At 44.2% G+C, this 142,718-nt stretch overlaps 4 protein-coding genes across 11 annotated transcripts; 2 read left to right on the top strand and 2 right to left on the bottom strand.

Moving 5' to 3' along the window:
• Nucleotides 1-15,728: 15,728 nt before the first annotated feature.
• On the bottom strand, nucleotides 15,729-21,620 carry LOC118596121 (spermine synthase-like). The gene is made up of 2 exons (XM_036206871.1): nucleotides 20,871-21,620; nucleotides 15,729-17,942 (listed from the first exon to the last, which is right to left on the bottom strand). The coding sequence occupies exon 2, from the start codon at nucleotides 17,757-17,759 to the stop codon at nucleotides 16,659-16,661; it is 1,101 nt and encodes a 366-aa protein (XP_036062764.1). The 5' UTR covers nucleotides 17,760-17,942; nucleotides 20,871-21,620; the 3' UTR covers nucleotides 15,729-16,658.
• Nucleotides 21,110-52,842, top strand: Znf131 (zinc finger protein 131). 7 transcript variants are annotated; one of them, XM_036206867.1, is made up of 8 exons: nucleotides 21,683-21,758; nucleotides 22,240-22,378; nucleotides 24,071-24,172; nucleotides 33,679-33,823; nucleotides 40,301-40,658; nucleotides 40,761-40,983; nucleotides 48,895-49,025; nucleotides 50,978-52,842. In XM_036206867.1, the coding sequence occupies exons 2-8, from the start codon at nucleotides 22,255-22,257 to the stop codon at nucleotides 51,659-51,661; spliced, it is 1,767 nt and encodes a 588-aa protein (XP_036062760.1). In that variant the 5' UTR covers nucleotides 21,683-21,758; nucleotides 22,240-22,254; the 3' UTR covers nucleotides 51,662-52,842. The 7 variants fall into 7 exon arrangements, with proteins under 7 accessions (XP_036062758.1, XP_036062760.1, XP_036062757.1 ...); XM_036206868.1 differs by having other exon boundaries at nucleotides 21,755-22,020; XM_036206865.1 differs by lacking the exon at nucleotides 21,683-21,758 and adding an exon at nucleotides 21,110-21,294 and having other exon boundaries at nucleotides 40,301-40,983.
• Nucleotides 52,843-62,938: 10,096 nt separating this feature from the next.
• On the top strand, nucleotides 62,939-113,692 carry Nim1k (NIM1 serine/threonine protein kinase). The gene is made up of 4 exons (XM_036207328.1): nucleotides 62,939-63,330; nucleotides 95,235-96,186; nucleotides 110,923-111,191; nucleotides 112,828-113,692. The coding sequence occupies exons 2-4, from the start codon at nucleotides 95,892-95,894 to the stop codon at nucleotides 113,575-113,577; spliced, it is 1,314 nt and encodes a 437-aa protein (XP_036063221.1). The 5' UTR covers nucleotides 62,939-63,330; nucleotides 95,235-95,891; the 3' UTR covers nucleotides 113,578-113,692.
• A 4,730-nt stretch (nucleotides 113,693-118,422) lies between these two features.
• Nucleotides 118,423-138,537, bottom strand: Hmgcs1 (3-hydroxy-3-methylglutaryl-CoA synthase 1). 2 transcript variants are annotated; one of them, XM_036207038.1, is made up of 11 exons: nucleotides 138,398-138,455; nucleotides 133,222-133,280; nucleotides 126,727-127,184; nucleotides 126,175-126,300; nucleotides 125,316-125,480; nucleotides 124,072-124,237; nucleotides 123,118-123,288; nucleotides 121,940-122,046; nucleotides 121,275-121,400; nucleotides 120,939-121,102; nucleotides 118,423-120,110 (listed from the first exon to the last, which is right to left on the bottom strand). In XM_036207038.1, the coding sequence occupies exons 3-11, from the start codon at nucleotides 127,172-127,174 to the stop codon at nucleotides 120,021-120,023; spliced, it is 1,563 nt and encodes a 520-aa protein (XP_036062931.1). In that variant the 5' UTR covers nucleotides 127,175-127,184; nucleotides 133,222-133,280; nucleotides 138,398-138,455; the 3' UTR covers nucleotides 118,423-120,020. The 2 variants fall into 2 exon arrangements, with proteins under 2 accessions (XP_036062931.1, XP_036062930.1); XM_036207037.1 differs by lacking the exon at nucleotides 133,222-133,280 and having other exon boundaries at nucleotides 138,398-138,537.
• Between the last annotated feature and the right edge of the window lie 4,181 nt (nucleotides 138,538-142,718).

The following is a 142,718-nucleotide window of genomic DNA, read 5'->3' as shown; positions in this document are numbered from 1 at the left end:
GGTGTCCTGGCCAGAGTCTGTGACACACTGCTTGGCCTTTAGGCCTCTAAAAAACTATGAGCTGGATGAAGAGCCTACATGTATAGCCTGCTTCTGGTATCTCATGATGAATAACTAATGAACGTACCTTCCCGAGGTAAAAACGTTCCTTCAGGAGGCGCCAACAGGAAGCAGGAAGGAGGAAGTCCATGCTTTCTATTGCAGCTTACAAAGTTCCCCCTAGTGTCTGCCAGAGGGAGCCCAATATACAGAGTTGGTAAAAATAAGAATGGGGTCTGCAAAGCTCTGGCTCCAGTATACAAGGAGAGCACAGAAGAGAGTCTTATAACGAAGAGAAAGATAACGTTCACTGGCATACACCACATCAGTTTCACCAATCCCCAGGACACTGTTTTCCTAGAAACTGATGCTCGAGGGAAAAAGGAGATGAAGAATCTTGTCAAAGTAAAGAGACTTCCTTACATCCCAACTTACTTACAAGTTCTTGCAAAACACCATTTTAATAAAAACCAGGAAAAAAATAAATAAAAAATAAAATTAAAAAAAAAAGAGGGCTGGGGATTTAGCTCAGTGGTAGAGCACTTGCCTAGCAAGCACAAGGCCCTGGGTTCTGTCCTCAGCTCTGACAAAAACAAACAAACAAAAAGATAAAAACCAGGAAGCAAAGGAAAGGAAATACAGAAAGGGCAAATATAAAAACTATAACTACCGGGCAGGTATAGTTCCCAAGGACGTGCCCCCAAGTGACCTACTTGACCATATCAGCCCACCCCAGCATCTTTCAGAGTCTCTCAATAATGCCAGAGCTCTCAAGATCTAACTGTCTCTGGAAATATCATCCCTGACGTTAGCGCACTAATCCCCCAGGTATTTCCTCCTTTCTCTCTTCTCTCTTAGACAAGGTTGGGTGTAATCCTGGCTGTCCTAGAACTAGCTCTGTCCAGGAGGCTGGCCTTGAACTCAAAATTCCACCTGCCTGGGATTAAAGATGTTCACCATCACGCCCTGCTGGCATTTCTTAATCCAATTAACTTGAGGGGTAAAATTAACAATCAAACCCTCAGAAAACAAACACCTCATCGTATGAAAGTTTCCCCAAAGTCCAAATTAATTTCCTTTTCCAACCTCCACTTCACCACCACAGCCACACACATACACAAACATGGCTTCTGCCCAGGGGAAAAAAAGCTACCAAGAGTATTAAACTCCCCAGTTGCAGCCTCTGGACAGAATGGCCCCATGCTATGCAGAGCTGGAGGACAGAGGATGAAGACATTGGTTTGGGGTTCTTTTTTTTTCTGTATTTGGAAGATAAGGACTAGATCCAGCCAAAACTCGGGAAGGTCATAAGACACAATCAAATCCCAGGAGGTAGGAATCCTTAGGGGCTGTCTTTCCTCCTCCTCTTCCTCCTCCTCCTCTTCCTCCTCTTCCTCTTCCCCCTCTTCCTCCTCTTCTTTTTATGTTTTTTTTTTTTTTTTTTTCCAGACAGGGTTTCCCTGTGTAGCTTTGCTCCTTTCCTGGAACTCACTCGGTAGCCCAGGCTGGCCTCGAACTCACAGAGATCCACCTGCCTCTGCCTCCAGAGTGCTGGGATTACAGGCGAGTGCCACCACCACCCAGCTCTTCGGGACCATCTTAAAGGTGCCTTAAGGCAAGAAAATTTTTCTTCGTTCATTGACAGGTTCATGGCTGAGACCACTAAACAAAAGATATTAATGAGAAGCCAGGCAGTGGTGGCGCATGGCTTTAAACCCAGCACTCGGGAGGCAGGCAGATCTCTGTGAGGTTGGAGGACAGCCTGGTCTAGGGAGTGAGCTCCAGGACAGGCACCAAAACTACACAGCGAAACCCTGTCTGGAGGGGGAAAAAAAAAGAGAGAAAAGCATACAAATTGATTTACTCTAAGTCGGTGTGGCACAAGATGCCTTCAGAAATGCAGACCCATAGGAAAAGGGAAAGCGGGTGGCGTATGTGTAACTGCACAGAACAGAAAGTGGGCCAGTGGTCACAAATGGAGCAGAACTCAGCAAAAGCTTACACTCTGCTTGGTATCTGTCCTCACTTCTTCCCGCAGGCATAGTGGGGGCACCCGCTTCAAGAAACAGAATTCTGTCATGGTCTGCCTCAGAGTCCAAAGACAGGAACGAGGCAGAAGAGAACCTTTGGGCTTCTACTGTTTTCTCGAGTGCCAAGGTGCTGTATTTGGAAGTGTCCCGAGCCCCGTCACTACCACCCAAATAGGCCAGGTTGGAAGGCCAAGCAGTGTGGGTAACATATGCACAGAAAAGAGGCCTGGTCCATCCAGGGGGACAAGTGTGCCTACACCCAGGGTGGGGTCTTCACGCCTCACTGAAAACATCTCCCCCACATGCCAACAGGTGAGTTTCCTAGATGGTCCTACCAAGTTGAAAATGAAGATTAAACACCATAAATGGCATAGAGCATTGATTTTATATATACACATGGAGGGATTTGGAGACTTTAATTCAGAGCCAGGGTATGTCCTGGCGTTTATATCCCAAGATATTACAGATTCCACGCTGTTCAGATGGCTTCTTTTTTGACTATTTATTATATATACAGAAGAGGGCACTAGATCTCATTACAGATGGTTGTGAGGTACCATGTGGGTGCTGGGAATTGAACTCAGGACCTCTGGAAGAGCAGTCGGTGCTCTTAACCTCTGAGCCATCTCTCCAGCCCTGATTTTTTTTTTTTTCCAAGACAGTGTTTCTCTCTGTAGCTTTGGAACCTGTCCAGGAACTCACAGAGATCCGCCTGCCTCTGCCTCCTGAGTGCTGGGATTGAAGGCGTGCGCCACCACTGCCTGCCTCAGATGGTTTTAGGCCACATATATGTTCAATTGGTTTGCTGGTTCATCTTTAATAAGACATTTGTATCACAGAATCAAGGATGGAAGGGAGGAGAGCCATGAAAACCAAGTTAGAACTTCCTCTTGAATACTGCTGGTCACATCCACTGAAGGCTGTCTGACTTTAGGCAAGCAGGAGGCCTTGAGGCTGAACCCCAAGCATCAAAAAACAAAGTACAAAACTGAAGATTTGAAGGGTGAGCCAGGAGTGGTGGCACATTCCATCTGGACGGGGTAGAGAGGGGGAGAGGCAGGCAGATTTCTGAGTTCAAGGCCAGCCTGGTCTACACTTGGACACAGGGAATTCCATTAATACCAAGGCTACACTGTGAGGCCCTGTCTAAAAATTAAATAAAAGGCAAACCAAACTGCAACTAACATTTTTTTTCCACTGAAGACATTACCACCATCATAAATAAAAAGTTACCTTCATTTGTAATAAAATAAAATGACTGTACTGTGGCTTGGGTACCTGACAGAAAACCAATTCTGCAAGCTTGTCCACATCCTTTTCTTTCTCCTTTTTGTATACCCACAGAGAACCAGGACAGAAGTTTAATGCTCCAATTTTCCAATTCCGGTGAGGGACCACAGTCTCACCCCATCCTCCTGATGCTGGGCCTAACAATTCCTCCTTCCCATTTCCATGATCTCAGAGCCTCGAGGGCAGGACAGTGGGCTTGGATGTTTTCAGCAGCCCTGTCAATCTCAGTGTTTGAGAGCCTCTTGGCTGGACTGTTTGCTTGCTGTCACCTGCTGTTGGGAGAAAAACGGCGCTGCGCCGCCCTAGCCAATCGACCACTAGAGGGCAGCATTGAGCCTGGAGTCAGAGCCAATTGTGTGGTTCCGCAGGTCCCATGAAAACTGATTAGCCTTGGTTCTGAATTCAGTAGATAAAGTGCTGCTTCTCACAACAGAAGTCAGGGGTAGAAAATTCACTTAGGACAGACAGACCCAGTGATGCCTGTTGGGCAAAGTGAAAGGAATGGCCAGAACACAGGTTCTTTTAAGGTCTGGTAGGAAAACAACTAACAGCTGGAGAACTTGGGCAGGTGTCTACCATGATTATTGAAACTCAGAGGCAGTCCAAAGGAAGACTAGAGTATGTTAAGGGGCTGGAGAGATGGCTCGGCTGTTAAGAGCACTGGCTCCTCTTCCAGAGGACCTGGATTCTATTCCCAGCTCTCACATGGCAACTCACAGCTGTCTGTCAGTTCCAGGGTACTTGACACGCTCAGACACGCAATGCTGGCAAAATACCGACGCACATAAAATAAAAGCAAATTTTTTTTTTTACTTTTATTTAGTAAGAGTAAATAAAATAATAATTAAATAAACTAAAAAGGCATTAAAACTTTTTAGTAAAAAAGTATGTTAAAATAAAATATCCAGCCGGGCGGTGTTGGCACACGCCTGTAATCCCAGCACTTGGGAGGCAGAGCCAGGCGGATCTCTGTGAGTTTGAGGCCAGCCTGGGCTACCAAGTGAGTTCCAGGAAAGGCGCAAAGCTAAACAGAGAAACCCTGTCTCGAAAAACCAAAATAAAATAAAATATCCAGAAAGAGGAAGAAATGTAACTTTAATACGTATTTTTAATCTTCATACTATTTTTTACATTATATAGATTCATTCCATCAGCACATACTTACTGAGCAGGTACAGTTATGTTCTAGACAATCATGATTCCTAAGTAAGCAAAACCAAACCAAACCAAACCCTGCCTTTATAGAGCTTGCCTTTTAGTGCTAGCACATGGGTCATGGACATTTGGTTAATGAGGGAAAATGAAACACTATCATTTGTCCCCCCCCCCCCCAAGATGTCCAGTGTTAGCCAGGCATGGCAATGCCAGCACTGGGAAGGTGAAGGTACAAAGTTGCTAGGAGTTCAAGGCCAGCCAGTCTGATTACAGAGCTCAACTCTAGTCTCAAAAAAAGAGAAACAAGGAAAAGAGAGGAAAAAAAAAAGTGTTGTTTGCTTAGTTTCTTTTTTGTGGTATTGAGGACTGAAGGCAAGCCTCCTGCATGCTAGCACTCTGCTGCTAACCTCTAACTCAACTTCCTCAATTTTTATTCTGAGGCAGGAGTGTGATAGGTTGCTCAGGCAGGCCTTGATCTGTAGTTCAGACAGGCTTTGAAGTTTGGATCCTCCCACGCCTGCCTCTTTTGTAATTAAGATCACAGGCTTATACCACCAGGACTTCCTTGTATTTTCCTGTTATTCCTTTGCCACACCTGTACCCACACATCTACGCAGTATACCAATCTGAGATTTTATTGTCCCCTTGTTTCATACACACTTACATAATTTATGTCTGGCAATTTTGGGAACTGTCAAATTCTCTTCATAAAAATTGCTCAGCAGGCAAAGATTTCCCAAGTATAGAGTTTCTGTTTAGTGTGATGGAAAAGCCCCACAAATGGACAGTAGTATCAGGACATAATATCATGAATGTAACAAATCAATACAATTAATGTAATTAACGAATATCATAAATATAGTTATGGAATAAATACTGCAAGTGTAATCAATGACTACCACAAAATCTAATTAGTATCATGAGTGGAATTAATGAATACCATGAGTGTAATTAATATCTTGAATATCATGCCACTGAATTGTGAACTTAAAAATGGTTACAATTGCAAATATTATGTTCATTTAAAAAAATAAGGTGGAATGTAATCACCATGCATTGTATGTGTTTATGAAGTTGAAAAAAAAGTGACTCCCAGAATCCTGTGTGAGGCTGAGGGGCAGGGGCCTCAGTATAGCCTCTTGGTAAGCTCTGACATGCACCATCCAGTGCTTGTAGCAGGGCAGGATGATGAATAAATAGTCTTCACAAGTCTCAAAAAAAAATTACTGCCTGTAATCCCAGCACTCAGGAGGCAGAGGCAGGTGGATCTCTGTGAGTTCAAGGCCAGCCTGGGCTACAAAGAGAGTTCCAGGACAGCCTTCAAAGCTACAGAGAAACCCTGTCCAAAAAAAAAAAAAAAAAAAAAAAAAAAATTGCTCAGCAGATGTGAAGACTGACAGTTGATGGTTTTGGAGTTCACATGGAATATACTTACAGAAATCTAGGTGATATACCATTCATATGCCAAGTTATAGATGTGTCTGTTCATGTGTCAGATATCTATGGCATAAAACCCATTGAACACGACGTTAGTTGAAGCACAAGAGAAGACAGTGTAATCTGGGAACAAGATAAGCATGGGATGAATGAAGCTATCACATACTGTTTTACAATAAAATTTTAATGAGTTTGCATATGTAAGTAGGAGCACATGGAAAACAGCAGCAAGCACAAGATAGTCATAACAGCAACAGTTTTTATTATCAATAATCACACAATATGCACTCTATCCTGATGCAACTGGAGGTGCAGATTTGTTTACACAGCACCGCCACAAACACATGAGTTATACAGTGCTCTAAAAGCTACAACAGAAGTGGGTCATGGGGATGTTCCAGCTGCCTCACAGTCTTATTGGACCGCTGCTTGTGAGTGAGCTTTCATGGACTAAAATGCTATTATGTGGTGAATAAGTATATGCTGGCTGGATGTATGAGAGAGAAAACTGGGAGAGAAAAGAAAAAGAATACCACACATGGGCAAGTATGGGCATCAAAAACCATTGTATGTGCTGGAAAACCTTGCTGGCCAGAGGCAGCTTTCTCCAAAACTCATCACGAGGAACCCTCCCCAGCAAGACTTCCTGCTCTCTACCTGCCCCTATCTAGAGAATGTCTCTGGGCCAGGAGGACTGACCTTATCTGAAAACTGTCAGCCTGGAGGCCTAATTTATCTCTAGGGTGACCCTTGGCAGCTGCCTTTCTCCTGATGCACATATGGTGACTAGGAATTGTACTGGGAGCTTTTGCTGCCACATAGGAAGTCTTATGATAGCAGCGTGCCACTTAATGCCAATTTGGGTTCGTCCCTGGGATCCCCAATCCTATATATTTACTATACTCTGGAACAAAGTTGGGCAGATTCATTGAAGTCTACGTCCCAGAGGGCTGTCTCCATCATACCCACAGCCATCAGAACCCTGTTCCCTGCTTCTGCTTCCTCCACCCTTGTGGACTGCTGTGGAATCATCCTTTTGTATACTGTGAATATGTATTACTCATTGGTTAATAAAGAGCTGACTGGACAATAACTAGGCAGGAAAAGTTAGAGGGACTTGTGGACAAAAAGAGAGCAAGGGTATACTGTGGAATAGTTCTTTTGTACACTGTAAAGATCTGTCACTTGGTTTGGCTTAATAAAAAGCTGACCAGCTGGTAGCCAGGCAGGAATTACACAGGGGACAATCAAACTAGAATGATGGGAAGAAGGGAGAAGTCAGAGGAGATGCCAGCCAGCCACCAAAGATGTAGGATGTGCAGAAAATAAGCCGAGCCATGTTGCAAAGTATAGGTAAGAAATATGGGTTAATTGAAATGTAAGCATTAGATAGTAACCAGCCTGAGCTATTGGCCAAGCATTTATAAGTAATCTTACGTCTCCGTGTTGATTATTTGGGAGCAGGCAGTCAGGGCAGGAAAACTCCATCTACAGGCATAGAAGGGGGTGAGCTCTCCAGGAGACTTGGAGAGAAGCAAGATAAACAGACTGTGTTGTGCTGAAAAAAGGTCAGATTTTAAATATGGGTTAACTTAAGTTCTAGGAGCTAGCAGTAACAAGCCTAAGCTATCGGTTGAACATTTATAATTAATATTAAGTCTTTGGTTATTTGGGAGCTGGCTGGTGGTCCCAATGAAAAACTCTGCCTACAGTGGACCAACACACCAACGATCCCAAGGAAGAAGCAAAGCCACAGTATGATTTGGGTAAAAGGAGTGGCTCTGATACATTCACAAGATACAGTATTGAGGTGGCTAAGATAGCCAAGATAGCAACAGGTCCAGCTCTCAACGTCTGAACTGGAGTGATAGAGCTTGATAAAGTTTTCATTTTAAATGTTCCCCAAAGCCCATTTGGCAAAGGCCCATGGGGTTTATTGGTAGGGCAAGCTTTAAGAGATGGGGCCCAGTAGGAGGCTCTAGGTCTTTAGGAATGTGCCTTTGAGGGAGACTGTGAGGTCTGGTTTCACTCGCAAGAGTGATTTTGTTCTGAACTGCCCTCGGGATGTATTACCTCATCACACACCACACCTCAAAGCAAGGGAGCCCATCAACCACAAGCTGGAACCTCCAAAACTGTGAGCCGAAATAACCCTTTTCACTTGATAAGTTACTGTAGGTGTTCATTACAACGGAAAGCTGGAGAACATGGGTCTGTTTCGAACATCTGAGAACAAGGGGGAGATTATGTTGTTGGGGCAAAGAGAATAGGCGAGGACAGAGGCTGAGAGTTCTAGGGAACTTTCTCTATCTCAAAGACTTGGCCTTTAACTTTCTGCCCTGGGGAAGCTTGGGATGGCTAAAATGGTTCTGGATCTTCCTAGAACTTTCATCTGAACTAACACACACCTGAGATGACTGGAGAATCCTTTGTAAAGCTAGCTCCCTGTTTTATTCCTTGTATAACAGTTTGTTGCATCAGGAGTTGAGGTAGCTTACCTGTGTTTACTTGCTCCTACGTGCACACATCCCTTGTATTCAGTTTAGATTTTTCTCCATATTACAAGTTTGAACCATCTTACATAATTCTGAAAGGAAAAGCATGTACTAGACATTTAGTAACAGAACTACAAATTCTCAAAATCATGTGCAGGATATTCTGAGCTCTTGGAGTCCTGGCAACAGAATGACAAACCAATGTTGGGGGTATTTTTGACTTTCAGAAGTCCAATGAATCATTCTAAAAGGAGCTTAGTAAAAACAAACATGAACAAACATTTGCTGAATGTCTGGTATGACCCGGTCACTATGCAGGGGCCCTAAAACAAAGATGAACATGATCAAACCAAGAATCTGGAAGACAATAGGAGATACATGTGACTCAAGACATGATGCCCAGTAGGCGACCTCAGAGAGGTACACTGGTAGCAGTGTAACGATGGCTAGGCTACACCTGTATAACTTGGTCTTCATAGGGCACTGTGACTTCATACATTTGTTTTAGACGTGCTTAATTTTAGCTATGAAACTTGTACTTCGATTTGTGGAAAAGCAGACATTAAGTATAAATATTTATTAAATCCTGAATCCATTTACTATTTTGTAATTTAAAAAATGTATTATGTGTATGTGTGTATGGATTTCTGGGATCAGATTCAATTTGTCAAGCTTGGGTACTGAGGGCAGAACCCTCTTGCTAGCCCTGTTTTTAAAATTTGTCATTCAAATTCAGTTCTAAAATTCCTAGTTGAGAATTACATTTTTCCCCCCTGAGGCAGGATTTCTCTGAGTAGCCCTGGCTGTCCTTGAACGCAGAGATCAGCCTGCCACGGCCTCCTGAGTGCTGGGATTAAAGGTGTGGGGTTCAAGGGAGGGGCACAGCACCAGAGTTACATTATTTCATTTTTTCTTTGACAAAACTTTTTCTTTCACTTCAAGAGTGTTCATAGTTGTTTCTTGGAGTCATTTTACCATGGCTGACAAAAAAATTCTAACACCTTGGTCATTTTATTTCCTTTCACAATTAGTTTGAGAACTTGTTTTTTTGTTTTGTATGTTTGTTTGTTTTTCGAGACAGGGTTTCTCTGTGTAGCTTTGCACCTTTCCTGGATCTCCTGCCATAGACCAGGCTGGCCTTGAACTCACAGAGATCCGCCTGGCTCTGCCTCCTGAGTGCTGGGATTAAAGGTGCCACCCGCTTGTTTGAGAACTTGTTTTAATTTTTTTTTTTTTTTTGGTGGAGCTGAGGATCGAACCCAGGGCCTTGCGCTTGCTAGGCAAGCACTCTACCACTGAGCTAAATCCCCAACCTCTGTTTTGTTTTTTTGAGACAGGGTTTTTCTGTGTACACAGAGATCCACCTGCCTCTCCCTCCCCAGATTGAATTAAATGCACTCACCACCATTGCCTGGCTTGTTTGTTTTTTTTAACTTAAAAAAAATTAATTTTTTTTTGGTTTTTCAAGACAGGGTTTCTGTGTAGTTTTGGTGCCTGTCCTGGAATTCACTCTGTAGCCCAGGCTGGCCTCGAACTCACAGAGACCTGCCTGGCTCTGCCTCCCGAGTGCTGGGATTGAAGGCGTGAGCCATCACTGCTTGGCTTGTTTTTTGAGATTTTTAAAAAGACTTATTTTACTTTTTTATGTATGAGTGTTTTACTTGCTTGTATGTATGTCCATCACATGCATGCCTGGTGCCTACATAAGTCATAAGGCAGCACCGTGTTTCCTGGAACTAGTTATAGATGGTTGTGAGCTGCCATGTGAGGGCTGGGAATTGATCCCAGGTCCTCTGCAAAAATGAATGCTCTTAATTGTTGAGAGCCATTTTCCATCCCATACTTCTGCTTCTTGTTATAAAACTCAGTTTAGAACTTAACACTTGACGGGTGGTGGTGGCACATGCCTTTAATCCCAGCACTCGGGAGGCAGAGTCAGGAGGATCTCTGAGTTCGAGGCCAGCCTGGGCTACCAAGTGAGTTCCAGGAAAGGCGCAAAGCTACACAGAGAAACCCTGTCTTGAAAAACAAACAAACAAACAAACAACCCAAAAAACAAACAAACAAACAAGGGGCTGGAGAGATGGCTTAGAGGCTAAGAGCACCGACTGCTCTTTTTCTGTTGTTTTTGAGACAAGGTTTCTCTGTAGCTTTGGAGGCTATCCTGGAACTCACTTTGTAGACCAGGCTGGCCTCGAACTCACAGAGATCCACCTGCCACTGCCTCCCGAGTGCTGGGATTACAGGTGTGCGCCACCACCGCCCAGCCCCGACTGCTCTTCCAGAGGTCCTGAGTTCAATTCCCAGCAACCACATGGCGGCTCACAACCATCTGTAACGAGATCTAGCATCCTCTTCTGTATACATAATAAATAAAAAAACAGCTGGGCAGTGGTGGCGCACGCCTGTAATCCCAGCACTTGGGAGGCAGAGGCAGGTGGATCTCTGTGAGTTCGAGGCCAGCCTGGTCTACAGAGCTAGTCCAGGACAGGCTCCCAAAAGCTACAGAGAAACCCTGTCTCAAAACACCAAAAATAAATAAATAAAAAACCAAAGAAACCTTCACATTTAACATGCTTTTTATGACATGGCTTTTGCAGAAAGGGCAGAACCCCACTGTGTTACTGTTAGATGGATGTAGAAGCCCAGGTCCCCTCTGAAGTCTTCTTGGATGCCCAGCGAGGGGGTTTTCATAAATACTGGACAATAGTAGGTGCTCTGGGTGTTCAGGGAGTCTGCCTTGAAGCCATTCTTGTTCAGTCCTGACTCCCCTCCACTGGGCCTCTGTCACTCCCAGAGAAAAGGGTTCTACTTGGCTGTTTATGACACCACTCCAGAAGATAGCCAGCTAGGAGTTTTGGCCTCATCACAGCCCGGAAAGGATAGAGACTTCACTTTGCACTCAGGCATGGATGGAGCCAAGGCTTTGCTTATTTTATTTTTCTGTGATGCTTGGCTCGAGCAGTATAGTGTTTTTCTAAAGGTTTCCAATCCTCCTTTCCTGTTCTTTTGGTCAGAGAGGGCAGACTTTTATTAGTTTTCTTTTTTGCTTTGCTTTTTTTGGCTATGCCCACTGGCATTTCTGGCTTTCTTGGTTCAAAGTCTGGATATGTGAAGCAAGCAGACAAGCAGGAAACCTGCCCCCAGGTTCTGAGGGTCCCAGGATTTTTTTTTTTCCCTTTTCTTCCCACCCACCACAGTCTGTCTTTTATATAACATTTGGGGTTTCCAGCTGTTCTTCTCACTGTGGGGAACCATCTATAGCTTTCTACAAGTGGGAGTTTTACATTTATTTTGCTTTTTAAAAGCTATTCAAGAGGGGACCAGAGAGACGGCTCAGTGGTTAAGAGTACTTGCTGCTCTTCCAGATGATTCAACTTCAGTTCCCAGCACCAATGTCAGAAGGTTCATAACTACTTATATATAACTCCAGCTGCCCTTTTCTGGCTTTCGTGGATGGACAGACAGACACAGAAACCCACAATAAATCTTTATGAGACTGATGTGCTGCCTACTGCGCTAAGGAGGCAAGTACAATAAATCTTTTTTGTTTGTTTGTTTATTTTTGTTTTTCGAGACAGGGTTTCTCTGTGCAGCTTTGCGCCTTTCCTGGATCTCGCTCTATAGACCAGGCTGGCCTCAAACTCACAGAGATCTGCCTGCCTCTGCCTCCCGAGTGCTGGGATTACAGGTGTGCGCCACCACCGCCACCACCCGGCTAATAAATCTTTTAAAAAGAAAACACACCGCACTAGAATATTACTTATCTAGAATTCTAGATTTTTAGCAAATCAGGTAAAGGTCTCATCCATCTCATCTAAAGGCATTGTTTGGAAGACATGTTTGAGGCGAATATCATGGACTTTTTTTTTTTTTTTTTTAAATAAAAAGTTTCCAGAAAAAAACAAGTAAAAGCTTAAGGCAGCTTCTTGGGATCCCTGGATGATCTGGAACCCACTATATAGACCAGGCTGGCCTCAAACTCACAGAAATCTGCTGTGGGATAATGCTTTTGTACACTGGTTTAATAAAATGCTGTTTGGCCATTAGCTCAGGCCTACCACTAACTATCTCTTACCCGTAAACTCAGCACATTTCTGTTAATCTATATGTTGCCATGTGTTCTGTGGCTGTACTTATATGCTAATACATGCTGCTCCCTTGATGGCAGGCTGGTGTCTCCTCACTCAGCCTTCTTGTCTGCTTATCCCACCTATACTTCCTGCCTGGCTACTGACCAATCAGCATTTTATTAAACCAGTGTACAAAAGCATTATTCCACAGTATGAATAATACTGGAATCAAAAGTCCCCTCCTGGGGCAAGCCAACATTAAAGGTGGGCCTTTTTTTTTTTTTTTTTTAAGGTGGAATTCTGTTCCTCAGAGAAGCTGAATAACAAGTAGCTCACCTCCTCTCCTTGCTCCCGTCCTCCCAACCCCTACCCCAACCCTTCTCCACCTGGCTCCTCCCTCCCACTTTCTGTCAGCTAGTTGCTGATTCAGCCTCCTGACCACAGATGAATTTTATTTAATCCAACACATCGTTGCATCATTAAATGAATGTTCCAAAGCATAAACAAAAGTAACACACCTTAAAATAATATTCTAAAACAGCGATGGGAAGGGCAACATTGATGGTTTTGACAGATACAGGGAACACATGCACATGGACTGGTTAAGAGGCTGTCATAAGGTTCTGAGCAAGAAATAAAGGCTGAGGAGAGCCACGGTGTTTGTGTGGTAGATGGAGGTGACTGATTGAGCCCCCCAGGGGGTCAAGGCATATTCTCATCAGCTCCAAAGAGGAGCAGAGGTGTCCGGAGGATCCAAGTCAGACTTCCTGGCTGGGGGTGATAAGCACCTACCACAGGATCAGATGAACGCCTTTACTCAGCCTGGCTTGTGGAGCATAGTCTCATGAATTCTCCCACAGGAACTCCCCTGGCACCCACAGAGGCCAGTGTGGAGCCAGGAGCTCAGGAGGCAGCTGTTAGACAGGCCTGGGTTCTGCCACCAGAGAACTTGTTCCCAGTGAAGAAGCCCCGGAAGACAAATTGGACAAGGTAGAGCCAATAGAACCTGGACACCTAGCGACTTCAGGCCTGTGCTTATTGCCATCTACAGGGGGCATCCTTCAGTGTGAAGGTGTGTGCTGGTGCTTCCTTTCCCTCCTTTCCATGTAGCTGAGGCTAGCCTGAACTCCCCCTCCTTCTGCCTCTACCACTCAGGGGCTGGGGTTGGACACGTGCCCCATCATGCCCTTAGATTACACATATGCCCCATCGTGTCCATAGATTACACATATGCCCCAAAAGGTGGGACATTCTAAGGAGCAAAAAATAGCCTATTTACTTTTCTTATCATTTACAGTTATTTTTTGTTTGTTTTTGTTTTGTTTTTCAAGATAGGGTTTCTCTGTGTAGCTTTGCGTCTTTGCTGGATCTCGCTCTGTAGCCCAGGCTGGCCTCAAACTCACAAAGATCCACCTGCCTCTGCCTGCCCAGTGCTGGGATTAAAGGCGTGCGCCACCAACGCCCAGCTACACTGTTAATTATGAGCAATTTCTTTTACATCTTTCCAATGTGCTAAGGAAGGTCCAGGGGGATGAGGGAGTAGCTCCCATAGTCTGTTGTCATAGGTCACCAGTCAAAAGTTGAACAGAAATACAACAAATCACACTGACAAACAAGACAGACAGACAGAGGGGAGGAGCAAGGGCCCTTAGAATTCTGAGGCTATCAGATGGTCCAGGCCATCAGTGTCTGAGAAGGGGCTTCAATTATGACAAAGGCCTTAATATATAACAGAGTCTCCCAGTCACCAGAGTTTTCAGAATCAGACTTACAGAGGGGGCCCTCTTGGGTCCCTGGCAAAAGGGTCTCAAAATTGAAACCCCTGTCCAGACAAGGAGATGTCTCCCGACTCCTCCAGGGTCACCTCTTAGTGCATCCACCAAGGCGAAACTCTTCAAAAACAGGAACCAGACAGCAGCTGGTGGCAACCAGAAATCAAAAGAAAACGAGTAAAAGAAATTACAGAAAATCAGACAGACTCATCCGATTGGTTGGTGTAAACCTTTGGGGTCCAGGGTCTGGGGGAGGGAGGGGTCCTCAGGAGATCCCGGACAAGCCCCCAAATGTTGTGCCCAAGTGGCGAGAACCCCAGAGAGACCATCAGAGACACAGACTCACTAAAATGGCAAAGCAAGGTTTATTAGATGCCATTCAAGCTGCGGCAGGGATCTTGTTATGCACACCAACACAGTGGAGGCTAGAAAAGGTACCCCTCCCTGAGCATGCAAAGCTTTTTTTTGTTTTTTTCGAGACAGGGTTTCTCTGTAGTTTTGGTGCCTGTCGTGGATCTCGCTTTGTAGACCAGGCTGGCCTCAACTCACAGAGATCCACCCGGCTCTGCCTCCTAAGTGCTGGGATTAAAGGCGTGCACCATCACCACCCGGCTCATGCACAGTTTTTAAAGGCAAAAACCACAAGGTTACAATAGCAAAGAATATCACTATGGGTACATTTTTGATTGGCTCTTTCTTAGGGGCTTTTCCAGAACTCCACTCTTTTATCTTAGCTGGTTGTTTGTCAAGCTTTCTCATTGGCTGCCCCGAGGGTTGGGGCATCCTGTGGTTAATCAGTTGCTACCAGATGGCTGTCCTAACTATGTACTTTCTGATTCCTGGAATTGTGTAAGTTCCAAGAACCTGAAGCCTAACTTTTTTGCCATGAGGCCTGTTACAAAATGGAGATGCTTAAAAAATAGAGGGGCTTTGGTTCCTCAATGGAAGGAAAATTATACAAATCTGAAATACAGACTGAGACTGAGTGAAAGTAACAAAAATGGTACATTATGCACAAACTGAATCTGAAAAGAAATTTGAATGGATACTATCTGCATGAAACAATAAAACAACATTTAGAACGTTGAGATTCAAAAGTGAAAGACCTGGACAGGAGAGTAAAGGGACTTAGAATGTCCCTAGGACTTTGTGTTGTAAGGAAAGTCAGCAAAAGTATCAAGTCATTTAGATGTTTTAAATCAGGAGTAGAGCATTTGCCTGCAATGCATGAGGCCAAGTTCAATGGCCAGTGCCTCATAAAACCAGTTACAATGCATGCCTTTTTCAAAGCCATTTGGAAGATGGAGGCGGGGGATAAGAAGTTCAAGTTCGCCAGGATGGTGGTGGTGCACGCCTTTAATCCCAGCCCTCGGGAGGGAGGCAGAGCCAGGCAGATCTCTGTGAGTTCAAGGCCAGCCTGGTCTACAGAGCGAGATCCAGGAGAGGCCCCAAAACTACACTACAGAGAAACCCTGTCTCGGGGCGGGGGCAGAGCTCAAGTTTATCCATGGGGTCACAAGGGAATGAACAGAGGATATACATTCATACCAAAAGGAGGGGGTGAGGTGGGCTGTGCATCCTCTGATGGAATGGCACCAACTACCAAGCAATCCTAAGCCTGTTTATTATGTACAATACAGGGGGAAAGGTTAGCTAGTCTTGTGGTAGGTTTTCTCCAAGATTGAAACAGTTCATCCTGCAGGGACACTCCTTGAGCAGGAAGGTATAGCGTCCCTGAAACAGACCAGATTCACCAGTCTCCTCCTTCACAGAGTAAATAATAAAAGCTGAGAGTCACCCTCAGAGGAAACAAGCCAAGCTACAAAAGAGGATTCTCAGAGCAGACCAGACCAGCTGAGCTGGCTGGAAGAGGTTTAGATTAACCAAGACATATCTTTTTTTTTTTTCTCTTGTAATTTTAATTGAAACACTGCTAATCACTTAAGTCTTTTTAAAGCACTAAATTTTAATATCTAAGTCACTTTGGGAAGTGGGGGGGACACTATCAGGAACTTCTCTTCAGAATAAAACAAAGATGTTCACTCCTCCACATGTCCAAATTAAAATCTACTAAAATCCAAACCCCACACAGAGGGAAAAAAAAGACACTAAAGTCACATTCTAGAGGGTCAGTGCAATATGCAGTCTTTTTTGGCTGTCTAATTGTCCTTCAGCTGACTTTCAAAAATTAACACCCTAGCTCATTAAAATACATTTTTCCCATTGGCTTTTTTAAATTAAAAATAATAATTAAAAAAACACTGGAAGGAATTTGTGACCAGTTGCCTGACTCGGCTGATGGTATACAGGGCATATGGAAGTCAGGAAGACAGCTTGCAGCACACGACATTCAGGGGATGCTCATCTTTAAGGCTGAGCTTTCTTCCAAACAGTGTAAAATACCCACAGTTCCAAGTACGAAGGGACACAGACCACCTCTTTTGAGAACTCGACAGGACAATACAGGCGCCCTAGCTGTTCTTCATAGAGTGACAGGGCTTCAGTCAAATTGACACAATTCCCCTGTGTAAAGTATTTCCCATCCTGTTTCAGAACTTTCATGGACAGGTCAAGAATCAGTCTGAGAAACTTCCATGTAGAATCTTCTTCTGGAGATGTAGAGATTGGGACTGCGGTCAAATCATTAATCACATAATCAAACTCTCTCCCTTCTTTGGCATACCTCTTCAGTACTGGAATACAGTCTTCTATGAGAACCTGATAGCAGTCTCCTTTAAGACTGTCTAAGACATCTCCACATGTTCTTCGCATGTATTTCTTACAACTGTCAATTACCATTTGGTCAATCTCTACCATGGTGACCATCTTTGGTTTCAGTTTGACAATTTCACATAATATGCCACCATCTCCACCTCCCAGAATCAGTACATCTTTGCCAGAATAATCTTCTTTACCGCTGCCCATGATGGCTTGGGTATACGCCAAATCACTCTCTGCCAAATTAACGTCACCACTGAGGATGAGAATATTTCCAAACTGCTTTGAGTGTAGAATTTTAATGTTCTGATATGGTGAATCTTCATCATACACCACTTTATCTATGTCGTACTCAACCAGGCGCCCATCAGCAGTAGGCCAATATCTGTCGATGGCCCCTCCTCGAACTATGGGTGGTAAACGCTTCACCCGCCCAGTACTGTCCTGACTCAGTTCTTTCATTTTTCCTTCTATTTTGTTCAAAAGGCTGTCAGTTTCTTGTTTGCCTTGCACATCACTGTCATAGCTCTGAAGGTCCAGCAACACCAATCCATGGGGATAAATCCTCAAATTGGCAAAGCTGCCATCTTTGTTCGTGTAGGTTGCTAAATAACCATGGTCCTGCCAGGCATGCACTGACTCTGACATCCCATGCTCCTGAAAAGTGGACCGAAGGCCTTTCAAAATGGCCTCACCGTCAGCTTTGGCACCGAGCGTGAAGTCGAGCGTACTGTGCCTCGCCGCTGCCATAGTGTGGCGAGGCCCTGTGTCATGCCTGGGGAGGCGACCTCGGGAGACTGAAAGACCGTTCGGTGTGTGTCAAGCTGCGGGCCAGCGGGAAGCATGCTGCGCAGGGGGCGACATCTCCTTTTCTTTTGTGGTTTCTCACTTTTTTTCTTTGCTGGGATCTAGCTGTCACGTCTTGCAAAGAACCTGAGATGGAGGGGGAAGCCTTGTAAAGAACTTAGTCTAAGAGTATAGGGAGAAGTGAATTCTGTAAAGCAGCTCTGTGTGACCTTGAACCTGTCCCAGGTGAATTGTCAACAGCCCTCCAAGGCCTATAATTTGAACGCCTCGTCCTTGGGTGATACTGTTTGGGGAAACTGCAAACTTTGGGGTGTGACTTGCTTTTGTTGGCAGGTCATGGAGAGCTGGCCTTTGAGGATTATAGACTGAACAGCTTCCAGAACAAGCCCTCTGTTCCCTGTCTGCTGTTAGGGTGTGACCAGAGGCTTCATGTTCCTGCAGCTTTGGAAATGAGCCAGACCCAGCTGTCCCATCCCCCAAACACCAAAATAAACCTCACCTCCCTTATGTTTCTATCACGTGGAAACATAGTGGCCATGAACATTAATAAGGACAGCCCTAGCTGATACCCTGACTAAAGCCAGTGAGAGATGACAAAAACCCAGCTAAGTTACAGCCATGATGCTGCTTCACAGAAACCATAAAGTTATACATATATATAATATATATAGCATACATATATATAACCAATATATATATATTGGTTTTTCGAGCTCATTCAGGCTGGCCTCGAACTCACAGAGATCCACCTGCCTCTACCTCCCCAGTGCTGGGATTAAAGGTGTGCGCCACCAAAGCCCGGCGTAGAGTAATATTTTTAAGATTTATTTATTTTTGTTTTTTCAAGACAGTGTTTCTCTATGTAGTCCTCTCTGGGAACTTGCTTTGCAGATCAGGCTGACCTCAAACTCAGAGATCTGCCTGCTTCTGCCTCCCAAGTGCTGGGATTAGAGCGTGTGTGACTTACTACACCTGGCTCCTTACAATTACTAAAATATTATTAATTATTACTTAATCTACTTGAATACAGATATCTTAGACCCTCTCTCCACTAATAACTCCACTAAATCTGCTGCTATTACTAAGATCTTTCACAAAGATGCCCAAGACGCATCGAGTGCATCTCCAAACCATTCCCCTTGTCCAGCCTAGCCATTTGGTACAGCTGACTTGTATCCGCTGTCCCCATTGTGAATATTTTTCTTTGCACGTGTGGGGGCATACCTGTTCATGTCAGAAGTCACACTCCATCTCTCTTCCACCTTATTCATTAAGACAGGGTCTCTTAATCAAACCCAGAGCATGCTGATAAGGTTAGTCTTGCAGAGCCAGGCGGATCTCTGTGAGTTTGAGGCCAGCCTGGTCTCCAAAGCGAGTTCCAGGAAAGGCAAAAAGCTACACAGAGAAACCTTGTCTCAAAACAACAAAAATAAATAAATAAACAAACAAACAAAAAACTATTAAAAAAAAAAAGTTAGTCTTGCTTAGCCAGCTCACTCTGAGAATCCCAGCTCTGTCTTTTAAGTTGGGAATCATAGGAGAGACACCATAGCCACTCGGCATTTATGTGGGCTTCTGGGATTGAGCCGTCTCAAGCAGCATAGCCCCCTGCTTTACAGACGCTCTTCTCTCAAGGCCTTCTTGATGCCATTCTTACATGGTTTTCCGCCTTTCTCTAAGCTGCACTTCTCAATTCTTTTGGGTTTACTCAAGCGTATATACAGGTACTTCTCCAGGGATAAACACGGTTGCTTCTGCTTGGATGCTTTAAGCACAGGAGCTTCAAACTTTGGACTAGGCAAGCATCCAAAAATGAATGTTATGGCCAGACATGATGGTTCATGCCTTTGATTCCAGCACCAGGAAGGCAGAAGCAAGTATATCTGTGAGTTTGAGGCCATCGCGGTCTACATATCAAATTCCAAGCCAGTCAGGGCTACATGGTGAGATCCTTTCTCCAAAAAAAAAAAAAACAAAAACAAAACAAGGGGCTGGGGATTCAGCTCAGCAGTAGAGCGCTTGCCTAGCAAGTGCAAGGCCCTGGTTCGATCTTCAACTTCGACAATAAATAAATAAATAAATACATAAATACAGAAGTGTTTTCCATTTAACCAACTCAAATACACAAGGAAGCAGACTTATATACTGGAGTTTCCTCAAAGCCAACTTTTATATGTAATTTTTTTTTTTTTTTTTTTTTTTTGAGCTGAGGATGGAACCCACTCTACCCAGCTCTACCACTGAGCTAAATCCCCAACCCTGCAGTTTCTTATTCTAAGAAATAGTGTGAATAAGGGGCTGGAGAGATGGCTCAGCGGTCTTACATTTCCATTCCCAGCACCCACGTGGTAGTTCATAACCATTTGTAACTCCAGTTCTAGATCTCATGCCTTCTTCTGACCTCTAGGCAAGAGGCACACACGTGGTGCACATATGTAAAGGCAAAAAAAAACCCCATAAACATAAATGTAAAAAAAAATTAAAGTGAGAATAATGATCCTAATATTAAAAACACAGCAGTGGACCAGTTCAATCTACAAAGCGCTAATCTGTCACTCTTGGCTGATTCATAAATTATGCCATTTACTTCCGTCTTTAATGCTCACTGTGCTGACAGCTTGCGAATCTCTAAGGCTAGTTTTTCCTCCCCAAGGGGCTCATATAGCAAGACTCTTCTTTCATATCATCATGTCCACTTAATTGTCCCCTCATAATTATTCCTCTCATCTCCGTTCTCTCTTCCTGCTGGACGTTCACGTATGCTTGGCTAAAGACACACACCTGTTTGTTGGCTTTCCGGACTCTCCAGATTACCTTGTGTGTAATACTAAGCGGTCAGTCCACTGCTGTTCAGAGTCAGCACGTAGGAAGCACGTGTGCCTCATCCACCCCTGCAAACCACCCCCACCTCAGCTTTATCTTAAACTGTGACTACCACAGCACGGCATCAAGGTAGCTGTTGAAGTGATTACATCCACTCTCGCACACAGCTATCTGACTTTCTATTAATTCATATCCTCCCAACTCTTGAGAGATTTAGCGATCACTACACACCTCACCAATTATAGCATGAGCCTCCACCGCGCCTTCCTTTGGATGAATGAATGAATGAAGGTCCCTGCCACGTGCAGCCGACCGACCGGCAGTCTCCAGCCTCTTTAGGGTCGAGGAGCGGGGCGGAGGTGCGGAGAGCTGTGCTTGCTGCCGGAATCACAACTGGGATCTCTTGGAGTGGACCGGGTCGGTCCCTGGGTCTGGAGGCGCGTGCTCCCACGGGATCCTCCGGGGCGCCCGAGCGTGCTCGCGCCCGCGGCCGCCGGGCCCAGGGCGCAAGTGCGTCCGCAGGATCGCCGCGGTGCGAGCGCCCCAGCTGCAGAAGTGAAAGATGGAAGGCGAGGGGCGATCTGGGCACCGGACCAGCTGCACCACGGGAGGGGAGAGCGTGGAAGGAGAGGCACGCGGGCGCGGCGCCAGCTAGGTAAGGGTAAGGGCCCACCTCGGCTCCGGGAAGGGGGCGGGGCGGGGCGGGGCCGGGCTGGGCCGCAGAACATAAGCGTCCCGGGCCACCGAGCCAGTTTTCTCGGAGTCCGCGGTCGGAAGTGCAGCGCCTGAGCCCGGCGCGGGGCGGACGGGCTGCGGCAGCGCGGCGCTCGAGGGCCCCCCCCAGTCTTTCCCCTCCCGATCTTGCCCGGTTCTCCCGGGAGAAGCCGCTCGCAGCAGCCCACGGAGCCCCAGCACGCGGCTGCGGCCACACCCGCGGCAGCACCAGCACCGAATCCCCCCGGGGCCTCCCTTCCTCCCTCCTCCCCTCCCGACGAGGCGACGGGGGGCGTGGCCGGGCGTTGCGGGGATTGGAGCTCCCGGTACGTCCGCGTCCGGCGCGGTGACGCAGCACGTCGACGTAAGTGACGCGCAGGCCCCGGGCCGCTCCTCCTTCCCTGAGTGAGTGCCGGCCGGGTCGGGGCGGGGGGGAAGAGGAGGGAGGGCGCCGGAGGGAGAGGCGACCCGGGGAGTCGTTGTGGGCCGCGGGCCGGACCGGGGCTGGGGCTGCGGGAGCCCGGGCCGGGCGGAAGTCTCGGCGGGCCGTTGGGAGGTCGCCGAGGCTGTTCGGTGTCCTCCCCGGCCGGACTTGCGCTCCTGGGCGCCCGGAGCCTCCGGCACCGTGCCCACCCCGCTCCAGCTCGCGTCTCCAGACTCCAATTAGGTCAGGCTCGGAGTCCCGCGGCCGCGGCTCCGGCCCGCGACGCGCGGCGGCCGCTCGGCTCGCCTTTCTTCTTCCCCAGCCTTGCTCTCGGCCTCCCCCCCCCCCCTCGTTTCCCCCCCGTTCCTGGGTTTTGTTTTGTTTTCTGCTGTAGGGGTTTTTTTTTTTTTTTTGCGTCAGCCCGAGCTCATGGGTGTACATTATCATGCTCCTCTTTTGTAGAGCACCCCGACGGCCATGGAGGCTGAAGAAACGATGGAATGCCTTCAGGAGTTTCCTGAACATCACAAAATGATCTTGGACCGATTGAATGAACAGCGGGAGCAGGACCGGTTTACGGACATCACCCTGATTGTCGACGGTGGGTAGGGTAGTGGGCAGAGGAGAAAAAATTGGAGCCTTAGTTCCCTCTCACTGCCCGCCTTTTTTTTTTTTTTTTTTTTTTTTTTTACCCACCCTCTCCGGGCTCTCTTCCAAAAAGTCTGTGGAGGGTTTGCATCGGACCCAGGAGGGCGCTTGTCAGTGTCGCTCACGTTGACCATGCTGCAGAAAGCTGGTTGGCCAGTGTTAATTTTAATCTTGTCTGATGTGCATCACATTTTAACTTCTTGCAACCTGTTCAAGTTTTCTCATTGCACATTCGAGCGTAAGATAAGGGGCCTCGAGGAGAGAGGAAATACCTCAAAATGTTGGTAAGAAGACAGAGAGACTGTTTCAACGTTTTTTGTTAATAAGTTTCCTCTTAGCAAGCTGCTTTGAGGATCCTGTCCTGCACAGGGATATTTTGGGAAATTTTTATTCTAGTTTTTCCCGAATGGTGTGGGAAGGAGAATGGAAGAGAGACCTTGGCTATACTCATACCCACCTCACATTAGGGCGACTCCAAAATAAATTGGGTGGGTCTTTACCAGCCTTCCTTGTAGAGGCAAAACCAGCTTGATTCTTTTCTATTTGGTGAAAATGGGCTTTCAGCCGGGCGGTGGTGGCACACGCCTGTAATCCTAGCATTCTGGAGGCAGAGGCAGTCTGCGCTACAGAGTGAGTTCCTACAAATATGTTAGGCATATTGAAACATTTCCCATACCAGACACATCTAGCTTTGTACTTTTTTGGGGGGGGGGTGGGGGGGCGTTTCAAGACAGGGTTTCTCTGTGTAACAGTTTTGGCTGTCCTGGAGCTCACTCTGTAGACCAGATTGGCTTCGAACTCACAGAGAGCCATTTGCCTCCAGAGTGCTGGGATTAAAAGCCTGTACCACCACCACCGGCCCTGTACTTTTTTTGTTTGTTTTTGTTTGTTTTGTTTTTTTCTTTTTCTTTTCTTTTTGTGGAGCTGAGGACCGAACCCAGGGCTTTGTGCAAACACTCTACCACTGAGCTAAATCCCCAACCCCTTGTTTTGTTTTTTAATAATACCTTTTTCTAAATGATGCATGAACTGTTAGCTTGTTATCGTATTTAGCAATTTATTTTATGTGTATGAGTGTTTTGGCTACACGTGCATGTGTGTTTATATATATGTATATACATACATACACACACACACACACACACACACACACACACACACACACCCCCCCCCCCCCACACACACACACACCACACACACACCCCGGGTGTTCAAAGAGCTCAGAAGAGTGTGTCAGTTCCCTTGGAACTGGAATTGCAAACAGTTGTGAGCTGCCATGTCATTGCTGGGAATTAATTGAACCTGGGTCTTCTGGAAGAGCCATTTCTCTAGCCTATATTTAACAGTTTCAACAGAGTTAAACACACCTTGTTACTTAATCGAATGGAACAGAGTGCTAGAAGACATTCGCTGTAAACTGGCTTAAGTCTTTGAAGCTAAATTTTTAGCTTCATGTCTAATTAAAATTAAAAATTCCCTAGATAACTGACAGTACTTTGGCTTTTCTCTAATAATATATGTGGTGTGTCTTTGTTATGAAGAAAGGTCTCCTTTATACGTCTTGTAGTTGTAACTTTGATTTTGGTGCCAGTGTATGATTTCTTTTTCTCCTTCCACCCAACCCCAACCCCCCCCCCCCCCCCAGGACACCATTTTAAGGCCCACAAGGCTGTTTTGGCTGCCTGCAGTAAGTTCTTCTACAAATTCTTTCAGGAGTTTACTCAAGAGCCTTTGGTTGAGATTGAAGGTAAGTGGCACTTCCTTCACAGTACTTAGCAAGAATAACTGGTTGATTAGGAAGACATCCTGGGAAATAAATACCAATAGTTGCTGGTAGGCAACCCAGTACATTGTTCTTTATTACTTAAGTCTTTCAGTAAAGCATTTGGAATAAGTGGTAGATGCTGGTTTCAAATGAGTCTGGCCCGTTGCTGAAGCCAGGGTTCATTATTGTTTTCAAAGGATGCATACATAGAAGCTACCATCTTTGTTTTAGTGACCTTAGGCTTTAGGGATATTGGATTATGGTGGAGGTACTTTGTTAGAGGACGGACCTCTACTAGAAGAAATCATGATGAACAGATGAACTCACAAAGCAACGTGCAGCTGAGATTTGGAGGTAGTATAATGTTTAGGAGAGAAGGGAGCCTTAGATAGGTATTACTTTGAAACAAAATGATTGACTTTTTTTTTTTTTTTTTACTTTTTTTTGTTCCTTGTCGAGACAGGGTTTCTCTATGTAGCTTTGGTGACTGTCCTGGATCTCTCTCTGTAGACCAGGCGGGCCTCGAACTCAGAGATCCGCCTGCCTCTGCCTCCCGCATGCTGGGATTAAAGGTGTGCGCCACCACCGCCCGGCATGATTAACATTTTCCCACAAATCTCAGCAGGCCAAGCGGCATTTGTGTATTGTATAATCTTTTGAAAAGCGGGTGGTGGTGTTTCCGTTTTTACACACAAGAACCAGGCTCCCAAGGCTGCCTGGCTAGCAAGAGATGAGTTTGTGCTCTTTCTTTTCAGGCTTCTATCTTGGCTACAGTTCTCACCCCTATCCCATCAAACTCCAGGGCAGTTGGAGAGGGCACATTTGCCTGTGTAAATACAGAATCTTCTTTCCGAGTTTCTAGGTTGTGGTTTTGTGTCTTTTTTCACTTTGTACATACTCTTTACTATGAGTGGGTTGCTTAGAAACTTTTCTCTTGGTGAAAACATTGATACCTAGAGGAGTAAAGAAAAGAGTTGCAACTATTCTTTAGTTTTGGTTGGTATATTTTAGTTAATAGATCAGCAGGTAAGTTATTTTTTTATTGCATATGATAGACCAAGCATGGGCGTGCTGGTCATACACTGCGATTGCTAGTGAGAATCCAACTGCCTAGATAGTACTGTTTTCACTCACTACAAGCCAAGTCCATCAGCTTGGCTAGTTAAGTAGCTAACAAGTTACTTCATCTCAGTTGTCTATCTGTCTCCTCATCTGAAAAGCAGGTTAATAGGCTTGCAATGATTAGTTGGAATAATCACGAAGGAGACCTGTCACCATATTTGGTGTACTGCCGAAGCTTATGCCGAAGTGTTATGTAGTGTGCTAGACCCAAGAGGTGAAGAATTTATGAATACAGCATTCCTTGAAGAGTTTGAAAATGTAATAGCAACAGCTTAGAGTGCAGCAGAAAGAGTGCAGATATACTGGAGACTGTTAATATGGGTGGTATTGCTTTCGTCTATGTTAGGAAGGATTATAATTTCAGAGGGGAGTGGACTATACTAGGCAAAAGTTATCAAGAAAATTGTGTGTGTGTGTGTGTGTGTGTGTGTGTGTGTGTGTGTGTGTTGGGAACTCCTGTGCCTGTACACAGTCCAGGTCCATGGCCAGCATCTGGTGTTCATTGATGGCTGTGCACCTTATCCCTTGAGGCGGGTCTCAGTTGAACCGGAGGTGGCTAGTCTACTAACCCTGTCTCTGTCCTCCCAGCGCTCCCTAAGCAGCCTGTAGGTTGTTGCAGAGGTTCTGGGGAGCTGGACGCCAGCCCCCTTGCTTGTACAACAGTGAGCACTTTCATCAGTGAGCCTCCCTCACCCCTAACACTTGAGACCCTGGCCCAGGCTGGAGTACTTGTTGCTGGTTGAGAAGCAGCACTGGAGAGAGGATCCCCCTTCTAAAAACTGTTTTGCAGTTTTCTCTCTCTCAGTACCCCTGACCTCTATCTGTTACAGTGTGGTACGCATAAACCTTAAAGTACTTAAATTGCAAACCAAATAAAATGGGAAATACTTGTTTTGATATTTGTCCAGGTTCAGGGTTTTAAAGTGAGTTTTATTGATTATCATTTTAACTCTTAACTCTGAGATTGCTCTATTTTCTCCCAAGGTCACCTGGCTGTAAAGAAAGCCCTGAGCACATGAGTTTTGGTCTTGGTTTCACTGTTATGATCTTGAATGATGTAGCTTGCTTTTTTCAGACTATAAAACACATAAAGTAGTTTGGATTATGTCATGGACATTGGGTGTAAGAGTAGGTGCTGTTCCTTTAGCGAATGCTATCGGTGGTATTTACTTGAGCATGCAGTCAGCCTGTCTGGGTTCAGACACCCTTTGGGTTATGCATCCAATTTGAATTCAGTTTCAAAATCTTCAGAGTCCTGGCAAGGTGCTAATCCCAGTTGTAATCCCATCTCTAGGGAGACAGTCGAGAAGATTGGAAATTTGAGGTCAGCATGAGCTATAGCGAGATCTCAAACACATGGACATCTTTGTACTGCTGTCAAGAGTACCTGACTTAGAATTACAGCTTATTTTGCATGTTGCAGAGAGGAGAAAAAACAAGTTAACCTCATCTTTCCCCCAATACGGACACCCCTTTTGTCATCTTGCTTGCTTTTCTAGAAACTTCTCTGGGAGCTTTTTATTCTTTGAGATTTGGGCTTTCCTTAAGTCTAACCCAGGATATTTGGGAGGAAAAATAAAAATCTTAAAATTGAGTGCTGTTTGATTTCACCGTCTAGGCAGCTCTTTGCAGAGTTTTGTGTATTCTCTCCAGGGCTTTAGTTTTGTGGAAAGATGGGACGGGGTGTGCTCGTGCTTTCTCTGAGCTGAACCAGAATCCCCATCTGTAAAATGTGAACAATGAAGTTACCTTTGACTAGAAATACAGCTGTCATGTCCTGCCCACCTCCCCCCCCCCCCCCCCCCAGTCCCTTCCAATGTCTTGGGGGAAAAATTGTTGCTCCTGAAGCCAGTTACATTACTCAGCTTTGTTACTTGGACTTTAGCCATATATAATCTTTAGAAGATACCTAGTCCCTAAATTTATTATTTTTCTGCTTCTGAAACTACAGATCTAAAATCATTTGATTTCTTCTCTGGCAATTCTCTTGTGTCCAGAAAAATTCATCCCTAATGTCAAAGACAAGACAGCCAAGGACCTATTAAACATTAAAAAAATCGTAGTTTTGTTTTTTGTTTTAAAGACAGGATCTCTGATATAGCCCCTGCTGTCCTGAGCTCACTATATAGACCAGGCTGGCCTCATATTGGTTAGGATTAAAGGCGTGTGCCAAAAGTTAGTTCCAAGTATGTTTTCTTTTTTTTTGGTTTTCAAGACAGGGTTTCTTTTGTTTTTGTTTTTTGTTTTTTGTTTTTCTTAATCCAGACTAGGGAAATGACAGAATATTGCCCTAATGAGAAGACTGAGGTTTAAAGTGTCCTTTAACATTTTCCTTAGATAACATTCTCTTGGGGGGAAAATTTTTTTTTCTGAATATTTCCACTATGAAAGGAATAAGAGATGGCACACACCTTTTTTTTTTTTTTTTTTTTTTTTTTTTCTCGAGACAGGGTTTCTCTGTAGCGTTGGAGGCTGTCCTGGAACTGCTTTGTAGACCAGGCTGGCCTCAAACTCAGAGATCCACCTGCCTGTCTCCCGAGTGCTGGGATTAAAGGCATGTGCCTCCAACGCCCGTCTAGAGGTCAGTTTTCAAGAGGGCAGTGTTCGAAGTTCCCAGTTATATTGTGGCTCTTGATAGCTTCCTTTTCTTTCTTTCTCTTTTTTTTTCTTTCGAGACAGGGTTTCTCTGTGTAGCAGTCCTGGAACTCCCTTTGTAGACCAGGCGGGCCTCAAACTCACAGACCTGCCTACCTCTGCTTCCCGAAGAACTGGGATTAAAGGCATGTGCCACTACTGCCCAGCTTGATAGCTTCTTTTCCTAAAAGGATTTATTGTATTTTTATTTTATGTATATGAGTATTTGCTGTAGACACACACAAACACAAACATACCCCTACATGTGTGCAGTGCCCACAGAATCCAGAAGAGGGCATCAGATCCTCTGGAACTGAAGTTACGGACAGTTGTGAGCTGCCGTGAGGGTGCTGGAAATTGAGTCAGTTGCTCTGGAAGAGTGGTACTCTAACAACTGAATCATCCCTCCCTCCTTGGCAGCTTTTTTTGTTTTGTTTGTTTTTTGTTTGTTTTGTTTCTCTGTGTAGCTTTTAGCCAGTCCTAGGACTCACTGTTTTGACAAGGCTGGCCTTGAACTCACAGAGATTCTAATGCCTCTGCCACCAGAGTGCTGGGATTAAAGGTGTGCACCACCACCCCCCAGCCCTTCTTGGCAGCCTTAAACAGCATATGCCATGTGGAGTTTTCTGCAAACAGATGGCCAGTCCTTTGAGCCCTGTTGAGTACCAGAAGAATAATTTAATGATCGTAATATGGTTGGTGCAGCTTTTCTCTCTCACTGTCTCTTACTTGTCTCGTGGAGTCTCACTAGGCTGGCCTAACACTTGAGTGCTAGGATTACATGTGTTCACCACCAGCCCAGTTTATTTTAGATTCTTACTGTGTTGAATTTTTGTACTTGAAATAGTGCAAATACCTAACATGTCAGTACCTACAAGAGTTCAGTGAAACCTCTCTGGTAAAAGCATTAATGAAGGTCAAACTGTAAAGCTGAGAATGTAGCTTGGTGGTGGTACACATTCTTATCTTAGCATGTTGATACAAGGCCCTGTGTTTGATCTATATCAATTTTAACCCCTAAATCTGTGGCAGAAAAAAAAATCAAAATATTTATATTGGGAGAATCAGTGATTCACTTATCCTTTTGAAAGTAATGTGGAGGATGTTGATTTATGAATATGATAATGTAGACCAGGGATGTTAAGACTTCCAAGCACCAAGGAAAATGTTACTTTTTTAGTTTTCAAGACAGGGTTTCACTGTGTGTCTTTGTGCCTTTTTCCCGGAACTTGCTCTGTAGACCAGGCTGGCCTCGAACTCGCAGAGATCCGCCTGCCTCTGCCTCCCGAGTGCTGGGATTACAGGCGTGTACCACCACTGCCCGTCGGAAAATTTTAAATCTTTGTTCATAGACATACTATTTAGGTTTGCTCCTAGTTTTTGAACATTTAGTCAAATAGTTCATAGACATGAAGATTCAGTAAGTAAAGCCTGGCGGTGGTGGCACACGCCCTTAATCCCAGCACTCAGGAGGCAGAGCCAGGAGGATCTCTGTGAGTTCGAGGCCAGCCTGGTCTACAGAGCGAGATCCAGGATAGGCACAAACTACATAGAAACCCTGTCTCGAAAAAAACAAAACCAAAAAAATCTAATTTTACTGTAGGACTATTTAAACATTATATTTAGAAAGGACTTTTGTGCCTAAAAGACAGCACATTTTTCCCTTAACAAAGCAAAATCCGAGGCAGTGACAAGGTGAAAATTTAGGGGACCAAAGCCTTTGATGAATCCACTTAGTTTTAGTTTGCTTACTTAGTATCACATAACTCAGTGTATACTATGTTTTAGTATTTCTCTATTAAAGACAGTTTTGAAGATGAGTCAGAGTGAGTTCTAAAGTTCTGTCTTGTCCCAAATCAGTTTCTGGAAGAGCTGGGACTAAGATGTAAAATTTTGTCTCTCCTTAATGATATCCTCCCATTTCTAAAATGACTTATTTTTGTATTATGTGGGGTGTGTGTGTGTATCCAAAGACATTGAATCCCTTGAGCTGGAGCCACAAGTAATTGTGAGCCCCTGATAGGGATTCTAGGAACGGAAGTCCGTCCTCTGCAAGAGCCATACACTCAACTGCTGAACCAGTTTTCCAGCCCCAATACCCTTTATATAAATAAAGATTGCTGTTCTGTGTACTTATAGCCACATTTAGATGTGTAAAGTAAATGGAACAAACATAAAAATGCTTTGTGATTAACAGTTGTATACTGTTTACAGTTTAGACTTTGGCATGTCTTGATCTGGAAATCTGTTAAGTTTTCGTTTTTTTTTTTTTGTTTGCTCTTTTTTTTTTTTTTTTTTTTTTTTTTTCTTTTTGAGATAGAGTTTCTCTGTGTGGCTTTGGAAGCTGTCCTGGAACTCACTCTGTAGACCAGGCTGCCCTCAAACTCACAGAGATCCACCTGGCTCTGCCTCCACCACCAGCTAAATAGCCTTCTTACACTCAAGTTTTTTTGTTTGTTTTTTGAGGTAGAGTTTTCTCTGTATATCTCTAGCTGTCCTGGATCTCTCTCTGTAGACCTGGCTGGCCTCAAGATCTACCCACCTCTGCTTCCAGAGTGCTGGGATTAGAGGCAAGAGCTACCACACCCAGCTTAAATTACCTTCTTAAATTGTTTCTTGCTTTAGCTAGACTGAAACAATAGTACCTAGCAGTAAGGGCATACAGAAATAGTGTCATTTTGTTTAAGCACAAAACTTGAAAAGAAAAATAGAATTTGTAGAAACAGTTTTTGTTTTGAGACAGGGTCTCATTATTTCATTGTGTAGACCTTGCTGGCTTGACGGTCACTTTGTCAGACAAGGTTGGCCTCTAACTTCCAGAGAGATCCTCCTGCCTCCGGGTGCTGGAATGGAAGGTGTGTGCTGACACTTGAACTAGACACTTATTTCAAAAGCCACTTTAGCATTTATTTATTCCTGTTGTAAGTGCCTGTATTTTAGAAAGCTTTGTTAGACGCTCTGAGGTGAATGTGCAGATCAGAAATTATTTCTCTCAAGTGGGTTACAGTGAAGAGAGCTTTATAAATTAAATGACCAGAGCAGCTGCCGAATTGAGCCTGTGGGAACTACTGAAGGTTTTGTTACTAAATCATGAGAGAACAGTATAAAGGGCCTCCTGTGGGGATTGAATTAGTTATCAAAATACCTCTGAACAAAGAAAAGCCTAGGATCAGATGGCTTCACTAGTGAACTCTGTCAAGCATTTAAAGAATTCATGCCATCTTTAGACTCAAAACAACTGAATAAGGTGCTAGAGAGAGTTCAGCAGTTCCGAGCACATAACTGCTCTTTCAGAGAATCTGAGTTTTATTCCCATCACCCATGTCAGATGGCTCATACCTATGCATACCTCCAGTTCCAGAGGGACCTGATACTCTCCCTAGGTCTCTGCAGACACCTGTGTGTATACACACGTGTAGACACATGAATAAAAATAAGTGTTTAAAAACAATTGAACACTTCCAAATTTTGTTTTGTTTTGTTTTTCGAGACCGAGCTTCTCAGCAATCCACCTGCCTCTGCTTCCTGAGTGCTAGGATTAAAGGCGTGTGCCACCACTGCCCGGCAGACACTTCCAAATTTACTTGAGACCAGTATGACTCTGATTCCATAGCAAGATAAACAATTTAAAAAGAATACTGTAGACCAGTATCCACTATGATGACTATAAATGTAGACATTGTCAGTAAAAGGAAACTAGCCGAGCATTGTGGCTGGCCCCTGTCAGTCCCGTGACTTGGAGGTTGAAGCAGGAGAGTTGTCGTAGGTTCAAGGCTAGCTATAGAGTGGGGCCCTATTTTTAAAAAGTCTAGAGGAGTGACTCAGCAAGTAAAAAGGAAATACTGAAACTCTGAATTTGATCCTGGGAACCTGCCAGGTGCAGTAGCAAGCATCTGTGACCTCAGCCCTCCAATGGGGTGATGGAGAAGGGGCTGAAAGCTGGAGAAGGAGCCAGCTAGCCTGGGGTTCCCAGCACAGCAGCAGAAACAAAGGAATATCTGCTTCAAAACAAGGTGGAAGAGAAGAACCCCAACCTGCCCTGGTGTCTGAGCTGTGTACTCTCACTCTAGACACAGCAGGAACCCAGATCCGGCGCCATAGCAATGAAAGATGACTTTCCTTGGCCACGGGAGATTCGTTCCTGTGATACGAGGAAAGTTCTGTGCAAAAATCAGTGTGGCGGGCGGCACGCCATATTGACTAATTCCAACCTCTCAATAGAATAAGACTTAGGTGAAGGGTTTCATGAGTATGACATTAAGATCATAGACAACACGACTGGTGGGGTGGGAGAAAACACTTGCAAACCAAGTAACTATCTGAAAGAGACTCGGACAATTTAAAGTTTAGAACTGTTATTTAAAAATAGTAAGAATTTAGGTAGAAATTTCTCCAAGAAAGAAATAACCATTAAGTATATGAAAAAAAATGTTCCATCTGCATCCTTATTCACCAGACAAGTCAGATTTGGCAAGAATCACCATCCACTGTGAAGAAGGTGTCAGGGAAGCAGAAGACAGGGTGGGAAGAGAAGCTGGAGAGGAGTGGCCACTGTGGAAAGTGGGAAGCAGCATTCTAAAAGTTTAGAAACACCATATGTACTGAACAGCTTCCCAAAGGAGCAGAGTTACTTTGCCTCAGAGTTCCAGAGGTGTGGTGGTAAGGCGGAGCACCTTGGCACAGAGATCGGGTGCCAAAGCATCTTTAAGCCATAACACATATAACCCAGTAAATCCACATCTGAGCATCCATGCAAAAGGATTGGCATCAGCATCTTCAGGAAGTTGTGCTCCTTGGCCAGCAGGGTAGCCCAGGGAACAGCAATTAGTGTGCACGCCTGACAACTGGAGTTCAGTTCTTGGAAACCACCTTGGACCTCCACAGGCACACTGTGGCACATGTGTCCATATATCATGCACACACACACACACACACACACACACACACACTAATAAATTATTAGAATTTCTTTAATTGTATGTCTCCATTCTTTTTAGTACCATTCATAGTAGCCAACATGTGGAGATGACCTAAGTGTTCATCAGCAGAACACTGAATGTTCTAATGAATAAAAGAAATTTATACATACACAAAATAGAATATTGGTCAGCCTTTAAAAATTCCATATGTAACATGTATAACCCTTGAAAACATGTTAAATTAAGCCAGTTAAAGAACGATAAATAATAAAATATTTACTTATATAACTATCTGAAATGGTCAAATTCATAGTTAAGGGGCAGGGATTGGAGAGGAGGCTCAGCTTTTCCAGAGGAGCAGAGTTTGATTCCCAGCTCTTACATGTGGTTTACAACCACTTGTTACTCTAGCTCCAGGGAATCCATTGTTTCTGACTTTTCATAGACACACAGTCACAAAATTTAAAGTAAAATAAACCTTAAAAGGTGTGTGTGTCGTTGGGGATTTAGCTCAGTGGTAGAGTGCTTGCCTAGCAAGTGCAAGGCCCTGGGTTCCATACTCCACTCAAAAAAAAAAAAGGTGTGTGTGTGCAGGGGGCCCCCTGGACTGGGCTTCTCAGAATTGGAAAGGGGAATAAGATCTTAACCATGGTACATAGTACCGGAATGTGACTAGGATATTGTGATGAGGAGGATTGTGGAAAATTTCAAAGGTGAGAAATAATCAAATCCCTAGTGCTTTCTTCTTTGCTGTGTATACATTATGTGGTTTGAATTGATGTGAACTAATGAGAATGTGCATCTCTTTTCCAGGTGTTAGTAAAATGGCTTTTCGTCACTTAATTGAGTTCACATACACAGCAAAACTCATGATACAGGGGGAAGAAGAAGCCAATGACGTGTGGAAGGCGGCAGAGTTTCTACAGATGCTGGAGGCTATCAAAGCCCTTGAAGTCCGGTAATTGTTACTTCTTCAGGAGTGCTAAATGATAGTCAAGAATGTGGTGTGTGCTGTATCAAGTAGTGACATTCCAAAACTAAGAGAATTGTGGATATTGACTTGTTTTCCATTTGCATTTGTTTCTCAGGTCAAAACTGCCGAGATTAAAATAAGCATGTCTGGTATTTAATAGGAGTCTAGGCAGCTTTTCAGGGTGGTCTCTGGGCCCTCATAAATTCTTGAGCTAGATTTAAGTGATAATTAATGCTGAGAATGTTGGATTTAGCTCAGTGGTAGAGCGCTTGCCTAGCAAGCACAAGGCCCTGGGTTCGATCTTCAGCTCAAAAAAAAAAAAAAAAAATAAGTAGGCCAGGTGAGGTTAAGTAAGACTTACCAATAAACACTGTCTTAGTCAAGGGTCTAGTACTGTGAGGAGACACCTTGACCATGGCAACTCTTATAAAGGAAGACATTGAATTGGCTCACTTACATTCAGAAGTTTAATCCATTATCATCATGGTGGGAAATCTATGAGCCTATGGGGGCCAATTCTATTAAAACCACCACAATGGCCAAATTAGAATTATTATAATCAAAATGTATTTATATAAACTTGTTATGTACTCTAGGTGACTTCTGAAATATCCACTGCAAAGTGGAAACAATAATGTTCAGTGGTATTCTGGCGTGAGAAAAGATCCATTGCTGAGGAGTTACCACTTGGTACTAAAATACTTGCCCACTTCAAACATCTCTTCTTTTCTCCGTTGTTCTTTGTATTTGAGTCCCCCCAGGCCTGTAAGTGCATAGGGGTTCCTGTTTCTGCCTCTCATCTCCCCATAGTAGGGGGGCTGGGATTAAAGAAGCACAGCATACATGTGACTCTTTGGGACCTGGGCCTGAGTGGTTCTTGGTAGTACTCTGGATGAGTGTGACCTAAATTTCCTAGACTATGTCAGAAGCCTTTAAGCATCTCCTGTAGATAACGCCGTTTAATGTGCTAGACAATTTAAGAATGAAAGTTTAATTTTGGTTAAATTTACTTAGAACAATTGATGGGTATTGTATTTTTTTTTTTTTTTTTTGCAGATGGAGGTATGTATATATAGTTCTCCTCTTAACATTTACAGGAAAGGAACTATTTTTGGAATATAGTGTAAACTTTGGTACTAAGGCCTTATTTTTCATTGTTGGAATACCATCATTGCTATTTATTAAAACTCAATAGGGAAGTACAGTTGCCATGGATTTTATCATTCTTCCTCTTGATGTGTAATATACATATAGTACCCATTTGCTCATCTTGATCACAGAGTTGGGTTTGTTCTCTCTTTTCTTTTTGGTCTTTTTCTGTGCCTCTGGCTGTCCTAGAGCTCACTGTGTAGACTAGACTAGCTTCAAACTCATAAGAGATCGGTTTGCCTCTGCCTCCTGAATGCTGGGATTAAAGGTGTATGTCCCATACCTGGCCAGAGAGTTTGGATTTTAGCAGTTATCTATAGTGGTGTAGCCATTGTCACAGCAAGATTAAGAAGCATCTCTATCATCAGGCTTAATGACTAGATGATCTGGGTTCTTACCTCCAGGTACCCACTAATCTGATAGTCATTGCTTGAGTTACTACTTTATTCATGCCATATGAATGGGTTTCTTCAGCATTTAGTCTTTGTTTGCTCTTTTTCATTTAGTATTGCATTTCAAAGGTTTGTCTATGTTGTGATGTTTTTGCATTCATTTTCATTGCCTAATAGGAGGAGCTCATAGAGTAAATGATAGCATGACATTTGGATTATTTTTCCAGTGTTTCACTGTTAGAGCAATGCTGCTGGACATGATAATGTTTCTCAGTAAATATTTTTGTTTGTCTTTTTGCTTTTTGAGACAGGATTTCTTTGTGTAGCCCAGGCTGGCCTCAATCTCAGAGCTCTATCTCCCTCTACCTCCTAAGTGCTGGGATTAAAGGCATGCACCACCACCGCCTGGCTTCCAGCAAACATTTTTAAAGAGAAATAATTAATATCTTATACTGTGTTATGCATGCAATATGTAAATGAACGAGGTGGCTGTGTTAATAAAGCTTTGCTTACATAAGTTGCACTTAGGTCAGAGTTTGCTAACGCCTCTGAGAGTATGAATGTGTGTATAAGTCTTGTGGTTTGAATGTTTTTAGAACTTTTTAGTTACCACATTTATGTTTGTGTGTATGTGGGTGTGCATGTGCACAGCACAAATGGAGTAGTTGGCTATTTCTTTGCTTGTGTGGGTCCTGGGGGTGAAACTCAGGTCATCAGGCTTGGCATCAAGCACCCCTTAACCTGTTGAGCCATCCCGTTAGCCCTGGTTTTGAAGTTTTGCTACTTGTTTAAATATTAAACCTTACTTAAAGTATGTAGTTTGAAGGTCCTGGAGAGGGGACTGAAGGTCAAGAGCACTGAGTTTTTCCAGAGGCCCCAGGTTTGAGTCCTAACACCTACATAGTGACTCACACTCGTTTGTAACTAGTTCTAGGGTGTCTGATGCCCTCTTCTGGCTTCTGTGGACACAAGGCAGGCATGTGTGGTACATAGACAGAAGTGTAGACAATATAAAAAGGAAAGGTTTAGGGGCTGGAGAAATGGCTCAGGGATTAAGAGCACTTGCTGTTCTTGCAGAGCATCTGGGTTCAGTGCCCAGCACCTACGTGGTGGTTCACAACCATCCCTTTCATTCCAGGAACATTCTAGGAACCACAGTTCAGGAGATCTGTTTCCCCTTCTGACCTCTGCAAACACTACATGCATATGGTATACATACATACATACATACATACATACATACATACATGTAGGCAAAATATTACATAAAATGAAATGAATACATGTAATAAAAATTGTAAGTACATTTTTTGTTAGTTTTTTTTATTTTTATGTGTGTTAGTGTTTTTGCCTGCATGTATGTCTATGTGAGGGTGTCAGATGCCCTGGAATTAGTTACAGATGGTTGTGAGCTGTAATGTGGGTGCTGGTAATTGAACCAGGGTCCTCTGGGAAAGCAGTCATTGCTCTTAACCACTGAGCCATCTCTCCAGCTCTGTAAGTAAATATTTTAAAGTATGCAGTTTTAACATATTCCTAAAACCATTATCACTATCAAGTTAATGCATATGGTACACTCTGTTCTTTCCCAGTCTCAATGATCATACCAATCTACTGTTACCATAGCTCATTAACATTTTCTAGAATTTTATATACATATATGGTAGGTACACACTTACCTAATTTCATTAGTTTTGAAATTCATTGATATTATGATTAAACATTTATCTTTATCTACCCTACACTCTGAAACGGGACAGACTTTGTTTTCAAACTATTGTATATATAAACAACCTTGCAAACAGATCCAAAATAAAGAGTTGTCCGTGTCTTTGTTTATAGCCTGAGAGATCCATGAAAAGTTATTTCACAATAATATTCTTGTTTCTATATTATCTTGGGCTTCTGGTAATTTTTCTCATAATTACTCTTTATCACTAGACACTGATAATTTACCAGTAGGGACAGTGACCTACCTAATCCATTCAGTTTTTCTCATGTTAGGCTTAATTTAAGACTACTTTTAACAGAATCTGAATAAACATCATCTGCCTACCATGTACTTAGAGATTTAAGCCCATCTTAATTAGGGACACAGGTTGACATTGCCTGCAGTTCAGAGAGAGCGCTTGACTCTAGCTGTAGTTTTTGGAAGGCTGTCTGAAAGGCGATCAGTCAGTTTAGTCATTCTTATTTATCACAGATACCTGAATAACAACTGAGTGGCAGTTGTCCATGTCTCAGTCCCAGGTTCTGAAAGATCTAATGGTCCTACCTCCCACATACCTCCTGGGATGTAAAATACTGTGTCCAGGCCCTGGGATCCTGCTTTGCCTCTACCCCCAAAATTAATGTCCTAGTATAGCAGCTGTAACTTACTCTTTTCTAGTCTTTAGTCATCTGCTCCTACCCAGAATTTGCACAGGAAATGTTTCAAGAGCATTTTTATTTAGATAAAAATGTAGAGACCCATTATGTTTCCTGCTTAGCCTCACGTGTGCCATTACAAATGAGCTGCTTGGTTTTTATTATGACAGAAGATGGTGTTGTTCTAATAAGAAAATCCGGATGACTAAACTAGATTAAGTTTTAATCCTTTAAGGCCATATTTGATTATCTCCTGAAAGAGATACCTACTTTGTTCCAGAGTTGCTATTGGGGAAGAAGAATGTCAAAGAATATTCAGGGCGGAATCCTAAATTTTCTAATTAGGTTTACGCAAGCTTCCCATCCTTTTTTGTCGTCCTCATAACTCAGGAAGCAGCTAAGAAGAGGTGACCCCTTTGTGGGGACAGCTGACCTTGATGACCAGCCTGCCTTACTCAGATAATTTGGACAAGGAGGAGGTGAGGGAAGTAGAGTGGAAAGTCCTTTTGAATCAGGGTTTGAGGAAGTTAGTGTAACAGTTTGCGTTATGCAGTTATTGTAATGCCTTTGTTTAAATATATATATAGCATTCTCAACCTGTAGCTAGTCCAGGATGCCAGACACGATATGGTGATGGTGTTCATGGGCCGTAGTCCTGAGGCCTGAAGCAGCTGGTCAGACTGGAGCAGCAGAAGAAGAAATAACCAGAAAAGATCATTAGGGTGAAACCACCACACGCAGCTCCCAGATCAGTGTTGGTCTGTGAGTAGCAGCATCCTGTGTGAAGCCACGTCTTCACAATACGACAGACAGTCTCTTAGGAGGTGGCAGAAGTCAGGCATGAAGTCTACATCAGAGAGAGCGTCTTAAAGACTGGTTTGTGACGATGAATGTATTAACGCATTCCGAGTGTTGGCTCTTGATGTAACAACGGCAGTCTGGGCAAAGCAGGCTTGCTTGTGTAATAGGCTGCTTCCACCAACTGATGGCAGTTAGTCTTATTAGCGGACAGCCATTTGTTGTGGAACTCTAAATGAGTAACTCGGGAAGTGTCCGAAACTGCTCTTTTCCCTGTGATTCCAGCTTTGGAAGTAGGTGTCTTCTTCTGTGTGCCGTCCCTTTTACATTCGCTCACCTGATGCTTAAGCCGTTGGCAACCGCCTGTGTGTCAGTAGAAATATAGCAAGATAAGTCATGAGGAATGTTGGCCAGAGCTATGAGGACAGCCTACCAAGTATCGCTGCTCTGTCTATTTTGGCTTTCATAGATGCCGTTGAGGCTGAGCACCTGCAACAGAAAGCCAACTGCTTTGTCAAATTAAGCATTTCTTCTTGACTGACCAAAGATACTTGTTGGACACTTCTTACCATATCAGTCACAAAGTCTGGTTGAGTAAATATGAAATGAGGCTTTCAGACTGGAAGACTTCAGCTTTCCACAGGTTGGGTATCAATTTCCTAATGTGACCAGCAGCATGCTAATTGCTTCTTTTCAGGGGAATTGTAGCTTGTAGCTGTGACTAGGGGCTTAAGTCTAAAACATCAAATCTTTGACTAAAGACTGCCTCCCTTTGCCTAAGTTCCTTCCAGCTTAGTCTCCATGTGTGTAAAGAGATGTGCTCCACCTTGAATTTCGTTTTTTTCCTTAAAGCAGCTGAAATCAGGATAGAGGGGATGGTGACTGCCATTAAACAAGGCACATTTTCATTTGGTTTCAAGCATCCTAGAAGCTTCATGTTTCTTGCCCAGCCATTGGCGTTTTTCAGCCCACATAAACACCTCAGTCAGCAGTAATCCTGAAATTGTCTGTTTCCGATTTTGGGGCCTTCCATTGAGCATCCCTCTCCATGTTGTTTTCTAGATTAGGATTAACAGATTGATGCCTTCTGGCTTGTCTCAGGTTTGATTTGCAGTGATTTCTTTTTAAAGAGCACACCCTCCCTGGACATTTGATGTCGTGTTGTCACAGTGCTGTGTCCCAGGCTTTCGTGTACTTTAACATCGAGATTGGCAGTGGGGAGGAAGAGGTTGGTGGGCCTGTGGCTCAGACTTTTCCCCTTGTTTTCTAGAAATCCAGTAACATGAGTTCTTACATTTTAACCTGTGATCCATTTAGAGTTATTGTTTATAAATGGTATGAGTTTAAAAGTTGATACTTATTTTCTAATGTACATACCAGATATTCCAACACCACCACTTTTTAAAGAGTGTCTTTCACCATTGAGTTACTCTGAACAATTTTTTTTCCAGAAGTTATCTTTATAAATATTTGTCTATTTTTGGACTTTGTTCCGTTAACCTTTGCATTCTATACTTTGACCAGTGTCATTGCCTTAATACAGCTTTTAGGAAATCTTGAAATTGATCAGTGTAGGCTGCCCAATTTTGTTTTCTACCTTCCATATAAATTTAATTGATTGTTTTTCCAAAGAAGTCGTCTATGATTTTATATAGAGTTTCGTAGTTTTATTTTCATAGTCAGTCTGTCTTTCTTTCTTTCTGTCTGTCTGTCTGTCTGTCTGTCTTTTTAAAAGCCCTTACTTTATGTATTTCAGGAACAAAGAAAACTCAGCTCCATTAGAGGAAAATACTACAGGAAAAAATGAGGCAAAAAAAAGAAAGATTGCAGAAACTTCAAATGTTATCACTGAATCGTTGCCATCTGCCGAATCAGAACCTGTGGAAATTGAGGTGGAGATTGCGGAAGGCACAATTGAAGTAGAAGATGACAGCGTGGAAACTTTGGAGGAGGCGGCTTCTGCTAAGCAGTCTATAAAGTACATACAGAGCACAGGTTCTTCGGATGAGTCCGCGCTAGCACTGTTGGCGGACATTACCAGCAAGTACCGTCAAGGTGAAAGCAAAGGACAGATTAGTGAAGATGACTGTGCATCTGACCCCATAAGCAAACAGGTAGAAGGTATTGAAATTGTGGAACTTCAGCTGTCACATGTGAAGGACTTGTTCCATTGTGAGAAATGTAACCGTTCGTTTAAATTGTTTTACCATTTTAAGGAACACATGAAATCACACTCCACTGAGAGTTTCAAGTGTGAAATATGCAATAAAAGGTATCTCCGAGAGAGTGCGTGGAAACAGCACCTCAGCTGTTACCACCTTGAAGAAGGTGGGGTGAGTAAGAAGCAAAGAACTGGGAAAAAAATTCACATATGCCAGTACTGTGACAAACAGTTTGACCACTTTGGACACTTTAAAGAGCACCTTCGGAAACATACAGGTAATTAGCAAATACTTTAAATACTTGAAGTCTAAATCCTGTTTTTCCTGTGTTTTCTGATGAGCAGGGTACGTACATGCCCATTTCTTGAAATATTTGATGCTTTACATGCTAATGAGTGCCAACCTTGAAGATGATTGTCACTCTTGTATGTCTTGCCCTTTTTTATAGTCTTCAAAGAAATATGTAAAAAAGTGCCGGGCGGTGGTGGCTCACTCCTTTAATCCCAGCACTCGGGAGGCAGAGGCAGGTGGATCTTTGTGAGTTCGAGGCCAGCCTAGTCTACAGAGCGAGATCCAGGAAAGGTGCAAAGCTACACAGAGAAACCCTGTCTGGAAAAACAAAAGGGGGGGGGGGAGTTTATTTGCTAAGTACCACGAATTATTAAATCCTAACTAGTATGACTTTATTTTTGTTTCCTATGTTAATATGTAACATAGATAGACATTTATAAGCAATCTTAACATTTTTACATATATATTTTTTCCCTTTTTGGGAGCATGCATTGAATTGTCTTGGGAGTGTGTGCTGCATTCTGCAGGTGTTTCTTGGGCATGTGGGCACGCCTGGTGTGCACCTGTGTGTGTGTGAACGCCAGAGCTGGATGAGTCTTCCTCAGTGTTTCTTCTCAGCTTTATCTTTGGAAGCAGTCTCACTGCACCTGAGGTTATCAGCTCAGAAAAGCTTCAGGGATCCTGCCTCACTCCTCACCCCTAGCCAGATGGCGGGTTTACACACCCACACTGCCGTTCTTGGCTTTTTACATGGTGTCTGGGGGTACGCGCACATGTCCGTGCAGTTGGCACTTTACTTCCAGTAGTAATAACATAGTCTTGAGCTAGAAAAAGATGTCCTATGTTTGTCACCCTCCACCTCTCTAACTGGCCAATATGTCAGGACTAGTGGACAGCCAGGGGAGGGGAGTGTCTTTGTTCTGAGAGCTGCCCCACTCTAGAAGAGGTCCCAGGAAGTCTTTCTTTGGCCACCAGAGTTCCGTGTCGTTTCTCCACTCCCACACACATAGCATTCCTTGCTAGATTTCCTTAGTCAAGCACAGGACCCACTCCAGTGATGACACTCTCAATAAGAGAGAGCAGTTACCTGCTGTGAGCTGGTGAGTGTTAGATTTCTAGACATGTAGTGAGTGAGGCATGGGGTGTTGACAATGAAATAAAATATAGGCACATACACCATTCAGAACCTTTGGTCCTGGAATTTGCACAGCTGCTAGTGTTGCTTGCTTGCTTGCTTGCTTGCTTGCTTGCTTGCTTCCTTCCTTCCTTCCTTCCTTCCTTCCTTTCTTCCTTTCTTCCTTTCTTCCTTTCTTCTTCTTCTCCTCCTACCTTCCTTCCTTCCTTCCTCCTTTCTCCCTCCTCCTCCTCCTCCTCCTCCTCCTCCTCCTCCTTCTTTCTTCTTTTTAAATAGCAGTCTCACTGCCCAAAGTCTCTTGTAGTACACTAATTGAAGTCGAGGAACCAGATTCAGAAAATGGGTTGTTCCTCAAGATCCAGCCCCAGTGATGAGGACTCACAGGAAAAGTAGTGTGTGGAAAAAGGTTTTCGAGCCAAAGAAGACACAGTCCTAGAGGAAAGCAGTAGCGCCAGTTGTCGGCCTCACTAGTAGGAGGAGGATGACTAGAGTTGGGCCAAAGTAAAGGAGTGCCGAGGGATTGCTCGGCCCCCTGGCACCACGAGTGTGGGCACCGATAAGGACTTTCCATTTGCCGATAGAGGGCTAAGACCTTAGGGTCTCTGTCTCTCAAGAGGATGGGAGATAACACACTTACTTGGCTTTACTAGTTCTAAATTCTAGAGCCATGTGCTCACTCATTTAGTACAGAAGCACACTGAGCTTTGCCTTGTAGGCGTAAATGTGGAAGCAGAAGGGTGAGATTTCTGTTTTAGAGCAGTGGCTGGCCAAGGAGATTGATGTGAAATAGAGCCTGCTGGCTCCGATGAGGAAACCTTCGGAGTAATCTAAGAATGGGGATTGGTAGGGGCCGCAGAAGTGAAAGAGGCAGACGTCTGAGTAATGGTAGCAGGGTCTGCAGGATCTGATGAAAGACGGTGAGTGACCTCTAACTTTCTGTTGGTGTGACTGGCATAAGCCAGCAAGGGGTGAAGGACAGAGATATATTTGAAAAAGGAACCTTGAGGTGACTTCAACATGTTTTTAAGTAGCCGTTCCCTACTTTCCAAGGAGAATCAGAAAACAAAAATCAGTTGAATTCTGGCTACAGTCTTGACAGTTACCAGTTCAATGAACATAGTGAGTCACTTTATACTGAGGCTCCTTTCCTTTCATTCCCACAGACCTGACAGATAGAGAAGGGGGAGCACTCTGAAGACTAACAGTCTCCATGTCTTTTTGGTTTTTTGTTTTGGTTTCATTTTTGGTTTTCAAGACAGGGTTTCTCTGTAGCTTTGGAGCTGTCCTGGACTAGCTCTGTAGACCGGGCTGGCCTCAAACTCACAGAGATCCACCTGCCTCTGCCTCCCGAGTGCTGGGATTACAGGCGTGCGCCACCACCGCCCGGCAAGTCTCCATGGCTTTAAAAAAAGCCATACAGTGTTAGTCCCAGCACTCGGGAGGTAGAGGCAGGTGGATGTATGTGAGTTACTCTCCCCCCCCCCCAAAAAAAAGGTCATCTGGCTATTTATAGATTTCACCAGGCTTATTAAACTAATTATTTAATAGAAACAGCTCGGGTGGCATTCAGTGGAAAGTGATTCATTCCTACTTAGGGTAGATCTCTTAAAAAGTAGCTACTGGCTCAAAGGGATAACTTAGCTGGAGAGCATTGCTTGGTCACACATACAAAGCACCTAGCACTACCATTAGGGGCAGGGCAGGGTCAGTAGGTCAGTGGTGGAGAGTGTTTGCCTCTGACCTTCAAGCATATTCCTTGCATTATCAAGTGACTGTAAGCACACACTTCTGGGAAAAAAGAGCAAGCAGCAGTTCATACCTTTCATTTAGACTCACACTCCCCCCCCCCTTTTTTTTTTAAGCAAGTTCTCATTAAGTAGCCCAGCTGATCCTTTTGCCTCAGCCTCCCAAGTTCTGGGATTGCAAATGAAACACTTAGAAGGATTTAGGTGGTTGGTTTGTTTGACTGTAACTACATGCTATTTTAGTACTTGTCACTGTAGCTCTGAGTAAACACAAGGTTTTTGCTAGTGTTTACCAAATGTGACATTGCAGACATCCTTGTACATTTGTCTTTATACACATGCTCATGTGATGTACTTTTTATTTTTTTATTTTTGGTTTTTCAAGACAGGATTTCTCTGTGTAGCTTTGTGCCTTTCTTTCCTGGGACTCACTTGGTAGCCCAGGCTGGCCTCGAACTCACAGAGATCTGCCTTGCTGTGCCTCCCAAGTGCTGGAATTAAAGGTGTGTGCCACCACCACTTGGTGTGATGTACTTTTAAAGGCTTTTTATTGCATGTATTGTATGTATGCACTCGCCACCACATGAGTATGGCGATCAAAGAACAACCTTCGGGAGTTTCCTTCTACTGTGTGGGTTCCAGGGATTGAACTCAGGTTGAGCAGTCTTAGCAGCAAGTGCTGAGCGCTGAGCTGTCTTGCTGGCATATGTAATTTAATTTTTAAGAACAGAATTGCCAGGCTAAAGAAGTCTTGGCAAACATCAGATTGCCCTTTTTTTTCCTCCCTCCCCTCCCTTCATCCCTCCCTCTTTCCCTCTCTGCAAACATGTGTACACTGTGTGTGTGTGTGTGTGTGTGTGTGTGTGTGTGTGTAGCATATGTATATGTCTGCATGGGTTTATGGATGCCACATACATGTGAATAAGTGCACTTCTGTGTATATGTGCTGTGGAAGCCAGAGATCAACTTCAGGTGTCTTTATCCAACTTAATTTTGAGACAGAGTCTCACTGACCCTGAAGCTCACCCACTGGCTGGCTGCTCCAGGGTGTGTCCACCCTTCTACCAAATCACCTCCAGGGCTAGAGGTAGAGCTGGGTCCTTAGGTCGGTGCCGGGGCTCCAAACTCTTCCTGAGCCATCTTCCTGAGCCTCTCACTTTGTCTTTTCTGAAAGGCCATTGCAGTGTATGCTTATAGATTGCATGAGTAGTGAAAAATTATACACTACTAAAGAGTTCCTGTATTAACACTAATTCCTAGACAGTTAGGTGTTACCTAATATTTTCATCATGTGTAAACTACAAAAGCTGTGTTTTGTTGGAAGAAGAACATGTGACTTGGTAACTTGTGTCAGTCAGCTTGAGTAATTTGGTCATATCCAGAAGGTCTTCATTGCTGGGGTAGTGAAGCCTCTGATGTATGTCTTAGTTCTATTCTCTGCAAACACCGAGCTGCCTTGAATCCCTGACCTCTCGACAATTCTTGACCCTCCCCCTCCAACCTTTCAGCTCTCCTTCCCTGCCAGCTTATGTTTCTGACTTCGGTCCTACCGTGAACCATGTCATACCTTTTCTTGCACATAAGGATTCTCCTTGGATTTACAAACAGCCTCCGTGTGGAGTCTTTGCAGCTGTTTATCCTTGTTAAGCGAGAAGTGCTGGAGAAAATGTGTCTCAGACCTTAAGTGAGGCAGTGTCTTGTCTGATGTCCTTTTCTAGCTGCTTCTCCAGATTCCTGCTGGGTATTCAATCAAGACCCTCCTCCTCTTCACTTTTGAGTTGGCACAGCTCTTTTTACAGCCTTGGGTAAAAAGAGCTGTGCCAACTCAAAAGTGAAGAGGGGGAGGGAGGGTCTTGCTTTTTCTTTAAAGACCAGTGCTGAGTCTTACAGTGTGAACCCTGTCCATCTTTATTCCCCAACCCTTCTTTCCTCTTCCCCTGTCTTCTCCCACAGAATGTCAACAGGTGGTGGTTTCTTGTTGATTAGAAATCTCTTCCAGTCCTTCTTTCTCTCCCCGTGACCCCTCCCCCCCCTTTAAAGAGTGGGTATGTGTATGTATGTTTCTGGACATTGAACCCAGGGCCTTGTACATGCTAAACAAGCACTCTACCACTGAGCCTCATCCTCAAGCCTACTTGTAGGCTTTCTTGAAATAACTCTGAACTGTTCTTACTGTGGTGCTTCTCATTAACCCCCTCCAGTCTGGCTCAGCCTGGCCTCTGGTCTCACTGTCCCGCCGCTACTCTAAGTTCCCTTGATATCATTGGAAGTTCGTCTCCACTGTTAGCTCATCGGCCTACTGTCTCAACTTGCGGTTTCCGTAGAGCCTACTCAGGATCGTGTAATTACACAACACGCTGAGAATTTTGATCCATCTTGGAAATGATTTCATTGCCACTGAAAATGACCCCTTGTCTATATATCAGTCCATTCTGTGTTTGGCTTCAGAATTGTCTATGCAGCCCCCTCTTTTTGAGTGCCTTTTAAAATTCGATTTCTTTCTCTTTTTTATTGTGGCTATTAAACTTTATTTTCACACTTGTTATGACAGTTTTAGAGCATTTTAGAATAAGTGTTTCTGCCTATATAAAACCTTATCAACATTTTTGTTAGGAATTAGGTTAAACTTACAGGGAAATTGAGCAGTGTTCCTCCATGGTTCATTTCTTCTAAGTTGTAAAGTATCTACAGAGTTTGTGATATTCCCTTTTTTATCTTTTGATATCTTGGATCTGTAGTGACACCGTGTTCCATTCCTGACATTTGTAAACTGTGTTGTCTTTGTTTTACAAGGGTTTGTCAGTGACTGATCTTTTCAGAGAAACAGCTCTTGGTTCCCCTGGTCTTCACTGTTGTTTTGTACATTGATTTCTGCTCCTGGAGTCCTTTACATCTGCTTGTTGGGTTTTGTTTTGTCTCTGGGACCTGGGGCCAGGATAGGAACTTAGATGCTTGATTAAAAACTTTCCTTATTTTCTGATGTTTGCATTTTCCTACTGTAAGCTTCTCTCTTGGGGCTCCTTTAGACTTCCCACAAGTTTTGATAAATGCATTGCCTCCCCCACCACCCTTTGTGTTTTGTTTTTAATGCCTTTGGTTTATTTAGAGTATCCAAGTGATACTGGTTTCTAATTTGATTCTGTTAGTTTTTAATGACCTCGTTAGTCACCTTTCTTGACATGTGGACCATGGTGGTCATTTGAAGAGTATTGCCTGTTTAGGTGGAGTGCTCGAAACTTATCAATCAGTTAGATCTTGTTTGATAAAATTTGATTTCTTAACCTCGCTCTTTTAAATATGTATGGAAGTTTTGCCTGCATATAAGTCTGTGCACACAGACTAGAAGGCATCAGATCTCATGGAACTGGAGTCAATAAATGTTTGTGAGCTGTTATGTATGTGCTGGGAATCAAGCTTGGATCCTCTGGAAGAGCAGCTGCTGAGCCATCTCTAGCCTCTCATTTGTTTTTTAGACAGTTTCATGTGGCCTTGAATTCAATAAATATATTGTCCATGATGAACTTGTACTTCAGATATAACTGCCTCCACCTCCCAAGTACTGAGATTACAGGTGTGCTTCACCACACCCAGTTTATGGTGCTAAGGATTATACCCAGGGCTTTGTGCTACTTTGCAAACAAACTAAATTCATGGTCTTCCTGCATCCCCACTGCAAACTTCGTCTGAACTCCTACACTCTTGGTTCCTGATACTAGGTGGCATGCTGAGCCTGAGACTCTGGAAGCCTAGTTAGCTACTCCCTCCTTACTCACCTACTCTGTGGTTCAGTGCTTGTGTGCTCTGAAAGTGCTTTCCTTGGCTCCTTCTGCTCCAGGAAGCATTGCCCCGCTTTATTCACCCTGCAGCAGAATTGGCCTGCTTTGCCCTGCTGCAGCATTGTCCCTCAGCACCCTCTTTTCTAGTAAGTCTGTAGTGCTTTGAATTTATTCTCATGAAAATGTTCAAAACAGCTGCTTATTATTTTGTTTGTTTTTAGTTTTGTTAGAGACAGTCTCACTATGTAGTCCTTATTGGCCCAGAACATACCATCTCAGCCTCCCTGGTACCAGGATTAAAGGCAGTCACCACCATGCTTCAGTGCCTGTTGCCCGAATTTGCCTGAATTTGTCTCAAACTCAGAACCTTGTGCCTCAGCCTCTCCTAAGTACTGAGACTATGGATCTGTGCATTCATGTCTTTATTTTATTTGTTTGTTTGTTTGTTTGTTTATTTATGGTTTTTCAAGACAGGGTTTCTCTGTAGCTTTGTGCCTTTCCTAGAACTCACTTTGGAGACTAGGTTGGCCTCGAACTCAGAGATCCACCTGCCTCTGCCTCCCAAGTGCTGGGATTAAAGTCGTGCGCCACCACTGCCCATCATGTCTTTATTTTATTTTAGTTTTTTTTATTGTCATCACCTAAAGTGTGATCTGGTACATGGTAAGTGAAAAAAAAAAAAAGAAAGAAAGAAAGAAAGAGAAAAAGGAGAGGGAAAAGGAAACCCATGTACGGTGGCTCATGCCTACAATCTCAGCACTGGAGAGGCAGAGGCACACTCAGAAGAACAACCATAAGAGTGAAGGCAGCTGGTATGCACGGCAAATCTTGCCCTTCACCCTACACACACACACACACACACACACACACACACACACTCACACACTCACACTCATGAAGATGAACTGGGTATAGGAATATACATACCTACACACCTTTAATCCCAGCACTTGGGAGCAGAGGCAGGTGGATCTCCGAATTGGAGGTCAGCATGGTCTACAGAGCAAGTTTCAGGACAGCCGGAGCTACATAATAGAGAGAGCCTGTTTCAAAGAAGATGATGATGACCAGGTGTGCCTCGGTGGTAGGTCATTTTCCTGGCATGCATGAAACCTGTGATTCAGTCCCCAGCACTGCAAAAGAAAAAAGAAAAAAAAAATTAATAACCAAAATGATGAACTCTTTACTTGGGTTTGCTGATATTCTCAATGTATCAATGTATTTTTTTTTTCTTACAATAGGTGAAAAGCCTTTTGAATGTTCAAACTGTCATGAGCGGTTTGCTAGGAACAGCACTCTCAAATGCCACCTCACTGCCTGCCAAACCGGAGTAGGGGCGAAGAAGGGGAGGAAGAAGCTGTACGAGTGCCAGGTCTGTGCGGTGTGTTTTGTTCTCACAAAGTGCAGAGTAAATAGTCCTTGACTCACAAGGCTGACTTGAAGTCCTTGACTTGACAGCAGTGCAGAAAGCACTGTGTGCTCAACAGAAACCACTCTTGGAATTTTGAGATCTGACCTTTTCCTGAATCAGTGATATGCCCAGAAGAACATTCTCTCATGACACTGGGCAGCAGCACACCTCGGCTTCCAGTTAACGTGCAGTTACAGTAGTAAAAAAACTGATACTCTGATGGCTGACTCCAATAAGTGGCTTCAGAACAGCTGTGAATGTGGACAAAAACAAAATTGTAAAATTCTTCAACACTGAGGGGTTTTTGTTTTGTTTTTTTAACGTGTACAGCTCCTGAATGTGAACTTTGTAGGTGACAGTGCAGTGTCTAAGGGTTGACATGCCTGTTTGTGTGCTACTATAGTGTCTGGTAGGTTAGGTGCAGTAAATGCACTTTTGATACAACTTTGCAGTGGTGAACCACCATGCAACTCGGAGTATCATGAGCACATAGAACCTCGGAAAGACTTGGGAATAAAGAAAAAGCCATTTACTTTGTATGGGTTATTAGAGGTGGGGGCATGTTTTCCTTTTTTTGAGACAGGGTTTCTCTGACGGCTCTAGCTGCCCTGGAACTCACTCTGTAGACCAGGCTGGCCTCAAAGTCCCTGAGATCCACCTGCCACTGCCTCCCAAGTGCTGGGATTAAAGGCGTGCGCCATCACCGCCTGGCAGGGTATTAGAATATTTTTGTTGTTTGTTTTTATTCAACCCTAGATGATCAGTGTTAGTAATAATTGTCCAAAATAGCATTCTGAAACTACAGTAGTGTTTATGGATGTCCAAGTTTAAAAACAGTCTGTCATAGCCCAGGCTGGCCTCAAACTCACTGTGAAGTGAGGATGACCTTGAATTACGATCTTCTCTGTGCCACCACATCTGGTTTTTTGGAATAATTGGTTTGGGTGTTTCTATTCATTTACTTATTGGCGTGAAGGTCGGGGACAATTTGCAGGAGTTTATCCTCTTTGCTCCCTGTGGGCCCCAGAGATGAACCTCAGATGCCCAGACTTGGTGGCAAACACCTTTACCATTGAGCTGTCTCACCTGCCACCTGCCCACACCCACAGTTAGTCGGTCTCCCCCCCCCCCCCCCCCCCCCCCCGACACAGGGTTTCTCTCTGTAGCTTTGGAGCATGTCCCGGACTAGCTCTGTAGCCCAGGCTGGCCTCGAACTCACAGAGATCCACCTGCCTCTGCCTCCTGAGTGCTGGGATTATAGGCATGCGCCACCACCGCCCGGCCCAGTTAGTCATTCTTAACCATAGGAACAATCATTAGCATCTGGAAGAGGGACAGAGAAAGCAGACAAGATATAACTGTGTCTTCCATGATTAGTATTTTTTTTTTGTCCCAAATAATGTAGTGGGTCTAAATCTTGAAACTGTAGGGGAAACGATGTTATGGTTACTTTATATTTGATATTTAATGGGGGCAAATGCTGAAATGTTTCCAGAATGTATGGGCTGAGAGAACAAACGAAACCAAGTGTGTGAAGTAACACTGGAAACTATATTCAAAATGTTGTTGTAATGCTCAATTTACCAGGATGGGTGGTGGTGTATTGTGGAGGTTTTGTTTGTTTTTCAGTACTGCGCATTGATTAAACCCAGGGCATCCCGTATGTTAAGCAAATACTCTTACTACTAAGCTGTGCATTCAGCCCATGCAGTATAGTCTTTGTGGTTTTTTCCCTTTTGGTCATTGTTTGTTAATGCTCAGGATTAGAGCCGGGGTAGTGCCTTGTTTGGGCTTGGCAGGTTCTTCACTTAGCTAACTTCAACGCCTTAGTATATTTTATGGAGGATAATGTGTTCACATTTACTTCAGTTTGATTGTAAGTATTAACATACTCTACTCTTTGGTGATTTCAGGTCTGTAACAGTGTGTTTAACAGCTGGGACCAGTTCAAAGATCACTTGGTAATACACACTGGAGATAAACCCAACCATTGTACTCTGTGTGACTTGTGGTTTATGCAGGGAAATGAATTAAGGAGGCATCTTAGTGATGCCCATAATATTTCAGAACGTATAGTGACTGAAGAGGTTCTTTCAGTGGAAACCCATGTACAGACTGAACCAGTGACGTCAATGACTATTATAGAACAAGTTGGGAAGGTGCATGTATTACCACTGCTTCAGGTCCAGGTGGATTCAGCACAAGTGACTGTGGAACAGGTCCATCCAGATCTGCTCCAGGACGGCCAAGTGCACGATTCACACATGAATGAGCTTCCAGAGCAGGTCCAAGTGAGTTACCTGGAAGTGGGTCGGATTCAGACTGAAGAAGGCACGGAAGTGCACGTGGAGGAGCTGCACGTCGAACGGGTAAACCAGATGCCGGTTGAAGTACAAACTGAGCTTCTAGAAGCTGACTTGGATCACATGACCCCCGAAATCATGAGCCAAGAGGAGAGCGAGCCTAGCCATGCAGATGCTGCTGAGGCTGCCATGGAAGATCACGAAGATGCTGAGGGGTTGGAGACCACACCAGGAGAGTGTTCCCAAGCTGGAGAAGCAGAGGATGACAGGACATCTGTGCCAGTGTTAGAATGAGAAAACAATTATAGTTTTAAATTTACATGTGGGGTAAACTGATGGGCAGTGTGACCTTAAGCTATCAGATAAGTGGACCAAAGTTATACTATTTCCTGTTGTGCTGAACTGTTTCTGTGGAAACAGACTGATGTCCTTCCTTCCACTTAATGCCACAGAGTGGGGATATTTCTCATAATGAGTGAGAGCTTTGAGAAGTATATTTCTGGTAACTTAAATGAATTATATTCTTATTATATAGTTGGGTACGAATGCATCTATTTTCATTGTGGTAAGGGTCTCTGTATTCTCTCCCCCAGGTCATGTCCTTCCTTGAATTCTTTGCATATTATAAAACCTTACATAAACCATTAGAATACGTCTCTTTGTATTCTAATGCATGTTAGGAAATCGCGTATGTAGGCAACACAAGGCTGCATGAGGGACGTGCATTGTTACTGTGCAGTTAACATTGGGGTCTGGCTGGCTTTATTTTGAACAACCTTCTTGTCTGTCCAGTGGTTGCAAACGCTGTCTTCAAAACAATTGGTAGTGGCAGAATTTCTAGAATGTAAAAAAACAAAACAAAACAAAACAAAAACAAAAAAAAAACACCCTTGTGCCTTTTCAAAACCAGCAAAACTTCGGTAAAACATCTCTGGTTCTTTAAAAGTTGTGTTTTAAGGAGCAGTGTAAACTGCTCTGGTACTTGGTGTTTTTGCTTAAGGACAACTACCAATTCTTTTTCCTTTAAGTTACATTGAAAAATTTTTCATTTAATGACAGCTGAAGGGCCATTTTCAATTGGAAAAATTCATTTACATCTGTGGTAAACTTTACTTTGATGAGAAGTTGCACTAATATTTTATTACCAGATAAAAAAAAACCAGATCAGCATCATTTTAAAATTAATGTATTTAAAATAAAGTACAGAGGAAAAGTATGGATATAATATGTCAGGCTTTGTTTTGAATGGAATCTTTTCCCCCAATCCTTAATGTAAAGATTTTGTGCTATAACTTTTAAAGCCACACAAATAAGAGAGCTAAACTGTGGATTTAAAAGTAGGCGTGTAAATATTTTTAATCAGTGTTACTTGGAAAATAAAAATATAACAACCACAAAATCAATATGCTATTTTCTTTACCTATTAAATACTGGGAGATATTTACATTTTAAAGTAAACTTTAAAATTATGTGTTCGTGACTCTTTTTTCTTTTTAATTATTTTGTTATTGTTTTATGCGTGCGGGTGCTTTGCTTGTATGTATGTGCACCAAGTGCATGCCTGGTACTTCCAGAAGCCAGAAGATTCTTGGAACTGGAGTTAGAGATGGCTGTGAGCTGCCGCATGGGTACTGGGAATCAAACCTGGGTCCCCTGGAAGAACAGCCAGCATTCTTAACTACTGAGCCATCCCACTGATCTTTTTTTTTTTTTTTTTAAGATTTATTTATTATGTACACAGTATTCTGCCTGCACGTGTCCCTACAGGCCAGAAGAGGGCACCAGATCTCATTACAAATGGTTGTGAGCCACCTGTGGTTGCTGGGAATTGAACTCAGGACCTCTGGAAGAGCAGTCTCTTAACCACTGAGCCATCGCTCCAGCCCCCTTTTGATCTTTTTAATTACCAGTTTGGTTGGAGATACTTCGTGTGTTTTTATGACTGTAGTAACATGGCTCATCAATGAATTAAGATAGAAGATTGTTAGTACATACTTCCTAACCCAAGAATTAGCTACAAAGGCAAAGACACAAGTTATTTGTAGTTCTTAACTTGTAGCACAACAGGAAGTGGTATTCTTTTTTAGTGGTGCCTATTTTTTTTTTAAATTATTTTATTTATTTATTTTCGAGACAGGGTTTCTCCATAGCTTTGGAGCCTTTCCTGGAACTCACTTTGTAGCCCAGGTTGGCCTCAAATTCACAGAGATCTGCCTGGCTCTTCCTCCCGAGTGCTGGGATTAAAGGCGTGCGCCACCAACGCCCGGCTTAAGTGTAAGTTTAAGTTCAAGTAATACTTTTGTTAATCATGGCATGAAATGGTAACACATCACAAAGTATATTGAAGAGGTGTTTTATGTCACTCAAGTTGACAGATTAAGATAGGAATATGAAAGTTGTTTGTTTATATTAAACTCAAAACAGGTAGTAGGGACTTAAGTGTGTTTGCTGTGTTTGGCAGTTGAGTACCTTTTACAAATTTCATATTTTCTTTGAAGTTAGAAAACCTTGAAGTTATAACAACCTGTGTTTTAGGATGACCTGTGGGTGTGGGTATATGTTTTAGCCCTGGCAGATCATGATCTCAAACATGTAAATTACCAACTTAGAGTGTCTAGCAAAGTATGAGTGTTGTAAGCAGTAAGCCAAGGTATGGAAGTTTAAGCACAGTCCTCTTTCAAGAGTTATGATCACAAAGTAGAGATCAGAGGCAAAGGCATTTCAAAGTGTTAAAAAAAAATATCCCTTGAGTTTCCGTATTTGACACACAAGAGGGCCAGCTAGAACTCACATTCCTTTTCCCAAAAGGCTGGCATGTTCAGGATGCAGCTGGATTTGACTGGAAACATAGAGGAAAACAGCTCACTAGGACTGAACTGTTGAATGAATAATGCTTTGTAGTTGGCAGAATATTTTGCATGTAACAAGCTCTTAAAAACAAACACAGCCGGGCAGTGGTGGCGCACGCCTTTAATCCCAGCACTCGGGAGGCTGAGCCAGGCCGATCTCTGTGAGTTCCAGTCCAGCCTGGGCTACCAAGTGAGTTCCAGGAAAAAGGCGCAAAGCTACACAGAGAAACCCTGTCTGGAAAAACAAAAACAAACAAAGAAATACATATTTGCTCCAAGTAGTAAACTGGGTACTTAATCCTAGACTGTTTTTCCACTCAGTTCCCACTGCAGCCTTAAGCTTAGGTCTCGAATATGGTAGCAGATCAATGTTTTGCATTATAGAGCTTATGTCCCCCTACTCATTGAACAGCAGTTCACACACCAACCAAGTAGGCGTCCAGCAATTCAGTTCTGATTACCCGGACTCAGAGCACAGTCCCCCAAATTAAACGTTTTACATTTAATTTACGTCTTCAGACTAATGTGAGTTGTCTGAAGTGACAGTGTGTTCAATTGAAAACAGTCACACTGCCCTCCCTTCACACTGACACAAATAGAGACAACTGACTCTAAGCATTCATGCTCAGCCAACTGTGAATCGGGTGTTTCCGTGAACCCCGCCCAAAAGTTCAGTAGTGCCTAAAACACCCCAGGAGCCAAGAAACATATGCAATATGGTAAAGGATGCAGCTCAGGAACAGAAAAGATGAATAATTAGAGTGAGGATGTGGAGTTTTGTGTTCTGCTTGCCTCCTCCAGCATACTGATGCCTTCACCAACCTCTGAGCTCCCTTATCTGAAGCTTCCAGAACTTGGGCTGATACAGTTATCCATCTTTGGTACCTGAACCTATCTGTAGTCCCTCTGCTTCCTCAGGGGGTCTGAGTGAGGCTGATAGTTTGGCTGCTGTTACAATCGGCTCCTCTGATGACCTCAGCATGGTCCCCTGCCAGTAGTCAGTTCACTAGTACAGGCTGCTAAGGCCAAAGGGTTATTCTAAGTTCAGAAGACTTTTCTACAGTAGATTTTAATTTATATCTGCAGGTTAGTGTGAGTTGTCTTTAGTGACAATGTGAGGTCATTAAGGAGTTCCCTTGAAAGTAGACTTATAACTGATGTGGGTGGGAAATGAAAGGTTAGCCTTTGAAGTCATTAACGCTAACACTGTGTTAATTAGATTTGGAGAAAGAGACCTAGGTAAAATGTATGTCGTGTGTAATGTGCTCAACTGTGCTGTAGCTCTTAACAAAACTTGTCATAAAGGAAGGACTCAAGTGAGAATCGGTGCCTGACTAAACCTGCTCGCCAGCAATTAATGAAATCCTTTCGTGAGAAGCCTAGAAGTGTGTTGCTCTAAAAAGAAGCAGCTCTCTTATAGCCAGAATTTAAAAAGGAAGGAAGGAAGCATCACAAGAATGATATGAAATGAGTTGGGCAGGTTTAGGCACAGGGGTCCCAAAAGCTAACTGTCCTTATTCTTGTTGGCCAGAAGCTAGAAATGTTCTTGGTTCTGTCCTGACCAGAGACCAGGAATACAGAAAGGAGTTCTGGTTTCTTGTTACCCTGCTTTCTTAAATGGGCACTTCTGCCTGGAAGCCATGTTTGAGTGTGTGACTGGCGAGCAGCTTTGGAACTGGGTCTCTGGGTTTTCATGGTGGGAATGGGTTACGCTATTTCCCAGTTTCTGCCTGTCCTTGAGAGGATTTTAAGGTCTCAGCTCTTGAGGGGATGTCAGGTGGCTAGATAGGGATTAGTGGCCTTGGAAGCCTTTGAGGACAGACCCCTCCCTCGCAGTTCGCAACCCCACTTCCCATTCCCCTGCCAACATTAGGGAGGAAATCATGATTGCCCCTTCCTAGGCTTCCTAGAAAGGGAGATACCGCTGGCTCTGTCAGGAAACATGGCCTGATCTGCTGCTCTAAAGAGGAGAGCGTTGCTATTGCCTCCAGGTGAGCCTGGCAGTCGCTTGTTCAGAAACCCGCTCCAAGGAAATCTGATTCACCTGGAATCTCGCTAGAGATGGGAGGAATAGCCCATATCCCCTTCACAGCCGACCCCTTGGTGCACCTGCTTACACAGCTTACACCTCATGGTGGCGCTGCTAAGCCTCTGGTTTTTAGGGTTCTAACCCAGAAAAGTGTAACTTCTTTTCATCTTTCTTTTGGATATTGACCCAAAGCCAAAGTATGTTCTCCTGGCATTCTGGGCTTTCTCTAAAGTCCTCTCCACAGTGGAGCTGCTTGCCAGCTTCCATTGCTAAGCATGCCAGATTTCTCACACCTAAACTCAAAAGACACGGCGGCTTCTCTCTTTTCCAACTCCCTTGTCCCGGCAGCTGCTGAGAATTACAAACTCTAATAAAATTGTCTCTTTAAGCTATTTAGCAGGACTAAGAACTCAAAAGGGAAGCTTGGTTTCCCTGCAACAATGATCAGCATGTTGAAGAAAAGTGTGAGAGCTTGGGGGTACAGCTCCATGATAAGAGTGCTTGCCTCGTATGCTGAAAGGTCCTGAGTTCAATCCCCCAGTTCAGAAATAAAGAGAAGCTTGAAGTATAGTCACTACAACAGGGAGGATGCAAACAACTCAAATTTTATAGTAATTAGCATGCCCTGTTCTCATTACCAGGGTTTCTCTATTTTTTTTTGTAACTTGTATTTTAATTTTAGGAAGAAATCTCAGTGTTAACCATTAAGAAGTAAATCAATACTAGAAGTCTGGGCAGCTCAAGCAAACACCCAGGGTTGGGGAGATTGATCACTCAGCAGGTAGAGTGCTTACTGCTCAAATACCTGAGCTTAGATTCCCACACCTCCTCGTAAAAAGCCAGGCATGGCAGCATGTCCTGTCATCCCAGTTCTGAGACAGACAGGAACATCCCAGGGGCGTGCCTAGCCAGCCTTTCCAGCGGAACTGGAGCTCCAGAGTAGATGGGGAACGCTGTCTCAATAAGGTGGAGCGTTATTGAGAACACCCACCACTGATCTCTGGCCTCCTCATTTACGTACACCACCCCTCACAAAACATTTTTTTTTTTAGATTTATTTATTTATTTATTACGTACACAGAAGAGGGCGCCAGATCTCATTACAGATGGCTGTGAGCTACTATGTGGGTGCTGGGAATTGAACTCAGGACCTCTGGAAGAGCAGGCAGTGCTCTTAACCTCTGAACCATCTCTCCAGCCCAGAAAACATTTTTAAAATAAAAGAATTCCTAAAATATCAGTAGAATTAAAGATAACAGAGTTAGTGACCTCTTAGTCACTGATGTCCTCAACTGTTTCTTTTTGTGGTTGTTGAACTACATTTGCTAAAGTAAAAGTCACAAGGTTTAGGATGAGAAGAAAAAAAAAAACACCCCAAACTCATCAATCAGAAATAATTTGTTGCCAGGTGGCGGCAGCGGCGGCGGCGGCGGCGGCGGCGTACGCCTTTAATTCCAGCACTTGAGAGGCAAAGGCAGGCAGATCTCTGAGTTCAAGGCCAGCTTGATCTAAAGAGCGAGTTCCAGGACAGCCAGGGCTACACAGAGACCTTATATTGAAAAAAAAGGAGGAGTCCCTCTTGTAATTTGTTATCATTAGGTGAAAATCATTCCAGATATCTCTGGGAGAAGGAGGGAAGAGAACAGGGGAGAACTTTGTAGAAATAGGATTACTGCAATTGTTTGAATTCTTTCAGTTGAATTTTGCTTGGATTTGACTATCGCAAAACGAAAAACAGGGCTGGCAAGATGGCTCAGCCTGGTCACCTGAGTCCAGTCCTCAGGAACTACCTAGTCTATTGATGAAGAGAACTGACCCCTACAAGCTACCCTTTAACTTCCATGTGCATACCATGGCACGCAGAACTGCTGCTCCCCAAATAAGCAAAATTAATTAAATTTTTAAAGAAACAAAATTATGGTACACTTCAGACAAATGCCTCATTACTACAGCAGTGCTAGGGGGTTTTTGTTTGTTTGTTTGTTTGTTTTCAAGATAGGGCCTCTCCTTATAGCCTTGGCTGGCCTGGAACTTGCTCTGTAAACTAGGCAGGTCTTGAACTCACAGAGATCAGCCTGCCCCTGCCTCTGGAGTGCTGAGATTAAAGTCATGCCCCATCACGCCTGGCCCACTATTCTTAAAAGGTTCTTGTAAAGTTAAAGAACAAACAACATTCATAAATACCAATTCTTATGAAAAAGTGATTCAGTCCTACACCTCAGTTATCTCCCTTCTGCGAAAGTACAGAAGTAGGCTCTTGGACACTTCCCTCCTGGGTTTAGCTCTATTTCCATTCTCCAAGTACTAAAGGCTGCCAGGCTGGACGGCTGATTAGCTATGAGTCAAGTGATAATTAGAGAAAGAGAAGATGCATATGAAGCAGTTATCTAGAATGTCACACAAAGACAAAAGGTCACAGAAGACACGACAGAAGGAGAGGATCTGGGACATCTCATGTCCACCAGCAGATTCTGAGAGGGGGAAAAAAAAAACTGGGAAGGGATCTGATAAATGTTCACATCTGCCAGGTGGTGGTGGCACACGCCTTTAATCCCAGCACTCCGGAGGCAGAGGCAGGCGGATCTCTGTGAGTTCCAGGCCAGCCTGGACTACAGAGTGAGTTCCAGGAAAGGCACAAAACTACACAGAGAAACCCTGTCTCGAAAAACAACAACAAAAACAAAATGTTCACGTCCCCCACCCCCAGTTCATGCATTGAAATCACAGTTCCTAGTTTGCTGGTATTAGGAGAAGGGCCTCTGGGAGATAATTAGGTCATTAGTGTAAAGCTAATCTTGTACACAAGAGTAAAGCTAAACATGAGACTGCAGCATACTCTTTGGACTGCCTCTGAGGATTCAATGAGAAGCTGGTAGTCTGCAGCCCATTAAATTGCCGTTTCCAGAACTTGGTCATGTTGGCACCTTTAGCTCAGACGACTAACTGCAGAGCTGTTGATAAGAACATGTCTAAGGCAATTGATTATACAGCCCAACTAAGACAATATTGTTTTGTTTTTTAAGATTTACTTATTTATTATGTATACAGAATATATGACTGCAGGCCAGAAGAGGGCGCCAGAATCTTCATTACAGATGGTTGTGAGCCAGCATGTGGTTGCTGGGAATTGAACTCAGGACCTCTTTTGCAGGCAGTGCTCTTATCCTCTGAGCCATCTCTCCAGCCCGACAGTATTGTTTCCATTCAAAGACACTGTTGAATTTTGTAATTTCTCAGATTTGGGTTGTACCCGAAATCTGAAACAAGATTTCTTTTGAGCTTCAGATTTCACTATGTAATAATAGTTTACAGTCTTAAAGGAGAAGTCCACAATCTCTTCTAAGATTGGTCAAGTGTCACCAAAGAGGGAAGGAGGAAGGAAAACCAGAGGTGGGGATGCCCCCAAAATGGCCGGGTTCAAATTCAGTATGGGTGTGGTGTCCTGGGTGACTTAAAAACAGGAAAATGGGAGTAGAATGGCCCTATCTCTCCTTGACTAACAAGCGCACAAACAAGTAGAGAGCATTCTGAACACACCTTGATCCCAGCTCCTTGGACACTGGTGAAATTAGCCCACTTAGCCATTTTCCCCATCCCCCACTTCCCAAGCTTCCTGACCAGATTAGTAAAATGTAGTTCTCTGTTGCCAGCAATGTTATCTCATCAGTTCTCCCAGTTCTGAGATTACAGACAGGAACTGGAGCTAAGGGATGCTTGACATCAAAGGTAAAGAGTAGAGCTGGGGGCTGGAGCGATGGCTCCGAGGTTAAGAGCACTGACTGCTCTTCCAGAGGTCCTGAGTTCAAGTCCCAGCAACCACATGGTGGCTCACAACCATCTGTAATGAGATCTGGTGCCCTCTTCTGTGTACATAATAAATAAATCTTTAAAAAAAAAAAAATAGTGTTAGGGCTGGGTGGAGGTGGCGCACGCCTCTAATCCCAGTACTCGGAAGGCAGAGGCAGGCGGATCTCTGTGAGTTCGAGGCCAGCCTGGTCTACAGAGTGAGATCCAGGACAGGCACCAAAACTACACAGAGAAACCCTGTCTCAAAAAAAAAAAAAAAAAAAAGAAAGAAAGAAAGAAAGAAAGAAAAAGAGGAAAGCTAGACGACAAGACACAGTTTTATGACCCTGAAGGCTGACCTTTTAACCATAGTCAGTATTTCTAAAAGCAAAGCCCAGGTGTCTCATACTTTAGCATCATCCGTGTTCAAGCTGACAAAGGGAAGAAAGGGTCACAAACCACATTTCTTTTGTATTCTGTGTGAGGATGTCAGAAACCCTAGAGATGGGATTATGGACACATATGAGCTGCCATGTGGTTGCTGGGAACTGAACTCAGGTCCTCTGGAAGAGCAGCCAGTGCTCTTAACCACTGAGCCATCTCTCCAGCCCCTAGAAACCACATTTCACTGAGCTTCCCAGGAGTCATGGACCTGCCTACACTGACAACAGGGGCTTAGTTTCATAAACTCTCTTGAAAACTATTTTTCTAGCAAATATTTTTATGAAGGATATGCCCATTACAGAAAAAGAAGAGAAGAATCCTGGGAGAGGTTGAGAAGAACTTTCAGGTCACTGGCAAATCCCGGCAGCCAGGTGCATTTCCAGACACACATCAAAGACTTGTGTTTTGTCTTTCAAACTGCGCCTCACCCACTATGTACAAAATACAGCCTGAATTTCCTAAAGGCTGGGTGTGGTGGCGCATGCCTGTAACCCCAAATCTTTGGGAGACCAAGGCTGGAGGATTTCCTTGAGTTCAAGTCCAGCCTGTATCACACACCGAGAAGCTATCTTAAAAAAAGAAAAAGTCAGAGATCTGCGTATTGCTGCAGCGTAATCACCCTACTATTGAACAGACTTTGGTAGAAGAAAACATTTTTCTTCAAGTTAAGGGAATCAAATGTGTTCCCCTGTTCTGTAGCTAAGGAATCCCAGAGTGCCAAGGGAAGAGACTGATTTGGAAAGAGGAGACGCTAGCATGACAGACAGCTCAAGGAACATTGAGAACGCAAGGGGCGGTGGAGCGCAGTCTCGCGAGCACAACTGAGAAGCAGTTTCTGACCGATTCTACGTTCGCCTTGCTCTGTGGGAGCATGGGGTGAGGGTTTTGCCACTGTGCCTGTAGGTCTGGCCTGGGATTTGAGGGTCTAGGTTTCTATACAATTTTTCCATTAAAAATGTTATCCTGTGTGGGCGGTGGTGGTGGCGCACACCTTTAATCCCAGCACTCGGGAAGCAGAGAACTCTGTGAGTTCGAGGCCAGTCTGGGCTACAGAGTAAGATCCAGGAAAGGCGCAAAGCTACACAGAGAAACCCTGTCTCGAAAAAAAAAAAAAAGTTATCCCGTGTACTGGCATGTTTCAAGACTCAAAGCGGCCCGTCAAATCTTATTTTTTTTAAATGTGATACTTTATCTTTCATTTTATTGTTTTTAAAAGAAAACAGGCTGGTGGCAGCATGCAGTACTTTAAGAATCCTAGTTTTGTAGGCAGAGAACCCTTATCCTCCAGCAGCGGATTAGAGGGCTGTGGACAAGCAGTCTTTCGGGGTCTTGGCTTCCCTGCGCATGGCCAGTGCGTGGAGCTGTCCAAGGTTTTTCTGTCTTGGCCATACTGTTTCTGACCTTTTTAAGGAGCACACTGGAGGCAGAGAGGCAGGAAGGAAAGGCCTTCACTAAATCTGGAGTCCCGGCCCCAGCATCGTGCAGCTTCGGGATGTCGAGTGAATTCTTTGTCAAGTGAGTACTATGTCTGTCTTAGCTTCAGTTTCTTTTTCTGCTAAAACAGGACGATATATCAGAACCTAACTCAGATTGGTGTGAGGTGCTAACCTGTAAAATCATTTAACTCAGTGTCTGGCAAATAGGAAAAAAAAAAACAAAAACTTCCGGTCCCCCAATTTCTGCCTCATAAGGATTTTAGATGTAGATTGTTTTGGTTCTTGTAATTTTGCCCTGACATTCAGGAATACTAGGGGTGGGCAGTAAGAGCACTTGGACAAACTGCTCAAAGAACTGAACTTTAAGACTCCTAGGTCTGGCTTGGCCATTAAACCGTGTGTGAGACTCTTGCTAAGCTGACTGATTTTTTCTGAACTCGGTTTCCTCCTCTATTAAATCAAGCATTTTAACTCCAGGAGTTATCGTCTACGTTCTGTGGCCCCCGAGTCAAATTCCCAGCTCTGCACTCAATCCAGTCACTTGGCGTCCTTGTTTATAAACTAGAGAAATAGTATTTGACACCCACCAGCAACTAGCGTATCACAGCTGGGAGTAGACAGGCGACAGGGGGGGCCAGGACGAAGCTGCACCAAGAGAATTAGGCCTGCCGTGTACAAGGGATCCAGGCAGAGGGTGACAGGAGCGCTTCTTTCTGCAGAGCTTAAGCCCTGCCAGACTCACCCGGAGGAGCTGTCTGTCGTGCGGTGCTTTGCTGGAAGCCCCTGCTCTGTTGGAAGGATTACAGGACTGTGTCACGAGTCATTTAGAGGCAAGGAATGGGAAGGCTGGGTCGAGAGCGCGCAGGAGCTGTTTCGGCAAGGTGTTTCCGTTGACTCGCTTTCTGCTGTGTCTCCGCTTCCCATCCCTCGCTCTAGGAGGGATCCACTGTGCACCAGGCCCGAACCCCCTCCCGGAAAGTCTGCAGTGGGTGTCTTCCCCCCCCCCCCCCCCCCCGTCCTACGCCCCGCCGCCACACAACTACACACTCCCCATCCTTCCGCTCCTCCCTCCTGGCTGCCATAGAAACCAGCCTGGCAGGTCCAGGCCCGCGACGCACGGCGGTGGCCATCCAGTCTCCTTTCCCGGCTCCCCAGAGCCAGCCCTCGGCTCGGGATTGGTCCTGTTCTGGACGCCGAGGAGCACTGGACTCTGGTGGCGGAGCCTGGAACCCACAGGCAGCGGGCTTTGCCACGGCCCTGGGGGTCAGATCTGCTGCTCATCACAGCTCGCAGAGCCTTAGGAGAGACCCAGACGTCTGCGCCCGGGGACACCCAGGAAGGAGCCTGCTCCAGCGTCTGCCACTCTGCGCGCCTAGCCCGGCCGGCACAGCGAGCTCCCTAGGCGGCCTCCCGACTGAGGTAAGCGTGGGGCTCGGAGCCAGCGCTGGGGTCAGGCGAGCCTGGCCAGCCCCCAGGCTGCAGATGTGCGTGGTTAGAAAGAGGCACTTCTCCAGGACCGCAAGGGAGAAAGGGAGACACGAGTTCTGATCCGCGGTGGCGGTGAAGTGGGGTTAGGGAGAAGGTTAAGCGCTCCTGGGGACGTCCTCCGGGTCAATCAGCAAAGCTGAAGATGGGGACATTGGCACCAGGGTCTGGGCGCTGGCGTGCACCCCTCTGTGGGTACGGTGCGGTCACCCGTGTCTGTGTGCGTGCCCACACGTGAGCCAGAGGGCAGCCGAGCGCCTCCCGTGCGCACGCCGGTTCTCTGGCCCGCAGGCGCCAGCCCGCAGGCGCCAGCCCGCATCTGGAAGTTTGTGACTAGGGCTGAGCACCTGTGTGACCTGGGTTAGCCGTGGACCCAACTTCTCACCGGTGTGCCCCGGGGAAGGGGGTGGCACGAATCCTCAAGGACACCACGCACCGGAATCCTCCCCTAGAGAATGGTGTTGTGGGAAGATCCAACAAACTTCATTGCTCTTCCCGGGTATCTCTCCAGGATAGATTGTCACAATGGAGGTAGAGGACTTGAAAGTCCAGTCGGGAAGGGATCTCAACAGAGTCCGATGGAGAAGCCAAGAGATCGATTTTTCCCCCCTTTTCCTCTCCTCTTCCTCCTCTCTTCCCTCTTCCTCACCCTTACTCTCCTCCCTTTTCCAGGTTCCCCCACTCCGGAGTGTAGACAAGAGGGCTCTATGCTACACCCACCCTCCCCCACCCCATCTCAAAATAAGGACGAATGAATCACATTCTAAATGTTCATCGTGTAATTCAGACAAGTTTGGAGATTAAACAAATTGCATTTGCACTATGGGGCCTGGGGCATCCAAAGGAAACAAACAAAACCAGACGAACAAAAAATGCGTTCCAAGATACGATTTCAAACGGGAATGTAAAACCGGTTATTTGTTTGTCGTAAAAGGAATAAAAAAAAAATGTTTGAAAATCCGTATACACAGTTTGCATCCTCAGTGTGATTCACAGAAGCACTTCAGGAGATGGTTTCTGTTAGTGTTGCAAAAGCCCTTCTCATTTTGGTTGCCATGGTAACTAAAGAAGGCGCCCTGCACTTCTAGAGAGGCTGCCTGGCTGGAACCAGGAACTGTTCCTAAAGGGAACACGTCCCCTCCGGTCGCCACGGCAATAACCGAATTCATAAAAAGATATGTTTCTTTTCCTTGGAGTAGTTAAACTGGACGCCATGTTTTTGTGGGGTGTAAGTGTTTTTTTGTTTTTGTTTTTTCCCCTTCAAATTTCAGTTTGTGCTTCAGACCTTTCCCTCTCAGACAGTAAGAGTAAACACTGCCCTCCAGCAAGTCAAATGGCCATCGCTCCCGAGGGTCCGGTTCTCTTCCCACACTAACAGAAGACAGGAGCTGTTTGATGTTCAAGGAATCCTGGCCTGGGTTCAGACTGCCCTTGGTATTTAGCAGTTAAATTTGGAATTCTAATTAGCTTTCTAATTAGTAGCCGGAGAATGTAGGTGGGGGGCCTGGCATTGGCTCCTGGGGGGAAAGCGGAGCCCTGCCCTCCACAGATTGGTGTTTGGTGGGCTGTCGAATGTGCTTAGTAAAGCTCTCGTGCATTTATTTTTGGACTGACCACTATTAAGTGGTAAGCCTGGAAAAACTTTCAAGAAAGGCCTTTTTCTGTTAGGGAGAAATGTGGCTGGGGCTTTGGGCTGAAGTGTGTGCTGTTCCTTACTTAAGCTGCATTTAAAATAAAGACAGGTTTGTATGAACCTAAATTTCCCAGCCATGATTACAAATAGGTTATAGAACTCTACCACCTCATTTAGCCTTAGGGTTTTAGTTTAGAAAGATTAATTTGGGACATTCAGTGGTACCTCACTTAACACTTTCATCAGCAAATGTCAGTGCCTTTCAAGATATAATTCTTCAACAGCTATGATTTCTTTGATTTCTAGGCACCCATCTCACACATTGGTAGCATATGAATGGAATTTTGTTTTGTTTTGTTTGTTTTTTGAGGCAGGGTTTCTCTGTAGCTTTGGAGCCTGTCCTGGACTAGCTCTGTAGACCAGGCTGGCCTCAAACTCACAGAGATCCATCTGCCTCTGCCTCCCGAGTGTTGGGATGACAGGCGTGTGCCACCACTGCCCGGCATGGATGGAAATTTTGAAAGCGTCTAGACTTACGGTATTAAAAGGGGAAATACAAAGAGTATGTCTGAGTAAAGTCATGCTTCCAGCCACATACAGAGTGCCATTTGGGGGACCTTAAAATATAGATTTAAAGCCGGGTGGTTGTGGTGAAGGCCTTCAATCTCAGCCCTGGGGAGGCAGTGGCAGGCGGATCTCTGTGAGCTTGAGGCCAGCAAAGGCTACAGAGTGAGTTCCAGGAAAGGTGCAAAGCTACACAGAGAAACCCTGTCTCAATGGCCCCAAAGTATATATATATAACTTAAATTCAGCTTCAACCTGTACTTCTCTAGGGTTAAAGAACCTTCATGAATTGTCTGATTTTCTAGAATTGGTTATAAATCTCAGAAGAACACATTCAGTCAACAGCTGAAATGAAGTCCAGTTTAGTTCTTAAATTGCCTTGAATAGCTTCAACCTTAGCTCAGCCACTGCAATACGGAATATCGACCAGTTGTACGGGGTAGGGGGGGGAAGGGGCAAGTTGCCGTCAAAAGACAAGTGATTTCAGCTAGCCACCTGGGATAATGAAACAAAAATGTAAGTCACTTAGCAGGCTTATGAAGATGGGTATCAGTCAAGACTTAAAGGAAATTAGGGTGAGAGGGAGACGGAGCGGGTGGTGGAGGAGTTCAGGGCAGGGGAAAGAGAAAATCTGTAAGGAAAGCCTTACGTGAGGAGAAAGCAGATCAGGACAAAGTGAGTGGAAGAGAACATTGAGGATAAGGAGGGACACACACAAGGAAAGCCATGCTGCAGAACCAGAATCCAAAAAGCATTCTGCTCTTCGTTCTGGACTAGAGCATCGACACTAAAAAGAAAAGACTTATTTTATTTTTACTTCCGTGTTTGTTTGGGTCGAGTGTGTGTGCATGTGAGTGCAGGTGCCCAAAGGGGTCAGTTGCCCTAGAGCTGCTGCTGTGAGCCTCCTGTTGCCCTAGAGCTGCTGCTGTGAGCCTCCTGATGTGGGTATAGGAACTGAACTTGGATCCTCTGGAAGGGCAGTCTGTGCTCTTAACCACTGTGCCATGTCTCCAGCTGCTTCTGCTGGCACTTTCTAAACAAGGGCTAGGTACCCTCTTTAGCAGAAAGAAGTCCTGTGACTTGCTCAGAGAATCCCTGGGGATCTAGAGTGCCCGGGGAAGGGTAGTTCATTTTGCTCCCTGTTACAGTGATGTTCAAGGCTGCAGCTTTCTCTCCTCTGGGTCTGTTGAGCTAGATGCCCACTAGACCAATCTTTAGACACCAGGAAACTTTCTACTTATTATTAGCTAGAATCATTTTGTTGAGAGAATTTATAGACACACTTTCATTATGTGATTGCAAATTCTTTTTTTAACTTTCGAAATAATGTTGAATTTGTCATCAAAATAATATGTTCATTTAATTTTAATCATTTAAACCACATTAAAAGATTGTAATAATAACATTTATACTCCCCAAATATAATCACTGTAGTTTTTAGCAGTTTGGTCACTTACCTTCCTATATCCTCTTGTGTTGCTTGGTTTTGATTTAACAGTTTTTGACATAGTCTACTGAGTTACTCTTATTATGGGTAAGGATTTAATCCTCTTGCTGTACACCTTCCAACTCACTTCCTCCATTTTTTTGCGATATATTCTGTAGATGAAACTCAACTACATCCTCATTAGTAAAACCTTTATCTGATGACAGCCTGAAGACTTGAGTTCCAATCCCCAGAAGCTGCATAAAGCCAGAACTGGTGGTGCATGTGTTTATAACCCCATGGAAGGATGTGGAAGGCAGACACTGGGGAATTCCCAGAAAGCTCTAGGGTCTGCAACACACAGCACAATGGCAAAACAAGATACCCGCCTCAAACAAGATGGAAAGCTAGAACCATCTCCTTTGGCTGGCCCCTGACCTCCACATATACTCTCTGGCATGTGCTCTCCCCCCACTCCTGCCCCACTCTCCTCTCTCAGCATGAAAGCTTCTATCAGTATCTAGTCTGGTGAAAGTCAGCTAAATGTTGTTATAGGACATTAGCCAAAGTACCTGAAACTGTACCTTCAGATATAGTTCAAGAATAGCTTTTAGAAAACAGAGGAATTTCTGTAGACTGCTGGCAGTGGTCGAGAGAAAGCCTGATCTGACCTAGTCTGGTGATCAGATGGCCAAACACCCTGACGGTCGGGCTGGAACTCTCATCCAGTGACTGATCGAAGTGGATGCAGAGATCCTCAGCCAGGCCCCAGGTGGAGCTCTGTGTGTCCAGTTGTCGAGAAGGAGGTGGGACTGTGGGAGCGTGAATTGTTGAGCCCAGGATTGGAAAAAGCACAGGGACGAAAGGCCAGACGAATGGAAGCACATGAATTGTGAACCAAATGCTGTGGAGCCCCCAGCTGGATCAGGCCCTCTGGATAAGTGAGACAGTTGAGTGGCTTGGACTATTTGGGAGGCATCCAGGCTGTGGGACCAGGACCTGTCCTTAGTGCATGAGCTGGCTGTTTGGAACCTTGGGCTTACACAGGGACACTATGCTCAGCCTGGGAGGAGGAGACTGGACCTGCCTGTACTGAATCCACCAAGTTTAAATGAATACCCAGGGGAGTCTTGGCCCTGGAGGAGATGGGAATGGAGGGGAGGGGATGGGGGGAAGGTGGGGCTGGGGGCGGGAGGGGGAGGACAGGGGAACCCATGGCTGATGTGTAAAATTAAAACACAAAATATAATTTAAAAAGGGGGGGGGGAGAAAACAGAGGAATTGTCTTCAGGGTTGGAGAGATGGCTCAGGGGATAAGAGTACTGCCTGTTTTTTCAGAGGCCCTGAGTTCAATTCCCAGCAACCACATGGTGGCTCACAACCATTTGTAACGAGATCTGGTGCCCTCTTCTGGCCTGACCACTGGAAAAACACTGTATACATAATAAATAAATAAATCTTTTAAAAAATACTCTATCCGGGCAGTGGTAGCACATGCCTGTAATTTCAGCACTCGGGAGGCAGAGGCAGGTGGATCTCTGTGAGTTCGAGGCCAGCCTGGTCTACAAAGCAAGTTCCAGGAAAGGTGCAAAGCTACAGAGAAACCCTGTCTCAAAAAAAGCAAAAACAAACAAACAAACAAACAAAACCAAAACAAAACAAAACAAAAATACTCTAAAAAAGAAAACAGAGGAATTATTTGCAAAGGTTATCAGCCATTGTTTGGGTTACCTGGATTTTATGGGGAGAAAGAGTTAGGGGCTAAAGTCATGTTCTACAACACTGTGCAGGACTAGCTGCAGGGAGCAAAGGTCTTGCCTGGACCATAGTGGAGAATTCTGTCCTTCAACATCTCCAACAAATCATATCACAGTTAAGTCCACACTGAGCCTCCGCTGTTATGACTGTGCACCAACTGTGCACTGCCCATCCAAGTTGGAAACCATGATTGCATTTCTCTCAGCCCTTTCCTCCCTCTGTTTTAGCTGAGTTTTGAAGAAAGCATTTTTTTTGTTGTTGTTGTTGTTGCCTTAATGTTTAGGAACTTATTGCTACTTCTCGCCAAATATTCTAATGGCTGTGAAGACACCTATTCTTAGTAGGTTCCTCACATTCAAATGCATCTGGAAAGCAATGGTCCTTTCCCGACCCCCTCTCAGTCTCAAAACACGGGGCTATCTGTTCTCCAATCCCAAGTTCCTTACCAGTTGCCATGCATGTTTGTGTTCTGAGAGATTCCTTGTTCTCTCATTTTTTCCATTCTTAGTTTACTGCCTCCTTTTATGAAGCACGTGTTTTAGTGGCTTAATTTTTTTTTTTTTTAAACTGAGGATCAAACCCAGGACCTTGCACTTGCAAGGCAAGCACTCTACCACTGAGCTAAATCCCCAACCCTCATTTTTTTTTTTTTTTAAAAGCTGAGCAATAGTGGCCACACCTTTAATCTCAGCCTTTAATTTCAGGTGGAGGCAGAGTCTAGTCTGGTCTACAGAGTGAGTTCCAGGACAGCCAGTGTTACACAGAGAAACCCTGTCTCAGAAACAAACAAACAAACAAAAGAAAACTTGAGAAAAAAACATTTGTGTATGAGTGCTTTCCTGAATGTGTTTTCTGTACTATGTTCATGCCTGGAGGATGTGGAGGTCAGAAGAGGGTGTCAATCCCCTGGAAATGGGGTCACAGATGTTCACAGTCGCTATGTGGGTACTGAGAATCAAATCCAGGTCCTCACAAGAGCAGCCAGTATTCTTAATTCTGAGTTACCTCTCCACATTCTGTTGGTGACTTCTTCTTCTTCTTCTTCTCCTTCTTCTCCTTCTTCTCCTTCTTCTCCTTCTTCTTCTTCTTCTTCTTCTTCTTCTTCTTCTTCTTCTCCTCCTCCTCCTCCTCCTCCTCCTCCTCCTCCTCCTCCTCCTCTTCTCCTCCTCCTCCTCTTCTTCTCCTCCTCCTTCTTCTCCTCTTTCTTTTCTTCTTCTCCATCTTCTTCCTCTTCCTCTTTCTTCTTCCTGAAGATTTTTTTTTTTTAAGATCTGTCTACTCAAATACAAAGTAAACAGATTAAATTCTTCTGGTTTCAACTTCTAAAAGTCCAGGCACATGCTTGGGTTATAAGAAACCATTATTCAGCTAGTCTGCCTGGACCCTCAGATTAATTTTTATGTACAGAAATTAAGAATACTTCAGAGAAACCGGCCAGTGGTGGCGCATGCCTTTAGTCCCAGCATTCAGGAGACAGAGGCAGGTGGACCTCTGTGAGTTTGAGGCCAGCCTGGTCTACACAGCAAGTTCCAGGACAGCCAGGGCTGTTGCACAGAGAAACTCTGTCTTGAAAAAACAAAAAAACAAAACAAAACAAAACAAAAAAGAATACTTCAGAAAGAGAAAAATGTGAGGGGATCATAAAGCACCTTTAGTTCAGTTTAGCAAATTGCCATTTGCTTTCTGCTGTGGGAAGACATTTCCTCAGTGCTGAGGAAGGAATGTCAGCGTGAAGAACATGGGCTAGGGCAAGGGATGCGCTCAGTGGAGTAGAGTGTCTGCCTGGCTTCCATAAGGCTTTGAATTTGTACACACACACACACACACAACCCCAAATCCAGCTGTGAGGGAAGAAAGACTGACAAGGAAGAAACAAAGATTTCTTTTAGCTGTGGCAGTGACAGTTGTCTATGGTTTTAGCTACTCGGGAGGCTAGCGTATAAGACATCTTGAACCCAGGAGTTCAAGGTCAGCCTGGGCAAAATTAAAAAAAGACATTACTACAGATTCTGAGTTCTTTGGTTGTGTTCAGTGACCTAATGGCTTATTTGGTCTAAAGATCAGAGCTGCAATCTCCAGAGAGCCAAGGGCTAGTTAATAAAAGTAGATTTCAGTATCCTTCATGTTATAATGAATAAAATACTGGCTTAATCCTAGCTAAAAGAATAACTACATCTAAGTAACTGTCCAAAGAAACTAGTAATATATATTCCTTTCTAGAAAACCTCATATGTTAGTCTTTATTTTTTATTAGTTTTTACTGGTATTCACCTGGCACCTGCTATGTCCTTCTTTCATTAGATGCCCGGATGTACCGAAGATATGAAGCAGAAGGCTAGTTTTATACAGGCTGAACATAATTTGTATGCTAATGTGTTCAATGGGCAGACAGATAACTTAGCAGTTAACATCAAGTAAGCAGTGGGAAGAAAATAACACAAAAGCACTTCTCCTGAGAGTTCTGAATAGTTTGTACGGCCTGTCATCATGTCTACGTGCCAATAAGGGTGGCTTGATGTCTTTCTTTGCTGTTTGTACCCCTTGATTCCCTTCACCTGTCTTCTCGATCCAGCTAAGACTTCAAGCACTATGCTGAACAGAAATGGAGAGAGGAATCCTTGTCTTGTTCCTAATGTTAGTGGAAATGCTTTGGGTTTCTCTACATTTAGCATGATGTTGGCCTCTTGAAAACTGCCTTTATTACACTGAGCTATGTCTTCACATGTTTGGTCTCTACACGACTTATATCGTGAAGGGATGGATGTTGAATTGTGTCAAGAGGCCTTTTCTCTCTCTCTCTCTCTCTCTCTCTCTCTCTCTCTCTCTCTCTCCCTCCCTCCCTCCCTCCCTCCCTCCCTTCCTTTCTTTTTTCTTTTTTTGCATCTGACAAGATGGTGATGTGGTTCTGTATCTGGTGGATTACAATTATTAATTTACATACATTGAACCATCTCTGCAACTCTGGGATGAAACTGACTTGGTCATGGTAGGTAATCTTTTTGATGTGCTCTTGAATTTGGTTTGCAAGCATTTTATTGGGGATTTCGGCATGCATGCCATTATGTATGTTAATTTTTGTTTTGTATTTTGTTGTTGGTGTTGGAGCTTTGTCTGTTTTCTGTAGCAGAGTAATGCTGGCTTCATAAAAATACTTTGGAAATGTTCCTTCCTCTTCTGTTTTAAGGCATATTTGAGGAGTATTGATGCTAAAGTTTTTTTTGTTTTTTGTTTTGTTTTTACGGTCTGGTAGAATTCTGTGCTTTATCCATCTGGTCCTAGGCTTTTTTTAGTTGGGGATTTTAAATTACTGCTTCTATCTCAGTGGTTGTTATGAATCTGTTTAAATTATTTTCTTCATCTTTATTTCATTTTGGTAGGCCATACATAACTAGAAACTCATCGTCTCTTTCAGTTTTCCAGTTCAGTTAAATATAGGTTTTAAAATTTTATGTTTTTATGTTTTTATGTATTTATGTATGTATGTATTTATTTATTTATTTGTTTGTTTGTTTTCGAGACAGGGTTTCTCTGTGTAGCTTTGCATTTTTTCCTGGAACTCACTTGGTAGCCCAGGCTGGCCTCGAACTCACAGAGATCCGCCTGCCTCTGCCTCCCAAGTGCTGGGATTAAAGGCATGCACCACCACCGCCCATCCTGTATTGATTATTTTTATGTGTCTGTTTGTTTTTGCCTGTATGTATGTCTGTACACCACACATATGTGCAGTGACTATGGGTGTCAAATCCCCTAAGATTGGAGTTATGGGCATTTGTGAGCTGCCATGTGGGTGCTGGGATCTGAACCCAGGCCCTCTGGAAGAGCAGCCAGTGCTCTTACCAGCTGAGCCATCTGTCCAGTTCCTTGATGGAATACAATTCTCTCAATTTCCCCAGTGTCTGTTATAATGTTTCCCTCTTCATTTCAGATTTTATTAATTTGGGTTCTCTCTCTTTCTTTTGGTTAATTTAACTAAAAACTCATCAGTTTTGTTAATCTTTTCAAAGAACCAAGCTTTATTAAAAGATCTTAAAGACTCTGCCAGAAAAAATCCTACATTTGATAAACACATTCAACAAGTAGCAGCATACAAAATTAATACACAAAAATTAGTAGCCTTCTTACATACAGCCACAAACACACTGAGAAAGAAATCAGGGAAACAATCCTGTTCACAACAGCCTCAAAGTTTTTGGAATAAATCTAGCCAGGGAAGTAAAAGACTGGTATAGTCTTTCAGAGAAGAAAGAAATAGAAGATGACACTAGAAGATGGAGAGACCTTCCATGCTCATGAGTTGCTGGGATTAATATTATAAAAATAGCCACCCTGCTAAAAACTGTATAAATTTGCTACAATGCCAAATTTCAATGCAAATCTTCACAGAAATGAAAAACATGGTCTCACAGTTCCTTTGGAAACACAGAATACCCAAGATGCTCAAATAATTCTGAACAATAAAAGAACTGCTAGAGAAATCACTGTTCCTGAGTTTAAGTTATACTAAAAAGCTCTGGTAATAAAAAACAGACACATTGATTGATGGAATAGAATTGAAGACCTGGATATAAGTCTAAGAGCCTATTGATACCCGATTTTAAAAACTAATTTATTTATTTTTATTTTATATGCATTGGTATTTTGCCTACATGTATGTCTGTGTGAGGGTGTCGGGTCCCCTAGAACTGGAGTTACAGACAGTTATGAGCTGCCATGTGGGTGCTGGGAATTGAACCTAGGTCCTCTGGAAGAGCAGCCAGTGCTCTTAACCACTGAGCCATCTCTTCAGCCCTGATACCTGATTTTTGACAGATGTCAAAAATACACACTGGAGAAAAGATATCACCTCCAACAAATCATGCTGGTCAAACTGAATAGCTGTGTGTAGAAGATTGAAACGAGGCCCTTGTCTCTCACCCTGCACAAGACTCAACGGCAAATGGATCAAGAACCTCACTGTAAAAGCTGATATCCTGAATCTAACAGAGGAAGAAGCAGGGAATTGTAGTCAAAAGTTTTCTCCGCTTCCACCCAGCCCTGCGGTCCCACAGCCTTTTATAAAATAATCATTCAGAGGCTTAATATTACTTACAAACTGTATGGCCTATGGCAGGCCTCTTGCTAGCTAGCTCTGATATCTTAAATTAACCCATTGCTATTAATCTATGTTTTGCCTCATATTCCATGGCTTTACTGGTCTGCTGGCATCTTGTCTCTGGGCATCGGGCTGGCGTCCCCTCCCACTCTCCTTTCTCCTTCCTGTCTCTTGGATTTCCTGCCTGTCTATATCCTGACTTGCCATAGGCCAGAGCAGCTTCTTTATTAACCAATCATAGCAACACACATTCACAGCATACAGAAAGACATCCACAGCAGGGAATACACTTGAATTTACATTTTGAGCCCAACAGCACAGGCATTAAGACCAATAATTGACAAACAGGACCACATTATCCTAGAAAGCTTCTGTATAGCAAAGGATACCTCATTCAAGTAAAGAGGTAGCTTACAGAATGGGAAAAAAATCTTTGTCAGCTAAACATCTGACAGAGGGCTAGTATCTAGAATATATAAAGAATTAAAAAAACAAAAAAAACAACTGAACATGAAGTAAACAATCCAATTACAAATAAGTCATGAAAATAAACAGACTTCTCAAAAGATAAACTAAAAATGGCTGAGAAACGTTTTCTTTTAAATGTTAACATTAAAAAAAAAAAAAAATGCAACCGGGTAGTGGTGGTGCACACCTTTAATCCCAGCACTTGGGAGGCAGAGCCAGGTGGATCTCTGTGAGTTCGAGGCCAGCCTGGTCTACAGAGCAAGTTCCAGGACAGGCTCCAAAGCTACACAGAGAAATCCTGTCTCGAAAAACAAAACAAACAAACAAACAAACAAACAAAAAAAAACCATTGCTAGCTTCCTAAGTCATCAGGGAAATGCAAATTAAAAACACTTTGAGATTTCACCTTTTCCCCAATCAGAAAGGCTAGTTAAGATCAATAAAATAAACACTAACAAATGCTGGTGTAGATGTGGGGAAATGAGAATATTTATTCACTGCCTGTGGGAGTGCAAACTGGTACAGCCACTATGGAAATCAGTGTGGAGGTTCCTCAAAGAACTAGAAACAGATCTACCATAAGATTCAATTGCTTCATTCTTGGACTCTACATCCTATGACAGAGACATTTGCTCCTCCATGTTCATTGCTGCTTGATTCACAGTAGCCCAGTCTTACCCAACCGCAAACGTTATGAGCTACAATAACAACTGTCCTGGCTAGATATGCCCATTAGTGCAATAGCAGCGTGAATATTCTGGGAGTAACTGAAGACTCTCTGATGGGATTTAAGGCCCATGCCATGAGATTGAACCCATACCTGGCGCTGTTATCAGGGCCAAGAATCTGTGGCTAGATAGCGCATAGGTCCTGGGAGGAAAAGTCAATGTTATTATTCTGCTAAATGAACACAGTACTAAACAATAACAATCTATTGCTATACCCATTAATTAGTGTAACCTTCAACTCTTATCACAGAAGCTCCTTCTTGCAGTAGATGAGCCCCACTGGGTTCCATGCAGAGAATAAGAGACTGTAGACTGCTCACTTCTAAAAGTGGTGTCTATATCACATCTCTCCCTCTGAGGTTCAGGGAACTTTGTGGAAGAGGTTATAAAAAGATTATAAGAGCCAGAGGTGATGGAACAGTGTTTCCTGGACCCAGCAGGGCAATTGTGGAACTCACAGTGGTTGTGACGGCATGCACAAGACAAGACGAAATCCCAGCAAGGAAGTGGGGAGGTGGGTACAAAGACCCACCCCTTGCTGGAGAGCAATTGGCATTTGATAGCTGCTGGGAAAGGAAGACTCAGCTAGTGTCCTTTAAGAGGATAGCCCCTACCTACTAGGTCAGCCACACCCCACACCCAAGAGTATTTGCTCAACACAAATTGGCCTCAGTGGTGGTGAGAGAGAGAGAGAGAGAGAGAGAGAGAGAGAGAGAGAGAGAGAGAGAGAGAAGAGAGGTTTAAAGGCCATGTTAAAAAAGCAAGTGTGTTTCAGTTAGGGAAACTGGATTTGTAACGGCACCTAGCACAAAATCTTTAGGAATAATTTGCATAATTAAAGCAGATCCCAGACCATTCTTTCAGACTAGGTATTTAATTGTAAGTCTTTGGCCTTTGGGGGAAAGAGACTGGGGATTCCTTGGGATCCTAGGCAGATACTGAGCTGCTAGTGCCTGAGAGGTGGGATTTAATTTACTGCCGAACTGTGTTGCCTTTGGCTCCATCAGGGTAGTATAAACTTGGAGAAGCCAAGGAGCAGAGAGAAGGGCCCAGGCAAGTGCATGGGTGTGTATATTTGCAGAGTTGTTTGGAGAAGCCAAGACATGCAAAAAAGGTCTTAAAAACAGAGTGGAGATTATTTTTTTGTGTGCTTTAAAAATAAAGTTAAATCTGCTGGAAGAGACTAACATAGCACATCCTAAAAATAAAACCCAGGAAGAACTGAGACTTTTCCACATCTAGTGCAATCCTGTCAGCCTCGGCAGCCTTCCACACACAGCTTGTTGTCATTGTTTAGGGGCTGGCACAAATGCTAGTTTGCAAACATTCTGATGCTCCCGATTCAAATGCCCCCTTAGGAATGTCTCCCCGCATGTGGTGTGCTTCCCAGGGAACCAAAGCCTGCCATAGGAGAGCAGAGGGACATGTCCTCAAACCCACAGTGTTTCAAAAAGTTTCCACCAGACATGAGCTGCCCCGGGGCACTGCTAGCAAACTTGCCCTTGTTTCAGAGAAAGGCATAAAAAGCCTTTAAAAAATATTTGGTTGTTTTAAAATTCATTTTACCTTTTAAAAATGTTTTTCTCATAAAATAGTTGTTAATAGTATTTAATTTTTCAGATAATAAAATATTCTTATGAGAGAAATATCTATTTTCCTAGCTTCTGGGGATGGTATGGGGGGTGGGGGAGTGGCTCATGCCACCTTTAAAAACATCCATCCACTCAAATCAAGTCAGTCAGCGTCTAGGGACCTTTTCTGGATCCTGGGTGCTCAGAACTTTGAAGGAGCGAAGACTGAGGGCCAGCTGGACAGAAACCCGTGTGAGAATGGACAGGCTGAGCAAGTGCACAGCGACCCAAACCCCAGGTGGAGCCCGTGGAGAGGAAGCAGCAAGCATCCAGCATCAGGGAGACCGCAGAGGTGGGATGACTTCCGCTTGGAGAAACCGGAAGAGCTGCAGGGAAGAAAGAGTGGGAAGGGAAAAAGGGAGAACATTGACACTAACGTCAACACCAGAAGGTCAACCCACTAGATGGTTAAGAAAGAAAATCAAGGAAATGAGTCTGGCACAGCTAGAATTGACAAGAAATTTGGTGCTTAGCATCAAACTAAAAGTGTAATAAGTCACTCAATTGACTATGCATTCCAGGAACATGTTTCAAGCCCCTCTGATAGGCCAGGCATGTTTAGATAAACGATGACATGTCATTTCTGCTCACATCCCTCATTGTCTGGATCAGTGTAGAAATGGGTACAGAAATCACACCACAGACGATTACCAAGGAGCACACCAATCACTTTGGGAATACCACAGGTTTACAAGAGCCCAGGAAGTGCGGCAATAATATACAAATCTGCACTTTGGGGCTGGTGAAGTGGTTCAGTGTGTAAGGACCCTTGCCACCAAGCCTGAAGACCCATGTTCACTCCCCGAGGCCCACATGCTGCTGCCTTCCGGCCTCCACATGCACACAGTGGCATGTGTGCATGCCCACCCTCCCCATACACAGTGAACAAATAAATATAAAAATAGTTTTTTCCTTTGGTTTTTTTTTTTTTTTTCCCCCCCCCGAGACAGGGTTTCCCTGTGTAGCTTTGGAACCTGTCCTAGAACTCGCTCTGTAGACCAGGCTGGCCTGTGTCTGCCTCTGCCTCCCAAATGCTGGGATTAAAGGCGTGCACCACCACCAGCCTAAAGCTCTAGAGGTTAAGAGCACTGGCTGCTCTTCCAGAGGTCCTAAATTTAATTCTCAGCACCCACATGGTGGCTCACAAGCATCTGTGAGAGATCTGGTGCCCTCTCCTGGCACGCAGGCATATATACAGGCAGAACACTGCTTACATAATAATGAATAAATAAATAATAAATAAATATTTTTAAAATATATATTTTAAAAATCTGCATTTTAGAATGATCATTTAGGTAGTTTTCTGGGAAATAAAAAACTGAGCAAGATTTAAGGAGGGAGGCCTGTTTGCAATCCTCTTTGGAGGCACACCACAAACCACATTACTAGCCATAAATCAAACCTAGGAAATACCATTTATGATATTTCTATTATAATTATTTAGAAGCATTGAAAATATCCATCAAGTGTCAGGACATCTTAAGACTTTCCTGTCTTGTTTCGATGTTTCCGGGGTCTACCGAGTGAGTGAGTGCTCACCTGTTGTGGAATCCAGTCCTGCCCCATGGAGGACGGCTGGGGGATGGGCTTGCAATAGGATGGGGCGGGGCGATGAAGTTTTGGGAGCCGCAAGACTGGGTGAGGGGAAAAGACCAAGGCCAGGGCAGTATGTGGGTGTCTCTCCAGTGTCTTCCACACATCATTCTTGACCTGTGGCAGAAACTCCTCCCAGGCAGGCCGCCTGCCAACTTCCGACCCCACTGCAGGAACTCCCCATCTTTGTGCTTCAAGATGCCCATACCTCAGAGCCCAGAATAAATCTAACCCTCCACAGCGTTTAAAACTCTCACACTCATCCTGTGGTACAACAGTTACACAGTAATGTCTGCACTTCCCTACCCAAAGGCTCTTCAATCAAACTTGAATCGGAATGGAAGGGTCAGCGGGGCCCCGCTTTATTTCCCACCTTTTTCCTTCCCTGTACAAAAGTAACACGGTCACCTTATCCTGAGATGATAAGTCAGACCAAAAGGAGAGGCCGCAGTCTGATGGAGACACGGCTGTACCCCACGGATAAACGTAACCGAGCCGCTCTCTACCCTTCAATCTAACATCTGGGAACAGTCTCCAGGCAGAGGCTAAACACAGCTCGGAGTTTGCTCCCTAATATTCTGGAACACCCAGAACTTGTGAGTGTACAGTCATGATCACAGGTCTAGTGTTTAACGTATTTGTGTCAGGTTCTCCAAGCCCTAACTTCAAGAGAAAACAAATCCAGAAAGCCTACCAGATGTATTCCTAACTATAGTTTCGGCTTTCCTTCATTGCTCCCGCAGGCCCAGTGGAGAGCACAGGAACCAACATATGCCATTTCTTTCTTTCTTTCTTTCTTTCTTTCTTTCTTTCTTTCTTTCTTTCTTTCTTTCTTTCTTTCTTTCTCTTTCTTTCTTTTTCTTTCTTTCTTTCTCTCTCTCTCTTTCTTTTTATTTTTTAAATGTATTTATTTATTTTCCTATTATCAGCTTGATATAGTATAAATTCTTATCCTAATAGTGAAATGTTTGATTGAGGCTTGCCCGGTAATTGAGTAAAACCAATACTTATTATAAGCCACAGTCTTCCTAGGGTCTCCCCTGCTATATATAGCCTCCCTGGATCTGTGGGTTGCAGTCTGATTGTTCTTTGCTTTGTATCTAGAATCCACTTATGAGTTCTTTCTTTCTAATATTTATTTATTTATTTATTTATTTATTTATTTATTTATTTATTTATTTATTTATCAAGACTCAGTTTGTCTCCCTATGTAGCCCTGGCTGTCCTGGAACTCACTATGTATACCAGGCTGGACTAAAAAATTACAGAGGTTCACCTTCCTCTGCCTCTTGAGTGCTGGGATTAGAGGCATGAGCTTCATTTCTTCCTTTCTTCCTTTCTTTTACCATCAATATTTGAATATTTAGAATACACCCCGACTTAGGGTGATTAATTAATTGTTATTAATTAATTATTATTAATTATTACAACTGGTAATTATGCCACTTGACTTACATTATGACTGCTGTCCCCTTCCTTGGTTATCTATTTCTAGATTCAAAACTTTCCTTTCTTTGAGTGTTGGATTCCATCATCTCAGGCAGGTGGGGCAGTTTATTACTTTAGCTCTAAGTTACTTTACAGACATGGTTTTCAGAGACAAGATGACATTCTCAGATAGCAGTAGAGATAATCGTTTATTTTTTTAGCCCTTAGGTCAGGGGCTAATTATAATCCAAACAAAAACAATAACAGAAGCAGTCCATATGGTGGGGGAAATGTGAAAACAGCTGGATCTCACCTCCACCCTGGTCTCCTTTCCCTGCATCCTGACAACAGTTCCGTGTTCACTCAGGCTGAAGGTTTCCTGCACTCCGTGGGCACGCTGACTTTCCTTGTGTACGCACAGATCTGCATGCAAATGAGTCACTGCTACTAACGTAAAGCTCTTAGAAACTGCCCATTTCTCCATAGTTTTCGCTGCACATTCCTTAGCTTCACAATTCTAAACTAGAAAAGTCAAGTTGACCGACATGGGGCGCAGGTTGAAGGCAAGTCGCGCCACAAACCCAGTGCCCGCGCCTGAGACTTACGGGACTTCTTTTTTGAAATGCTTTTGCATTTAAATAATGATCAGTCTCCAGAGCTCTGAGCTCTGCTCCCACACTGCCCCGTGAGATGAGAGATCCTCATTATCTACTTTCATTTGCCTCCTTGGGGAAATTATTTTTTTCAGTCAGAAATACAGGTCAATTAAACAAGCTCCATGGAACAACGTGGTTCTAAGAACTGTCTGGGAAGTCTGCCGGCTCTCTGATAGGCTGCTCTTCATCTGCCTCTGCAACATCAAGTACTTCAATCAACGCCGGGCAGGGACCACTCTGGGGAGCAAAGCTCCTCTAATTCTGATGTCTTTTTCTTAGTGACACCAAGGCCTATGTCCAGGAGTTGGAGAAATAAAGGAATAGCTAGCCAGACCCAGCCCTTCCCCCGACACACCCCACTGGCTGCCCTGGAACCTGCCTCAGCCTTCCAGGGGCCAGGCCTTTTTTCTTTTAACTGATTTGCTTGGGGGTGGGGTAGGGTGGGGTGGGGAGGGGGGAGATGTAGGTTGGTTCGGGACAGGACAGGGTTTCTCTGTGTAGCTTTGTGCCTTTCCTGGATCTCGCTCTGTAGACCAGGCTGGCCTCGAACTCATACAGATCAGCCTGGCTCTGCTTCCCGAGTGCTGGGATTAAAGGCGTGTGCCACCAATTTTTTTTTAATCTCTCTCTCTTGTGTGTGTGTGTGTGTGTGTGTGTGTGTGTGTGTGTGTGTGTGTGTTCAAGGAAGCCTAGAAGTGCCCTAGAAGATGGTGTCAGATCCTTCGGGGCTGGCGTTACAGGCATGAACCACCCGGCATGGGTCCTAGGATCTTAACTTCAGTCTTCAGCAAGAGTAGCAAGGACTCTTAATCAGTGAACTCTCTCTCCAGCCCCTCTAGAATCCTTTCAAAGACGAGCTTATTTTGCTTTTTGCAACTCAAGTATGTTTGGGCTAGGGATGTAGCTCAGTAGGTAGACACCTGCCTAATGTGCATGAAGCCCAGAGTTCAGTCTCCAGCTCTGACCACATCAATTAGGCGTGGTAGCACTTGGGAGGAGTAGGTAGCAGGCTCATTTACGCTCTCTGATGCCATGATTCATGTTCTTTAGTGGATTTGCGTCATCTACTGCCTTCTTGAAGTTGTAAGGCCAGCTTGGTTTTGACATACTTTCTCTTTGTGTGAAGTCCAGCATGATTGCCTGCTTATACCTTTGTGAGTTCTGGGTGTCCTGCATCCTCAGAAGTTTCTGTTTCTGATGAAAATTGTTAAAAAGCACCATATAATTTTGATCCTGGTATATGAATATTCTTTTTCATTTTCCTAATTGAACAGTGCTTTTTGTTTTGTTTTGTTTTGATTTGATTTGTTTTGTTTTTTGTTTTTCGAGACAGGGTTTCTCTGTGTAGCTTTGTGCCTTTCCTGGATCTCGCTCTGTAGCCCAGGCTGGCCTTGAACTCACAAGAGATCCACCTGCCTCTGCCTCCCGAGTGCTGGGACTAAAGGCATGTGCCACCACCGCCCATCAAACAGTGATTTTAAAGTATAAAGATTCTTTGATCAATAGGAACAAAACACCTTTTTTTTTTCCCCGTGAAGATAGATGTCAGGAATATTTTTCTGTGAGGTGAGTTGAGTGCTGGAATTACAGGCATGCACCACCACCAATCAGCCCATAAAGAATATTTTAAAAGACTTATCTTTCTTCATAAAATCATCCTGGTACATTGATAGAAAAATCAATGTGTGTGTCAGTTTCCGAATTCTATATTGATATATTTATCGACTCATCTACCCTTAAAACGGTGTGCTGGCTAGCTTTTATGTTGACTTGACACAGTCTAGAGTCATTTGAGAAAAGGGAACCTCCATTTAGAAAATGCCCCCTGCCAGACGGGCCTATGGGCATTTTCTGGGATAATGATGGATATGGGTGGGTCCATCCTACAGGAGGAGGTGTCACCCCGGGTGGTATATAACGAGTGAGGCTGACCAGGCCAGGAGAAGCAAGCCAAGAAATACCATCCCACTACAGCCTCTGCTTCAGTTCCTGCCTCCAGTTCCCACCCTCAGTTTCTGCTCTGACTTCCCTGGATAATGGACTATAAGCTCTAAGATGCAATCAACCCTTTCTTCCCCAAGTTGCTGTCTGTCATGGTCTTTGATCAATCACATCAACAGACACCCAACCAAGACACACTGTCTACATTACTGTAGTTCTCGTGGAGGTGGTCTAAATAGGTCAGACAGGGTCACTGCCCTTAAGAAGTGTGCGATCTGACGGGAGAGGCACCCTGACGTGCTGAGTCATGACTTTATAGAGCCGTGAAGGAAAAACAACACTGCTTCAGGGGTCGGACGTACAAAAGAGAGCTCCGTTTGGCTGTGGTGAGTGAAATCAGACTCACAGAGTCTGCGGGTGCTGGCAGCGGTGACAACATGCTTGCCGTGTTCAAGAATGAGGAGAGCAGCACTGTCGTGCGTGCGTGCGTGCGTGCGGGTGAGTAAAGGGGCTATGGAGGCGGCCACCTCAGAGAGGAAAGGGGCCCCATTGGGAAGAGTCTGGGAGGACATTTTAAGCTTTTACTGTGAATAAAATGGAAAGTTATCAAAGGGTTTTGTTGTTGTTTTGATTATTTTCCCCCTCAAGACAGGGTTTCTCTGTGTGGACCTGTCTGTCCTCAGACTCATTCTGTAGACCAGGCTGACCTCGAACTTAGAGATCCACCTGCCTCTGCTTCTGGAGTGCTGGGATACAGGGATAAGCCGCCACTACTCTCCCTCCAAGGGTTTTAAGAAATGACCTAGTCTGATGTGTTCTAACAGGAGCTTTCTGGGTACTTTATTTGAAACAGGCTCCATTTGTCATGGGCACTCAGGGACAAAAACAACTCTGTTTCTGTAGAACTTTTACATTTACAATAACTTATTTTGTGTGTATGTGTATGAGAACTGTCAAATTTGGTGACGGGTGCCTTTAGCCACTGAGCCACCTCACCAGTGAGTAAAAGACTATCAACCAAAAGCAGTTGGTGGCTTGGCCTTGGTGGCAAGTGGCTGTGCTCTGGGAATTCTCTGACCGAAGGCCAGCAGGATTGGCTGACAGACTAAAGAAGAAATGTGAGCGAACAGAGGAGTTAATGTCTATGACTTCAGTAGAAGGACGTTCTGCCATTTTCCAAATGGGGAAGGCCGTGAGAGGGACAAGTCTGAAGGGGGAAAAAAAAGCCGGAAGTTCTAGTCTCCTACTTTAATCTAGATAAAGACCTTACTCCCTGACAACCAGGCACGTTCTCCCGTGGAAGGCCTAGTGTAGGAATGATGTGAATTAAAAGGTGGAGCAGCATCTGAGTCGTCAGGATGATGTCAAGACGAGAGCTGGAAGCCCTGTGGGGATGGACTGTCACTCAGTGAGCGGCTTTGCTCTCAAGGACAACCTGGAAGGGAGCTTGACCCACTCAGATGACAGCAAGGAATATAAGGGCAGGGACCACAAGCTGGTGGTACCCAGATCTCAAGTGCCATCAGCTAGTGGCAGAGGGAAACACGCATATGGGCTGGAGTGGAGGAAATGAGGCACGAGCCGTCACACCGGGTCAGGGAGGCTTAAGCGGGGCCGGAGGAGCCACGGAGGACACGGGTAATTCCACCTGTGGCTGAAGACTTGTTGAGGTGACTTAAAAAGGAAATACAAAGGAAGAAGTAAGAGAGAAGAATTGGTACCAGGTGGGGGAAGGTGGGGGCAGGTAGTGTTCCCAGCACACACCACGTTTGCTAAAAGCCAGCTGATAATCTTTCTTATTTTGATCAAACAGGTGGAGATAAAATTGCAAACTCTCTGGAGCCTAGCGTCCCTTCCTTCCTTCCTTCCTTCCTTCCTTCCTTCCTTCCTTCCTCCCTCCCTCCCTCCCTCCCTCCCTCCCCCCCTCTTTCTTTCTTTCTTTTTGGTTTTTAGAGACAAGGTTTCTCTGTGTAGTTTTGGTGCCTGTCCTGGATCTCGCTCTGTAGACCAAGCTGGCCTCGAACTCACAGAGATCAGCCTGGCTCTGCCTCTTGAGTGCTGGTATTAAAGACGTGCGCCACCACCGCTTGGCTCTAGCATCACTTTCTGTGTTAGCACCTGCTCCTTTAAGAAAAATTTTAATGACATTTAAAATTTTTATTTATTGATTGTGTGTTGGAGCAAGCGCTTACATGCCACGGTGCAGGTGTGGAGGTGAGAGGAACATTGTGTAAGTTGGGTCTCTCCTACCAAATGGTCTCAGGGATTGAACTCCAGCCTCCAGACTGGGGGGCAAGCGCCTTTACTGATGGAGTCACCTCATCGACTCAGTACTCACTCCATTTGTGAGACATCATGTATAGGGTGAGCTGCCATTAGAGTACATTAGACAGTCACAGGTAAGCAGGAAGCACTGGACCCTCCCTGTCTTCCCTAACCGTCAGTGCATCCAGGCTCTCTCAGTCCATCCTAGGGTTGAAAAGTTACAGGCAATCTGCTAAGAACCAGAAAAGGAGGGAATCTCAAGTCCCAGGATATGCGTTAGATAAGACTTTGAATCCTGAATCCATAAAACGGGGAATTTGGAGAGGGGGCAATGAAGGATTCAAGAGGCAGAAATGTGACTAGGAATAGAAAAACTGATGTTTTGTGCCAAATCAGCATGCCAGCTAGTGTGAGTGTGTGTCTGTGTGTGTGTGAGTGTGTGTCTGTGTGTGTGTGAGTGTGTGTCTGTGTGTGTGTGTGTGTGTGTGTGTGTGTGTGTGTCTGTGTGTGTGAGTGTGTGTCTGTGTGTGTGTGTGTGTGTGTCTGTGTGTGTGTGAGTGTGTGTGTGTGTGAGTGTGTGTCTGTGTGTGTGTGTGTGTGTGTGTGTGTGTGTGTGTGTGTGTGTGTGTGTGTGTGTGTGTGTGTGTGTGAGTGTGTGTCTGTGTGTGTGTGAGTGTGTGTCTGGGGGGGGGTCACTTTGCTTTCTGAGTTTCGTCACTTTTTTTTTTTTTTAAAGATTTATTTATTTATTTTGTACACAGAAGAGGGTGCCAGATCTTATTACAGATGGTTGTGAGCTAATATGTGGTTGCTGGGAATTGAACTAAGGAAGAGCAGGTGGTGCTCTTAACCTCTGAGCCATCTCTCCAGCCCGGGGTTCGGCACTCTTATTATGAAGTGAGAGTCACTGTTTCTCACACCTTGAGAGCCTTTCCTGAACTGTCTCCCAACACTTCTGTCAGAATGCCTCCAAGCCTGCCTTCTGAGCTGCTTGTGGCAGAAAAAGAGGACTGGGTTATAGTATTCCAACATGCCCAGTGTGGTTCCGTGTTTTTAACAATTTGATCCATGTGGATACTTCAAAGGTCCAGAAGGGGGCAATGTGACATTAGGACTTTGGACCTTTTATGTGTCACTGTGGTTTGGACTTTATCTAACATTGCTAACTCCAGAATCACAGAAGGTCTGGAGCAGAGTGAGCTAAAGACATCCTGGGTCCAGTCTTCTCACTGGTGGGCAAAAACACCGAGAGAGAAAGTGTCCCCGGTCCAGAACACAGGCAGTGAGAAGCCAAGGCCTATCCTAATTCTGACCTTAAGCCAACAGTCACGTGACTCCCTTTGGTGGTTTGATTTGGAAGAAATACCTTCAAAGTAGAGTTCCTCAGCTCCAATCATCTACTGACAGTGTTTAATGAAGGAACACATTTTAATGAAGGAACACATTTGCAGCCTTCTGCTTAAGACCCACTGTGTTTTACAAGTGAATAGAAACAACTTTGTATTAAAGATACTGAAAAAAAACCAGGAAAAATACAAAGCTTTAAATTCTTTTCCCCTAAAGCTTGTATGCTATAAAGCAAAACGCATTTACCAAGTACAGACAAAAAACTCAAGCCTGACATTTCCATCATTACATACTTTACAGTATTACTGGGAAAGTAAGGATGGCCGGGCCAGCAAGATGGCTCAGCGGGTAAAGGAGGCTTCCTGTGTGAGTCTGGTGACCTGAGCTCAATTCCCAAACCATGTAAAGGTAGGAGAGAACCGCCTCAACATAGCTGTCCTCTGCCCTCCACACACGCCCGCACATACACAGTCTGTGATAAGTAAAAATTTAATAACAACATTTAAATAAATCTATTGGTGATACTGTTTGTTGAAACTAGCTTTTTACTCAGAAGATACGGTGGCATACCCTTTGGAATCACTGTTCTTTCTTCCCACGGGATAACATATAATTAAGATTTGTGAATTAGAGTACACAAAGGTATGGATGTTTGAAGTATTCTGCAATATCAGAAAACTAAAGTCTGAAGTTTCTGTAACTTTCCTTGGCTCACTAGCCTTTGTCTATCTATTGCCTGTCTCTATCCCTCCTCTAAATCTATCTCTATATAAACAGACAGATAGATGTAGACAGATCTCAAATTTTAATTACAGGAGTAGTTATCCATGTTGTAAAATGTTCAGACAGTATGGAATTTGATGTAAGAAGTCAAGGCACTTCCTTGCACAACCACCAGCTTGCTTAAAAAAGACAGAATCAGGATTAGTCAACTTTTCCCTGGTTTGTTTGTTTTTATATATGTACATGTTTTTTTGAGATAGAGGTTTGATATGTAGACCAGACTGTCTTACAACTATCAAACTTACAATGCCCCTGCCTCAGCCTCTTGAGTGCTGGAATTGTAGGTGTGCACCATCAAGCCCCACCAGTGGGCTTTCTCTTGCTGTGATAAAATATTGGTAAAATGTGGTAAACACAGGCAGTGGTGGCTCACACCTTTATTCCCAGCACTTACGAGGTAGAAACAGGCAGATCTCTGTGAGTTCAAGGCCAGCCTGGGTCTACAGAGATAGTCCAGGACAGCCTCCAAAGCTATAGAGAAACCCTGTCTCAAAGAAGAAAAAAAAAAAAAAACTTAATAGAAGGAAACATTATTTTAGTTCATAGTTTCAAGAATTTCAATTCATGATCATTGTCCACGTCGTTTTGGGCATCCAAACTTCTCTCTGTGGCTCTACCAGTCTCTGTATTTGGTTTCCATCTTGGTCTCAATGGTTATTTCTATTACACTATTGTGTCCACATTCCAGCCAGCCAAGCGAAGGAAAGAAGCAAGAGGATCGGGTATGCCTGTCTCCTTTTAAGGCAATAACCTAACAACTGTCTTTATTACTTCTGCTCATAGTCCATGACTAAAATGCAGACATACAGCGAAACCCAACTGCAGCAGAAATGGGAAAATGCAGTCTTCAGTCAGATAGCGGTCTGCCAGCCTGAAGTTCCTATGTTACAAAATAGCAGCTTTCAAAAATGGCTGTCTGCCGGATCCTGGGAACCCTAAAAACAAACAAAGGCTGGAAGAATAGCTCAGACAGAAGACTTGCCTAGGACACAGGAGGCCCTGGATTTGATCATCAGCACTGATCTCAAGTGTGTTGCTGTGTGCAGGGATCAGTCAGATAGGGGAGACTCAATAAAGGTTTCAAATGCACTTGAACCTTTTAATTAGTAGAAGTGTTTGCTCCGCAGTACGCTCCCCTTACCACAGCAGGAACTGCTTGTGAACGATAGACTTTCCTTAGCTTGGCTCAAATAGAAAAGGTTTTCTTAAGTTCCCTGATCCCGTCACTCATGTGTCCTTCTCCATGTCTTCCGGGATATATTCCTCTAGAACTAAGTGATGTCACCAAGCAGTGAAAGCAGTTTGGGCTTTGATGTGAAAACATTTTAACCCCCTAAAAATAAACTGTGAGTTGCAAATAAGTGTGAGTGTTCCCACACTGCTTTCTAAATTAGCTATTTCTGGGGACATAGAGAACGTGTTTGTTTTTCTTCTCAGAGCTACCAGCTTGTGGCTCAGGGCACGGCACACCATCTCTACGGTCGTCCACTTGTTTGAAGGCAAGCATTGTCTTTTAAAGATGACAGGAAGATTTGTGTTTCCAAACATGAATTATAAACGAGACTTGAATTTCTCTGTAGCATCCAGGAGCCTGAAATCTTTCTATTAGATCATGGCTTGTTCTCTTCCTCATATTTTTTTTTTAAATGTGTGGTTGATAGATTGGCAGGTGACCTCAACATTCGGTTCTCACCCTCAAGAAGCCAACTTCTGTTGCCCTTAGATTTTCTTGATTTAACCTGTGAAAGGGGGCTGGGGACAGCTCACTTCACAGCGTCACCAGGGCATTCATTCACAGGGCATGTGTCACAGGTTGATATGCAGGGTCTTCCTCCATCAATCTCCATCTCATTTTTTTCTTTTCAAGACAGGGTCTCTCACCCGAAGTGCTCTGTTTTACTTAGACTAGCTGCCCAGTAGGCCCCTATGGCCTAGCTTTCTCTGAATCCCCAATGCTGTGGGGGATAGATACTCACTACTGCAGCCCACTTTTGCATAGGGGCTGGTGGTCCAAACTCATGTTCTCCTGCTTGAATAAGAAACCTTTAACCCACAGATTCATACCCCCTGCTCCTATACAATGTAATTTTTATTGTTTTTTTGTTTTGTTTTGTTTTGCTTTTGGTTTTTCGAGACAGGGTGTCTCAGTGTAGCTTTGTGCCTTTCCTGGAACTCACTCTGTAGCCCAAGCTGGCCTCGAACTCACAGAGATCCACCTGACTCTGCCTCCCGAGTGCTGGGATTAATGGCCATGTGCCACCACCGCCTGGCACAATGCAATTTTTTTTTAAAAAAAGTTTTATTTATTTATTATGTATACAGTGTTCTGTTTGCATGTATCCCTGCAGGCCAGAAGAGGGCACCAGATCTCATTACAGATGGTTGTGAGCCACCATATGGGTGCTGGGAATAGAACTCAGGACCTCTGGAAGAACAGCTAGTGTTCTTAGCCTCTGAGCCATCTTTCCAGCCCACAATGTAATTTTTAAACAGTCGCTAAACCATGCTTCTATCAGAGAATATTTGTGGTTTTCAATGCTAGGTGTTCTACATCAGACAATACCCTGTTAAATGGCCTCCACATGCATGCATACACATGAGTATGTACATCCACACAAACATACCACACCACACAACTCCGCTCCAACCATTCAGCTTCAGTTACCAATGTTTTAAAAATACTTAATCCCTATTAAAATTAAAATACATAAAATCACATGTTTAGAGAGATTATCAAAAAAAATCCCTCCATTTCCAGTTTCTTTGGGGTGGAGGGGGGCGGTACAAGATTTGACAAACATAAACTTGCATTCCAGCATGGCCACCTAGCTGCAGTGGAGCGAGGGCTGCCTTAGCATGCATGCTAAGGGTATTGTGAGGGGTCGGCCATATAGAACACCTGCACCCTCCCCACAGACATTTCACTCTGTGATCTCAATGGTCATGGGCTCTCCAGTGTGGTAGACCCATTAGGCTGAGTGGACGCGGCATGGATGGTGAGTGTGGGTGGCCTGGGGAAGACCTTTGATGAGCAAGCAACCCAGGAAAGCAACCCGTGATAGCAAGTTGGGAAGCAGCTGTGTGAGAACCCGTTCATAATGATTTTGCATTTGCTTCCAAATGTCTTCGCTGCTCCCCATGGGGATCGGGTATGCATATTGAGAAAGAAGAGCTAAGGCCAGAAGGAAAGATGGCGCAAATTATTTCTAAATGCTAAAATAAACTTTCAAATGCACTGTGTTTGTTAACGATCTCTGTGTGAGGGTGTAATGTGTCTGAGAAGGATTAAAATCAGAGCCTTATTATCACTGAATCTTGTTGCCACATACAGGGGCGGAAAAAGGCCCAGATTTTCCTCTAAGTGAGCCTGGCCCTGCCAACCAGCAAAGGGATTGTCTGAAAGCCTGGCCCAGAAGTTTTGAAACCGAGACAAAGAGAACAAAGGCAAGATGGCTTCCTGTTGCACGAATCCTACATGGTCTTTTTGTTTGTTTGTTTTTGTTTTTTGTTTTTTCGAGACAGGGTTTCTCTGTGTAGCTTTGTGCCTTTCCTGGATCTCGCTCAGTAGACCAGGCTGGCCTCGAACTCACAGAGATCCGCCTGGCTCTGCCTCCTGAGTGCTAGGATTAAAGGCGTGCCCCGCCGCCGCCACCACCCGGCCCTACATGGTCTTAAAATAAAAACCCGGAGCCAGATATTGGGGTAAATGCTGAAAGATCCGAGGAAACAAGCCACACCCACTTCTCACCTCGCCAACTCCTCAGCTGATCCTGTCTCCACGAATCCTCAGACTGAATGCCTCTGAGTCCTCAGCCGAAAGGGCTCCCAGTTCCTGTCTCCTCACGCCTTATCTGCCTTTCTCCACCCGGCCATTTCACTTCCTATCTCAACCTTCCTAGTGCTGGGATTAATGGCATGTGAACTTCCCAAATACTGGGGTTAGAGGTGTGCGCCACCACTGCCCGGCTGTTTCTCTCCTAGACGGGATCAATCTCATGTAGTCCAGTGTGGCCTTGAACTCCCAGAGAGGATCTCCGATTCCCAAGTACTAGGATTAAAGATGTGTGCCACCACTGCTTGACCTCTATGCTTAATCTAGTGGCTGGCTCTGTCCTCTGATCTTCAGGCAGATTTTATTAGAGTACAACAAAATATCACCACAGCTTCCTTTGCTATTATTTTCACAGTGGGTTGCAAGTCAAGAAAATTAATTACCAAGTAAGCCCTGTTTTCTTTCATCTTATGGAATGCATTGGCGTGCGGCAGCAGTAAGCTAATAATTAAGGGCTCTTCTGCCTCCTCCGGATACTTTGATCTATGATGACATGACTCCATATTTTTGTCTGACTGAGTTTCTAAGTTCTTATTAGGGTCCATAAAAAAAATAAAAATAAAAAATAAAAAAAAAAACTGGTCAAAATCAAAGGGGCAAAGGTAAAAACAACAGTGGGAACTACCTGCATCTGGGAAATGGGAGATTTCACCTGAAATCACCCATATCTTCCATTACTTGTTTAATTTTCAACATGATCTAGCTTGAGGTCTGGGGATAGTACGAAAAAACAGTCAAACACTGCACTGTTGGTAGCAGCCCTTTAAACTAAGCAGGATTTCTATTGACAGAGACCTAATGTAAGTCTCCGGGGGAAAATAAAACTTTGCAAAATGGACGTGCATTCCCTCGTGGACATACACAAGTGATGCAGATTTACCATTTCTGCACATTCTTTTATTCAGATTTTCATTCTAGTAGAATGTGAGCGTGTGTGGGGTTTCTCCTCATTTATAACTGTTTTAGTAAAGCCCACAATTTATCGGCAATTCAAGTGTGGCAGGAGATATATAATTGTCATTGTTATTATTATTACTTTTTTCAAGATAGGATTTCTCTGTGTAGCCCTGGCTGTCCTGGACCTCTCTATAGACCAGGCTAGCCTTGAACTCCTGGAGATCCACCTGTCTCTACCTTCTGAATGCTGGGATTAAAGACGTGTGCCACCACTGCCCAGCTTTTTTTTTTTTTTTTTTAAGTGTTTGTCATTATTGAGAACATTACAGTGTGACTGGGAATCCTGATAATCAGTATGTTGAGATTTCTGATTTGACTGACCAGACTTTTAAAAAATTTTCTATTATTCATCTCTTCTAGATTAAAAAAAAAAAAAGATTCTTCAGGGAAATAATTTAATTCTCAAGAGATCTCGTTCTTGTCCGGTGGTCTTTTAATTTTTAGTCCTTTAGTTTGGTTTTATGGATGTTTTCGGCTTCCTTCTTGTTCTGTTGCCTTTAAGGTCCTTCTGGTTGTCGTGGTGGTTTGGGTGGGTATGGTTTCTTTCCCTTTGGAGACCTTCCTTTTACTCTACTAGGCAGAAACTAAAACTGAATTGGAAATTCTCTCTCTCTGTCTCTGTTTCCATCTCTTTCTGTTTCTCTCTCTCTCTCTCTCTCTCTATCTCTTTGTCTCGCTGTCTCGCTGTCTCTCTGTCTCTCCCTTTCTCTCTCCCTTTCTCTCTCCCTTTCTCTCTCCCTCTCTCTCTCTCTCTCTCTCTCTCTCTCTCTCTCTCTCTCTCTCTCTCTCTCTCGTGTGTGTGGGGGGGCGGGGCACTGGCACCCAAGGATTGTGCCATGAGCAGTCAGAGAACTTTAGTGTTGCACAGTCTCCAAATGTAGGGTTTTTTTTGTTGTTGTTTTGTTTTGTTTTGTTTGGGGGGGGGGGAGGAGCTTTCCTCCAGAGCTAGTCCAGCCAAAGAGAATCCCCTGCCTGGAGATTTAGATGGTTAGTCCCCTCTTTTCCAGAAACGACAAGTGCAGAGAGATGAAGGGAAGCGGATTCCATAAGCCAGTTTTCCCTCTCCTGTGCCCAGGGTTCTTCCTGAGCTGGGCAGGGATAGGAGGCAGAGAGCGCCCAGCCTTCTGGAACGTGCAGGCTTGAGCTTGCTCTCTTCCACACTCAAATAGTCACCATGATTTTGCCTCTGCAATCTTCAGCCTTCTAACCACTGAGACACTCCCCTCACCCCCACCCTGGTGCTGGAATCTTTTGTTTGTATATATTTACGTGATTCATTTTGGAATATAAAAGGGTTCATTTACCCCTAATTGGATTGTTGGCATTATCAACAAGTTTCAATTCATCTTCAATACAAACTTAATTCTTGTAAATTTGTAAAAGTGTCTGCATCTGACTTAAATAGAAGAGTAGCTGTTTTCCTGGCTTTTAAGAAAAGCGAACTGGTTTAAGGCCATGTTGCAGGAAATCTAACTTGAGGGTATATAACTCATAAATCACTAAACACCTTGACCACTGGCAGCAATCATATCTGACCTCTTCCCCGAGTGGAGCAAGAAGGGGTACTTGTTCTAGGAGGCACCAAAAGTCAATTGGGTTAGTGAAGTTAAAACACTGTGTAATCCCAGGGCCCTGGTGGAGCTCAAGATATAGAGCCCACATTGAGAGCGCAGGGGAACCAGGAAAGCAGAGGGCAAGTCCTGAGCCAGCAGTTGTGTGGGGGATGAGGAGAGCAGGTGCCCGGAGTCCTGAGGGCTTGGGAAGAGAGGTCCTCTTGGAAGGAGCAAGGACAAGGAGATGCATGTGTAAGGAGTCCCACAACACGTCCCAGTCAGATGATAGACTTGCAGCTAAGCTTTCATCTACACAGGAAGGTGGGGTTGAGGATCCTAACGACTGGTGCAGCCTAGCCCAGGTTCTGGAAAGAATGTGCTGAAGTAAGTTTTCTGGTATACTTAAAAGTAAATGCTGGGCTAGTGTTATTAGTTATAAATAAAAAAGGTATTTACCTCTACTAGACCAAACTAAAACCTAACACTGGGTAACTTGGCATTTAGTTCATTTCTTCTTTAATAAACTTATCAGATGAGTGTCAGACCCTGTGCAGAGCCCGGGAACACACTTTATTTATTTAGCTGTGGTCATTGACAACCGTAGCCCAGTGAGGAGGCACTCCAAGAGGACACAGAACCAAGAGTTCTTCCCAGTGCCTGCTGCATTGGAAAGGACTCACTGTACCTGGACTAACCCTTCTCTTTTGCATAGGTTAAGCTAAAGTTTCTTTCAGAATTACAGCTCATGCTACTCCCATCTCTCATGAGCTCTGTATGGCAAATCTGAGAGCGTCCGGTGTCACTTGACCTTTGCTTAGCCAGACATCCAGGGATAAGTTTCAGAGTGTCTGTGAACTCTCTAATGCTAGATGCAAATTGTGTGGGTGTGCTTTTTCCTGGTCATAGATTTTGTTAGTGTCTCAAAGGAGTCTGTGAGGACAATTATAATTAGTGTCTTAAATTTCCTTAATCCAGTAAAGGAACTTTTGCCTCCGTGTTTTTTGTTTTGTTTGTTTGTTTTGGTTTGTTTTTTTTTGTTTTTGTTTTTTTGTTTTTTTTTTTTTTAACATCTGCATCACTCTACCTTAGAGCTGTGTTAGTTATTGCTGTGTGGCCCTTTATAACCCTGCAATCTTCTTCCACCTTCGTGTCCTCATATCCAGAAATAGGAGGAGTATGGGGCACGAACCCCCTACCCTTTCTCATAGCAACCCCATACTTAGCCTGTAACAACAATATAGGCGGTCTTACTCATAACAATAACATAATATCTTCAAGCAGACTAGAAATTGCATTTCCAAGGCAATCTGTTAGATTGAGTTTTTTGTTTGTTTGTTTAGCTGTTTGGTTATGTTTGTTGTTCAGAAAATGCTCAAGTTCAAAAGTCAAGTACCATCCACATTTAGTGGACACTCTCAACACGCAGAGCCCAGCACTCCATGCTGTGGGAGGGGAGGTGGGGACGGACTGTGCTTTGCACCTTCAAGAAAAAGGGATGTTTCAGAAAGTAATCAGAACGCCAAGGGGATTGGAGAGAAGACGCTGCTTGGTGCTGTTTTGTGACCATCTCAGAGGGCTCCGTGAGCCTAGGTCAGCTGACTGGCTAGAGAGTGCAGGCAAAGTCTGTCCACAGGGCAGCCTGCACACCTCTGGCCACACTGGCCTCCGTGTCTGCCTGTCACATAAATGGCTGGGCCTGCAGACTGACAGCCCGTCAGAAATATATTAGGAACAAATAAGCAGAGGAGAGAAGTTTTCTTTGTCTTTGGAGAAACAGAAAGGCTGAAAGCAACCAGTGAAGGGGAAGCTGGGCTGGAGTGTGAAGGCATTAGAGGGGATAAAGCACATTCAAAAAAATGTAAGGCAGTTTGAAAAGTGATAAACTGTCATTAGTGTGGTTTCATATTCTAAACAATAATCTGTTTTTTTGAGCTGAACTAATACAACTAATACAAATATGCCTTGCCTGAAACTCATGGACTGTAACGGTTTCCTAAAATGTGCATTGAGAACATGTATACATGTTGACTTTTCTTTTTGTTAAGTGGTATGTAGTGTAGCCTCCACTAGTAACATGACTCATAAATTCGTGGACTGCTTTTAGAAAAATGTTCATGAAGCAGCTTCGCATTCTCCTGGGCAGCACGTTAGAATGGGCTAATTATTTTACTCTCTGTCCTTAGGGTGAGCTGTCATCTGCCAAACTTTCAGGACAGCTCAGGGCTTAGAAGAGGGCTCATCTAAATAAAGGCCGGCTAAAGTGACATTGTGCGGATTTAATCCTCCGGCTGCCTGTGGGACCAAAGGCTGATTTGCAAGACTCTTCCTTTCTGGAGTTCAGATTATTAAGTCTCCAGGGTCCTGCGACTTGACAGCAAGAGGAAACACAAAATGAAGGTCAGCCATGAGTCCCCGCTGCAGGGACTCGGGGCCCACCCAGGGGCTTTTACACTCTGCAGTGCAAGACTGCCTGATTGCACAGGGAAATAAAGCGGAGCCTTTGTCCCCCGTCGCAGCCACCTACCACACAGGGCATCCGATTCCGCCCCTGGAGGAGTTATGGTAACTGGATGTGCTGCTTCGGCTGTGCAGCCAGCGCTTGGAAACCCGAGGTGAGGGAAGGCAGGAGGGGCCTGGAGTGAAGCCCCGCTGGGCCGTGCAAGCTCTCTCCAGCCTCTGAGTCTTGCAAGGACTTCTTTTTGCTCCGCTCTCGGTGCTCTCATGGACACTGCTCCGGGAGACCTCAGCTCACATCTGCCTCCCTTGTGGCCTCTGCCCGGCCTACAAGCCGCCCTGACAGTGGCTCTGGGCTGAGATGGAGACGTGAGCCCGCATGGACGATGACTGCAGTGTTTGCGAATGGAGGCGGCCTGGTGGTGAACACACACTGTGACCGGTGGGACCGGAGGGACAGCGCGGAAAGCAGCTGCCAGACCGAGTGTGGCCAGGAAGGCGAGGAGGACCAGCGGCGCCAGCTGACCCCCTTCGAGAAACTGACTCAGGACATGTGCCAAGACGAGAAGGTGGTGAGGGAGATCACGCTGGGGAAGCGCATCGGCTTCTATCGCATTCGAGGGGAGATCGGCAGCGGGAACTTTTCCCAGGTCAAGCTGGGGATTCACTCCCTAACCAAAGGTAGGGCTGGACTTCCCAAAGATCCCCTCCCTGTGAGGTCTTGGGGCTCTAATTGAAGGTGGGGCTAGAAGGTTACTTAAGTCCATGTTTGTATTGATGTGTCACTAACAACGGCCTGGAATGCTATAGGAGACCTCCCAGACCACCAGGGTCTCCGGATAGTAGGGTACAGAGTCCCCTCTAGCCTAGCCAGACAAACTACTGCTGTTCTTTTGGGGCCTTTTCTGCCTTAGTCTTCTGAGTTCGCGTTCCCAGGGATAGGTGGCTCTTCACACTTTCCAGTTGGGACTCTGGATGATTGATGCTCACCACTTTGGCTTAAGGGAGGGCTGTGGAGAGCACATTGGCTATCCTAGCCTCATTGGGCCCTTTCCCAGAGTTACCCCAACTTATCTAAAGCTAGCAACTGGCATAAGAGAGAACATTGGCAAGTTAGCTATTGAAGCCCATATCCTCTCCTTAGAGACCCTTCTTGATGTTGTCTCCTTGGCCAACCCTGTTACCATGCCCCAAGGTCCTGTTTTTTTCTTTCTTCCTTCCTTCCTTCCTTCCTTCCTTCCTTCCTTCCTTCCTTCCTTCCTTCCTTTCTTCCTTTCTTTCTTTCTTTCTTTCTTTCTTTCTTTCTTTCTTTCTTTCGTTTCTCAAGACAGGGTTTCTCTGTGCACCATGCCGTGGCTGTCCTGGAACTCGCTTTGTAGACCAGGATGGCCTCAAACTCATAGAGATCCACTTGCCTCTGCCTCCCAAGTTCTGGGATTATAGGCATCTGTCACCACCTCCCGGCTGCTTTTTCCTGTATAAGAGTTCAGCCCCAGTCCCACGCCCCTCTAATCTGTTTTACTTCTGCTGAAAATGCTCCAGGGCTGGAGACCTAGCACAGTGGTATGGAACTTGCCTAATACGCAAGGCCCTGAGTTCAGTCACCAGCACAGCTAAGAAAAAAGCATCATACATGTGCATGCCTGTGTGGACACCCACAACACACATGTACCTTGGTCACCAAAGCACCAAATTTCCCGCCACTCTGAAGCCTCCTGGGTATTCTGGGTTCACATTTCCCCGACTCAGCTACCTTACTTAGTTATCTCTGTAAACTCAAGTGCTTTTCCCGTTTCCTAGTCTCCATTTTCAAAATGCACCCAGTAACAAACACTGCTTACTTCTATGGCTGTCAGAAGGAATGAATATGTGATCAATAAATAGTTACTGATGTAATTTTTCAGTCACATCTATCTTCCCTTTCCAACACCAAAGATAAATTGAAGTCTTGTTTGTTTGTTTGTTTGTTTGTTTCTGTTTTTGGTGTATGTGTGTTGGTGTGAATGTACATATGTGCCCTGGAACTGGAGTTATAGACAGTTGTGAACTACCATGTAGATGCTGGGAACCGAACCTGAGTCCTCCAGCAAGAGCAGCCAGTGCTCTTAACAGCTGAGCCATCTCTCCAGCCATAAGTCTCTTTTTCTTTTCTTTTCTTTTCTTTCTTTCTTTTTTTGTTTTGTTTTGCTTTTGTCTAGACAGGGTTTCTCTGTGTAGCTTTGCGCCTTTCTTGGATCTTGCTCTGTAGACCAGGCTGGCCTTGAACTCACAAAGATCTGCCTGCCTCTGCCTCCCAAGTGCTGGGATTAAAGGCATGCGCCATCACTGCCAGAAGTCTCTTTTCAACAGAAGTTCATCCCTCATAGAAACCAAAATCAGTTCACCTGCATTCCCTATGGATTGTGACTTCCAACTCTGACTGCCTATAAGAATTATTTCGGAAGGTTAAAAACAAACCACTCCAGAGCTTTTTATTTAATTTTTCTGGGGTGAGATTTGGCATGAGACTTATTTTAAAACTCTCCAGGAAATAGAAACACCACCTAAGCATCTTGCATACACTGTAGATGTCCTCTAAAGGGGTAATTTTCTGGGTTTTGTCACAAATAGATCATCTAGATATTATTTGTCTTCAAATTCAATTATATAGTATTATGTCAGACTTTCATAGTCTTTCAATGTTCAATCTTGTTTTGCTTGAGGTAATACTCACTTACTCAACAAAAGAGGTATTGCGTTAGGCTCTAGGGGATATAAAGAGAAATAGTAGTCGGTACCCTCAGGTATAAGGCAAGAGAAGACATATGCAAACAAGGACAACGAAGAATTTGAGAAATACATGAGTCAAGTTGTGGGTTTAAGTCTTCCAGCTTGGAAATGTTGCACAAGAGGCCAGAGAACAACTGAATGGGGTCAGTCCTCCCCTTGATGAAGAAAGGCATCTGTAGGACTGCTATTGGTCAGGGTCCTCCAGAACAGACTGTGCTGAAGACCTGGGGGTGGGGTTTTATTGTAAGGTTGAGGTCACATGATTGTGAAGACTAAGAAGTTCCATGATCTGCAGTAGAACTGGAGCCCCAGCAGAGACAGCGGGAGCTGTTTAGAAGCCAGTGGGCCCATGGCCAAGAGCCAATGTTCTACTGGTTGAATGGTTGAATCTGGAAGCTAGGAAAAAAACTCAGTGTCTCAGGATTAGACAATCAAAGAGAGGGCATTTTAAAATTCAGACTGGGCAAAGCCCACCTACATTTTGGTGAACCACTTGCTTTATTCAGTCTACTAATACGAATTGTCCACTCTTACAGATGCATCAGAATAAATGTTTGACCACATCCCTGGGCGCTCCCACGGCTAGTTAAGTTGACAGAATTAGCTTTCAAGGTTGGTTACTATGTGGATGTAGAACTGGGGTTGGGAGATGGCAGTGGACTTGGCTTCCTTGTCTGTGTGAACCGAACAAAGAGTGGTGCTGTTAGTATACGTAGTGCAATATTAAAAGAATGAGTGCATGTGGGGTGGGAAACAAGCAAGAAATGCTGATGTCCAGAAGAAACCGTCCCCTGGGGAGGGATACGGCATGAGATCAGAGCAGGGTTTGCATTGATTACAGAAGTCAGTCATGGAGAGGGTCAGCAAAGAGGAGCAGTATGTAATATTTTACACCCAAAGTGGTGGCTGGCTTGCACCCACTTTTTTCTTTTCTTTTTTTTTCTTCTTTATTTTTTCTTCTTCTTTTTTTTTTTTTTTTTGATGCTGGAGATTGAGCCTGGGTCCTCACATATGCCAACTGAAGCTCTACCCCGAACTACACACTACCCTTCTCTTACTTTTCTTTAGAACCAAGGTCTCCTTAAGCTGCCAAGGCTAGCATTGAACTCATGTTGTAGCCCAGGCATACCACGAACTCATTATTCTCTGGCCCTAGCTAGCCTCTTGAGTAGATGGGGTTACAGGCCTGTGCCAGGAGGTCCAACACAGTTAAGGGTTCAAGTATACATAAGCACGTATAGACAGAGTGGTTTGCATGTGTGTGTACGTGGTGCTGAGAATCAAACTCATCGTCTAGCACAGTGTAACTGAGCATTCTACCACTCAGCTACCTGGAGTGGTTTTGAATGTATTTACTCTTTCTCTGTGCACACCATGACTTTCTTATTTTAATTTTTTAAAAGATTCACTGTTAGCCAGGAGTGGTGGCACACGCCTTTAGTTCCAGCACTCGAGAGGCAGAGGCAGGCGGATCTCTGAGTTTGAGCAATCTGGTTTATAGACCATGATTCTTAAAATGGTTGGGGAAATGAAGAGGTAACGCATGTGAAGTATATAGGGTCTGTAGTCACTCAATAAATGTTGGCTATAAATTTTTATACAATTTTTATAAATTTTACTTAAATCAACTTATTTAAAAAGGAAGTAAGTCAGTGTTACAATAATGGGGACAAAAGCATCAGCTGATTGGAAGGATGGTAAAAATTTGGATATAATAATGTGATGGTAAAATAAGTACAACTCAAACAGATTTTTAAAGTTGTAAGGGAAAATTACCAGCTAACAAAAAGTAATTGAGTAAAACAACCAATAAAAACATTCTTTTTGCATTGATTAATTAGGATAATTCAATGAAAATTGGGCTGGGAAAACATTTTTTATTCTGGAATAACATTTTATGTGGTTGAGGGCAACTTGAGGCTTCCTAAGCACTATGATTACTTTGTGCCCTGTGAGTCTTAAAGGCTCTGCTTTGGGAAACCATGACATCGTCCAGTCTTCTCTGTCTTACAGAAGAGGAGATAAAGGCCCACACGTGGCTGCTCCCATGTTACAGCAAAGCTGGGTATAGAACTGGGCGCCTTCTTCCTTCACAGGGCTTCTCTGGAACTGTGGGATAATGTTGAGGAGGCATGTCTCTTACCCTGCCTTCAACAAGCTAGCCAAAGTTAGCTGCTGATGCCTTCTTTGCACCTGTGGACACCCTCCCCTCCCTATTTTGACAATATTCCTGAGCATTGGTTTTTGTCAAGGAAACAGCAAGGAACAGTAAGAGTATGTAACTGTGTGAGTCTGCTTCGCAATACTAAGACAAAGTACCTGAGATAACACACTTTGGGGGGGGCGCGTTGTTTTGTTCATGTGTTAAGAAGTTTGTCCCCATTGCCTTTGGTTCTGTGGTGAGGAAAGACAGCTCAGTGGGAAAAGTAGTGGAAGAAGCTTGGAAGTAAAAAGGGAGACATGGGAAGGCACCAGGGTCCCAATATCCCCTTCAAGGGGACATCCTCAATGTCTAACATCATTCTTATAGGCCCCAACTCTTAAGCATCATGGACCAAGGACCAAGTCTCTAACACATGGACTCTGGGGGGTACTTCATAGCCAAACTACAGCAGTAACCAGATCTTACAAAAGAAGCATGGAGTCTTTTACAGCTGACCTCCTGCCTGTTCTCTTCCCCATTCACACAATGTCAGGCAGACAGGAGCCATCATGTCTTCTGTGGGAAGGGATAGGGCAATCCCGAGGGAAGACATGGACTTGGGAGTTATTCAGATTTGTGTGGACTTGTGATTGATTCTTTGTCTTTCTCTCTGGGTAAGTACAAAAAAAAACCCATGTTTCCGTTGCGTGTGTTTTCCCATGTGTAAAGCAAGGCAACAGTTAGCCTGTATTAACTGCACAGGATTGTTGGATGGAGCAGATTAAAAGGTATATACTATCTTTTCAGTTTGCTTTCTGTTGTTGTGATAAAACATTCTGACCAAAAGCAACTTGGGGAGGAAAGGTTTCTTTGGTGTACACACCTCAATCACCGTCCATCACTGAGAGAAGCCAAGGTAGGAGTTCGAGGCAGAAATCTGAAGGCAGCAACTGGCGCTGCTCACTGCCTTGCTCTCCATGGCTTGCTCAGTCTGCTTTCTTATACACCCCAGCACCACCTGCCCAAGAGTAGCACCACTCCCAGTATGCCCACAGTGGCCTGGGCCCTGGTACATCAATCATTCATTGAGAAAATGCTTGCCCATAGGTCAATTTGATGAGGGAATTTTCTCAATTGAGTTGTCTTTCCAGATGACCCTAGCCTGTGCAGAGTTAACAAGAAACTGGCCAGAATGAACGAGCTCCATAGCATGTGCTAGACAGAGCACATGGGAAGTATTCATTAAATGACAGCTTAGTCTTCTTTCAAAGCAGTCTGGATTCTTCAGGTCCGAGCCATTTATCAGTCAGGTCCAGGAGTATAGGTCTGCTCAAATTAGCTCACGAGGAAAGAGATGAAGTAGGGAGTTCTGGGGACCCACATGTCAATCATCCATCTTTTAAACTCCTTATGGGATTTCATGGCTTTCCATGGTAATATTTAATCTATATTATCATGGTGTTTACCATCGTCATAAATATCTCTCTACCTCTCTGGACAGAGTGACACTCAATGTTTATTATCCAAAGGTGCACCGTGGCCAGGAATCGTGGTTGCCAGCTCAAGTTCTCTATAAGCTTCCCTTGATGGCCCATCTCCCTTCCATTAGTCCCTTTCTATTTCAGTTCAAATTCTGATATCGATGCACATGCTGGCTCGCTGGACAGCTGTGCCGGCTGCTTTAGAGGGAAGGCCACTGTAGTCTGTAAGACCACATGCCCACTACTCTCTCAGCAGAGCTCCAGGTCTGAAGCGTCTGTAAGGTGAATAAAGAAGGTGGCATGCTGGTAAGTGTAAGTGGACCCGCCATGGACAGACTAACCAGCTAAGCTGAGAGAATGCCACAAGACAGGAGCAAGGCAATGTTCGTTTTGTAGACGGGCTGTTAGGTGAGAAGAAAAGTGATGGTCAGTGTTTGTGAGCCAAATGGTTTCCTGTTTGGTATATTATAACGTTAACCTCAGACCTGTCTGCCTGAGTTTCAGAAAACACCAGTTCCCTACTGTGTGGATGGGGCTTTGTGAGGTTTGCATGCTCTTCTTGTGCTGAACCATCATAGCCTAACCCTGTTCGCAAAGGTCCAGTTTCACCCCTGGTTATGGGACAGCACATGTGACAGTGGGCAGGGAAGTTGATAGTGGTTTGCAAAAATGTAGCCCCTGTCCAAAGCCAGTTTGGTCAGAATCGTCAGGAGGTTTTTCTAGGAAACACAAACAGTGTGGGTATCAGAAAACAGAGCATTTCAATGCCCGGGAAGTTCCCAGGACAGTAGCTAAGGATAAATAATAATAAAAGCAATGTCACCAGCTGCTCTGGATCTCCAGGAATAAGATGATGATATGCACCTCTCTCCAGGCAGGAGCTTATTTTCACAGCTGACAGTGTAGATTCTCTTGGGATCTGCAGGGAGATAGGGAGGCTGAGAGCCATCGTGAATCTCCTTTTAGGCTGATTGGAAATTTCTCAAAAGCAATGATGCACCGAGCTTCTGAATGTTTTATGTCCCATCTGTTGTCCCCAACAGACACAAAAGAAACCACAGGCACCAGAGCTTTTCTTGGAGGCTGGCCTTTCTGACCTCTGCCTTGTTCTTTCCTCGGCTTAAGTTTCAAGAATCTTTGCTTCTTCTCTTTCAGGTTGTTTATTCCTTGCTTTACTCACTTATTTTTCTTTATTTAGTCATTTGATTATTTGTGTGTGCCATGTACGTGTGTGTGTGTGTGTGTGTGTGTGTGTGTGTGTGTGTGTGTGTACATGCATGTGGGTGGGTAGATTCACCCAAATATTCATGTGTGGCGGCTAGAGGCTGACATTGGAATCTTTTCCTTTATCTCTATCTCACCTTTAAAAAAATTAAAAATTCATTCTTTGGTAATTTCATACATGCATACAATGTATCTCTTTTCACCTTTAAATTTTTTTTTAAATTTACTCTATGGTAATGTCATACATAAATATATTTAGATAATATTCCCCCAAACTGATTTCTCCTTCAGTTCTTCAAAGGCCTGAACCCCCCAACCCTTTTCTAACTTCATCTCCTTCTTTTATAAGTCACCGTGTCCAATTATTGCTGACCATATGTGTCCACCATTTTTTTTTACATTATTCATTTTGTCAACAGACTTGGAGCTCACTGTTTGGTAAGACTGGCTGACCAGAGATTCCATGGGACCCACCTCTCTCTGCTCCCCCCCCCTTTTTTAAAGATTTATTTATTTATTATGTACACAGAAGAGGGTGCCAGATCTCATTACAGGTGGTTGTGAGCCATCATGCGGGTGCTGGGAATTGAACTCAGGACCTCTGGAAGAGTAGTCGGTGTTCTTAACCTCTGAGCCATCTCTCCAGGCCCCGGAGCTGTAGCTTTTACAGTTTGTTCTGGGGATACAAACACAGGTCTTCATGCTTACATATCCAGTGCTTTACCCACTGACCAATCTCCCCAGTTACCATTAAACAAACAAACACTATATACTACACACCTCCTGAGTGCATGCTTTGTTCTGGACTTTACAGAGATGAATAAGATGTGCCTCTTGTCTTGTAGGTACTAATAGCTGTTCAGAGGAGACTGACTGAAAACAGTTAAAACATGTTGTCACAGAGTAAGGCTATGGGTGTGTAATGGGGACTATGGGGTCCAGCCCCTTGATAGTCCCCTCCCAGGATCCGGGAAGAATCTACAACCAGCTGATAATTAATCTTTGATGAAAAGATATGAATGTATGTACACGAAACTCCTTAGTCCACAGACTTTATTAGTCTGAGTCAGTTCTCTCTCTACAAGCTTCTATTCTGCTCTCGTGCCTAGCTCCTTTCTTGCCTGATTTCTCTCTACATTTATCTGTTGTCCCCTCTAAGTTCTAACTTAATTCTCTCATCCTAGTTCTCATCCATCTAGCTCCTTCCCATCTTAGTTCCTCTCCCATGTCCTTCTCTCTCATCTGGCTCTTCCTCATCTTGTTCTTCCCCATCTGGCTCTTCCTCATCTTGTTCTTCCCCATCTGGCTCTTCCTCATCTTGTTCTTCCCCATCTGGCTCTTCCTCATCTTGTTCTTCCCCATCTGGCTCTTCCTCATCTTGTTCTTCCCCATCTGGCTCTTCCTCATCTTGTTCTTCCCCATCGGGCTCTTCCTCATCTTGTTCTTCCCCATCTGGCTCTTCCTCATCTTGTTTCTTCCCCATCTGGCTCTTCCTCATCTTGTTCTTCCCCATCTGGCTCTTCCTCATCTTGTTCTTCCCCATCGGGCTCTTCCTCATCTTGTTCTTCCCCATCTGGCTCTTCCTCATCTTCCATCTTGTTCCTCTAGTTCTCTCTGTCATCTCTTCAATCTAGTTCCTCCCCATCTAGTCCATTCCTCTCCAGTTCTTACCCATCTAGTTCTTCCGTTCTCTTTTTTCCTCTCTCTTCTCCATCTCCTTATTCTCTTTAAGTCTCTCAGGAATCCAGTTATAAACCCAAGCAATAGCAATCCTCTGGCAGAGCAAGGTCACCAGGCTTGAATTCTTTTTTTTTTTTTTTGGGGGAGGGGGTTCCGAGACAGGATTTCTCTGTGTAGCTTTGTGCCTTTACTGGAACTCGCTTTGGGGACCAGGCTGGCCTCGAACTCACAGAGATCCGCCTGCCTCTGCCTCCCGAGTGCTGGGATTAAAGGCGTGCACCACCACTGCCTGGCAGCAGGCTTGAATTCTTACGGGGTCATAAAGGCGGGCAAGAATTTTCCTCAAGCAGTGACCACCAGGCTTTCTTTTACAACCCAAAAGGGGAGTGGTAAAGGAGGAGGTCAATAGAGAGCTAATGATCAGTTAGTATATCAAGAAGGGGATCTATGTGCTCAGTCTACATTCCTAGAAGTGGTTAGGTAAGAAGTTAGGGGTCTATTAGTAAGGTTGTATAAGAAAGGAGGGTCTCACCCTAAATTGCACAAGAAATAAAGCTATCTGCCTGACCTAGGAGACTGGTGTTGTTTCATTTGGCCTTGGATGCTTGATAGGTATTTAGATAAATACACTGTTAGGAGTTCTTGGAAGGATGCATAGCATTACAAGAAAATCACTGTAGGAACCAGTATATATATATATATATATGCTAAAATATCACCAAGACTCCTTAAGCCATGGCTTGACCTTCAGAAAAGTCCTTGACTTTTCCAGCTAGTAGCTTTTGTGATAGTAACTGAATTCCATTACATTTTCCTGTGGCTTGCAGCAAGTGTGGGCTCCCTGGGCACCAGCAGAATCTAGACAGTGTCTATTGACTAGAAAGATTTGCAGTGGGTCCTAGGATTTGCTGCACAGGACACAGTGGGAAAAGCTCCAGGAAGAGAGATAGTATGTACCCACAAGTGGGAACCAGTGAGGGGACACTATTGGTAAAATTATTAGGGCCACTCCACGTAGTTAAAAGTGAGGTTTATTTTGTGGGGCAAATTACAAATGAAGGGATAGGTAGATTGTAGGATCTGGCAAAGGTATGGCGCAATCCAGCAGTGTTCTCTGGAGAACTCTGCTCAGTCTACCTCCAGCATCCAGGGTCCGGGCACCAAGAGATCCCTCTCTTTTGGATCCTGGGTCTTCAGCTTCCTCTCTCCGCCCTGCCTTGTGGGCGTGACCATTACGGAAGCCCCAATGGGGGTTGGAACTTCCAGGCCAAGGCTGGGATGGCTACCCCCTACAGGACACTTGGAAATTTAAAAGTAGCCAACAGAGCTGGGGCAGACAGCACCCACAGAGTGGCAGGCGCAAACACGGGTGATGTTGATGCAATCATTGGCTTGTCCACAAAGACTCTTCTTGCGTGGTTGGATCTTGTCATTTAGTTATTAGAAAGCCACCGAAGATGGTAAACAAGGAATTAATGTGATCTGCTTTCAGTGAGCAAGGTGAACGGAAGGTGGGGAGTCATAAGAGCAAATGAAGCCAGTCTAATGATCCAGATGAGCGAACCATGACGTCCATTGTAACTCAGGGGGTGGCAAAGAGGACCGAGAGGTGCAATTGAAAAGTGGTTTAGAATACTGACAACGGGGCCGTGTGCTGGCTCAGTGGATAACATGCTTGCACAGCAAGTGTGAGGACCAGAGTTCAGACATTCAGGGCTCACGTACAAACCAGGTGGGCCAGTCTGTAATCCCAGTGCCAAAGAGGCAAAGACAGGGGTCTGCAGAGTAAGGGGGCTCGTTGGACTAGCTGAATTTGTGAGCTCTGGCCTTAGCAAGAGACCCTGCCTCAACACACAAAGCAGAGAGAGATCGAGGAAGGCACTCGGCATCAGATACCGTGTCGTATTATAACCTGGAGCTCCTCCACATTTATTATAGGTGTTAAACATTTGACAAATATTTGGCTAATTGACTCAGTATACTAACTTCTCATGGAAGCAAGATTGAAGAAAAGCTAGCAGATGGAAGGAAGATGGGGCTAGGAACTAACTCATGCAGTCCTGAGCAAAGAAAGCCCATTCGTTTTAAGAAAGTAATCCCGCCAGCGGTGGTGGCGCATGCCTTTAATCCCAGCACTTGGGAGGCAGAGGCAGGTGGATCTTTGTGAGTTCGAGGAAAGGCGCAAAGCTACACAGAGAAACCCTGTCTCGAAAAACAAACAAACAAACAAAAAGCCCAAACCAAACAAAGAAAGAAAGTAATCCCTCCTCTTACAGGAGAAGAGATGATGCAGAAGGAAGAAATTTTGGAGGTATTCATTATGGATACTTAATAATTTGAAGCCTTCACATAAATTTGCAGGTATCAGGATTCTCTTGAAAACTAAAAAGCAGAAAAACTGACAACTTGAGATCTGTGGTCAAAATAGCAATGGCCATTGGAACTGAGTAACAGCAGCTGTCCCATCTCAGACACACCTCAGGACCCTGCAGCCCCACTGATCACCTTTCCCTGTCCCCACCATCTGTCCTGCCCACACGTCAGCTCCTCCTCTGCACTTCCCACACTGCAGTCAGACCACTGTTTCCACAATTGGAGTCAAGATTATGACATTCTGCACAAAGCCCTGGGTGTCCCAAGGCTGCCTTCCCTGAAACAGGCTCCAAGACTGTGCATTACCTCACCCTGCTAGCACTCCTGGCTCATCTGGGGATCCCTCACTTCACATCTCCATCATAGAAGGATATATATATATATATATATATATATATATATATATCGCCCCCCCGCCCCCCGAACATGTGTTTAAGGAGCAGATGGGGCTGGGGAACTGGCTTAGTTGGTAAAGTACTTGCTTCACCAGTATGAGCACCTGAGTTTGGATTCCCAGAACCCACCTAAATCACTGGCCGTCAGTGTCCTTTTGTCCCCTGGGGTGGTGAGGCAGAAGGCAGAGACAGGGAGAGCCTCAGAAGGAAGACTCCTGAAACACTGGCCAACTAGCTTAGCCTACTTGGCAAAGGTACAGGACCATGAGAGGCCTGATCTTAAGTAAAAGATGAAATATGCCTAAGGAGAAAAGACACTCATGGTTGTCCTGTGATGGTGTACATGCATCTCCACATCTGTGCACACACGTGAGTAGATATGAAGACTGAGTTCTTTAGGGAATGACATTTCAACCAGCGAATAACAATTTGGAGTACTAGGGCTTTAATTTTTTTTTTTTTTTTTTTTTTTTTTTTTTTTTTTTTGAGACAGGGTCTCTCTAAGTCGTCCTGGCCATCCTGGAACTCGCTATGTAGATCAGGCTAGCCCTGAACTCACAGGTATCTGTTTGACTCTGCCTCCCAAGTGCTGAGATTAAGGGTGTGCGCTGCTACACCTGGCTTTAATAATGTTTGATGTGATTCTACATTTGTGTCATAAAGCAAAGCATGGCTGTCATGTGGTTTAACAGGAGACGAGGCCGTCAAGGCACCTGGGGAGCAGAATCGGAAGGACTCACTCCAGTAGTACCTGTCTCACCCAGTTGTCCTGCCCGGGGAGGGAAGCCTTTGCTAAAGCCTTGAATTTAATGGGAGGGTTCTAGTGAAGGGAGATTAAGATCCCCACTGCCGCTGGTCGGGGGTGGTGGTGGCGGCGGCGGCGCAAGCACATCTCTGTGAGTTCAAGGCCAGCCTGGGCTACAGAGTGAGTTCCAGGACAGGCTCCAAAGCTACATAGAGAAACCCTGTCAATGTGCCCCCCCCCAAAAAAAGATCTCCACTGCTGAACACTCACAGTGCCTGGGGAGGTAAGGGCCACAGAGATCAGTACTGTTAAGGGAGCCCAAGACAAGGAGAGGGGAGGAAGGAAGCAGGAGTAAAGGCTTCTGCTGAGTCTGCGAGTCCAGGAGGCAGAATTGTAGCTCTTGCAATAACAACTCACTCAACAGACTGTACAAAATGTTGGTTCAGGGAAACAGCGAGAGGCAGCCAGCGCTAACCACTGAAAGGCAGAAAAGATGTGAGCAAGGAAGAAGAATGTCCAGAGGATGGATGAGGCTGATAGCCTGTAGAGATAGCCAAACTGGGACTTAATTATTCATGGTTTGCTTCTCCGAGTCGCTCAATATTAGCTCCCGCAGAAGCACCGCACACATTAGACAGCATTACTCCTGCCCCTTTCGGAAAGCCGAGTTGACCTTTACCATGCTGATAACACTCCTGCTCTGCGCAGCTATTTTCCTGCCAGTAACACTCTACCAAAGTTCTCCGAAGCAGGTGTAAGAAATCTGTCAGTCTCTTCTTGCTTGTCTGACAACCGCTTTCTGGACAGTCTGGCCAAATTTAAATCACAAAATGATGTTGTGCTATGAACTCAAGATTCATTTATTTTTAGGGTGCCCATTTTTGTCATGTGCTCTGTATTTACTGTAAAAAAAATTACAAGTATTAGTAATCGATACAAAATGTATAGAAAAACTATCTGTGACTCTTTGGATAAGTCTTCTAGGGGTGGGGTGTAGTTCAGTTGGCGAAGTGCTCACTCAGTATACACAAAGCCCTGGCTTTCGTTCCTAGCCCTACAAAAAGGTAGGTGTTAGTAGACATGCTTGTAATCTTAGCACTTGAGAGATGGAGGCAAGAGGTAGGAAATTCAAGGGTTTTTTTTTTTTTTTTTTTGAACTGGGGATCGAACCCAGGGCCTTGCGCTTGCTAGGCGAGCGCTCTACCACTGAGCTAAATCCCCAACCCCTCAAGGTTATTTTTAATTATATAGTGAGTTCAAGGTCATCTTGGGATACCCTTTCTTAAAAAAAAAAAAAAAAAGTAGAGAGCTTTTCTAAATATTTGTTTTGTTTTGTTTTGTTTTTCGAGACAGGGTTTCTCTGTAGCTTTGGAGGCTATCCTGGAACTCTCTTTGTAGACCAGGCTGGCCTCGAACTCACAGAGATCCACCTGCCTCTGCCTCCCGAGTGCTGGGATTACAGGCATGCACCACCACCGCCCGGCTTCTTCTAAACATTTTAATAAAATGTCTCACCATATTTTTTCTATAGGAGTGAATATTTATATTTTCTTATGTCTTTTACATATTTAACATCTTTTCGCATCAATAAGCACAGATTGACATCATTTGGGGGCATATTGTCATAAACAAAGATGAGCTACAGTTTAACCATCTCTTGCTGGTCCCTTGCTATTCCCTGTAACACACGCACCCTTGTACACCTATCGGGTTATTTCTTTAAGATTAACTGCTAAAAGTGAAATGGTTGGATTAAAAGATGTAATCATGTTTAAGATTTCAACACGTTACTAAACTGCTCTCCAGAACTATTGCACCAAGCAGACCTCCCTCCAGACGCACAGGGGTGGGCCAATTTCTTCATGACTTCACCAGCATAGACAGGGTATATCTGTGTCTTGGACTTTATATGTCAGGCACAGATAAAGCAAAATAGAACATGCAGGTAGAGTGAGGATACTAGGGAAGATGGTATTATAGGCCGGTGAGCTGAGATTGCAGTGCATGGGTGCTCTGAACACCCAGAGCCTGAGTGTCATGGTCATCTTAAGTGGGTGCCATGTGAGACTTGTGGGGATAGGTTAATTATAAGGGTAGCTTTGCAGGGTCACCAGGGATGAACTGAGTAAACAGGAACAGAGCTAAAGAACGATCTGGATAAAGAAGTGGTCCCACACATGAATGTTTGTTGTTTAAAGAACACCAGACTGAAGGGGGATGCTGGAGGGGAGGGTGGGCAGGAGACACAGGCTGGCACTGAAGCCGGAAGCCAGTTCTCTCTCATCAAGATGTGCTCTCTGGGCTAAGTCCAGGACTTTTTACTTTACTTGGAAAAGCAGGTGAAGATGACAAGGGAAAACTCCTTCGGGAGGCAGGAGTTGACATCCAAACCTGTGTGTAGATGCTGATACTGGAGTTGAGACTTTTTTTTTTTTTTTTTTTTTTGGTCATTTCTGTTGATTTGGGAATTCCTGAACCTCTATGTCTGATAGGATAAGGGAGACCACGCAGAACCCTTCCAGCTTTAAATATCAATTTTCTCATAAAAGAAAAACCAAAACAACAACAAAAAACCCACTTTTAACTCTTTTCTTTTTTTCTTTCCAGAAAAGGTGGCCATTAAGATTCTGGACAAGACCAAGTTAGACCAGAAAACCCAAAGGCTGCTATCCAGAGAGATTTCCAGCATGGAAAAGCTGCACCATCCCAACATCATCCGCCTTTATGAAGTTGTGGAGACCCTGTCCAAACTCCACCTGGTGATGGAGTATGCAGGGGGTGGGGAGCTCTTTGGGAAAATTAGCACCGAGGGGAAGCTTCCTGAACCAGAAAGCAAGCTCATCTTCTCCCAGATTGTGTCCGCCGTGAAGCACATGGTAAACACGGGCTCCCACTCCGCCGGCCTGGGGGAACATGGGACTTTGGTTTGTTATCATGTACACATCGCAGAGAAGGTTGGCTTTGCAATAGCAGACAGTTGGCCCCTTCTGTAAGAGTCAGAAGTTTGGCTGGGACCAGTGCCCTTGCCTCCAAAGCAACATCCAGGATCTTGGTACACAGCAGGCCCGTGGCTTCTCCAGAAGTTCATAGGAGCCACTTAGAGAAGCCAGATGGACATCCTTCACTTATTGCCCACTTATTTCTCCAAATCCATGTTCTACCTCCCAGATAACTCATCACCTCTCCTTGGCCCTCCTTTCCTGTACTGACTGCTTTTACACCTCATCTCAACCTCACATTTCAGTCCTATCCACACTTGGTGACCAGCCCAGTGCCCCTCTCCCTTTCTGAAATTTGCCTCAGTCTCAGGCCAGCTAACACTAAACTTTCTCATCTTCACTGGCTGCCACCCCATTCTACCCCTCACCCAGTTCTTACTGCCTCTGTGTCTCAGGTATTAACTAATGCTCAGTTAAGTCATCCTTCAGCTCCCCAATGATTTCTTTATAAAGCTGGATTTTGTGACACACACCGCTTAACTCATCCAAGAACTGGTCCTTTTGTGTGCTCATTGGGGCCGGCCACATGCTGGGCACACAGAAGGAACTTGACTTGTGCACTTAGCTACCAGATATCAAGTAGGAGAGCAGCAGACACTCCAGCAGTGTACAGATGCGGGTCCACAGAAGCCCCGTGTCCTGCCATTTCCCCCTGCGGTCTGGCCTCTGAAAAGAGAAAGGCTCAGCTGCTGTCATAGATTTCACTGAAATTGTTTGTGTGCAAGGACCACGCTGAGCACTGCCCACACAGTGTGGTATATAGTTCTCATAGCAGCCTTATGAGGTAAGTGTCAGCTTCTTATTTTATGAAGAAGTGCTGTTCATTTTACATGCTGATAGAAGGGATTGTTAATTTGGCCGGCTCTAGCTTACAAAGCCTGTGTTGTTACCCCGAGGGCTCATTGGGATAAATGGCATTAAACCTTTACCCAAGCCTTTAACATTAACTAGGTCAAAGTTCCCAAGAATTTAGAGTGCAGGGGCAGGGCAGGAAGGAACACGTACTCACAACACACAGTAAGAAATCTGTTGCAAGAAATCTGCCAAATTCAACCTCCTCCTTTTTGCTGCATTACATGAGCCCACCCAAAGGAGTATGGCCAGGAGGTTGGAGCAGGCCCCAAGGCTCCCTGCTCTTGGTCTCAGTCAAGGGAAAACTCAGACGAACCAGGTAAGACCTCAAAAAGTAAGGCTTGTTATTTGATTGTGTTTCAGAATTGTGCAGTTGCACAAGACCTGGGTCCTTGTCTGGCATGAATTCCAGAGTCTGTGTGGCACAAATTCCAATCCTCACCCCACGGAAGATTCAAACCTTTGGTCTACTCATGGGGGTGAAGGCACTGCACTGGGTTAAAGGCTGTGGTAGAGTTTGCTAATGTGATTTAAGTCGTTTCTATTGAATTTCTGTGGCTGGGCTGCCAGCATCATCCACTTCTCTGCTGCAGAGAAACGGCTCTATTTTCTATTTTATCATTTGCCTTAAAATTGACTGTCCCCCATGTTTTCTCCGCAGCATGAAAACCAAATTATTCACAGAGATCTGAAAGCAGAAAACGTATTTTATACCAGTAGCACGTGCGTGAAGGTGGGGGATTTTGGATTCAGCACCGTAAGTAAAAAAGGCGAAATGCTGAACACCTTCTGCGGGTCTCCGCCCTATGCTGCACCCGAACTTTTCCGAGATGAACACTATGTTGGTGTTTATGTGGACATCTGGGCCTTGGGGGTCCTTTTGTACTTCATGGTGACTGGCACAATGCCATTTCGAGCAGAAACCGTGGCCAAACTAAAGAAGAGCATCCTTGAGGGTACGTACAGCATTCCCCAGCATGTCTCAGAGCCCTGCCACAGGCTCATCCGAGGGGTCCTTCAGCCCATACCCACAGAGAGGTATGGGATCAGCTACATCATGAACAATGAGTGGATGCGAGGGGTGCCATACCCCACCCCCTTGGAGCCTTTCCAACTGGATCCTAAACATTTGTCAGAAACCAGCACCCTCAAAGAAGAAGAAAATGAGGTGAAGAGCACTTTAGAACATTTGGGGATTACAGATGAGCATATCCGAAATAACCAAGGGAGAGACGCTCGGAGCTCCATCACGGGGGTCTACAGAATTATTTTACATCGAGTGCAAAGAAAAAAGGCTTTGGAAAGTGTGCCAATAATGATACTACCAGAACCTAAAGAAAGGGACCCAAAGAAAGGGTCCCGTATCTACAGAGGCATAAGACACACATCTAAATTCTGTTCGATTTTATAAATTATCTCAGGCAGCTGGTAACTAACCATGAACAAAGGTTCTGCTTTTAACTTTTCTCTCGTAGACAACTTGGATGGAAACATTTTTGTAATTTTTAAATAAAATTTAAATTTGAGATATGCATACCACCCCACCCCACCCCCAACCAGAGTCTCTTAGCCTGGATTCTGGCTTGACTTGGGAGTTTTGTTTTCTTGTCAGACTTCAGCATTCATTTATTTACTGGAGAAATACATGCAATTAGTGCTGTGTGCCAGGCACTGTTTCAGGTGCAGAGGAAGCAGCCAGGCCAGTCCCTTTCTCTTGCGTGTCGGAAATTGTAATATGCAACATAGCCACTTGCTAGCAACTATTTTTTGTTTTTGAGGAAAAAAATGACAGATAGTGGGAGATGCCATGCAGACTCCCCACAGGATTAGAAGCATACCACTTTGGAGTAGACCTTTAAGGAGGGCCACTTTGAGTGAATGACAGACAGTGTGAGAGCCGAAGGAGGAGCCGCAGTGAGGGCAAAGACTGTGCCCAATAGCCAGGAATATAAACTAGATCCCTCTGAACAGAACCGATGACAAAGGCTTTTTCATGTAGTTTACTTGGAAGGTGACCCGACAGCAGAGTCGTGAGGGACAGAGGTGCAGTAAAAGCTAACACAAAGACGTTACCAAAGTTGGCCAGTGGTAGAGGTGACTGCCGTTCAGTCCCAAGGGCCTTGAGAAGCACTGTGTGCGTCATATCCCAAGGGTCTGCCCAAGGTATGGAAGGGGAAAGATGGATCAGCCGTCACTCACCATTGGGCAAGGGTGGTCAGTGGCATCACCTGCCCTCCACATTTCTAGATAATGCTGTGTGAGTACCAAGTGGTTTCTTTGTACGTCTCAGGCCTTTGCACCAGAGAAGCCTCAGAGCGGGAAGCAAAAGGTCACAGCATTGGCGTGAGGCAGTGGACTGCCAAACAGGATCGATATGAACCTTTTAATCTTGCATGGAAATGGGTACTGCATGCTCAGTGGCTGGAGGAAGCAGCATGGCAGGGAGGGCCTGAAGTGGTGTGCAGACGCTAACACAGCCTATTGGAATGCCCTGCTTCTGTTAAATATAGTCCTTGGAGTGGCTGGCAGCTGGAGACTCAACACAGCAGGTTATTAGAGCTGTAACGATGGCTCTCACACTCCAGCCAGCAGGGTTCCTTATTTTGTTTTCCCAGACCAGCAGCTTCCACCTCCAGGCCTTTAGATTCAGTGAATCCTGGGGTGGGCAAGAGCCTTAACAATCAGTGACTTGAAGGTTTGGTGTTCTTTCCAAAAACCTAGGCTGAAGTAGATGAGCGGTTTGCGTTGACAAGGGGCAAGGAGGATGTTTTCACTAGGAGCCCCAATAAGGGCGCTTGTGAATTAGAGTCTATGACTAGCACGGTCTGTAGTTCGTCCTTGACACGGCGTTAAGAGATTTGACAGCTTAAACAATGTTTCAGGTGATGCTGATGCTGTTAGTTAGGGGCCAGGCTTTGAGGCTCTCTGAGCTCATCATTACTGCATCTGGTCGAGGGCTCTAACTGGACTCTTTTTTTTTTTAAGATTTATTTATTTATTATGTATCAGAAGAGGGCACCAGATCTCATTACAGATGTTTGTGAGCCACCATGTGGGTGCTGGGAATTGAACTCAAGACCTCTGGAAGGGCAGTCGGTGCTCTTAACCTCTAAGCCATCTCTCCAGCCCCTCTAACTGGACTCTTAACTCCTTCCATCAGCTACCCTGGCTTTTCCTCACCTTTGACCAGCATTTCAACTGGTTTAGGCCATGAAAGGATTCGAGTCCTCACTTGCCTTATCCTTGGTAGACCATAATAGCTGTCATTGCCTGCTCACAATGCCATCATTGGCTCCAAGAGTAACACACCAGCATCTTTTGGGTTCCCAATGCCTTCTTTAGCTCCTTACAATACTTTAGAGTCAATTACCTTCAATATAACAATTCCATTTTTATCCTGCTTTTTATCCACTAGCATGGATAAATGACCCTTCTTGGGGTTCCTAGTGAAAACATCCTCCTTGCTCCCTGGGAACCCAAACTGCTCATCTCCTTCAGACTAGGTTGTTGGAAGGAATACAAAATCTTCAAGTCACTGATTATGAAATGAGTCTCTTCCTTCCAGCCTCTGGCTCCCACACCTGTGAATTTGCACAGCAAGGGACGTATAAGCCATTATTAAAGCAGTACACCAGGTTACTAATAGATCTGGGCCTTAGGCCACTCGGGTTCTGTCTGCAGCATTGAGGGCTATGGTAGTGCAAGGGGATCCTGTAGTCCTCAACACAGTGTTCTCAGGGATGATATGTTATCAGATGTGACAGTATGCTCCAGGACAGCGGTTCTCAACTTGTGGGTTGTGACTCCTTTGAGGGGGTCCAATGACCCTTTCACAAGGGTTGCCTAGCACCATCAGAAAACATAGATATTTACATTATGATTCATAACAGTAGCAAAGGGTCCCAGCGTTAGGAAGGTTGAGAACCACTGCTCTAGGATCTAGCATGAGTGTTTGGATGACACACTGCCGGCAGGAAATGCATATCCGTAGACTGAGTAGGTATCAATTCCAATGAGGATGAATTGCTGTTATGTGCATTCGAGTTGATGACTCTCTGGATCTGGTTAATGTCCAGATCACACCTTGGTGGCTCTGCTTGCTTGCCACCCAGTGCACTTTGGATGGCCTCAGTGAAGGCACCATCCTTGGGATGTTTGCTCAGTCTTGCATAATGAATCCAAACATGTATATCTCCCGGGGTTTCTCAGAATTCCAGTACTGTGATAGGGTGGTTCCACCACGGCCACCTCATTTACCGTTTGTCACAGAGTCCAAACCTCATAGCCACGTTGCAGAATACTAAGACCAGCTTTCATGCCCCCTCCCAAAGTCCTAGGTAAGTGTTCTCATGATAAACTCTCCTATAGCTCATCTTATAGTACCCCCCTCCACCTTTTCTGACACACTTAAGATCCACTTGCATATTTGCCCAAACTGACAGTATGTATTGGCCAGCTTGTGCAGTCCCTCCAGTGTCTACCATCCCCACATAGACAAGGGTCGCATTTCTCCACTTTAGCTGTGTTTGCTTTGGCCAACAATGGAAACATCAGGCCAGGATCCGGGAGCCAAGTGTCATTACACAGGCATCTGTCTCGGAAGTCCTGGCAGTGTCTCTGGACAAGGAACGGTCCTTGTCCACCAGAGGAAACCACAACCTCTCCACCCTCACCTACTGCCCCCCCTTTACGTGCAGACCCGCCTGTCCCTGTCTTCCTCTCAAACCCTAACTTTCATGAAGAACAGTGACAACGTAACATTCCCCACCCCTCAGATGTTGTAGTTCCCCTTGTGCGTGCTTTTAAAGACGTCGGACTTAGCATGCCTTTAATTGATGGGTGGCTGACTTGGGGCTATCATTTTGTTTCCCAGGCTTCCTACGTAGGTAGTCAAAGCTGGTGAAACTCAGTCTTTATCTTGGGCCCCCATCGTGTTCAGGCAACCACAGGATCCAATGCTTTGTCTTCCTCCTACATCTACAGATGACAAGTCTTAGTAGTGATGCTTCATCCTACTTGTCACATGTTTCCATAACCCTGCTTGCCACCACCACATCCATGTTCTCAGTGTTTCAACAATCCCTTTGCCCAGGAGAGTCTAGCCAGCCTCTTACTTCTCACGGAAAAGTGTGTGGGGACAAGGTGATGCCACAGGAACCCACAAGCCTTCATGGTGGGGAAAAGTGCTTGTTCCTGATGAAGGAACTAGCACCTGCTTTAGGAAAAAGCCTCATGATTTTATTTGTAATCCTCTTTGTCAAATTGCTGCCTTAACAGAAATAATTATGCACAAAGAATCTCAGGTCAATTAATGCTTCCTGCAATCAACTAAGGACAAAATAAAACAGAAAAACAGAGGAACAGGAGCAGCCCTTGAAGGAAACTGACTTTGACATTAAGATCAAATGTAGTCCATGCCTGTAAATCCCAGCACTTAGGAGGTGGGCCAGGGGAATCAGGAGTTCAAAGCTAGCTTACATGAGACACTGTCTCAAAGAAAACAAAAATAAAATACTTTAAAATGAAAGATCCTGCTACGGTCTTTGCCAAGTAGCAGACAAAAGATGGGCTTCCAGTCAGGTCACAGGAGGATCACAAGTAACTTTTTCCCTTTTTTTGGTTTTTCAAGACAGGGTTTCTCTGTGTAGTTTTGGTGCCTGTCCTGGATCTCACTCTGTAGACCAGGCTGGCCTCGAACTCACAGAGATCCTCCTGGCTCTGCCTCCCGAGTGCTGGGATTAAAGGCATGTGCCACCACCACCTGGCCACAAGTAACTTTTTATATCTAGTGTGAAGCCCAAACATGGGTGTTTATAAAATTAAAAATCCAGAAACAAACCCCCAAAACAACAAAGCAGATTCCCCATAGGACACGGAAAGGTATAGTTCTTAGGGCCCCAGAGTATGCAAGAAAAGTGAACTGAGAACTCTGGACTCTAACGAGAGTGCTAGGACATGGGCCAGAAAAGAACAAACTATTAATATGCACTGACTCTAGATGCAAACTGATAACCCGAGCTGTCCAGTACTAGAGAATAATAAGCTGTGTTTCCTAGAGAGTCCTCTAAGGGGTGACAAGACTCCATGTGGGATACATTGTGTTTCCGGCATGAGCAGAGTGCATTGCTTATACCAGGTGTGGAAATGTTGGAAGAATAAGCAAATGAGTGACGACGAACTGAAGACTCACATTTAAAAATAGCTATCTGCTGACTCCATGCTGTTGGTTCAAAGAAGAAAAGAACACACAAATATCTGAAATATTGTCTAAAACTTTATTTCAAAGTTATCCATCTCGCTATGAGTAAGGTGTGTGGTTAATGCTCCGTGCCAATATCGCCAGGCTTGCCCATTGCCGGCAATGGACTCTGAGAAAACCCACTTCTTGGCACCCAAACATTAAATTACTCTTTTCAAAACATACGGAATTCTCAATACTTGCAAAAGAATTACATGCACCATTCCCCCACCAATCTTTAAATCTGAACTTACATTATTCATCTATAGCAGTGGATGTTAAAATGAAATCATTTTAACCAATTAAAACTGTACAAATCAAAATCCTACTGGTTAATATTGACAAGAATATTTTACAAATGCTACATTACATATTACTTTGCAATCTGAAACATCACACATTTATGTGTTTATTTTAGATAACTGAAACTTCACAGAATTGAAAAGCAAATAAAATTAAGACAATTTAGTTCTGTACATTAGTTCCAACTATCTGTATTTTACAGTCACGAGGCTCCTGTCATTGTTCAGCACCAAAATCACCCAGAGAACTTTCTAATGAGTTTTCTTATTCATCTCTTATGGTAGTTTTTTGATGTTTTAAAAGTGAAAGTTAATAAAAAAAAAATGTTGTGAATTCTACTTCTAGATCTTGAAGAGAATGTTCCTTTTGGCTGGTCAGACTATGTGAAATTTTCACTATGTGAAAATGTGGGTTATATTTTCTTATTTTCATTGGACAGATACAAAAACAAACAAAACACAGAAATACACAAACCACAAAGAAAAATATGTGTCCGGTGAACTTAAGCTGTCAGCCTATAAACTGGACCTGGAACACTGTGACCTAATAATGCCCTGCCCCATCCCTCCTACTTTAGATCTGACCCTTGCCAGCAGGGGCTTAGGACTGCAGCAAGCTCCCTCACACCAGCCACCATGAACCAGCTGGAACCAGTTCCCTAGCTGTGTCCACAGCCCTGGGCTGTGGCAGAGGCCTGCTCAGAGCCAGCATCCTTTTGCTCATGTGATCACGGCTAACCTTTCTCATTGATGGTTCCTCCAGATCCTAGGACTTGTCTCTCTTCAGGATTTACAAGTCTTCGAAAAAGATAGTATTTGCCTCGCCATTTTCAAGCAGGGTTTGTGCGTAACATTTAAATTCCACAGTCCCCAACCTAGAAAAGTTTTTCAAAAGCTACAGGTACTTTTATTTGTTAAAGTATAAAATTCTTACACATTGAAAAAAAAAAAAAAAACAACCCAATTTTTCAAATTGGACACTAGTACCTCTGCTCGTCAACAGAAGCACTCAGTTCATGCCACGTTTGAAAACTCAACTGCATGCATATGAACGTCCAGAGAGGTATAAAGTTTACAGAGCCTTTAACATCACTGCAGTACATTCACCAGTGGCCAGACCACAACAGGAAGCGTGTTAACAAGTGCAGCAAAGACTTCTCCAAGAACACAACAGTTTTCTAGGCTCTGTGTCAGTTACGTTACATTTTAAGCAACATGTAATCTTTAAAATTGTCCCCAGACATCCACTTCTCCAACTGTTCCCATTCCCCAGCCCAGCCCAAAGCCACTGTGAAGGCTTATACCCCACAAAGCTTAGTGTTCCCCGTTAGTGATGACAGCTGATTCCGATTCTGTTGCTGTTGCAGGGAGTCTTGGCACTTTCTTAGCAGGGCTTGGGATATGCTAAAATGAAAAGAAAACACTTGTTGGCTTTTACAATTTTTTCACTAAGGCTCATAGGACTAATTAAAGTACCTACAGAGAACCTACTAAAGGACAAATTCAGAGAGGCTGACACATTCTATAAAGCTTTCCAAGGAAAAAGCTAAATACCCTGTCTAGACCTTGCAGTGAGATTTTGTGCAATTATTCATGCAGTGAAGGAAGAGGGCCTCCCAAACTTCGGTTGTTAGAGCTCAGAAACTACTAACTTGATGTGCCACATACTTGGTTTAACGGCAAGATTATACACTCACCAGGGGAAATTAATAATTCCGAAGTTCAAGTTCTTAGTTTGAACCTGGCTTTACCACTTACTTCTACAAGCCTGAGTGTTTAGACTTCTTGGGGCCTCACTTTGGAGTTAGTACTGTTCGTAAATCTCACAGAAGCTAGTATAAGGTTTGTGAGGATTATAAAAGGCAATGTAAGTAAAGTGCCTAGCACATAACAGGAGTTCAAACCACAGCTCCCACTGTCACTTCTGAAAGTCTCAGAGATGAGGGGCTCAGCATCTTCCTCCTCCATTTTGCTCACCAGCCTATAAGACACAAATGAGTCTTCTCTCCAGACCAAACTTCCCATCAGTCCTAGTACTTAATTAATCTAGTACTCATCATGTGCCTCCACAGCTGGAAATGGCACAGCTGGCCTCTGAGCCTGGAGCCCTGGCTCGGAATCACTGCACTTTACTGACATTTAAGTTGCTGTATCTGTTAAGGTGTTGAAACCCAGCTTGAGAACGTGCCTATCCTGCCAGAGAGGAGGACCAAGCCAGTGAGGTTTACCGACCTCTGTTGCTGTGCTCGCGTGCACAAGCCCCACTCCCTCATCCAAACTGTGGCCGTTAGAGGAGGGTCGCCGGGCGTAAGTCCGTCTGTGCTTTTCATCCACTCTAACTAGGTACCACGTCCCTTCAAAGAGCGAGTCTATTGAACACTGGGGAATATAGTTGGCTGGAAGGAAAGCAGGATACCAAAAATTACTCACGATGTGACCCATCTGCAAACAAACTAAACAGAATTTTCCCGTTTCTCTACTGTTTTTCCTGACATCCCCTGAGTGCTGCTCCAAGCTGCACAGACTGTCTGTTTCACATGACCGCGGGTCTCGAACGCAGTAGCTTACCTAAGTGATGTGTGTCCTCTCTGAGCTTCATGTTCTCAGCAAAGACATCCGGTGCCACACAAGCTCTTGAGTCGAGCCTTGATTTAAGATCACATAAACTTGCTGTGATTTTGTCAAGAGCAGAGCCTAAAAGAGCAAATAAGTTTAACATTAGAAGACAGAGAATAGCATGTCTCAAACTTAATACAATGTTGCCAAATGCAAACAACTTCTTGTCTCTTTTAAAAACTACTGACTATTGTCTAGCTAAAATACAGATGGTATCTTCTTGACACAGCTTCCTTCCACCTCTGACAAGACATTATTTAGTACCAGCTAGTCCACAAGTTAAATAACACAGGATCTGAAACTATAAATAACTTTTCTATAGCCAATAATCCTCAGTATAATTTTCAACGATGCTGTTTTCCCTCGATATTTTTATTCCTTCTTTCTCAAGGAAAGCACAAATATTTGCTTCAATACAGTCAAAACCACAGGGAAAACATTTACTCTCTCAGCCACGAAGGCAGATATACAGTGGAGAGCATGTCTATGTGGAAAGAAGGTATGGAATTGAGAATGGAATGACTGACTGAATGGCTAATGTGCTCATCGGAGAAGGCTGCTGAGGAACCTCAGCACAGTGGGCTGGCAATGTGCTCTTGCTGAGAGCCAGCACTGACCTGGTGTGGCATCCTGTGTGACTTTAAGGGAGTACAGGGTGGCAGCCAAGCCAGACCCATAGGAGAACACCCCGATCCTCTTGCCTGCCAACTGCTGAGGGGCGAACCTGTGTAAGGAAAGGGCAAACTTAACAGAGGCCACCGCCACCTTGTCAGGAGCCACACAGCACTCCAGAGCTAAACAGAGCTAACAGGAAGTTTTCCTGGTTCCTCTGACACTTGGTCTGCCCACACAGGCTGGACTGGCACTAACAATCTTCCTGCCTCAGCCTCCTGTGTGCTGGGATTACAGGGGTGTGCCACCATTCCCTGCTGAGTGTGGTGGTATTGTGTCCCCCAAAATATTGTGCACCCTAATAAACTTATCTGGGGTCAGAGAACAGAACATCCACTAGATAGACATAGAGGCCAGAAAATGGTGCCACACACACCTTTAATCCTAGCATTCCAGAGGCAGAAATTCGTCTGGATCTCTGTGAGTTCAAGGCCACATTGGAAACAGCCAGGCATGGTGACACACACCTTTAATTCCAGGGAGTGAGGGCAGAAAGCAGAAAGATACATAAGGCGTGAAGACCAGAAACTAGAAGCATTTTGGCTGGTTAAGCATTCAGGCTTTCGAGCAGCAGTTCAGCTGAGATTCATTTGGATGAGGACTCAGAGGCTTCCAGTCTGAGCAAACAGGATCAGCTGAAGAACTGGCAAGGTGAAGTAGCTGTGGCTTGTTCTGCTTCTCTAATCTTCCAGCATTCACCCCAATACCTGGCTCCAGGTTTGTTTTTATTAACAAGACTCTTTAAGATTCATGCTACAGCTGAGTTTAATGTTCCTGAAGATCTAAGAGTTTTATTTAATACTGCACTAAGGAATCTGACTTGAGGTTTTAGTATCAGAGTGCATACTCTGAACAAAAGCTTACATCTTTTAGGAAATGGGGCTTAGTAAAATTAAAGAACCATGCATAAATCCTCATCATTAAGGACTTGTGGTTCAATTGTGGGTGAAGAATAATAAAACTAAGGAAACAAGGCCAAGAAAATACACAATTAACAGATACTCAGGGAAGAACAGCAGCCTTAACCCATATGTCCTTCAAGTCAGTAGACGGCAGCAGAGCAGACCTGAAGATAAAGTATCATTCAGACAAGGGCAGTCAGGGAACAACTACTTATACTCACTGTGCCAGGAGAGAAGCAAGGGAACCGTATACAGAAGACGTGTACATATTTCCATTCTGATTTGATACAAGCAAAGATGCCTTTGTTTTCTGGTTAAATAGCTCAGAACTAGCCTTCATAAATGCCTTCTCCACATCTCTGTCAAAGTAAGTATCTTCTAATTTAACGTCCCTGAAAGAGTATATTAGAACAGACAATTATATAGCATTTAAACACCATGCTGTTATTTTATTAGTAATTGTCGTAATTAATATTCAAATCTGTGAATATATAGGATTTTGTTGTCACTAATTAAAACTCAGGGAGCAACATAATTGTATAAATGATGTTAGCCACTTGTACAGTCTTTGCCTAATGTTGCTATCAACAAATAAAGACAACTTGATACTGACAGGCTGATAGACTAACAGACACACTGAATATTTAGAGCCACTAAACACAGAAGTCTTTCAAATCCAGCCATGTCTATCAATGTGGTTTAGTCATGAAATTATAGGAACTAAGCTTTGAAAAGTCAAGTGGGAGTTCATCAAATGGAGAAAGGGTGGAGAACAAGAATGAATTTCACACCCACAGCACACCAGCAGTCTAAGACATGAGAAAAAGATCAACATTGGTAGACTGCAGGATGACCCAGGGTATGCAGACTATGGAGGAAGAGTTAATGGAGCTGTGGTAAGCACCCATGTGTCTGTGAGACTGGAGCTCTTAAGAGATAACTAATCTATTTGTGTAGGTAAGCCAGCTACCACTTCTTTGGAGTGACTATGTTAGAATAGAATACTGTTTTGTTTTGTTAAGACAGGATTTCTCTGTAGAGCCATGGCTATTGTGCTGGCACTAAGGGTGTGCTGCCACCACCCAGCTAGAATAGAATACTTCCAATATCCTTCTGACTATAGTTTTCAGGTCTATATAGATAAACACTTAAAATAAGCATAACAGCTTTCTTACCCAAAGGCTTCCAGGCCACTGTAAATACTGTTCTTATCTCTGTTCTGATCATTAAGAAAGTCATTCAGAAACATCCGAGCTAGAGATTTCTGCACCAGTTTACAATACGGTGAGTGAAAGATCATGAAGCCAAAATCATTCAGGGTAAAATCTTTATCATTTCCCTCTGAAACAGAAGACAAGGAAATGATGGGATCCACAGAGGCCAGCTTGACTTTAGAACAGGGTAAGGTGTTTCTATCTTTATTTACGTACTCATTTAAGAACTGAAACAAGTTTATGTTCTACACCACAAGAGAGAGGAGTGGATGGTGAAGAGTTACTTGCCCCAACCCTTAAATAGCACCCCAAATCCTGTCTGAGGAAATCTCTCAATGGCTTAGAATGTGTATTAAACAAGACACTCAGCCATGTACGACTATATCACTGATTTTCAAATGTAAGAGTCATAACCTATGAGCAGATCAGTCGATCAGCATGTCTGTCTGTTTTAAAGAATAGACAAAAATGGCCAGCTGCACGAACTTGGAGCACTTCTGTTCTGTTCAGCGTGTGCGTGCGCGTGCACGCATGCACACACACACACACATTATACACATACACTGTGGGGTTCTAATCTTAGAAGTTGAAATATCACCGGCCTCTTAAAAACACACTGAGAAGCCTGAGGTAGGAGGATCATGTGTTGAGGTCAGTCCAGGCTAGAAAACCAGACTCTACCTCCCGCAATACGCCTGTTGAATAATGACATTTAAAGTATACTCTTAAGTACAGTACAAACAGCATGCACTGTTCCATACTTAACTATTAAACAGTGTATTTTATATACCACTACAATGCTTCTTTTCATGGCTACTATATTCTCAACATTTGTTTTGAATATTGTTTTTAATCCTCTCATCTCTAAAAAGTCAAGTTGTAATATAAGAAAAAAGTAACTTTTTAAACAGTTGCCTCTGAAAAAGAGCTGAAAAATAAAACTTATTTAAATATTTTTCTCAAAAAATTGACAAAGTTCAAATTTCTTTTGTAATGTAATTGATAAATCAACTTAAATTTTTGGAATAGCTCAGCAGAAATACTTAATGTCTTTCCCTAAATCACACATTCCCATATTTAGTTCACAAAGAAGCAGTAAAAGATAGTAATGAAGGTTGTTAACAAAGATGTTACGCAGCACATTATTGCACTGCCCTGGAGATACCAGGATCTAGTCTAAGAACACGGGTTGGAGGAAAGCCCACCTTTCTGCCATTGGGCACGGATCTTTTTGCGGTAGACAGAGTAGCAGCGGTCCAATGCACTGAGGTAGCACTGTATGGAGAGTTTGCCGTCCACCACGGGGTATTCAGAGAGCATGTCAGGCTTGTAAAAGTCATAGGCATGCTGCATGTGTGTCCCTCGGAGCCCTATTGGAACCCAAACAGAAGAGGTTGATATATTCCTGCTTCACGATGTTTGCACTTTAGCAGCGTACTGCCCTATTTAAGGGCTCTTCTCAACCAGTCAACCCATGGCACTCCAATATAGGAAGTGCAAGGTGAAGCCATAACTGAATAATGCCTAGAGTACCATAGGCAGTCCCAAGGCTGCTGCAAGTTTCCTAAGTGCATCTAACTAGGAAATGCTGCTGCTATGCCGAGGAGAAATGAACTTGGCAATGACTGTGGGCACCTTACTGCTCTAAGTTATTTCTTCAACTCTACCTTTGGACAAAACTTACAAAGATAAAGTGATACACATAAAGTAGCCAATAAACATTCAGCAAGTGGTAGCATCTACTACTGTATTCAAATTTCTCAGAACACTGTGTCAATACAACAAGTAAATATAAATAAGTAAGCTAGGCCTGCCAGCACAGACCTGTGTATGTAGGTCTATAAACCTGTGTAATCCCAGGTATTCAGAAGCCAAAATGAGAGATCAAAGCTGCAGGTCTACCTGGGCTACAGAGAGAGCTCCAGGCCAGCCTGCAGAACATCTTGAAATTTTAAAACAAAGGGCTTTGGATAAAGCTCAGATGTAGAAAGCTTGCCCACCATGCACAAGGCCCAAGGTTCAAGCCCAGCACCACAAGAAATAAATGTTTTCTTAAATACTCACCTCGGTCGAAAATTAAAGGAGCGTTTGGCCCAATCAGCAGGGCCACAGCTCCAACTCCACCTGTAGGTCTGGCATTTCCTGTGGCATATATAGCAATATCGCCTGCAACTACCAGAGCATACCGTCCTGAAAAATAAACGCAAAGTGATCAAAATTACAAAATCATGCATGTGAACTCAAAAGTCTTGTATCTTCCCCAGAATATGCTTTCCCCATATTGGTTTAAAGAAAGCAGCATTGTCTAAATTTTGAACAGATCATTTTCCCTATTGTTGCTCCTAAAATAAACAATTCACATAAGCTGAAAGTCACAGTCATCTTTCTGAATTGTTTGGACTATTACAGCTAGTACTAGTTAACACACAGCACTGACTATTGGTGGGCTGGGGATACTGTTCATTGGTAGAGACCCTGGGTTCCATCCGGAGCACCAAGCTGAAGTAGCAGGTGTATACATCCTCAAGGAGAGCTATTCATGTGTGTGTGTGTGTGTGTGTGTGTGTGTGTACTTGTCTGTCTGCTTCAGTTTCAGAATGCAGACATGGAACATACCATCCCAAGAGCTGGATTCAATCCAGTTCACGGCATTGAAGACCGCGGCTGTGCCTCCATAGCATGCATTAGTTGTATCTATGCCTTCTATATCTGTATTCCCAGACTCCTCAAACAGCTGCATCAAATTCGACTTCACTGATTTCGACTTGTCGATGATTGTCTCTGTTCCGACTTCTAGCCGCCCAATGCAATCATAGGACAGACTATTTCTCTCCATCAGATTCTGAACCACAGTCAGGCAAAGAGAGTTGATGTCTTCTCGATCCGTGCAGAAGCCCATCCTGGCCTGGCCCAGGCCAATGGTATACTTTCCAGTGTCTACACCATCGTATTTTTCCAACTCGGCCTGATCAACATACTGAGAAGGAAAGTAGATCTCAAGGGCAACAATGCCCACATCTTTCGGCCAGCAAGCTTCTGCATTCAACGGCAGTGACCCAGGCATGGTGAAAGAACTGTACAAAGACAAAAAGAAGTATGGCTTTAGATTTTAGGTTGCCAACTTTTCAAGTTCAAGGCTGCAAAACAGATGGTGAGAACTCAAAATTCACCGATTACTGCAGTTTCTCTAAGTTTAGTACATTGTATTGGAGGCAGTCAGTTATAAATACGTAAGCAGCAGCTTTGTGAACAGAATACTATTACTTAGCTGGAATTATCACCTTTTAGAGAAGCTTCAACCTTACTCAAAACTGGGTATCTCAAGACTTAAAAACATGGTTTAGAGGCTGCGATACAGCTTGGTGGCAGAGCACTTGCCTAACATGTCAAGACGCTGGGTTCAACCCCTAGCACCATACATACACACACAATCACAGGTGAGCAACCCTTCCATAAGATTTTTCTATTATAATAAACAACTATGAAATAAAATGATGGTTTAAAGGTAGGGCTGACAGGGGCTGGAGAGATGGCCCAGCAGTTAAGAGTGCTGGCTGCTCTTCCAGAGGCCCCGGGCTTCACTCCTGGCACCCACACCTTGTGGCTCACAACCTCCAGCAGCCCCAGTTCCACTGGACCTCTGCCCTGTGGCCTCCTCTGGCCTCCACTGGGACCTGCACTCCAGTGGTGCACATAAACCCAAACACACACACACAATGACAAACAAACAAATAAAATCTTTTTAAAAGTATATGAATGGCCAAAGAGAATATTTATTTCTAACCACTCTCATAAAGCATCAACAAATCAGCCATTGTCTAGATTTACTTACCAAAGCAACAACAAGCTAGCCCCTCAGACCACTGTTGTCTACCCTGGGACTAGTCATTTAACCTCGGAGCCTCAACACCTTTAAAAGGTTTATTCATCAAGAAATGAAAAATCAGTCTGGACATTTCCAACAGGGTGGGCATGGCGGGCCTTGTTAATAAGGAAATGGTTACAAACCTACTGGCTGGGCTGTGGGGACAAAAGGCAAAAGCCATTCATTCTTCAAACTGTATGAGACCACATTCTGACAGCCCAGTTCCCATGGTGGGTATATAATAACTGGGTAATGCTGCTCAAGAGAAGGGACTTTAGTTCTCCACCCGTTTAAACATGTAACGTTGCCAGGTAACTACCTTTTACAGAACGTGACAACCCACTGCTAAGCTGACGCTGAAAATGAAAAGTCAAATCCACATCACCTTATAGGTGTAACCGTCTTGTTAAATAAGAAGCACAGAGCCAATTGCAGAGTTAAAAGCCAAGAGGTCAGAGCAGTAGTTAAGAGCTGTAAACCTTACCCTTCACCGCCACTCCTGTCCTTCCCTCAGCAAGGGACCTGCTTCTGTGTGTTTTTCCTTTTCATAGACTGTCTATTCTGCCTTCTCATTGCTTGTAAACCCACATGACCTCCTCGTCACTGCCTATCTGTACAGACCTCCAGGTCTTCTATGGTTGGTATTGAAATTAAAGGCGTGTGTCTCCATGCTGGATTAAAGGTGTGTGCCACCACCGCCCGGCTTTTGCTATGGCTTGCTATTACCTCTGACCCCCAGGCTACTTTATTTATTAACATACAAATAAAATCACATTTCAGTACAAGTATATATCAGTACAAGTATAAAATATCACCATCACCTGTCCTTTGCCACTCTGAAAATTCTGCTTTAATATTAACATAGAATAAGATTATAGGTCATTGCTACCGTGCATTAATTATGAAGATGGGGGCGGGTAATCTAAAGCAGAGAAGCTTGGTCCTTAGAACATGAAACACCTTTATAGCACAAAAGTCATTAAGCAGTGGATATATTAAAACAATAGCCAGGCATGGGCGCACACCTTTCCTTTGATCACAGGACTTGGGAGGCAGAGGCAGGTGGATCTCTGAGTTCCAGGGCAGTCTGGTCTGCAATGTGAGTTCCAGGACAGCCAGGGCTGCTACACAGAGAAACTTTGTTTCCAAAAACCAAACCAAACCAGAATGTAAAATATGAGCACCTAACATTTAAGTTAAAATGTTTCCTTTTTTGATAGAATCTTTCTCTATAGCCCAAACTGGTCTGAAATTCAAGATGATCCTTTTGTTTCAATCTCTCAAATGCTGGGATTATCAGCAAGCATAGTACCCCTGTCTTTCTCCAGATTAACGATTTTAGGGAATGCTAGTCAAATCTTCTAGACACAACACACACACTCTCTCTCCTTTCTTTTATTGGGGGTAAGGTTGAAATGGGGCTAAGCGTAGCCCTAGCTGGCCTAGAACTCACTATATAGACCAAGTTGGCTTCAAACTCACAGAAAACCAAGCAGATTAATAATAGACCTGGGTGACCTCAACTAAGTCCAATGCATTTTAATTTCTTCATGTCTTAGACTTTTGTATTCCCCATTTTACCAAGTAAAGTATACACTTTATACTACTCAACGGGAAAAACAACTAAATGTAATAATTTGCCAATTATGTCCCTTAAACCTTAAATTACTGACGCTGGTTCAGTGTTAATTACATTAAAAACAGTGTCATCAGCAACAGTTAGACACTGCAGTATACATCACATTACAAGGGGTTCATTCCAGTGACAGCCCAGTAAGAAACAGTAAAGAAAAAAGAAGTCCTTTTAAAAAAAATGTTTAGACAGGGTTTCTCTGTGTAGCCTCGGCTGTTCTGGAACTTGCTCTGTAGACCAGGCTAGCCTTGAACTAACAGTTATCTGTCTACCTCTGCTTTGAGTGCTGGGATTAAAGGTGTGCACCGCCGCCGCCACCACCCCCACCTCTCCCACCTCCCACCCCCCCACCCCCGTACAGCAGGATAAAGAAATCTCTACCTCCCTAGCTCCTAAATCTTCAGCTCCTTCTCTGGGACTCAGATCAAAAGGAGGAGGACGAGAAAGGCACTTGCACGCTTACTGTCTTCACGGGGCACCACTGCAGCAGCTCTCTATCAGTTCTACAACTGCCTGGTTGGTACCCACGTGACCACACAGAGGTTGAGAGGAGGACATAAAGGACTGTCCATGACTAGGCACAGAGTCTAAAGTAAGTCCTTGGCATAACCCATAGCAAAAAGTTCAAAAATTAGCATTAAGACAAAAAGACCAACGTGCAGGGCCCTGAATTCAATCTCCAGAACCTCAAAGAAAACGTAAGCAGAGAAGGGAGCCAGCCCACACACTACGGCAGCATGTAGGTGACCAGTCTACAGACTCCCTTCTGAGGGCACGGCTGAGACAGTCAGCGTGACCCCGTCACCTGCCTTCTTTTCCTCAGGTTCCTTTCAGCCCTTCAAAGTGCTGGCAGCATTGGTGAAGACAGCTGGCCTTCCCCTTGCCTTTGCCCACTGGCTCAGAGCGCTTCCCGTAATAAAATGAACAAAGACACACAGTCTCGGAACATGGCAACGTACTTTCCCACTAGTAAATTTAGGGAAGATTTGAGAATATGTTGCTCCTAATTACCAAATCACCTTTCACAAACGTGTAGGTTAGCTCAAACAGCCCATAAGGCATCAAGTTCATGACTCAGATTTTATATGTATTATGTATGTGTGTATATATAATATACTGTGTGTGTGTGTGTGAGAGAGAGAGAGAGAGAGAGTGTGTGTGTGTGTAAATGCTGTCTAATTCGGGCAATATTATTTATTCCTGGAGACTTTCTAGTAGCTATAATGTTTCCAATGTGTTCTTGGCAAACAGATGGTGGAGGAGAAGGACTAGCCAAGCAACCAAACAACACCCAGCTAAAGAGAAGAAAGTGAAGACATTGCTTGGTGGCACTTAGCAGAGCAGAAAGTTGCTCTAACTTCCGGCCTGAACGCTACTGTTGGGCTTCTTCCCAAACACTGTAATGGACCAGCCCTACACTGGGTGGGAGGGGCTGACCAAACAACCAAAACCTAGCTGAAGGTCAGAAACACTTGCATTATAGTGTTTTGGCTCCTTATCCTATCTGAGAATGAGATATTTTGGTTAATTCACTATTCCTGAACTTACCCTTTTTTTTTTTGAGCTGAGGATCGAACCCAGGGCCTTGTGCTTGCTAGGCAAGTGCTCTACCACTGAGCTAGATCCCCAACCCTAATTCACTATTCCTAAAACATGCTTTTCTAAACAAAACTTTGAAAATCTAACAGTTAAAAACATTCTCTCATATAGCTTAAATTTTTGGTAATACGGTAAATTATCTTTCACAGTATTCAACTTGCAATAAAAAACTGAATAACACAATGAGGAGTCTATATTTATAAGAAGATACAAAGATTTTTCCTTTCTTTTTTTTTTTTTTTCTTTTTCTTAAGATTTATTTATTTATTATGTATACAGCATGTATCCCTGCAGGTCAGAAGAGGGCACCAGATCTCATTACAGATGGTTGTGAGCCAGCATGTGGGTGCTGGGAATTGAACTCAGGACCTCTGGAAGAGCAGCCAGTGCTCTTAACCACTGAGCCATTGCTCCAGCCCGGGTTTTTCCTTTCAATCTTAACTTTATTTAAAAAGGAGGTCAGAGGTGCACAAAAAGTTCTGGAGGACAAAAGAACCAACAAGTCCTAACAAAGCCAGGCAAGAAATCTTGTTAACCCTTCTAGGCCTTTTGCTAGGGCACAAGATGCTCATTCCCGACCTCTGTGAATAGTAAAGGAGAGAAAACAAAGAAAGAAGGAGGAAGAGGAGGGGAAGAAGAGGAGGAAAGCACAGGATGCTGCCGCTGACCAGGCAGTCCTGATCCAATCCTCAACTGCTCAGGGACAAGCATTGGCTTTGGTGCCTTGGGCTATCACTGAGTCTCCTGTCTGAGCTCTCCAGGGCCACTCCCTGCCCTGTCCCACAGCAAATAAATACACTTGACAGTGTTTAGCTACTGCAAATTCTCAACCTTTCCCTTTATTTATTAGGGTCAGCATCTTTTACTCATACAAATGTATGAGTACTACAATACCTGCAAATACTTGGGTTGCTGGTCTAAACATTGCAACTACTGTTTATTCTCATACAACCTTAAGGACTCACTCACCCAGAGCCCAGAGAGGTATCTTTTGAAACTGTCATTTAAAAAGCACTATCGGTGCAGAGTGTAAAGTCACTACTGAGATCTCAGCATTTGAGGGGCCAAGGCAGAAGAACTGAGTCAGTTACTAAATAAGATCCTGCCCTAAACTAACAAATGGTAGATAGATAGATAGATAGATAGATAGATAGATAGATAGATAGATGATAGAAGCAACCTTGGTAGCCATGCCTATCTGTGGTTATTTCAGATTAAGTTATATGGCTATATTTTTTATTACTATATTTTTCATGTTACAAGTAGACACTAACTTTTAAATACAAAATTAGAAAGTCTCCAGAAGAATTTATAACATTAACTATTTTTTTTTTCACGGTGTGGTAATGCTCACCTTGTTGTTCTGAGACTGAGTTTCTCTCTATAGTCCCGATGCACCTGGAACTCACACCGGTTTACATTAACTAACTTTTAAAGATAACATATAATCCTAGCCGGGTGGTGATGGTGCACGCCTTTAATCCCAGCACTCGGGGAGGCAGAGGCAGGTGGATCTCTGTGAGTTCCAGGCCAGCCTAGGCTACCAAGTGAGTTCTAGGAAAGGTACAAAGCTACACAGACAAACCCTGTCTCAAAAAACAAAACAAAACAAAACAAAACAAAGAAAGAATACAATCAAGATATATCATATGAAAAATTAGTAAGATACTTTGGGGTTGGGGATTTAGCTCGGTAGTAGAGTGCTTGCCTAGGGTTCGGTCCTCAGCTGGGGGGGGGACACACATATAATCCTAAAAATAGTTTAGGAATATATGGCTTGAGGCATGGTTGTACATGCCTTAAATTCCAACACTTGGGAGGGAGAAGCAGGCGGATCTTCGAGTTTTCAGCCTGGTCTACATAGCAAGTTCCAGCCAGGCGACATAGTGAAAGACGGGAGTGGGGAGGAAGAAAAGATTATATGGCACACACAAACTGTCATTAGCGCTAGGATCAAAATTACAGCCCTTCCATTAGAGAAAACACCTTCCTTAAGACATGACTGGCGCCATACCTGTGTGAAGGACAGAGAACTGCAGTCTCCAGGTCGGTCACTGTTTCCTTCTTCAGGCACTAGGAGTTTCAAATGAGAACTTCTTTTAAAGTCATAAAGCACTACACAGATCAATGACTTCAAAGAGTTAAAACAAGGATTTCCTTATCTAATTACATTATGCAAAAACAATTCAAGACATGCTTAGAAAAACACGGTACTGGAGGTTTATGAACGACTTGCCCTTGATCATGGCAACAGGCTCAGCTCTGCAGAGGAACCAACATCACATCACCATTCAGACTGCGCACTATGATGCCGGGGGTCACGTCTGCTCATTAAACATGGGTTACCGAGAACTGGGATGAAGAAGCAGAAGTAAACGCTCCTGGCTAGTAAGCTTCTAGAATAAGGAGACCTATAGTTTACTTTGCACTAAAAGAGTTTTGGCAATAATTTGTGCCTCTTTGGATCTCAATTTCCTCATTTGTAAAATAAAGTCCCACCCCGCCTCTCTTCCCAGATCACTCTGAGGGGCTGTTGAGATGAAATGTGGGAACTGCTTGGTAAGATCAGGCATCAATAATTTGCCCCATGGGAGGCAAGCTCTAAAACATGGAGCTACATCTTTAACCCCAGAATAAATAAGCCTTGAATTAAAAAAAAAAAAAAAAAAAAAAAGACATTACTAGATTGCAGGGAGGAGGGGGAGGCTTTGATTACAGCATTATACATACATTTTTAAAAAAATAGCTGATCGATTATTTATTTATTTATTTATTTATTTATTTATTTATTTAGGTTTTTGGAGACAGGGTTTCTCTATGTAGCTTTGCGCCTTTCCTGGACCTCACTCGGTAGCCCAGGCTGGCCTGGAACTCACAGAGATCCGCCTGGCTCTGCCACCCGAGTGCTGGGATTAAAGGCATGTGCCACCACCGCCTGTAATCTTTTATTCTTGGCTGTCTCAAATTACGCTGTGTTCTCTGTAAATTAAGCAGGCCATGTCAAGACCATTTCTCAGTAGGGTGGAAAATGCCACTCCTTCCCCATGTTGAGACACAGTAACTTAGTAACTTCTGGGAGCCATGACTGTAATTTGTATCTGAGGTATTTCCCTTGAAATGTTACCACACACCTTTTCTACTTGTTTACTTTTTGCAGTGCTGGTCAAATACTGGCCACACCCTCAGTCCTCTTTCTATTCTGATTAAACTGGGGAGAAAAAGTTAGGTGGAGGGTGGAGAAAGACACACAAAGAGAACCTGAGCAGTTAACGCACAAAAGAAATAGAGGGCTGTGTGCTTATTACAGATGCCATAAAGTCCGGATGATCTCCGAAAGAGAGAAGGGAGCGGGAGCTAGCACCTGGGCGAAAAACCCATCAGAGCAGCTTTGCTTTCCATTCTATTCTACAGTTGCTGGGAGAGTGCAGTTCCGCATCTTTTAATCTGAAAAACTTGAAACCCAAGTGCACCAAAGTCCAATTTTTTGAATGCTGATACGATACTGTATGTAGAAAACTCACCTGAACTCACGTGACGTGTGTCAGTCAAAATGCACGTAACACTACAAATACTGTATCTTCAGATTTCAGGTGTAAGGTGTGTGTGAAACATTTTCACCTTTAGACTTCAGTCTTATCTAGAAAATCTCTTCCTTCCTTCCTTCCTTACACACACACACACACACACACACACACACGTTTCAAAACACGAAGCACTTACTTCCAGACCCAAGCATTTCTGATAAAGGGGACACAGCCTATAGTGCCAAAGTCTAAAGAAAGTTATCAGACTATTACATCCCTTCAGAGCAAATGATACGAGGAGTTAACAAGGATTAAGAGACAGTTAAAGAAATAACTGCAGGCAGCCACACACCACAACAAAGCCTTGGAGACTCACAAGCCACAATACAGGCATTCTGAATTTGGCCAAGACTAATAAGACTAGCTGCATTTACTCAACAGGATTTCTCCTTTTAGCTCACTCCCCAGCCCTGATTTACACAAGCACTCAGATAAACTAAGCTAGTACACACTGGTACCTGACTAACTGGAAGCAGCTATTTGCTGATCTCTTGCATTGTTACTGGAGAGGAAACCAGGCTATTCAGAACATTCATCTGCCTTTAGGAACATACAAGCAAAAATTGTTAGAAAAGTATTTACCCTCATCTGTACACTTGTATCTAGATCTCCAAGTAAAACACACACAGCCCTGACTCTCCCAGAACTCTTGGTCTGCCAATTAGAGATTCTATTCACATTTATTTATTTACTCGTGTGTGTGTGTGTGTTCATGTGCCACGACATGTGTGTGAGAGTCCGCAGACAACTTGAGAGTCAGAGGATAACTTGCCATCACGGCTTCTTTCCTTCCACCTCCATGTCCTGGAGACTGACTCAGGTCATTAAGACTTGGTGGCAAGTGCCCCACTTGCTGAAATATCATATGGGGTGGAGGTTGGGAGCCTCTATTCACCCTTCAAGGCTCTCTTCTAAGCTATCTTTTCTAGAAAACTTTCTGCATAGCCTACTCTACTAGAATATTAGTTATGAGGCGTCTTTGTGTCTATGTAGCCTAGCTATCTTGGAACTCACTATGTAGACTAGGCTGGCCTTGAACTTGGAGAGATCTTGGATTTGCCTCACCAAGTACTGAAATTAAATTAAAGGTATGCACCATGCCCAGCTTATTTGATTCTTTTGACTGTTGGCAGAAACTTCAGAGTAAGGAGCACTTAAAGATTGGCCGACTCTGGAGCTATTAACAATACCCATCACCAGTAAGTTTTTGCTGTCACTTCTGAGATAAGCTAAGCTTATAGAAACAAACAATGTCTAGGAGTTTAAAGAAGTTGGCTCTCTACCACTACAGTTTAAAGCAAAGGGTGGGTTGAATCATTCCCAGATCCGAATCTGAATAAAGTAAGGAGCCCAAACAGAACCAGAAAAGAACATTTGCCAGTCTTCTGCTCATCACACACCAAACAACACATACCCACAAACCCTGCAAAAAGAGTGAACTTTGAAAGGTTCCTCTCTCTTTTTTGCTCAGTTGACAGACCTTAAGGGACCATTAGCAAGTGCCAAGCATTAGGCTAAACAGATTAGGACTAGTGCTAGCATGAAGCCACTAATTAGGTAACATGTTTCTCAACTTTTTTTCCATCTAAAAGTGACACAGCTGTCTTTCTAAGACCCAAATCAAGTGGTGAGGTTATGTTCCCTTTCTAAAGGAAACTATCATCACGTTTGACCTCTTTCGCTTACATAAATGTAAAACTGTAGATTCCGATACGGGGTTCATCATCTCCTTCAACCACACCTCCTCCAGTTTGGGTGGATAATGCAAGGTCCAGCCAGCTAGTAAATCATTCTAGAAGACCCAGAAAACCCATGTTCCATCAATGTCTTGGGTTTTGCATTTCTTCTGAAAACAATGTATCTGAAAGCTCAGTTTGAAAAAAAATCCTCAAAAATAAGTCCATCAGATGATATGCAATCAGAAGGCCCAGATGACACGGACTTCAATGGCTTCAAATATAAGTCTTTATATTCCTGCCTCCCCAGTGTCAGACAAACCTTCTGAGAACTGGAATTTCTAAAGACACCAGAATCATCACACCAAAAGGAAAATCTGCTAATTTAGGAGAGAAATACCCACAAAGGTGAGACACAAAGAAAAAGCACTCTCTTGCATTCTTGTCATGAGACAGGCTATCCTTGATGAAAAAAAAAAAAAAATTGGCTGAAAACTTAAAAGTCTGACCAAGGAACATAAACTGTTTAGAAGTCTCAAGCTGCAAAGAATCACTCGTGGATACCCTAGGAGGACTTTCAGACTGTCTCCAACCTGGTGGAATCTAAAGTACAATAAAAACTGAAACCACAGCCGGGCGTTGGTAGCTCCCACCTTTAATCCCGAGTGGGAGGCAGAGCCAGGCGGATCTCTGTGAGTTCGAGGCCAGCCTGGTCTACAGAGCGAGATCCAGGACAGGCACCAAAAACTACACAGAGAAACCCTGTCTCGAAGAAAAAAAAAATTGAAACCACAGCTTGGAAGGAAAACCCTGTAACTATGAGTGAGTATGTTGATTAGCATGCCATTGCTTCTCATGAATCATCCCTAAAATACAGCAAATGTTAGCAGCCATCAGAATGCAGAACCATCTCACTCCGGGGTAAGCCAGATCACCAGCAGGAGGGAGGGGTTTCAGCATAGGTGGGGAGTTAAAGGCAGCCAGAGATGGCCCAAGGCCAAGTCCACAGAGGCAAGCTTGGCAAGCTGGGCAACCTCCGCCACCTACTCCCCAATTCCTTCCTCCAGAATGTTGCAAAGCAATTCTTTCTCTATCAGTAATCAAAGAAGGTCACGTTTTTCAAAGATTCCCATACACTTGGCTTTGAAATTTCCTTGACTTAACCCAGTCTATATGTGTGACGGCTCTGTGGGCGTAGGGACATCACAAGTTAAAACTGGTGGTTAACAGTAGGTCCTGGAGATATTATTAGCAGGCGGGGAGAGGAAGAAGTGGAGGAAGGAGCGAGGAAGGGAGGGAAGAGGAGCTCGATCGAGACCACTAATGATTTTAAGCAAGCCACATACCAAAGGTGTCCAGAGCATCAGTCCTTGGCTAGGTCTAAATCACGGTTGTGCTTTCTTGCCCCTGAACTGGGGAAAAGTAACGCTCCCCACTTCCTCTCATCAATGCTGTACGTGGAGGCAGGACACACCCCCCGCCGACCTACTAGCTTCCATCTGAGTCTGCGCTTCCCCATCCCTTTGGGGTCCACCGTGAACCGGAGGAACGCTCTGACAGCCCAGCCCCCTTCCTCATCCCCTGCTGCACCCCCACTTCGGTGGTCACAGCAACCTCAGAGGCGTCTCCGACTTGTGACTATGTCATCAGAACACCGGGCCCTCCAACGCCCTTTGCCTTCTCGGCGCCCCGCCTGCCCATAGGGGAGTCCGGGGCCCCCTTCTCCTCCCCGCAGCGGCCCCGGCTCGCCAGCCCGCGAGATCCCGCACCAGCCCACTCCGGAGTCCCGTCCTCCAAGGACCGGGTCCACGCCTTCACCCTGACCGGAACGCAGTGCCTTCCGGCCTAGTCAAGGACACCGCCTCCTCCCTGCATACGCCGCCCGTGGCACCTCGGCCGTCCGCCGTCCCGCCCCGCGCGGGACACTCACCCAAACGCGACCGGACCCCGGACGTAGAAAGGAGAATCCACCGAGGACAGTGCCCGGTGCCTCCCGCCCTCAGCAGCTTTATAGCCACCGACCCACCCGACGCCCGCAACGCCGGGTGGCGGCAGGGGGCGGGACAGCGGCCACCGCAGCCAATCACGGCCCTCAGAGTCGCTCGGCAGCGCCCGCCCCTCGATCCGCTTTCTGCCAATGGGAAGGAAATGAGAGGCGGCGACTCGCTGGGGTTTTCCCTCGCGGCTGGAAGGGCGGGGGAAGGGGCGGGGACAACGTCGGAGGACCGGGGAAGTGGGGTGAGAGGGTGACGTAGGGTGGCCCGAGAACGTGCCTGCCAATGGCGGGACGGCGAGAGACGGCGAGAGCCAACGGGAGCGGAGTGAGAGGTTCTCTGGCCAATGGACGGCCAGTGAGAGGAGACAGGGACCAATGGCGACGCCGCGTCCCACTGCTGGGGAGAGATGGTCCAGTGTGGGAGGCGAGTTGGTCCCTGCTAGGGAGGCTGTCCGGTTGCCTAGCAACCACAGCCGAGGCTTCACCTGTAGAATATTTGAAATACTTGATTTGAATTCAATCTTGACGTTTTCTAGTTTCCAGAGCAGCAAAGTGCGCCTCCATCACAAGTTATAGCCCAGATTTTCTCAATGTGTAAGTATTTCTAAATACCCAGTATAAAAACTACCTTGGCTCTTAAGGAAATTGCTGTTGAGACCGTTCTTCCTCAGTAAACCTAAAATACGATATTTTAGGGAGTAGGTGTCAGGGAGGATGATGCGGGTCTTGCCAAGAAGGGAAGTAGATCTAGTTGGGTGACTTTTTTGGAGGGGGAGAGGGAGAGGGCAGGACCTGGCCCACTGCTCACCGGTATCTTTTGACCTAACTCTGGTAGCTACCAAATGAAACATTTTTTTTTTTTCAATGATGGAAGGGGTATCATAATTCTCAGCATAGTGAGTCGCAGGATAAGGACTGACTCAGTCTCCCAGACAACAGGAGAAGTTCAAATACTAAGAACGCTCATTGAGAGAATCTGAAGGATGACAATTACTGCCTTTGAATAGACAGGATGTACTTGGAGTAACTTGTCAACCTGAAATCCAATACTGTGTACAATGAATATACACCATAAAATATTTTTTTAAACAACATAAGAATAGATTCTAGTCTCCTACTCAAATAGAGAAACCGTAATACTTAGCTTTGGTGAAGAATATGGAATAAGGAAGGTTCAGAATTGTATTAGTAATTCTTCCTATCTCAATTCCATTTCTCACCCAAGAACTGTTGATAGGGGCCATTGACAATTCCATGTTTTATACCACTACTATGCTATGTGAAGTTTATTGTACACTCCAGACACTGACTCTCTAAGCAAAACAGCTCTGCTCCAAAGGGACTAAGAGGTGGGTTGTTTTTGTTTTGTTTCTGAGCTAAATATGAGTAACCATGGCTGGGAACATGGGTTTGTGTTTTCCTGAGTGACATATTCCATCACAGAAGAAGCCACATGAACTGTTATAGCTTTTGAGGTGGGAACGGCAGGTTACAGCAGAGCAGGAAAAAGTCTGCTATGGGCTTCAGGTGCTGTGTGATGACATTCTGCATTTGGGTTGGTGGAAAGTAGTTACCTGCTTTGTTAATACATGCTGAAGGAGTTTTGTTTTGTTTTGTTTTGTTTTTCTCTAGACAGGGTCTCTTTGTGTAGCCCTGGCTGTCCTGGAACTCACTTTAAAGACCAGGCTGGCCTTGAACTCACAGAGATCCGCTTATCTCTGCCTTCCAAGTGCTGGAATTAAAGGCCTGCACCACCACAGCCCTGCCCATGCAGAAGGGTTTTTTGTTTGTTTTTGTTTGTTTGTTTGTTTGTTTTTCGAGACAGGATTTCACTGTGTTGTTTTGGTGCCTGTCCTGGATCTTGCTCCATAGACTAGGCTGGCCTCGAACTCACAGAGATCTGCCTGGCTCTGCCTCCCGAGTGCTAGGGTTAAAGGTGTGCGCCACTGCTGCCTTACCTGATAGTCGATAGTCATCGGGTCAGAGATACAGAGGTGGGTGATGAGTGGCTATAGAAGGGGCTAGATTTAGTTTAAGATCATTTTGGCGACATTGCAAGTCCCCATAAACAACAACGTTCTAATCTTCAAGTTCTTTCAAGAAACTCCATTTCACATACTCAACAGTGAAGTATTGAAATATGTTGGCTATGGAACCACTGTGGAGCAGTGGCATAAGTTGCTTGGAGAGCAAGGCCCATTCAACAACCGCTATGACTCCATCATATTGCTCTTGTTATCCATTTTATCCCAGGATAAGCCCACATGAAGTTACTAGATGATAAACAGAAAGAGAAAGTCATTGTTTGGTTGTGATAAACAGCATTTTGGGTGGGGGTAGGGAGCTAAATTCCTGGTATATTCGAATGTTTTGAAAGGCAGGAAGGGTCAACACAAGATAGAAGAGCTTTGTCCTTGAGAAGGGATTGCAAATCATTCCAAGTCCCGGTGTGTACAGTGGGAAATGATTGGCCAGATACTCATGAGGACGAATGTCTAACACAAAACGAAATTCCTACCAGGGACACACCATCTTTTTTGATTGAATTAGTTTTCAGTTTAACAAAGTGATCAACGGGGCAGTGGTGGTGCATACCTTTTATCCTAGTGCTTGGAAGGCAGAGGCAGGAGGATCTCTGTGCGTTTGAGGCCAGCCTGGTCTACAGAGTGAGTTCTAGGACAGCCAGGGGCTACACAGAGAAACCCTGTCTCAAAAAAAAAAAAAAAACGAAAACAAGCAAACGAAAAAACATGGTAATTATTACAAAGTTGAGCAATGGACAACAAAATAGTTTACTGATTAGGTGAGTAGCGTCTTCATTGAATTAAAAAACAAAAAAACAAAAAAACATTCTCGCCTGGGCGGTGGTGGCACACGCTAATCCCAGCACTGGGGGGGGGGGGGGGGGGGCAGAGCCAGGAGGATCTCTGTGAGTTCCAGGCTACCGAGTAAGTTCCAGGAAAGGTGCAAAGCTACACAGAGAAACATTGTCTCAAAAAACAAAACAAAACAAAACAAAAACACTCTAAGATTTTATGAAACATTATTGTAAGCTTACACTGGACTAAAAGTATATCAAGTGATATTCACAAGTGATGGCAAGGTATGCATTTATTTATTAGGTAAAAGACTTCAAGTTTTCTGAGCCACAGTTTTTGAGAAAGCACAGTCTGGTCAATATCCTGGTTAAGACTTGTTAACATGTATGCTCTATTAAAATGTTATAAAACTCGGTGGTAAACATTGTTAGTCAAACACTTTAGATGCCATTCACCAAAGGAAGTACAATCTGTTGCAATGCCCTACTTTGGAAGGAAAATGAAGCTTGCTAAGGAGCAGGAAGATAGAATGATAGCATTCAGCATTAAAAAGTCACCCATTGAGCAAACATTTACTTTTTCCTTGTTCTGTGGTAGGAACTGCATGAGACCTATGCTGTTAATAAGGCAAGCATTAACTACATGAGATGTGCTGTAAAAGCCATTCCAGATGCTAACCAGATCTTGAAAACCGGGTACATCTGGTACACACACACACACACACACACACACACACACACACACACACACGGAGGGGGGTGACAGTTAAATAAATCATTTAAACATTTAAATAAACCATTTAAAATTGGTTATATATTGTAATGATGACATTTTGGTCACTTTGGGTTAAATAAATATATTATTGATTAATTTGTTTCTTTTAAATTTTTTAACGTGGTTACCAGAAACTGTAAAATTATAGTGACAGCTTCCGTTTGTAGCCCCCATATATTCTAAACAACAGGAAAAAAGTGCTTAGTGGAAGTTGGAGAAAAAGAGAAAACAGAGCAAGGGCGGGCTTTCATACAGCACAAAGGCAAAAGGTAAAGTCTTTTCTGTACGAAGCCTGAGCTTTTCTACTGTCTGCCTCAGATAGCGTGCAGGAGAGAGTAGAGAGGGAAGAAACTTCAGGCTCACCAGTTATTTGTCTCCTCTGGTTTGCACAGCTTTGTTTAAGAATGTAGTCAGAAGCCGGCAGTGGTGGTGCACGTCTTTAATCCCAGCACTCGGGAGGCAGAGGCAGGTGGATCTCTCTGTGAGTTCCAGGAAAGCCACAAAGCTACACAGAGAAACCCTGTCTCAGGAAAAAAAAAATGTAGTCAGTTAAATGTTTAACTCCACGTTAGGTTTCTTTCTCCGCCAGCCTCTCCTTGGTAAAATGGCTTCTAGGTTTTATGGAGCTTTCTGGCTGATGTTTGTTTTATCTGCAGAGGGGC

This window comes from Onychomys torridus, chromosome 15 (genome assembly GCF_903995425.1).
Source record: "Onychomys torridus chromosome 15, mOncTor1.1, whole genome shotgun sequence".
Classification (NCBI taxonomy): Eukaryota; Metazoa; Chordata; class Mammalia; order Rodentia; family Cricetidae; genus Onychomys; species Onychomys torridus.
The sequence above is the reverse complement of the archived record's forward strand: the minus strand, read 5'-3'. Positions and strand labels throughout refer to the sequence as shown.

Excerpts from the sequence above, each read along its gene's own strand:
- Nim1k (XM_036207328.1), top strand. The coding sequence starts at position 95,892 with ATGACTGCAGTGTTTGCGAATGGAGGCGGCCTGGTGGTGAACACACAC. Across the intron at positions 96,187-110,922 it reads GATTCACTCCCTAACCAAAG|AAAAGGTGGCCATTAAGATT; the intron begins GTAGGGCTGGAC and ends TTTTCTTTCCAG. Across the intron at positions 111,192-112,827 it reads TGTCCGCCGTGAAGCACATG|CATGAAAACCAAATTATTCA; the intron begins GTAAACACGGGC and ends TTTTCTCCGCAG.
- LOC118596121 (XM_036206871.1), bottom strand. The coding sequence starts at position 17,759 with ATGGCAGCGGCGAGGCACAGTACGCTCGACTTCACGCTCGGTGCCAAA.
- Hmgcs1 (XM_036207037.1), bottom strand. The coding sequence starts at position 127,174 with ATGCCTGGGTCACTGCCGTTGAATGCAGAAGCTTGCTGGCCGAAAGAT. Across the intron at positions 123,289-124,071 it reads AGTGGCCTGGAAGCCTTTGG|GGACGTTAAATTAGAAGATA; the intron begins GTAAGAAAGCTG and ends ATACTCTTTCAG. Across the intron at positions 122,047-123,117 it reads CTTGCTTCTCTCCTGGCACA|GTTCGCCCCTCAGCAGTTGG; the intron begins GTGAGTATAAGT and ends TTCCTTACACAG.
- Znf131 (XM_036206865.1), top strand. The coding sequence starts at position 22,255 with ATGGAGGCTGAAGAAACGATGGAATGCCTTCAGGAGTTTCCTGAACAT. Across the intron at positions 40,984-48,894 it reads GCACCTTCGGAAACATACAG|GTGAAAAGCCTTTTGAATGT; the intron begins GTAATTAGCAAA and ends TTCTTACAATAG. Across the intron at positions 49,026-50,977 it reads AGAAGCTGTACGAGTGCCAG|GTCTGTAACAGTGTGTTTAA; the intron begins GTCTGTGCGGTG and ends TGGTGATTTCAG.